General features: G+C 41.1%; 5 protein-coding genes across 5 annotated transcripts; all 5 read right to left on the bottom strand.

Annotated features, from left to right (window-relative positions):
- Positions 1-312: 312 nt before the first annotated feature.
- chchd1 (coiled-coil-helix-coiled-coil-helix domain containing 1) lies at positions 313-4,625 on the bottom strand. Its single transcript, XM_061087062.1, has 3 exons — positions 4,299-4,625; positions 2,784-2,902; positions 313-1,801 (listed from the first exon to the last, which is right to left on the bottom strand). Exons 1-3 carry the CDS (start codon positions 4,435-4,437, stop codon positions 1,691-1,693), a joined length of 369 nt encoding a protein of 122 aa, XP_060943045.1. The 5' UTR covers positions 4,438-4,625; the 3' UTR covers positions 313-1,690.
- Positions 4,626-14,253: 9,628 nt separating this feature from the next.
- Positions 14,254-22,800, bottom strand: cdk1 (cyclin dependent kinase 1). The gene is made up of 8 exons (XM_061087268.1): positions 22,738-22,800; positions 22,186-22,228; positions 21,851-22,007; positions 19,926-20,049; positions 18,780-18,950; positions 16,415-16,578; positions 15,660-15,801; positions 14,254-14,653 (listed from the first exon to the last, which is right to left on the bottom strand). Exons 2-8 carry the CDS (start codon positions 22,220-22,222, stop codon positions 14,537-14,539), a joined length of 912 nt encoding a protein of 303 aa, XP_060943251.1. The 5' UTR covers positions 22,223-22,228; positions 22,738-22,800; the 3' UTR covers positions 14,254-14,536.
- A 2,296-nt stretch (positions 22,801-25,096) lies between these two features.
- LOC133020669 (heterogeneous nuclear ribonucleoprotein L-like) lies at positions 25,097-71,734 on the bottom strand. The gene is made up of 14 exons (XM_061087321.1): positions 71,385-71,734; positions 64,314-64,432; positions 55,414-55,523; positions 54,855-54,982; positions 52,367-52,461; positions 52,183-52,279; positions 48,835-48,907; positions 37,949-38,020; positions 35,606-35,820; positions 33,297-33,418; positions 31,797-31,998; positions 29,671-29,728; positions 29,420-29,518; positions 25,097-27,635 (listed from the first exon to the last, which is right to left on the bottom strand). Exons 1-14 carry the CDS (start codon positions 71,589-71,591, stop codon positions 27,580-27,582), a joined length of 1,653 nt encoding a protein of 550 aa, XP_060943304.1. The 5' UTR covers positions 71,592-71,734; the 3' UTR covers positions 25,097-27,579.
- Positions 71,735-77,171: 5,437 nt separating this feature from the next.
- Positions 77,172-91,094, bottom strand: galm (galactose mutarotase). Its single transcript, XM_061087040.1, has 9 exons — positions 91,031-91,094; positions 89,799-89,992; positions 88,995-89,149; positions 86,414-86,527; positions 86,040-86,132; positions 85,213-85,294; positions 78,099-78,249; positions 77,808-77,982; positions 77,172-77,433 (listed from the first exon to the last, which is right to left on the bottom strand). The coding sequence occupies exons 2-9, from the start codon at positions 89,983-89,985 to the stop codon at positions 77,356-77,358; spliced, it is 1,035 nt and encodes a 344-aa protein (XP_060943023.1). The 5' UTR covers positions 89,986-89,992; positions 91,031-91,094; the 3' UTR covers positions 77,172-77,355.
- A 4,256-nt stretch (positions 91,095-95,350) lies between these two features.
- Positions 95,351-114,091, bottom strand: si:dkey-191g9.5 (rap1 GTPase-GDP dissociation stimulator 1). Its single transcript, XM_061087622.1, has 14 exons — positions 114,025-114,091; positions 111,260-111,364; positions 104,361-104,483; positions 103,667-103,792; positions 103,239-103,367; positions 102,608-102,733; positions 101,841-101,984; positions 101,443-101,574; positions 100,925-101,059; positions 99,271-99,396; positions 97,025-97,164; positions 96,759-96,885; positions 95,894-96,022; positions 95,351-95,619 (listed from the first exon to the last, which is right to left on the bottom strand). Exons 1-14 carry the CDS (start codon positions 114,035-114,037, stop codon positions 95,492-95,494), a joined length of 1,683 nt encoding a protein of 560 aa, XP_060943605.1. The 5' UTR covers positions 114,038-114,091; the 3' UTR covers positions 95,351-95,491.
- Between the last annotated feature and the right edge of the window lie 884 nt (positions 114,092-114,975).

Here is a 114,975-nt window from a genome sequence, read left to right as displayed (position 1 = left end):
AAGATTTTAAAAAAGTGGACCCAAACACACAGAAGACACGAAGAAATATTAAGACACCTTTTGGTGGCAAGAGCAGATGTCAGCGTCGATGTGCTGTAATCAAAAATTTCTGCAGTGAAATTAAACATTGAATACCATCTCTGTCTGATGCATTTGAATGCAACAAAGATGTCTGTGTTGTTGTGAACACATCTAAGCAGCAAATCTCTTCCAACATCTCTTGTTCATGTATGAAAGGCAAACTGGGAGAAAGTCCAGACCCAGTTCTGAAGATAATCCTCCAGAGTTTGTTTGAAAAAAAAATCGACACACTTTTTGGAGAATACTATATTTTGTCACATGCGTATGTTACCACACCACAGATTTAAAACTTAAGCTTGACATTAGTGAATAAAGATTATGGCCCTGGGAAACATGCAGAGCATAAAAGGCACATATTTATGGTTTGTTTAAAATCTACTAATCTACTCTATCTTCTGTACCAGAAAGTGCATCATCTACACCAGGGGTTCTCAAACTTTTGCAAGCTGGGCCCCCCCCAAAGCTGGTTAGGGATGGGCCCCCCCACCCTCAACTACACCACCATATAAAGATAGATAGATAAATAGATATAGCATAGTGTAATTTATAGGCCTGACATGTCAAGGTTAGGCTATTGTTAGGCCCAAACAGACAATTATTATTACTATTTTACTATTTATTATTAATGTTTTTATTATTATGATCAGTAGTAGTAGGTTATTAATATAAGCAGCTGTGACCCTGCATGCTTTCTTATAATAATAAACATTATTATCACCATCATTATCACCATCATTATATTATTATAATATAATTAATGATAATAATAAGTGTTATTATTGCTATCATTAGGATACTGTTATTATTATGGTCCTCTTGTGATCTTTAAAAACATTTTTGCAGGTCTGTTAATGTGAGACATGAGCCTGCTTTGCCTTGCAAAGGTCCTCAAATCTTGGGGCAATGTTTGACAAACATATCCTCAGGTCATCCTCGATCTGTGCGCGCTTGCGATATTTAGTTTTGAGCGCAGTCAGTCTTTAAAAGCCTTTTTTTTTTCTCTGTCTGTGAAATCGCGCCCCCACTGGAGAGTGTTCGCGCCCCCCACTTTGAGAACCAATGATCTTCAATAACCTTTGCTTACAGGTAACTGTCTGTGTAACACTGTCTGAGTGAGAGGCACATTTTAGGTCAGCATCTGTTTACCAGCAGTATCAGCTTCCACAAGAGCAAGGAGGCATTTAAGTGTTCAGTGATAAGTTCCCGGATAGGAGCCATGAAACTGAAGAAGAATAATTGCATCACATCCACTAATCACATCTCTGCACTGAATGAGATCGTTCAAAGTCAATTCAGGACACAAGAGAAAGTCACATTATATTTCAAGCCAGTGTGTTGTGAACACAAAAGCTTTACCAGAACACTGGTACATAATAATTGAGTTTAAAATAATCGAAAAATCGAATAACCTAAAAAGATTCACATGCTGAAAGAGAGGATCAGTGAGTTTGTGTTCTAACCAGCCTGGTCTGCTCCGTGCAATTCAATAGATGTTTATTAAACAATGACAACTCTGAACACTTTAAAACAGTGAAATCCAGTTTGAGAACTCAGTCCTGTGGGCTCCTGCATATCAAGTCAAAACAACAAATGCTTTGGAGCTGGCTTCCTAGCCCTCAGAACACAGGTTAGGATATCTCTTCAACAAGGTTGTGGCTAGTTTTGGATGCAGACGTCCTCCCTGTGTGCTGTTGAGGTCCGATTTATTCTTCGCAGCTGCCTGTGAATGACAAAAATGATTTATTACTGGAGCTTTTCAATGAGACACGTGTTTATTAAACCTCAGTCAGGGAGCTTTTGTACATTGTCATCTCAGAGTGTTGGAGTTCTTCACCCCTCAGAAACTATGTAAGATCAGGTCAGCAAACATGAATGATGATGTGCGAGGCAGAATATTTTGTCTAGCTTTTTCCCCATTGTTCAGCCCCTAATGATTTAGTGCCATAGAGCCAGGTTTCGGTGGCAACAATCAGTTATACCTGCAATTGGACCAAAAGAGAACATAACACATAACATAAGACAATCATGACAAAGATAAAATGGCTTTTAGCTATTACAGTAACCTGTGAATATAAAATACACAGCAGTGAAAACACTATCAGTCCTTTATATGGTAAATGGTTTCTATTTGTATTGCGCTTTTCTAGTCTTGATGACCACTAGAAGCGCACACACATTCACACAGAATATCTATGGGCAGCACAACTTTTTTTCAAATCAATTTCCCGATTATTTCAAACTAATACTTCAATTGCTATTAATGAACAATTATTATATTACCAAAATTAACTGATAGGAGCAAGATTAAGTTGGTGAGAGTTTATAAATGTTGGTTTCTATACATTTTCAGTTGATGGCCCATTGATGAGTCTGTACACATTAAGGAACTACAACAGATCTTCTGTCAGCTCTGCGCTGAGAGTTAATAACACTCAGAGTGGTTTTGCATTGTTCCAGTCTTTACTGTGTGTTCAAAATGTCATTTGAATCCTGCTGAGCTGAGCAGTCTGATGTGGTTACTCTACCAGCCATGTTCTTAAAATATTCAAGAACTGATGAGCTATAATTTTTTTTGAATTTGCATTATTTGCATGTGCCGTATTGTCAAATAAAGTGTAGTGATGCAAGTATAGATCCAGTAACCGAGTCATTTCCCTCTTCTCATTGGAAACAAAGGTAACTTTAGGGCCATGTGAACATACCTGAGCCTCCTTCACACAGGTATAGAATGTGTCGATCTCACTAGAGCACAGACCGTCCACAAAGTGGTTCAACTTCCAACAGGCCATCAGCACGGACATCTCCGTGATACAGGAGGCCTCTGTGGAGAGAACACTTCACACTTAATCCAACTTGATGTAGAACTGCCATGATTAGCAGGGTCTTAACAAGCTGTACAACAAATGGAGCGCCGCCTGTGAGCTAGTTCAGGCAGCCAACTCAAGCTGCGCTGCTCCAATCATGTGACATACATAATGTGACATACCTCACTCTCCACAATCATCTTTAATACACACCCTCCTTATTAGACGGTCTATTTAAGCAGAGAATTTCCCATCAGTCATTTTGCTCGCACTGCTGCTGCAGTATTGCTGCCAATTGCTTCAGCCCCTCCACCACCAGAGCATCAACCCGAAGGCTCCGACAAATATTTGCTCATCACTCCCATCATATCTATGTAATCATAAGGGGGGGGGGGGGTGATTTAGTCGGAGCCCAGACACCAAACACTAACATTTTATACTGTTGCAATAAAAGTTTGAGCGCAAGTACAACTCAGAGTTGTCCGACTGACCTATGACTTGTCGCTAATCACTCAGCTGTAGTTAACTAATAAAGAGACTCAACACTCTGTCACATGATGTTTAGTTTGTATGTAGTTTTCGACCTGCTGACATGAGCAGTTAGATTTAACACAAAAATTATCTTGGCCTTCACCTTACACTAACTTCAGCTTTGTCTGTGGGGTATAAATGGAAGGTGACTGGTGAACTGACTGTCTGAATCCATTGGTTCCATCATATACATTCTGTGGTTACAACCCACTGCTAAAAAATATTGTTATTGCAACACCTGAGGTGAAACAGATAAGAGTAAAACAAAGATATAAATTCCTCACATGAAGTTAGATCGATTATTTTTACTTATTGATATTCACACTGACAGTAAGCATACCACCCACTGAAAAAATTTCAGAGCAAACGTCTGTATTTTGGTTGTCAGTTGCCACCAGTTTGTTATTCAATCTGTCATTAATTAAAAGACCACATTTAAATGCATGATTATATACAAATAGTAATACTGCTGTGTAAGATCAAGTTCACCATTAAGGTTATATCTTAGGAATTGTGAGAAATGTGAACTCAACACCAAAACAGAGTTTCTTGGAACATCTACTCCCAACTGGCATGGAGAAGGGAAATCATCAGCATCCAGAAGAGAAACCTTAAAGCCATGTTTCTATTCACGTTGAATTAATAAGTGAAATAATAATACAAATTTATTAGGATGAAGAAGCAGAGCCATCCATGTAGGATACACTAAAGACTTTATTAAGAGGGCTTTTGGTGAAATGAGCAGTCACCGGTGTTGATGTTAAAACCGTACATCCACAAACATCCCTTTCACCAATAATAATCCCCAAAACACATACACCACGTCCTTGGATCAACTTTATCTGCTGCTGCTTTGTGTCTCTGAAGCCATTTGACTCTTACCTCCTTTCTGAAGTTTGCGGTTGGCTACAGCATCTCTCAGAGCCAACGTCCTGTTGGGTTTCAGCACCGGTTTCCCGTTTTGTCTGCTGAGCAGCCTGCTGACCTTCTCCTGGATCTTGATGCCTCCCTGCGCCGCCATGGTGTGTCCTGATGGCTGGTCCTCCCCACCTGGCCCTGAACGCAATGAACACTTGTCCTGCGTCTGCCTGAGGAGGAAGGAGGGAGAACAGGCTTCACTGTGGGCTGCGGTCCAAATATCTAAATTATCCTTTACGTCTCTCAGTCCTTCAGAGAGCTCATCTGAGGGACGCCATGCTCCACCGTAAAGCAGTGTCCACTGTCGTAAAACTGACGTGCAGACAGACGTTTTACCAACCGCTGCCGCGTTCAAGGGCGTTCGTAGTTCGCAGTACTGGTTAAACTACAAGCAGCTGATTCAGAGACCAGAGCAGACAGATGAGGGCAGGGCTGGACTGGGAGAACAAAACGGCCCGGGCATTTTTTGGCTCAGACCGGCCCATATAATTAGCCGAGCACATCTGCCATTAAATTGACGTAACTTATGTCTTCTAAATGTCTTAAAGTAGCTCATATTAAAAGTACGTAAGTATCAAAAGTATCTGGTGTTGAAATGTACTTAAGTATCAAAAGTACAAGAACTAAAATTAAAAATGCAAAGTGCTTTTTATAGTAGGTCTATACAGACACAAAACAACCCAAAATGTTTCTCCTCAAGATTTATCTCAACTGACTGAAAAATTACAACAACAATATGGATATAATGTATAATTTTACCAATTTTGAACCCTAGATGCTGAGGTTGAAATAGTAATGGACCAGTGCATCTGAACTTCTAATTAACTATAAACAAGTGCCTCTTGTGTCTGCCCAAGAACATTAATAAACCACAGTATAACCACTATACTATAGGCACACAAAATAAGACACTATCTCTTATCCTATTCTAGAGGAAGTAAAAGTCGTAACAAGATTTCTGAAGGTGAACCTGCGGAGCGCTGCACCCCCCTGTCTCTGTCTCAGCAGCAGCCCGTCCCGCGACTCCCCCGCCAATGCCATGAGGTCCCGCCCCACCCTGGTTTGTGATGTGATTGACAGCACTGTCGGGGCTCTCTGAGCCTGTCAGCCCATGATTGATTGACAATGACAAACAATAGACCAATAATATGTGTCGATGCTGGCAGCACACTGCCAGCCCTCTGTAGCCAATTGGCCGGCCCAATTGGAGGGAATTTAGAGAGGAAGAAGAGAAAAAAAACAACATAGCGGACCAGACCGGCCCACATTGGGTCAACGGTCCACCGGGATTATGCCCGGTATGCCAGATGGCCAGTCCACCCCTGGATGAGGGTGGTATCCGACTCACACCTTCCGTTTCGGCAGTGAAGGGGAAAAATTAAGGGAAACTTGCTGAGCGTCTGTTGAAGTTCAGAAGAGAATAAAATGTGATTTATAGCTGTAGTTTGAATATTGACTGCTGGGGGACCGAGACATGGTATGGGTCTGCCAGACCCATACCAGTTTTATTTGAATTTAACTCTAGGAAGTTAAATGACATCCATTCCTTAATGGCAGATAGGCAGTGGTGGCTCCTGCCACATTTCTCAGGGGGGGCTATTGTTACGATGATGGCTAAGGTTACCTGTTTAATGAGTAATTAACTCAAGTCAGCTAGACATTGCACTGCGTACATTTTGCATAAAATGTTTGTTTTTTTATCTGGTCACCTCACATAGCATTACCACCAGTAACCACAAAACAAGAATGATCCTGAGGCTACATACTGTACTGTAGTGGGCGGCTGTGGCTGAGGGGATAGAGCGGTCATCCTCCAACCAGATCCTCAGTATTCCCTATCTGCATGCCGAAGTGTCATTGGGCAAGATGCTGAACCCTGAATTGCCCCCCATAGAACAACAAAGTGTTGCTAATAGATGCACTGTATGAATGGTCGTGTGAATGGGTGAATGTAAAACTGTACTGTAAAGCGCTTTGAGTGGTCATCAAGACTAGAAAAGCGCTATATGAATACAAATCCATTTACCATTTACAGTCATTTTGTAGACAGGTCTTCATTAACATTTATTTGGTTCTAAAATGATTGAAAAATCCACTGTGGTCAACGGATAAAATGGCCAAAGTACCTTTGAATATGAAGAGATTCCTGTTTTGCTATTGATAAATAAGTGAGTCATCAGATACGATTTATTTAAGGTTCAGCAAATAAATAACATTTATTTTGTAGCTAGCTGTGTAATTAAACAAAGAAATGAATGTTGCCTTCGCCTTCTATTTCCTACAGCTAGCAGTGCAGATCACAGCAACATAAGACAAGGATTGTTCCTTAGGCTACATACTCTCAGTATGTGTGGACAATTACAAGTACTGTACTTGATCATTTCCATTTTATGCTACTTTATACTGCTACTGCAATAGATCTCAGAGGACATTTTTACTTTTTACTATTTTTACTTAATATGATAATTCACTTAAATTACTAGTTACTTTTCAGATACAGATTTTATAAAGAAACTGATGGGTTAAATTCAATGCATTGTTGTAAAATAAACTACTAACAGTATAGTGATGAGTGAGCTCCTCCACCATGACAAACTATAATTGTAAAAATGTTACTCACACATTAATGCAGCAGAATTATTAATCCAATAATATTATACCTAATCATATAAAACTCACAGGGAACATTTTTCTGCATTATGAGTAGTTTTGTTTTTAATATTTCTACCTTTGTGCATATTAATATAAAGCTTTGCTATGTTGTGCTTTGAAGACAAAAATGTCCATACAACTAATAGTACTTCTGTACTTTAACCTGAGTACACTTGTGTGTGCAGGTCCAGGACCTTTCCTTGTAACAGAGTATTTTATTTGTGGTAGTTTTACTTTTACTTAGGTAAATGAACAGAATACCTCTTCGATTTCTGGCCATTTATTGGTTCAGCCTCAAGACAACATTGGATGTAAAGACAAGTACTTAACAGAGCAGAATATCGAGCAGCGGAACTAGGGCTGACAATGAGGAATGAATAAAACTATTTACAATTCATCTATTGGAAAGATATGAGTGCAGTCATATCCCACACAATCACTGTCCTTATGCATCTTTGATGTCTTGGTTTTTTTCACCTTCTCTGAGTGACACCCTTAGTTGTCCACGCTGTGTCCATGCTGCATTGGGGTGAAATAGAATAGAGGGGTAGCAAACAAGGCATTAGCTAGTTTGCATCCTGTTAACCATGATTTCCGGTCATACCAGCTCCATGTATAATGTAAGATTTCCCTCCTTTTGCTTAGTTGACGTTTAAATTCGGCTTGTGTGGTCCTTATTCTTTGGTTGCCAATTTATCCTCATTGCTACGACGACTGAAAGGCAACTCGAGTTGCTCCCATGACTGTGACAGTGGCGTAATCATAGGTACGGCGTGATTGGACCACCGAGGTGCATGTGCAACAGTTTACGTATGATGAAATCACGTTAGTGAGAGCCCTCCAGGAAGTCATAGGGAATGCATTGCAGAGCCTGCAGTTGGAAAAAAAACTTTTACAATGAAAGTCTATGAGAGCGATGTGGGCGATTTTTCAACAATGTGGAAATCGCCCAATAGTGTATTAAACAGGGCTCGGCGCTGCAGCTGATTGGACGGTGATATTCAGAGATAGCAGGCAGGACAAACTGTCTTGATAATTGTTTAATTTATTACATTTAAAAAATAATGATTACGAGTAAAAGGATAATTAACAACATTTATCACTATCATCTTTTTTCCATTTTTTCTTTGGGAGGGCGGGACCCTATTGACCCCTATTGACCAGCTGCCCCTGCGGATAAGCTATCTGTTAGGACACTCACGCGGCTGACGTTATCTGGCTTTAGAGACAAGTGTCATCGGCATAGGAATGATATGCTATCCCATTAAAATGGCTGATGACGTTTCCTAATGGGAGCATGTAGAGCGGAAAATAGTAGGACCAAGAATGGAACCTTGTGGCACTCCCCACATCATTGGGGCCAAGGATGAGGTGGTTATCTCCAATGGATACTGAAATTTGGCTTTCTGAGGGATGTCTTGAACAAACTAAGGGCAGTGCCAGATATGCCGACGTGTTGCCTTAGTCTATTGATCAGAATGTTATGATCAATAGTGTCAAACGCGGCTCTGAGGTCAAGGAGCAGTAATATGGCACATCACCAGCATTGGCAGACATTAATAAATCATTAGTAATTTTAATGAGGGCGGTTTCCGTACTGTGGCGTTTGTGGAATCCTGACTGGAATTTGTCAAAAATTTAATTATTCTCACACACATCTAGCAGTTGGGTCAAAACCACATTTTCAAGAATTTTAATCCTATAATTTTGTGGGAGGGATTCATCAAGATTTTGGCTTATTCAATAAAGTTCTTAAAATAATCAGGGCCTTGGCCAGAAGAAAGGGAGCAATTCATAATTCTATGCTAGGGCCAGTAGTACTGATTACTTATTTTGTGAGTGATGTGGATAGGATGTCAGGAGGGCTTGATGACGAATGCATGTGCAACACAGTCTCGATGAAATCAGGATGAAAAATTTGCTGAAAATTGCTAAGTAGAATGGGACGGGCAGGATACTCTGCGATATTTCAGATGATAGTGGTTGCTGGTGCAATGTTGGTTCTAATGCCATGAATGTTAGTTTGGAGAAATAGTTAGCTCTTTCAATTTTACTTCTGTTATTAGAGGAAGTTAAGGGGTCTTTCATTTATAAGTAGTTGGACATGCAGTTTGGTCTTTTTCTTCTGAATATAAAGCAATCAAATAAAATGTGTATTTACAAAATAAATACAGTGTATTACAGTGTTAAATGTCCGTTTACTGTGTGTGTGTGTGTGTGTGTGTGTGTGTGTGTGTGTGCGCGTGTCCGTGTGTGTGTGTGTGTGTGTGTGTGTGTGTGTGTGCAGCTCACACCTGGTGATGTGCATCACCCTCCCTGGTCCATGCTTGTGCAGGTGTTGTGGCAGGTGGTGAGGCAGGAGGCTCCCCATGATGCCTGGGACTAAAGTGGCAACTATCCAGGAACCCCAGACCTCTTAGGGGCTCAACAGAACAATATTCATTGTATCAACTGTTTTTTGGTAATTTAATTAATTTCACATTTCTGGCCCTACAATAAATATGTATATGACCCAGTCTTAGAGATGCTATCTGCCTTGTCATATTTTGCCCAGGGGACTCCTAACGGGTTATTCTCGCCATGATCAATCAATGTACAGAATTTAACAGAATAAAAACTGCAATCCAAATTTAATAAAGGCCTTTAATGAGCATTCTTTTTTCTGGATTGGAGATTGCATCACAATTAAGAATAGCTGTTCAATTTGGCTTCAATTGGATAAAGCACTGATATGTCCCATTTTTTTTCGAATGTGCTGACGTAAACCTGTTGAGGAATTTTTTACCATCCTCATACATTACTGTATATGCCACTATATATAATGTATATAATGTATATTGTATACAGGAGAATAGTGCCTGTCTAAATTCCATGGATACTCCATTCTGCCTTTAAGCAGTACCAAAGAACAGTGTGATTTAGGAATGCATATTTTAGACTTAACTATTCAATTCGATATGAACACCTACATGTAACATAGAGAGTAGGGTTGCAAAGGGGTGGAAAGTTTCCGGTAAATTTCCGGAAATTTTCCGGAAACTTTCCATGGGAGGTTTAGCTCGGGAATTTTGGGAATTTTGAAAAAAAAAAAAATACGCAAATTAAACGCTGAGCAATAAAAACATCATTCAAAACACTATTTTAAAGATGTATGGAATGCAGCACACGCTGCATGTTGAGTTTCGACCCTCCACTGTGCATTCTTCCATCACATGCACAGATAACTCCCAGCATCCTTCACACTACAGCAGGGCTACTGAGGCCTGCTGTAGTGTGCAGGACTAGTCAGGTAAGTTTCAATGATATTACTGGGGAAAATATATTAGCATGCTGATTGAGGATTGTTCATCTGTTCATCTAGCCTATTTCCATACGTTTATCCATCAATTGTAAAATATGTTTACAGAAGATTCCAATTGTTTGGCCAACTATTTATATCTCTGGCATTGCATTAGCGTTTTTTTACAAACCTTTTTTTCATCTTATTCTACAGAACAATGCCACGTGCACTATCTCATGTGTGGAGACATTTCACCCCATCCAATGTAGAAGGAAAGGCTGTGTACATTTGCAAATACTGTGCAAAGACCTATGTGAAGAATGACACAACGATGCAGAAGCATATAGTCAAGTGCCCAAAGTTTCCTCAGGGCTCAAATCAGCCTATGACAAAACCAAATGTTTATATTTATGTCTGTATATGAAAAGGTAAATACAGTTAGTATAAATTACCCACAACATTTCCAGTTTATTCCCGTTTATTCCCGTTAATTCCCGTTTATTCCCGTTAATTCCCGTTAATTCCCGTATATTCCCGTTAATTCCCATGGAAAGTTTCCCACTTTGAATATTCCCGGAATTTTGCAACCCTAATAGAGAGTGACAGATATTCCAGCCATTCATGGATGTGCTGTTGGAATGCGTGATGGAAGTAGAGGGAGATATATGGGGATGCTGTGGGAGACATCTTCAGACTTGGAGGCGACAATTGCTCATGTTACTCTATTAGCGTTCTCCTTTCACCAGCCTCCAGGAAACTTCCATAACTTCCAAACTTCTTGTACATCACATTACTTTTTTAAAGCTTAACAGAGCTTTTGGCACTGCAACAGACATTCATCAGTTTGATACAATGCACACAGCTTAAAGAAAATGGATTATAATGCAGAAAACAAATATTATTGCAACACATTAATCAAAAAGAGGAAAGAAAGAAAGCCCTTAGAAGAGGTGTGATATATAATCTGCCAGATTTTCCTAAATGGCACAAAGGGCTCAATTTAAATGATGCCATATTTATTATACTCATACAGTTCAGAGTATATATTCATATATATATATAAATATAGACTATATTTGTGATAGTATCACTCCAGTTGTTGGACAGTGTTTGTGTGTCCTAACAGTGACATGGATACAAAAAGGTTGCATAGTTTCCTGTGGAAAATCTTCTCTGTACTGAGTTCTTCTGCCACTTGGCCTATGGCAACATGACATTTAAGGAGAATGCAGGGCAAGTCCTAACATCAGCCTGTCTGAGGGAATGTTCAGTGTTTATGCAGCATCAGCATGTATTAGTTAGTGAGATCACAGTCAACTTTATAACAGCCTTTCAGGGGAAATTACACAAACACAGCCTGACAGTGTGGTACTTACATACCAAAGTTATCTTTTTACCTGTTCATTGTAACATTGATTGGTAATAACTTAAATAGAAAAAAATATTAGTTTTTTTATTATTATTACAAAGTAGTTTGTTTTCTCAGATGGAAAGAGTTGTGTTCATTCCAGGAGATTCCAGAGGTTATCACTGGCAGGTTGCTGCCACTATTTTGTTCTGTCTCTGCACACTCTTCACCTAGACTAGAGGAAGTTTTCACAGCTGCCTCTGCCCTAAAAAAGGGGTTCATTGTGTGACTTTACAGTCACCAAAACTACAGGCTCACTTGTGATTGGTACAGTTTGTATTAGAATGGGAGGTAGAGCCTTCAGCTACCAGGCTCCTCTCCTAAGGAACCTGCTCCCCCTCTGGGTTTGGGAGGCAGACACCATCTCGACATTTAAGGTAAGACTTAAAACTTTCCTTTTTGGGCTGGATCAGGTGAGCCCTGAACCATCCCTTAGTTATGATGCTATAGGCCTAGACCGCTGACGTGCCTTCCTGGCGGAGCTGGAATACCTGTGCAACCTGATCGGGATGCAGATACCACCTCATGCTACCAGTGGACACTAAAGGCTCCTTTATGCTTCAGCGTTTTGACGGACACGGACAGATAGGACCGCCCTATCCACCGTGGAACGCCCTCTCCGAGCGCCTCGGAGAGCTTTTCGTGCACCTCTGATTTTTCTAACTGTCCGTGTTTATTTCGGAGAGCCCACGGACAGCCCTTGGCTGTGATTGGTTCCGCGAACGACAACATTTCCGTACGACGTAATTTCCGTATTTCACATTTCCGGACCTCAAACTTCCGTTTTTCTTCCGTATATCATAAGACGGCCAGGGTAAAATCCAAACACAACTACGATACGAATATGGATAGCAACATTGAAGAGCGTCTAGTGGAGGAGGTCCGGAGGCAAGCCGACAGAGGTTTTTTTGGAGTTGTCTAGATTTAGCTTCTCCATTGCACCTGTTGTCACTTTTATTTGCACCAAAGCAGGTGAAACCAATTCATTATGACTCGTTAGGTCGACTGCAGATGCCCTCTCCCACCTGGACCAGAGGGACAAATATGTGAGAATGCTGTTCATTGACTAAAGTTAAGCATTTAAAACCATCGTGCCCCTGAAGCTCGTCACCAAGCTCAGAGACCTTGAGTGTATCCTGAACTTCCTGACGGGCAGACCACAGACGGGGTGGATAGGCAGCACCACATCCTCCACCCTAGCTCTCAACACCAGCCCCCTAGAGCTGCATGCTCAGTCCTCTCCTGTGCTCCCTGTTCACGCATGACTGTGTGGCCACCCACAGCTCCAACACCATCGTTAAGTTTGCTGATGACACAACTGTCATCTCGTCGTCGCCCGATCACAGGTGACGACGAGAAGGCCTACAGAGAGGAGGTCAGAGCCCTGACATCTTGGAGCCAGGACAACAACCTCCTTCTCAACGTCAGCAGGAGCTGTAGGCAAGGAGCTGATCGTGGCCTACAGGAAGAGACTAGGAGTAGAACACGCCCCCTCTCCATCAACAGGACTACGGTGGAGCGAGTCAGCAGCTTCAGGTTCCTCGGGGCCACATCAGTGATGACCTGACCTGGACCCATCACACAGACTCCATCAGGAAGACGGCCAGACAGTGGCTCTTCTTCCTCTGTAGGCTGCGGAGGCTCCATATGGATGCCAGGATTCTCTGCAACTTCTACAGGTGCACCATAGAGAGCATCCTGACTGGCTGCATCACCGCCTGGTATGGCAGCTGCACTGCCCTGAACTGTAAGGCTTTACAGTGGGTGGTGAAGTTTGCCCAGCACATCACCAGGACGGCGCTACCACCCATAGAGGACATCTACACCCAGCGGTGTAGGAAGAAGAGCAACCGGATCATTAAAGACCCCTTTCACCCCAGCCATAAACATTTTTGCCTGCTGCCGTCTGGTCTACGGTACCGCTGCATCTGGGCCCGCACCAGCAGGCTCCTCCGATCTGCAATAACTCCACTAAACCAGCACTGTGGCATATTTGCACATAATTGCGCTATTGTTTTCTGCTTCAGGTGTATATATATATATATTTTTAGATTTATATAATTTCTGTTCTATTCAAAAAATATTATATTCTATTTGGTTGTAATACTTTGAGCATTTCTAGAAGAGAGCCTGTGACTCAAGCATTTCATTGCCAGCGACTGCTTAATGTTATTGTTGTGCATTTGATAAACTCTTGAATGGACAGATATCCCTGAAGTTTAAATGACTTGCTGTTATACTGTGACGATTAAGTGTTGCAGTAATAGCTCAACATGGAAAGTTATGACAGCCTACTAGCCTGATGTTGATAACTTTAAGACACCACCTTCGCCTGGAGATTTATTCAACTAATCAGCAAGTGTAGGTACCGGTCTACCAGTCGACCGAATAAAGTCACCCATGAAAAAAATTCCAGAGAGCTTTATCATGGAAAACAGAATAACCGGAGAGTAGGACGCATCATCAACTAGTAGAAAATGTTTACAAGAACACAAAAGACAGATTTATAAATATTGCTGTGGTTTTCTTTTACATATTTGGCAAATAAGAGATAAATGAGTGATTAACAGACACAGGACTAAAAATGGAAAAATTTATTTAGTTTTTTTTTTTTAAGCCTTTAAATTGTTAAACATTTCAGAAATAGATACATTTCAACTGTCATGCCCTTTTTTGGGGCAAATGTTATTCACCAATGTAACGTATTAAGTGTAAAGTAAGAGGAATCACAGAAAGTGCAGTTTAATTGAAAAGACATTGCTGGCGGACAAAACTTTACTAAAAAGGTCTACAACAATTTTCCACACAGAAGTATTTACAGAATGATAATTCACAATGAGTATGAATGTAGTTGTACGTGCTTCAGGCTTTGTTGATACTGGCAGCAGGCAGGGTGGATTTGTCCAAGTCATCAAAGTATGGGTGAGTCATTGCCTCCCGTGCTGAGATCCTCTGAGGAGGATTGTAGATCAACATTTTCTACACCAGAGAGAAAAACAAAAAGACGTTGAGGCTTTGTGTCCTTGGCAGGAAGGTAGATCTAACGCCTAGACAATTTGTCAGTTATGAAGCTATTTTGATTACTTGATCATCATTACTGGATTCTGTTGTTTTTCCAAATAAAAATGCTAAAACATGTTCCATTTCCAGCTTCTAAAGTGTGCAGATTTAATGTTTTTTTTAAATCATATGTCATTGTAAACCAAATATCTGAACATCTTAAACACAACCAAATATATTTTTCGATAGGTTATAGACTAAACAACTAAATGCTTAACTAAAATGCCATCAAATTCTTCTACAGCAGTAAAGATTTCCATACTCTGATGTTAGTGCCCTTCATCAATGGTTACATTATGCTGGTCACAGTCTCATTATTATTTGATTTTGCTGGCAGAGAATAATTCACTGATGGTCTATTTTACTAAGATGCTCTGAAAAATCCACAACTTCTATGGTAATTGCTCACACTCATCCATGACCTACTGAGCATTTTAATAAAGGCTCAACAAAGATATTTATTTGTTAATTTTGTATTCTAAAAACATTATTCTCAATCAGAGGAGGAAACAATACATAAAAGTGGAATGCCCCTGAATATGAAGTATTACATAGTCAGATGTGACTAACCAGCAATTAGTCATGACCAATTAACAACTTCAGTAGGTAGCTGTCATTTAGAAGAAAATATTTGAAAGTCATGATTGTAAAAATATAGCAGGTATACCACTCATGTTACTAAACGTTGATACTGGGATCATTTGTTTTTTCTTCAAAAATACTGCTGTACTCTGACTTTCATTTGACTGTCTGGTTTAGAGAGAAGAAACCTTTGAGGAGTAGTGTAAACCTAACATGGTAAGAATACAAACAGCATAATTTTATGCAATGTTTGTCATTTACAAATGGTGTTCCACATACCATCACCAGAGGCCTGGAATTCAACACATATATATCTTCAATTTAGTTCAGCTGCAGTTCTTACCGCCAGAAGTTCAAGACCATTCTTATCCAGAGTTTTCACCATCGATGAGAGGTTACCAGGCTTCCATTTAGGGAAGGTGTTTTTGTAGTCTGGTAGGCTCTCTACATCTGGCCACACATCATTGTTTGGGGTCCCCAGAGTCCTGCACAGAACAATCAAAAGTATTGGATGAGGGCCAAGCAGTAAAAGACAAATACAGGGCGTTTCCACTAGAAGAACCTCAGGGCTTGAATCTACTGATTGCTGTTGCCTTCTGTACCAGATCTTTCTTAAAACAAAAATGAAGCCTACTAGGTGCCATCATTATTAATATATGGTTGATGTTGAGACATCTCTGGCAGTTTACTGAATAATGAAATAAAAGTTGTGTTGTTGCCTCCCCTGTACAAAAAGTGTGTAAATCACTACCATAGTTTTTAAATCCATAATGGGATTAATTTGCTTAATCTACACAATTCTTTCGATACACTTGCAAGAATGTAAAGAAAAAGACTTCATTGGTTCCCATAGTTCTGGGAATTATTCATATAAAAAAGAGATTTTTTTTCCCCCAGTTTGAAGTGTTTGTTAACATTGTAAATTTAAAGCTGGTTTGTCTCTTGATCATGCATGTCATATTAATAATAGTGTTGTTTCAAATGCGTAACTACCAACTATTACTGCAGGAAGAGCATCGCTGCATGGAAAATAATGTGCAATTACATGTAATTTAATGTTAAACATACAATACATCAATTCAAGTGTAGCACATCTACCTGAAGATCCTGAAGAGCTGGTCTATTTCCGAGTCTCCGTGGAACAGAGGCTTCTTGGTGGCAAGTTCAGCAAAGATGGTTCCGGTGCTCCAAACATCAACAGGGGTTGAATAACGGGGTGAACCCAGGAGGACCTCGGGGGCCCGGTACCAAAGAGTTACAACCTAAGAACACACACAAGGGTCGCGTGCGTCAGTGGTGTCAACAGCGACCACAGAGAGGGCCAACATTTTAAACTGGGACTACGTCAAGGGCCAAACAGTGTCAACATTTATTAAATAGGATAGATAGGATATTGATAAAGTGCAAAAAGAAAACATATTTAGGTTGGCTACATTCTTCTTTTACGTCCATGTGCAAGATATTTGGCATTATACATGTTTGGGGTTAGGCTATGTGCTGTAGAAACCCTCAAAATGGAGTGAAGGTGTGCATCAGTGAAACAACTACTGTGTGGGTTTTAGTTCATCTTCATCACAGAGGTATGCATTTTTGTGACAGTTTACACTTACAATGAACTAGTTCATGTGCTCCATTTTTAGTCGGATGATTTAGATGAACTAAATTATGATCATGTGTTTAGTTTTAAATCGAAAGCTGTCAGTTCACATATGTGAAACCTTGCAGTATAAGCGAAGTAAACCTTCGGCTTCATATTTGCTGTCTCTTCGCTCATTTTATCACAGAGTCCTGACTGTGAGCATCACTTCTCATGTTGAACTGAGCACAAAATGTTGCCGGGTCATTTTTTCATGATGTTTAAGTGCAGCCTCATAAACTCTGGAGCAAAGCAAACAAACACTAAATTACTTTATGTTCTGATCAGTTCCTAATAACCTGTGATGAGTGTTTATTAGCTCAAGTGAGAGCAGAGGACACAGAAACTCCAGCACTGTACAAACTAGTGTTGTCACGATACCAAAATTATGACTTCGATACTATACCTGCCAAAATATCACGATACTCGATACTTTCGATACGATACCACCAATACGATACAATACCACAAATACGGTACGATACCACAAATACGGTACGATACTGGTATATTTATTTATCATAGTAATAAATAAAACATCTGTTCCCTTTTTTACCAGCTTGTTCCTGCCCAGCTTTTTGAACACTTAACAAATGGTATTCATATTAGTATTAGCCTACAGAAAGATATGAATGAAAACTACATGGTGACATCATAGCATTGATTATACACGGCGATGCAGGCCTATTGTCCGTATCTGACTATATGACCACATAGTTATTTCCACAAGAGTTACATAATTTTACAGATGTGTGTTTGAGGTGAAAAAAAAGTAAAAACATGCCACCTGAGCGAGTGAGTGGGGGCGGGGCTCCGGGGCCTGTGTGTGCGCGCTGTCTTGGCGTGGGACAGCGCGCGCGCGCGCACAAACACACACCTGTTTTTTTCATGCTGGTCTGACACGATGCTGATTTGACAAATGAACGTGACGTTCCCGTTCAACATATGAACACTGCACAGGGAGGGGCCGAGGAGCCGCGGGATGAGACCCCCCCCCCCCCCCGGAGAAACAACGACTTGTTTTACTGCGCCGCCGTGAAAGAGATGCGGACGTTACAGTCCCGCGTCACATCCCCCCCTCTCCCGGTGGCGCGCTCCACCTGTATGTCTCCGCCCAGCCGCGCCACAGTTTGAGAGAGAATCACTTCCAACAAGCCGAGGACGGTCTGCTCGGCCATGTCTCCCTGAGATCACTCGCTGTGAGTGAGGACTGCCTGTTGCATTTGTGGACAGGGAGCGGAGCAGAGAGTGCGCTCTCTTTGCCTGCTATTTTAATAAAGTACCGGTACTAAAAATATATGCTAAACCGTATCGTTTTTAACGTAAGGGTACCGCGGTACCTTTCTAGTACCGGTACACCGTGCAACACTAGTACAAACCAACTGCAGCTTCTGCTATGATCACTGAGCAGCTTTGACCAGTTTTCACTGTTCTTCTACAAAGTCACTGACCGGCTGCTTCACGTGAACGAGCTCTGGTCTCACTGCGTGGGTCTCTCCGAGTGAGTGAGTGAGTGGGAAGCGGGCCTGTGTGAGCTGTCTGGGAGCGCACACACGTGCACGCACCTGGTATTTCACATGATGGCCTTATACGATGATTTAACCCCCCCCCCCCCCCGTGAACATCACTCAAGTTCACTTTGATCATATGAAAACTGATTCGTTCAGTTCATCGTTTAAGATACAGGCCATTTAAGATAGACATACTTTACCACGGCCCGTGGGCCGCACTTTAACAGGTCTGCTTTAGAACTCTATGTTGCTGCTCTACACCTCTAACTGCCATTATCATGTAGTTTTACACTAGTGTGTGTAAAGGGATTCTCACCTCATGGGTGTAGACCCTGACAGGAACACCAAAGGCACGAGCAAGGCCAAAGTCCGCCAGTTTGATAACCCCCTTGTTGTCGATCAGTAGGTTTTGGGGTTTCAAGTCCCGGTGAAGGACTCGATGACAGTGACAGAAATAAATTCCCTCCAAGATCTGGTACAGGTAGCTCTAAAAGGAGATGGGTGGTGGGAGAAGGAGCATGAATATGCAGCACGATACAGAAAATCTACTATACAATAAAATTATATTTGAACTCAATTTATCCAATTGTTTCAGTTCTACTTAAAATTATGTTGAGATGTTATTTATGAAAATCAGTGTCAGTCCAAACTAACACAATTAGGCAACTTCTAGCTTTTTGTATCACGTCAAATTATTTAGCCAATTACTTCCATTCTCAAATCTGTTCAGCTGCACCATCTGGTCCATCCACTGTGATCTAGATGTACTTCTGTCAAATAAACTGAATGCAACACTCCCCCACCCTAAAAAGCGTGTCTTCTGGTAAGACAACATCTCTGATTACTGATTTCCCCATACTCCACATACCATCTAATGCGTGGAAAAGGGAATTACAAGTGTACACATAATATGCAAGAACAGCTCCAAGACTCAGGAACCTATCAACACAAACAGCAGGGGTGCATATCATGTCACCAATCTGCGCTTTTGATAAACTGCATATTAAAGTGGGGTTTTAGTATGGTGATCTCAAGTATAATTAGATGTCTCTATTAAAACAAAGCTCACGGTAAACAAGCAATTGCCTACATTGGTATTTACTCAATGTGATATTACTACAGGTTTTAATCACATTAACATTATGCCCTGCCAAAATGTAATCATCACAATCAAGCATAAATGAGTTACTAGCGCTTTTTGACATTTAGAGAATTTTTATGACCAACTTGTTACCATTTCAGTTAACTTATTGTATTAACTTGTATTTGTATTGTTTGAACGATAACATTACTGTAAGACAAGTATTAAAACGATCAGCTTGACCCAACCACAAAGTTGAACTGAGGGAATGTAATTTTCTATGCTGCAATAATTAATGTGTCATTCTACTCTTGTACAAACAGTTCATGTGAAAACCCCTCACATGAACAGCAGATTATTCAAACCCTAGGACATGATCACCTTGACCAGCATAGGGTCCATGTACTGGCCGGAGGGTATTGAATCCAGGTACTTCTTCAGGTCCATGGACAGGAACTCAAAGATGAGATAGAGACGAGACTCCTGCATCAGGACATCTAGGAGTCTGGGAAATAAACAACATTGGCTTAGTTCATAGTATATTGTTAATATAAGTGTTCACTTAGCCAAGGAAAATCCGGAGATATCACATTGACATAAGTATTCAGAGACTTTAAGTTTAACTCAGGTCTGCCATTCCTTTTTTTGGGGATGTTTTTACACCTTGGTTGGAGTCCACTTGTGACAAATTCAGTTGATTTGAAATGATTTGAAAAGACACACACCACCTTAGGTGGCTGCAAAATGCCACTGAACTGAAGGTAGGTATAAATAAAATCCCATATCCTGATATGAGTAACTTTATACACATAATTGCACACATAAATTAAGTGCCAAATGGTGTGTATGTACGTCACAAGAAACAAATCACGCCTTGAACAAATTTGTGGCCACACGTCTAATGCTTCTGACATTAGATCAATTTGGTCAAACAGGAAGGCCTGAAATATCTTGCTGCAGTATGTTTTGTGGGAAAAGTGAGATGGGTCAAGTGATAATTCCACAAAAACACAGTTTTGGAAGGAAGGTAGAGGTTGCCTGGAATTTCACAAAATAAACTAGAACAAGACATGAGCATACGCTTGACCTTTGTTTAATTTAAGAAGCAATTGCACGCGTCACTCTTGGACAGAAAACTAGACAAAGTCACATGATCTGTATAAACTTAAACTGAAATTTCTGTTACTGAGTAATTGGTTTAGCTACCCGGACCAGTCAACAGTACCACCACCATAATGTGTGAAGATCAGCCGAATGTGATGAACTTTAGTTACACCACTAAATTGTTGAAGCATTTTAGTATCGCAGAAGACTTTACTTAAGTTACAGAAATGAACATGACTATGGCCCATGAGCTTGAACAGGGGAACATGGACAAGCAGCAAGTCCTGAAGACTATCTGCCTCACAAGGTTCAAGAAGCTGCCATTTCTTAGTGTAGCGGATCAAACCAAGGAGGTTATGTTTTCGTCTCCATCTGTTTATTTATTAACAGGATAACACACAAAACAAACTCAACCAATTTCCACAAAATGTGGTGTGGTTAACCCCTCCTTTGGCAGGGTCAAAAAAAAAAAATGTATATAGATATACATCACACACTCATGTTTAGGGACACTGATATACAGTGGGTGTCATTTGGTGTTAACCCAAATAAAATCTAAATCTAGTTTCTTATAGTGCTTAGGGCCTCTATCCACTCTGCCATTACATGTTCTTTCCCTGTCTGTTTTTTTTTTGCACAATGTATTTTTTGTATGGTATGTTTATATATGTTTTTGCAATAAATTAAGTCAGAAATAAAATACATCCTTAAAAACTGTTCTTTTACTCTGCAATTAAGTGTTTCTACAGATTTCCTGCTGGTTGCAAGTTATGTGTCATGGCCATGTGTAAATAAATTAGTGCCAGAGGGAGATCAAATACATCATATCCTCATTGGAGAGAAATAAACAGAGCTGACAACGATCTAAATTCCACAGAATGAAAACATGACACATCACACTTGTCAGTGAAACCTTTAGCAAATTAGGGCAAAGTAGACTGAAGCGGTCTTGATAGCAACTGTCGTGCTCCCACAATGTTTTAGGGTCTGCCCCTGTCCCCAACCTTGTTTTATGTCAAAGATAAAAGGATGTTCTGTGATCTCAGGACTACTGTCCTTGTGGGGTCTGTCAGACTGGGATGTTATGCAGCATTTCTTTACAACAGATATCCATTTCAGAAGATGGAAAATATTATTTGACTTTTAAATTCCCTTTAACCTGCTAGACTTTGCACAGCCTTTACTCTTCAAAGAGAGCATACCGTACAACGTTGGGATGCTTGAGCTCTTGAAGCAGAGAGACCTCTCTGACAGCAGTGCTGGGAACCCCCTCCTCCTCACTCTCCAAACGGATCTTCTTCATGGCCACAACCTGCCCTGTAGCCTTGTGCCGGCCCTTATACACAACCCCATAGGTACCTGCAAGAACAAAATGTAATTCGGATCACTTAAATTACATTTAGTCAGGACATTGGTAATTAAAGGATGATGAAATCAATTAGCCAATGTAAGTGTTCTTCCATAATGCCAAGTTTAGCAACAAAACATGTGTAGCACTTTGAATAAGAGTTGAAGACATGGAAACATTTAGACCAACCTTCTCCAATTTTCTCTATTTTTAGGTAGTCTTCCATTACTGCCTAAAAGAAAGAAAAAAAACATGTCAAATTTCGGCAACCATTACTTTCCTTAGTGGCTTCGACTTTCATTACATAGTCAGATTATTACTGTGACATATCAGCTGGTGAACATCTGTCTTCAGTGTAAATGTGGCCTAACAAGTAACAAGACGGCGAGGGAGTACGTTAGTAGAATACACAATCAACAGCCTGAATTAGTCACATCGTGTGGTTAATTCACACCATAGGCTCATTCAGAGACGATACGTGATTCAAATTTAAGCACATTTAACAATCCTCTATACTTGATGTAAATTGGCTGCCGTTAACGTCTATCGTTTACTTCCTGCTAAGCGAGGAAGAGAAGGTCACCAACGTTAGCTTAGCTAATACTACGTCGCTGAACTGGATTTTCTCGCCGCAGCTGATCCACTTTATCCAGATTATATCTCTCCACGTCTTCAACTACCATCATAGATCGTGCTGCTCTTGTCTTGACGTGGTTGCGGGAGAATAAAAATGGTTCTTACCTGAATGTGCCTGGCTCGACAGTTGCCACGGTGTGTAATGTAAAACGACTGCCGCTGAAATGTTCAAACACAGTCTTTTGAATTGGCCGCAGTCTTGCAGTGTTTCAAAACTGGCCAATGAGGTCGGGCGGTACATTTGAAAAGCACCAATCGGGGGAGGGGACGCTGTCATGTGAACTGAGCGGGAGAGAACGCGCCGACGTACGTGGTAAATAATTGCCCCGAATCTCGTCTTCCAGGCAGGAAACATTTACTGTACGCACATTATTATGTCGGTAAGACTTTAACTGTAGAACTAATGAATGGTATGTCATCCATGGTATGGATGTTGTTTTTGACTTAAATTATTTTTCAGAATATAGGATCCACAGTCACAGTGAGGGGTCGTGATATGTTTTTGTCATAATGATAGTAGTTTTGTCTGGTGTAGTTGCTCAGACTGATCTTGCACAGTCCTGTTAAGAGTATAGTAAAAAAAATACATCGAAGGTGAGGGAACATCCTGATGTGGGAATATGCCTCTGGACCTAGATAGCTCATCATCATTGTGGAATAAATGATTTCCAGTGTTTAGTCTGTAGTTCAAAAATCCTCAAAATTCTAACAGTGCACATAACCCACTAGTGAGCATTTAGTGTCCACACAGAGGTCTGTCAAGGCTGATGATCATTTGAGAGTTTACACCGATTGTACTGACTCAAAGAGTCCACCAGATAAAGCTGTTTAACATGGGGAGATTTGATCAAAGTTAAGAATCCTGAGTTGCTCAAATGCTACAACTACTCATCTGCAGACCTGAGAGGAATTTAAGATACTTAAGACCCTTAATTTTAGTCATGAATGAATACAATAAGCAATTGTCTGTCTTTTGAAACTTTTTTGCATGCATAACAAGATAGGTTATGATGGAGGCTGTGACAAGAGAGACCTTCAGGTTTCGAAGCTGGTGGAGGAAAAAATGATTCTGTGTCGACCTCTTAAATTCTATCTATGTGAAACTTTGTTTCTGTGGACTTCCTTTCTCCAGCACCTCATCATAACTTTAGAGGACGCAGAGATTCAACTTTCCCCAATACCAAAATTGACTCCCCAGGTAGTTGTCCTTTTTTTGTCATCTGTATCAAAGAATTTGCATCAGAGAGCTCTAACACAGTCAGTTTATTATATATTAGCCAGTGTCTATGCGTAATTTCAAATATGTCTCTGATTTGTTTATTATCTTTTCATTATCATAAGTATAATTAATATAATTTGAAGCAATACTAGTCGCGATATGAATAATTATTGTCCCTGACATTAAATTGGCTACTTCTCTTATTTTAACAAAGTAAAAGGGACCATATACAAAAATCAGCAAAGAGTTTAGAAAGAAAAAGTTATAGGTCTTCCAGACTTTTATCTCTTTAAGACATACCTGAGGTTTACCAAGATTCATCTGGCTTCATAGATAACTAAGGTTAGTGTGTCATCTTTGTAACAATAGAAATATATGTGGTTGCTTTCTGATAATATTTATTAAAAGAAGCATATATAAAGTGAACGGTATTGGCCCCAGTAATCTCCGGGAACTTCATGAATTACTTTTGTGAGCATGGAAAAGTCATCGTTAACATAAACACATTATCTGATAAGTGAGACATAAACCAATCTAATGCTGTTTTGCTAGTGCTGGGTTGTCTACTTGTTGGGTCTCTGCAACAGAATGTCATGACCTATGGTGTCAAACGCAGCACTAAGATTCAGTCATTGGTAACGTTTAACAGAGATGTTACCCTAAATTCTGACTGAAAGACTTCAAACAAACATTCCTGCGCAAAAAGTCACATAATTGGTTAGCAAATGTTTTTTTCAAGGATTTAGGGGAAAAAAATGGGAGGTTTGATGTGAGTATATAAGTTGAATAATTTTTTGTTGTGTTATGGGTGAACATTGTCATTCTTTTATCTGTACTTTGCTGCAAATCAAATTTGCCTCAGCGGGACAATAAAGTGCATGCCGAACTGAACTGAAGCATCACTTATGACATGAGACATTTTCTACTGTTGACAAGTTTTTTTTTAAATGAACAAGAACATCCTTTTATGTGAATACAGCATGAATTGAAGTCACATGGAAAAAATCAGATTTGAACTGTGATCTCGCGCCATAGACTTGGATTTATTCACTTTATACATGTAAGTTACAACAACATTCTTTAATGAATTTTTCTACATGTTTTGTCTTTGATTACACAAAATTGACAACATTAAACCTTTATAGCCTAAAATAATTAGATGGCCCATTCATCTAACTACCTTAAAGGCTTAAAAACGAATAAATAAATAAAACCTCATTAGAAATACAATGAGATTCAATGGATTTAAGACAAACAGAAGATATATAAAGTTTTTTTGTCCATTAAATGAAACCGTTGCACAACATCTAAAGGGGCATTTATTTAAGAGCAGACTTAGTGGTATTCATCATTCATGTCAAAACTTTTAACACATAAGAATAGGAGCATACTTTCATGAAATAAAAGAAAGGCTTGGTGCAGTGAAATCTGCAAGTCGAAGAGTTACTGGGTGAAACAATATGCTTTTTGTACTCAACTTCACCAAATAGCTGGTCTCATAGAAGCTAAGTGTGTCCATCCAATCCAAGCACCATCCAAAAAATCACTCAGGACATGGACAGGGAAAATGGGTGTGTGGGCACAGACAGGTTAACAGGTCCTCAATCGTCCGAAAGCCGCTTTGCATCATTTTGTATCATTTAACTGACCTCTACAAATCACAACAAATCACAACAAGTCAGTTCATATAGATGCTCTTAACCAGGGACCATCAGACCTTTCAGGTCCTTGGGCCCAGTCTGTATCCATATGCTGATCTTGGATTGCCCATTTACTCACACATTTCATTCAAAGTAAAAAAAATGCTGGTTGATATGATAGAGCAAATTTCTTTTTAATATTGTAGAATTTATATTATTATAAGTTTGGATGTAAGTTTGGCCTCCTTATTCTACCTTGACAGACCGGCCAACACTGCATTTCTCGATATTTTCAGGTGAATTTACATTTATTATCTTATTATTCAAACCTGACTTTTGTTTAGTGGTGCCATACCCTCAAAGATGGTACTTGCTGGGTAAGTCGATTATGTCCCATTGGTTTATACTGAATTACTTGTCAGTCCCTGTTTGCTGTTTCAAGGGGAAATGCACTACAATAAGGAAGGAAGCTCTCTTGGAGCCAGACCTGGGAGTAGAGCTCGCCAGCGAGCATCTAGAGTCTGGGCACAGCCCCCAAAAAATAGATAAACAATAACATTCTACAAGCAATTCAGAGATGACATTTAAACTAACCTGCAACTGTGTGATTAAACCTAGGCAGGCACAAGCATTACATGCATACTTCACACAGATTCATAATTTTGATTAGCTCCATCTTCTTGTTGTATTAACTGCGTCTTGACATCATTCCCTTCCTTTGCTGTCAATAAAATATAGTGCCTCTGCTGTTAAAGAAGAAAGCTGTATTTCCTTACACATAATTAGAAAGACTGAACTATTCTTACAGCCTCCCCAGAAATGGTGCTAAAAATAGGATTTGTCATGGCAGTGCGACCGGAGTAAATATGATAAGTATTAGATTCCAAATTGTTCATCCCTTTGGAAACATGATACTAATGTATCATCTGGTATCCTAAATGAATGTTAATATTTTGGGCTGAGGATGACGACACTTATGTAAAAAATAAGGGATTGTCCAAAATGCAAAGAGGTCAATGTCTGAGCAGACCATTTTTTCTTTATTTCAGTGCAACTCACAGGTGACCCAGCATTAACAGCACTGCAGGTCCTGATTGTTGTTATGCTGGACAGGACTTCAATAATTATGCAGGTCATTTACATTTCTGAAGTTAGAAGCCTTTGCTGAATCTGATGTGCCATGTTTGTATGAACAAATGCAAGAGAAATTTAAGATAAGAATATGAAAATGTTCTTGCATGAGGCAAAATGGGCTCAGAGGTTTGTGATGGCTCAGAGGTTTGTGATGGAGCAAATCATGTGGAAAACATTGATATTCATGTGAAATTGAATGCCTTTAGTTTCCCAAATACCTTGTCACACACCATACTGCTGACTGACCTTACGCTGGTGGTATGGGAAAAGTCAGTTAAGAGGGTCACTTCCTCTGAGGACCACAAACAGCTACAGCAAACTCAACAACTGGCCAGATATCTAACTCTAAAGTGACTGAACTAAACAGTGAAGTGACATCTAATAAACCTTATATGAGAACTTGTGTTAAAATGATATTCATATTCACTACATATACTCAATGGCAATTCAAGGAAACACACTGTTTTTATCGTTTTTAAAGATTAAAATATGATTTGAGTCACTATCTGCCATGAGCACAGGTTATGATTTTAGATCCTTATGTGTGACTAACAATGTACAGTAGATTCCTTAGAGTCACCCTCTGTTTGTCTAAGTCCACACTTCAAGACACTTTTTACCATGCAGTGAAGACTTAAGGGACTAACATATGAGCAGTGTCCTCCAGATGTCCCACGTGACAATATGAAGACATTATTATGCATCGCTAGTCTGTCAGCTTGAGAGTTATGGCTGGATGGTGGGATGATACATTAAGTGATGTTCCATTTAGAGATGGTGAGAGTCTTCACTTCATCATCTTGGTCTCTATCTCTCTCCCCATTATCTTCTTTCGTGAATATTATCACTCATTATCTCTCATCCTCTCTTCTATGTGTCTGTCCCATGGTCCTTTCCTCAGGTCAGAGGTCAGACATCAACTCTCAGCATACTCTTCTTGTGCTCTGCACCTCTTTATAGATGTGACGAGGTGGAGAAACACAGTTTCAGGGTGTATGGGTTGGACCCATCTGAAACCACACACACAAACATACGGATAAAGATTTTGCGATAACCCATACCTGCATGCTGGACAACATTCAAGAAAAGTGGATCTTAATACCAGGTCTGAACAGGGTATTTTAGTCTAGCAACAGTCCACGAGTTTCACAGATTAAACTGATCAGATTTGATATGTGACATTTTGCCTTTACAATTACTGTAGACATATTATTAAAACAAACAGAGCGTTTGCTCAAGGAGGCTGCCAAGTCAAACTCAGCCACAACCCAGTGCATTAGCTGACAGCAGCAGACCTCTATGCCAGCCCACATCAGCCGATAGCTCAGCTGATCCCCTTTTAGGCATTACAATTCCAAAGCTTTAGCTTCCTATTACCACTGCAAGCCAAATCAAATGGTTTTAAATGGTTTGTATTTATATAGCACTTTTCTAGTCTTGATGACCAATCAAAGCGCTTTACAGTTTACCATTAACACATTCCCACCCACATTTATACAGTGCATCTATTAGCAGCATCTTGCCCAAGGACATTTCGGCATGCAGATGGGGAAGACTGGGATCGAATCATCGAACCGCCGACCTTTTGGTTTGAGGATGACCGCTCTACCCCTCAAACACAGCCGCCCACCTCACAACCCTACTCTACAACATTACCTCCTTTTCATACTGAATCTGAGCTCATCAGTGTCATGTGTTGTCATTGATGCCTGCTCTGTTCAGTTCCAGGGTCTTTTAGCTGCTACTCTCCCTGCCTCCCTTTCCAAGTCTCATGGAAGAGTAGCATTTTCCCCTTGTGCATGTGGAAGGGCCCAAGAGCAGACTAACTAATTAAATAATTGCAATTATTGAAATTGCATTAATTGTGATGAAAGAGGTCCTGACTGAAATAAGATATACAACATGGCCGCCAAGGACAAAAACAGGTAGCAACCAACTCCAAGAGTCCATCACAAAATTAACTGATATTTTACACTGGTTAGCTAAGTGTAGAGCCCATATATGTTTAATTGTTTTGCACAGAGTTTTCCATACAGTGATATATGTGTGGCCGCAACAATATCAACAACAACTATTTCATATTTTTATTTTCTATATTTAAAATATTCAAATTGTTCAATCTTGCTTCATTCTGGATTTTGTGAAGTTGTGCGCATCGCAATGAAATTAAATGAAACCATCAGTGAGGGGTTTTTGTTTCACTGAATCCCCCCTCCACTATGAGCACACCCTCAGATTTTCAGACAGAGCTCTGTTGGTTGTTCCTGAATCCTATATCAGGACTAAGGGTGATGAACTTTTGATGTCAGGGCCCCTCAGCTCCGGAACTCCCTGCTCGAAGATCTGAGGTGTGGAGAATCTGTGACATCTTTAAAATCACTTTTCAAAACACATCTTTTTTACAAAAGCCTTTAATTCCTTTTAGTGTATTGTTGCAAGCATCTCTTAGTAGCTTTTTATTTTCTAGCATTTGTCTTCCTTGTTCTTTTATCGCTTTTTATTCTATTCTATGTTCCCTTTGTATTTCAATAGTTAGTTTATTGAGTTAAATCGTTTTTATCCTGTTTTAAACTTGTACATTACTTTGTAACTTGTTTTTTTTTTTTATCATTACTATGCAATTGAGCGGGATATGTAACATTTTGTCCCAAAGTACTTGTTTAATATATATATATATATATTATTATTATTGAATTATAAGTTTATAATTACTTTACAGTGAAGAGATTTTACTTCCAGAATTTGACAAAATTGACATTTATTATACAAGTGCTACTAGGGTAGATATTCTTACTGGGTATCCTGATCTGGTAATGGTTGAGAACAGTAAGAACCTCCACAGCATCTGTCTTATTTTCAAATTCCAACAAGCCGGAGATGGTCTTGGAGGAGGCTAAAAGAAAGATACAGAATGTGAGTTAAAAAAAAAAGTATCCAGCAGTTCACATTGAGAAGTAACAGAATAATATTTCACATGTTGACTACAAAAGGACAACATATACTTCATAAACTTGAACAAAAAAGTCACATTAAAGTTTTACTCACGTTTGGCATCAAACATCTTGAATTTGACAAAGACAGGCACATCATGCTCCGTACACAGCTGCCAAAAAACACACAACAGCTAATGTGTCAAAAGCTGGTGTGAAATTATAATCACCAATAAGTGTGATATGGGGAATCACTCATGACTGTTGCAAAAATACAAAACGGGTCTAAAAGATGCATATGCCCCTTTCCACATAAAATTTGTGATCTATAAAAAATAATTTGATGGGAGAATGTGCACATCTGTGCGCAAACTCATGTGTATGAACATTTTGAGGAGTGGAAATTGGCGACACGGGCGTGAGGTGGTGGTTTGCAGATGGATTTGTCATGAACTCTGTCACAAAATAAACCAGCAGTGTTATTTGTGCTTTCATAAGCACCTTCAATTGTTAAAGATATAAGTAAGCTTAAAGCAAATAACACTCAGTTACCATAAAATAGCATTATTGAGTTGCAGAACTATTAATAGTGTAAATAGAATGAATGATTCATGGTTTTTAATAATATCTTCCTGTGCATGTATCACAAACTACAACTTAGATTTTAGGTGTAAAATTGCTGCAGTGAACATGTTTGTGCTGTCAAATTTGTATTTCCAAATTATGGCCGAGGGTAAAGGTTAGGATACCACCGATGGCTGATATAAATTTTGCAAAGTGTCAAGTTATCAATACTGCTGTGAGGATTCTGTTTAGGTGTTGTGGTTGTTGTTGTTGTCTCTCATCCTCCCCTTCTCGTTTCTCCCTGTGCAGGCTGTGTGTGATGCGGGGGCGTGGCTGGTTCCTGGCCGTAGTGGACGAGGCACACCTGTTCCCAATTCACATCATCATCCCCTCCATAAAAGCTTGGTCTGCTCGCCACGACAGCGCCAGATTATTCCGTCTAGTCCGGTAGATCTTGCGCGCAGTTATTCTCGACCCTCGTGTCTATTCGTATTGCTACTAACTCTTGTGTTTCATTTCATCTACCCAGAACCTCCGTGTGCCTTACTTCTCATCCTCATCTCATCCTGGATCTCCAAGCCAACCAGCACCCTGCCGCCCCAGCCTGCATCTGCTTCTCCTACCAATAAACTCTGTTCCTTCACTCTACAACTACTCGTCCGTGTCTGCTTTGGGGTCCAAACATTATCACAACCTTAACAACTGCAGTGAAACTCATGCACAACACAGTGTATGATGGATGCACTGGCACTGATTGAGGTTTATGTGATTGGAAGGATTAGAAAGGAATGAGTGTTGAGTGACAACAAAGATTTTTTGGTCTTTAATGATGATCAGATTTCCTAGAGGTCTTGGATCCATGTGTTTGATATTTTTAAAACTATATAATGATTACCTTCCCATTTTGGGAATAATATAATTAAGTTAAATTCTATAGGTTGGGGATAACACAGCCATCGGTTTAATAATGTCTGCAGTGTTGGACACACATTATTACTTGGTGTATTTTCTTGTATTTGTGATACCACTGCCTATGGCCATTGAACTATATGTCTTAGATCACCTTACAAGCACCTCAATTTCAGTGACCAAAATGTTGTGCCTCTTCTCACTTGTTGCCACGATTCACCATAAAAAACATTGATCAAGAGGGTTATTCAACATGAGGTGCTTTGCATTGACCCTTTACTGTTGCATGTGGGTGTATAGAGGGCAGGATAGGAAGCTGATCCACATACGCACATTTCCAGGTCGACTGTGATTTATAAATGAGGCCCCTGTTCTCAATCTGTCAACAGCAAGCAGTTAAATTGAAAGAAATGTACACACTGCTCCTCCCTGCATCAATATCATTCTGACATCAGTTCCCCTTTCTTTGGTTTGTGTGATAATATGTGTTGCATATATGTTTACATACTTGCTATTTATATAGGATTGTTCAATATTTGTTGTTCACATAATATCACAAACATCATGGACCAACCTTGGATTGGCAAATAAATCTACAACAAATTTCTAATGTGCAATGGACATTGTTAAGTCTACAACTTCAGCTAAATCTGATCACTAGCGTCAAAGAGACAGAGGGACAGGGACAGGCTTCTTGGAGAGGAGTACTTAAAGGGTATTTTCAACAATTTAATAACACAGGACATTTATCAGATAGAAGAACCTTACCCTCAGTAAATGGTCCTGTGATATGCATGGAGGCACATTGTAATAGTGCAGCACAGCAGATGGAGGTTGGATGATGTTTTTAGATGCCTGTCCAGCGCTGCTGAAGCGATTGTTCCTGGTCATGGCAAAGTCCTTATAGCTGCTGCTGCCATCCTCTAACTCAAAGACCTGACTGGGGATCACTGCATGCTGTTTAGACACACTGCACACAACATCAGATTTGTTTGTAACCTACAGTGTATCAATGCATGTTGTATCTGCTATGAATGTATGAGCAAAAATATTGTTGACATATCAAAATCATGTCAACATGACAACTGATTGACCTACAGTTATCCACAGAAGAGTTGGCTGTTACGGCACATCTATGATCCCTAAGATCTTATTTTTTATTTTTTAGCACCGAATGCCCTTCAGCTATATGTTTGGGCATCTTCAAACAGGACAAAACTGATGGAAACATTTTCCTGTTTGGGCATTGGTCAAGATGTGGACCCTGAGCATTGCTTTCTGTCTATATTGTTCAGGTACAGTCAAACATTTTTGGAGCCAGGGCTGTGTCTACTATCAAGGTGTATGTGGCTGTCATCTCAGGTAAACATTTTATGGTCGACAGTCAGACTGTGGGTTTTTATCCTTTGGTGAGCCATTTTCTTAAGGGGGTTTTCCAGTTGCAGCCCCCACCTTCGCCTTGTCCATTGTTGGAACTTGTGGGCCGGGTGTTAACATTGGGCCAAACCCCATCATTCTTCCAAGGAGGCTTTCAGTTTTTCATATAATCAGCCTTAAACAGATTGGTTATTTTAACCTCTGGCTGGGATGGATAACCAGACTGATGATGATAAAATAATGATGATAATCTTGTTTAGGCCAGACTGCTTTGTCCCGTTAGGGCTCTGTGACAGTACATATATCTGTCAGCTGGCCAGACAGATGCTCCATTTCTGTACTATGGTAGGCAAAGTAAGGGATATGCCTTCTCGGAACAGAGGCTCTCAAACTGGGTTGTCTCTTAAATCTTTGTTGGTATGGGTCATCCAGAAATTACCTACCATGAGAGTTACGGATGTAACTAAGATTCTATAAATTCTGGAATCTTGTCAAGAAAATTCTGTAAGAGACAATTACTGCTTGACCGATTCCTTTTATCAGGTTGGTTGCTTCACCCAGGTAGCACGTGAATTTGATGGTATCATATCTTAACCTAATGCGCATGCGCTAAATGGTATCCAGGTATTGCCTACCATCTCTGGTGATCATTCCTAAAATCGTACTTAATGTACTCTTACATCTGTCTTTCGTTTCTGTGAGCTGGCCTTTTTAGTAACCCCACTACTTTTAATACTTTAAGAAAGGTGACAGCTTTTAAATCTTTAATTTAGCAATATTACATTTGACTAACGTTTGCATGTAGAGATTTTATAACAGCAGCACACCCTGTTAAAGATATGAGTAAAATAATATATATTATGTACGTGTATGTATTGATGTACTTCTCACCAGACGTTGAGTCTCTTGCCAAACACCTTGATACTGTTGAGGTGTGTGATGGCTCTGTCAACTGCATACTCATCTCCCATCTCAACCAATGCTGTACCAGGAACACTCTTCATAAACTTCACCTGCATTTACATATATGCACACACACACACATAGTTAACAGCTGTCAAAAGGATATAAATTTGCATGTTTTTGCAAGTCTGTCTCTAAACAATAGACATATGAAAACAGTAACAGGTATGTGGTATGTGCTTACATTCCAAAGCAATTCCAAAGTTTTTACCTCTGCCAAGGAGGCTATGTTTTTCCATTTGTTTCTTGGTTAATTGGTTTGGTTGTATGCAAGATTACTTAAAAAACAAATGAATGGATTTCTAAAAAATTTGGTAAGAGGTACAGGACATGATCCAAGAAAACTCATTCAATTTAGTTGTGGATCTGGATTGGATTTGGGTTTCAATTTTCCATTGATTTGTCAAAGAATAATTCATGGGGACTGATATTTGTGAGTGTGTGAATTTGGTGCAGATCCAAATAAAATTCAGATCTAGTGAATCTAAATGTAATTTCATAAGGGCACTGGTGGGCCGTGGCATAGGGCTGCACTCTACTGCGTGCCATTCCATTTTAAATTAGTTTTCACTGCTGAAATGAGGAGATTATTTGCACATTAAACGTAACTGTACAGAAGAGCTGTATTAAGGTTGTTTAAGTAAACCCAGTGGTGTGCCATGAGGGCAAGCAGGTCAAGCTGTACTTGACCTGTTAAATCTAAAAATAGACATTAAACAAGAAAAAATTTCTTTGCTTACATCTGATCCCATCTCAGCACTGTCTCTTAAAGGATCTGATGTTGCTTTCTTACATTAATTTAGAATGTATGCCCACTTGCGGTGGCAGCAGAATATAATGTCAGGAAGTTAGTGTGTATAACCATGACAACAGGTGTCACATTTCGCTTGGCTCCTTAAATTTTGTTTATGTAATGTTTTATTATTCATTACGTGTTTTCCTGTTTAATTTTGGTAACTTGTGTCTTGTCTCTCATTTCAGATCCCATGTCCTATCAAGTTTCCCTCGTGTGTGATCACCTGCCAGCTCTAATGTGTTTCGCTTGAATGTCCCCCGTGTGCAATTCCCTGCCCTTGTGGGGATTTAGTTTATATGCTTCCCTCAGTTGTTGCTAGAAAGTTGTACCCTCTTGTGTCTTCCAGCTATTTTTCCTTGTGTTCGTGTAGTGCACCTGTCTTTTTATTACCTGTTTAGCGATAGTTTTACCTCTTGGATACCTTCGCCTGTGTTTGGACTTGTGTTGGACTCATGTAAAGGCCTTGTTATTCGAATAAGGAACTTTGCCTATCGAACTTTCTTCGTCTGAGTTTGTCATTCAGTCCTGTTTTGTTAAGTAAGCTTTAACATCTGGATGTGTAATTTGCTCATTTACACACACCACTGACATCTTTGAACCCACAGGATGAAAAGACTAATTTTGCACCACCATCACACATGGGTCTGCATCACTTCTGTGAGATGCCACCGTCAGTAACATTGCACTCAGATGCACTGGGCCATACACGACTCGTGTTGGCAGATACAGGTGTTTCGTGGAAGGCAGCTGAATTGACATTAGCTACACACCAGCACGTTCACTCCGCTCTGCTTCAGCGAAACGACTCGTTGCTCCTTCACTGCGAGCTAAACACTCATCAAAATCACGACTGTTTGCTGTCCTAGCTCCTAAATGGTGGAATGAGCTCCCACTCGACATCCGGACATCTGAAAGTTTACACATCTTTCGCCGAAAACTAAAAACACACCTCTTCCGACTGTACCTTGAATAAAAAAAAAAAAAAAAAAAAAAACACTAACCACTTTTCAAACTAACACTTTGGTAGCACTAAAATGGCACTTACTTATAGCACTTTGTAGTTTTGCTTTATTTCGAAGAAATTTTACTGTCTTGATTCTTGTTGTTCTTGGTTTGTACCCTCAGGGTTGAATGCACTTATTGTAAGTCGCTTTGGATAAAAGCGTCAGCTAAATGAAATGTAATGTAATGTAATGAGAGTAAATAATATATACTGCATAGGTGTATTCAAGAAAATATATCAATAATGTCTTCATAAAATAAAAATAATATATAGATAAGATTACAAACTGATAAACTAAAATAAAAGAACAAAATTAAGGTGCATTGCCTGTAGCTCTATGCTAGTGTGATACCACATTTACAACATTTTGTTTGTTTCTATAAAAGACATGAAGCAGGAAAATTCTAATATCAACTTAAATGATATATAAATAAATACCTTCTCAATGTTGCCATAAAGGCAGAAGAGGTTGAAGATGCGGGTGCAGTTCATTTTGGATGGATGGAGGCCGCTCACCATGGCAACAGAGCTAGGGGCGTGGCCAGAGTATGAGGAGGATGACTGGGGCACAGGGTAGGACACCATGTCTGGAACATCCACTGTGAGCTTATACCTGCTGTTACCAGGCAGAGGTAGCAGGGGGCAGGGTGGACCTAAGGAGGCAGAGAAAGTATGATTCTCAGCACTGTTCAATAAAGTTTAGTAAGAGTAAAAGTTAAGTACTGACAACAAGGGCCTTTACCGTGCAGCAAGCTCAACATAACATGGCTATTTTTCCGTAATCTGGCTTGATTTTACCTAATGTTCAGGTTAACGATCACCCAACGCTGGTTATCAACTTGTTAAGTCAACCCAGGATTTCCTAATCTAGGTATGAGCGTGTGCACATAAAAGGTATGGGGTTTATGGCATATCTTGAATCACCAACATGGACAAGTTTGACTGACAGCAGAGCTGCATATTTTACAAATGAGGAACAAAGGGTTGTATAGTAAAACTACACATCCAGGCTAAAAAAACACAATTACAACTGCTAAATGGAGGAAGGACAGCTGGTAAAAAATCTCTGATTATGTGAATTTGTAAGTTACAAATCCCCTGACATTTGGGAAAAAATATATTACGTGACCACGACATAATAACGAAAATAAATAACTCTGGGGCACAAGATATGAATCTGCTCTTTACCAACAAGACTTGTGGAACTGAACTGAAGTAGACTCTTAGATAAGCGATGAAACATTTCACTGAATCACGTGGTGAAGCCTCTATAATGGGCTTCAGTTTGACACGTGCTGTCTGCATTGACTCTGAGGACAAACTGGAAACGTTGGCAATTACTAGCCAATCTACCGATATGGAGCTATTTTCATGCGGCATGTGACTGCACATTGTAATCTTGGTGACACGACGCGCCCATGGCTCTGGAAACAAGGAGAGATTAAGGTGTACTGGGTGTGTTGGCAGTGGAGATTGACTTAAACAACCAGACATTGTTGTATACTTCCATTATCCTTCAATTTAAGGAGAGTGCAAAAACAGTGTAGTGTCATTTTGGTGAGGGCTGACTTTGCGAGTCTCAGAGAGAGAGACCTACTTAAAGGGAAGGAGAAGTATTAAACTATGTCCTGTTATCCTGATGATAACACACCCAGTACATCAACATAAGTAACTACCACAAGCAAAGGAACATAGGCTATGCAGACTCTATGTTATGATTGGCTCCAGCAGTTGACAATGGGGATGTATATCTTTTATAAAAATACTCATCTTAGTAGGCAAAAGGGTTTCTCTGAAGACCCATGTCCTCCTTAGAGACCCTCCAACAATCTGCACACAAGCTCAACAGGATCCTTTTTTTTTCACCACAGGATCCTCTAAGAATGGTGATGTCATGTTTCAAAGGAATTGATTGGTCAGGGAGCAGTACTTTTAATATTGCTTGATCTATTATCTGCAACTTAACCTGCTCCGTTGTTTGCTCCAGCTGTTTAGTAAAGGTGTGTTTCACCTTTGTGGTATGGACATCATACATAAAGTAGTTGCACTGTGTGACAGTCACTGCGGTTACATGTGTCCGATTTAAACCCGATTTCTGGCGTTGTCCGGTTTCAATCGAAGATCCATGTCATGTAACTCCACAAATCTAGATTTCTTGTGTCCGACTGAAGTCGGATAACCACCCCCAGATAAGTAGATCGGATTTGGCTGTATATCGGACAACGCGCGCATGTAACTCTGGAAGCTAGACAACAACTGGAGTTGACGTCTTTGCGCATGCTTGAGATCCTGCCCCCCCCCCCTCCCTCCCTCCCTGGCCGTGACCCGGAAGTCGACAGTTAGATAAAATGTTGCTGCCCGGTGCCGGCCAGCCGGCACAAACAAACAAACCATTCTAATCAAATGCGCCGTTCGCATTCGCAGTACTCCTAGAGTAAACATGCACAACATCATGTAGAGGGACGTAGCTTCACCTTGCTCTCCGTTCGTCATCTTTCTCGCATGCTGAGTTAAAGGCTGTTGTTGTTAGTGGTGACGAGGTCAAGCGGAAATGGTCGATCACCACTAGCTGTAATGAAAACAGCGCCACCTATCGTAGCGGGGTATGAAATGCTTTCGGACAAGAGTCGGATTTCTCAGTGCCATGTACCCCCCATGGATAGAGAAACCGGGCTTCAGCCGAAATCGGGTTTATGCCATCATGTAAACGTAGTGAATGTTGAGTCAGTTATACCACTTTAATTCCAAGTTTGTGTGTGTGTGCAAGTGTCTTAGTCTTACCATAGCCATTCTCACTGTAGGACGATGGGTGTTCTCCTAAAATTGCCTGCCTCTGTCTGCCCTTTCCACGCTCTGAAACAACACACACATAGACACACATACACCCACACGCACACACACACATGCACGCACGCACACACACACAAAATCACAGATTTTTTAATTACAAAGAAGGAACTGTTTGAAGCGCTGTCCCATATGAACGGTGGGAAAGCATGAGGTCCGTCTGGACTACCCATTGACATCTACAATCGTTTAAGGAGATGCCTTTGCCACCGCTCTTTGATATGTAAGTTGAATCAATTGAAGCCGAACATTTACCACCCTTCCTATCCAATGCCTTAATAACACTGATCTTAAAGCCAGATAACCCCCCCATAAAATGTGGGCACTATCGTCCTATTTCACTAATAAACTCAGATGCTAAGATTATAGCAAAGGTGTTTGCGAGAAGTCTTGAAAACCATCTTCCATCTCTGATCGCCTCTGACCAAAATGGTTTCATAAAGGGTCGTCAAGGTTTTCATAATATTCAAAGACTACTAAATATTATAGATGTGAGGAAGGAAAGCCCAGACACAGCAAGAGTCTCCCTGGACGCCGAAAAAGCGTTTGACAGTGTGGAACACAGTTATCTTTTTGAAGTGCTCCAGAGGTTTGGGTTTGGTGAATACATCTGTAAGTGCGTGAAAATGTTATATCACTCCCCTAGCGCATCAGTCATGACAAACTTTGTAACCTCCCAACCCTTCAAACTCCAACGAGGGACCAGACAGGGGTGCCCCCTTTCGCCCCTTCTGTTTGCATTATCAATCGAGCCACTTGCAATGGCAATTAGACAAAACAGCAGTATAACAGTTATCAGAATAGGGAATGTGGAGAATAAAATAGGACTATTCGCAGACGACATAGTTTTATTCCCGACTCAGCTAAAGAGCTCTATTCCAAATCTCCTTAGATTAATAAATACTTTTGGATCAAATATTATAACTAATATTCTGACGTCTGCATCTCTTTAACGGCGGAGCAGTAAGCAAATCGCTCTTTCGCCGTAGCCAGGGGTCTGCAGCCCGCGGCTCTGCAGCCCCTCCACAGTGGATCCCTGTGCAGTGTTGTGCCTGTCGCGCATATTTTTCGCGAACAGTGAACTTTACGATCAGTTTTCATATGTTGAATGTGCACGATAGGGAACGTCATCCACTCTATGCAGCATCTACCACTTGCCTTGCCTTTCGTTACTTTACACCCCTGACGCACACATACACAATGAAAGATACAGAGCGTTCCTTAATAACATACTTTTTAATCTTTGGGTTTTGGGGAAAGGAGCAAGTCTTATCAAGTCAAAAGGCTCAAGTCCAAGTGAAGTCACGAGTCATTGATGTCCAAGTCCAAGTCGAGTCGGCGGTTCAATCCCCAGTCTGAACCATCTGCATGCCGAAGTGTCCTTGGGCAAGATGCTGAACCCTGAATGGCCCCCCATAGAATAACAAAGTGCTGCGAATAGATGCACTGTATGAATGTGTGTGTGAATGGGTGAATGTGAAACTGTACTGTAAAGCGCTTTGAGTGGTCATCATCAGACTAGAAAAGCGCTATATAAATACAACTCCATTTACCATTTACTTGCTTGGTGCGCAGACATAGGGGAGGAGATAACAGGGTCTGAATGGCAAAATATTTGTACCCAATCACAAACACAAACATCTAATTCAGTTTCAGACTGTTACCGTGTAAATGGTCCATGACGCTGTATATCACCCCAGAGCTGTTGAATCATTTCGATGATAATATTCCAGATGTATGTATTAAATGTGAAACACATTAGGGGACGCTTTTCCACTGTTTATGGTCCTGTTCAAAAGTACAAGAGTTTTGGAGTGAGGTTGTTGAGAGAGTGCAAGAATGTGCGTTTTGTGACTCATACCAAAGGACATTAATCTCTGCAGAGCTAACAGAAAGATGGTTACCCTATGCCTACTACAAGCCAGACGAACTATTGCAAAATGTTGGAAATCTATACAGAGGCCGACCACCAAAGGCTGGCTACAGGACATTGTACAAGTTATAGCCATGGAAAAAATAACATATTCACTAAAAGGAAAATATGAACAGTTTGAAGAGATATGGACTTCCTTCTTGGACTTTGTAAAGGGCCCTATATTTCTAAGGGCTCTAAAGTGAACATATAGTCATTACCCCTGTACAACCACTGGGCAACCCACTGTCTAAATACCCCTTGCCAATGTACCAATGAGCGTGCCAAGTGGACTGATCTGCAACTACAACCAGCCTACCGGTTGGCTAGTCACAAGCCAGCTTCAGCTACCACAGGACCAATTACTGTCCAGTGAGCTTCCACTGTAGGTAGCAGTACATCCAGAGCCTTCAGGCCTGTTTGCACACTTGCCATCAGCAGGGATGGGCACTATTTATGATACATGGATTTGAAATATGTATTTGAAATACAAAATAGTATTTTGTAATTTGTATTTGATAGGTTTGATGAAAATTGATTCATATTTTGCATCAAAATACTATAATGTTTTGTATTTTTGTAGTTCAAAAATACTGTAAAATTCTTTCTGCAAAACGTCTACGTGATGACGTGTGCAGCCTCTGATTAGTGTCTACTCAGTTATTTGCCCAGGCTTGTTGACGTCATAACATTGAGGGTCAGAAAATTGATGATCGAGCACGAAGCGAGGCCCAAAGAAGAAGAATCACAATATTAGAACTTTGTTTCCAGCTTTCCATAAATTTTTAGCATTAGCTGCTACAATTCTTTTGAGTTTCTGTTATGTTTTGGTGTTTGTTTAAGTATCCTAGGCAAATCAAATTTACGAACTGTTCGAGCTAACTTATTAACCTCAGTTACATTGACAGCCCTCACAATATGATACTTTTGGCCTATGTTAAGTTTACTTTGGTTGTGCACGGGAAAAAATATGAATTGTTTCAGAGTTGTATAAAATCACTTCATAATGTCACAAGATAATTTACCTTGCAAACGTGTTTTGTGCCTTATTGTCAGTAACAACATTGTACTGCAATGCCATTAAACAAGAGGTTGTTATCTCATCCTGGAAATTGTTGTAGCTCACAACCTCTCTAAGTCTGTTGAGTGGTTGCATCATTGGACAGCCATAAATCTGACATGCAGCAGAGTCAGTGATCTGCTGATGGGATTGATCAAATAGGCTGAAATATACACTGCTCAAAAAATTAAGGGAACACTTAATTGACCTCCCGCAGGCTGCTTGTGTGCATTGGCGGTGGACTAGTGGCAGAAACTTGGACTATGGGCAGAAAAGGTCTCTGGTTTGTCCCTGGTTCGACTCCACGGAGAAACAACAAAAAGACGAACCTGGATTGATCTGTCCAAAAATTCTCCCTACCCTGTCTAGTGCCCCTGAACAAGGCACCTTACTCCCCCAACATCTGCTCCCCGGGCGCCGTACATGGCTGTCCACTGCTCTGTGTGTCCTGCACCAGATAGGTTAAAAGCAGAGGTTAAATTTCCCTCCTTGCATGAGTGTGCTTGTGCATGTCTGTGCATGTGTTTGGGACAAATAAATGTATCTTAATCTTAATCTTTCTGACCAAGCTGTCAGAAACACCCTCCATGAGGGTGGCATGAGGCCCCAACATCCTCTAGTCAAGTGGGACCTGTGCCCACAACGCAGCACCGTGCAGCTCGATTGACATTCGCAAGAGGACCATAATTAGCAGGTCCACGACTGGTAGCCAGCTCTGTACACTGATGAGAGCAGGCTCAAACTCAGCACATGTGACAGGCATGAAAGAGTCTGGAGTCGCTGTGGTGAACTTTATTCTGCCTGTAACATCCTCCAGCATGACTGGTTTGATGGTCCGGGGGTAGTGATGGTCTGCATGAGGTTTGATTTTCCCTTATGTTTTTGAGCGGTCGATATATATATACATATGCAATGTGATTCAGGCTCCCTTGGAAAAGTGTTTTTTTGTATTTTTAAAATACACGAATACTGTAAGGGTTACAGTTTATTTTGATAAACTAAAGGCCAATTTATGCTTCTACGTCTTTTCTATTACGGACAATAAGACCGCCCTATCCGTCGTGGAACGCGCCTCGGAGAGCTTTTCGTACACCTCTGATTTTTCTAACTGTCCCTGTTTATGTCGGAGAGCCCACGGACAGACCTTGGCTGTGATTGTTCCGCGAACAACATCATTTCCCTACGACGTCATTTCCGGACCTTAAACTTCCTGCTTGACAATAAACCCAAACACAACTACGATTCTACGATAAATGTGACGTGTGTGTTAAGCCAGCGGAGTTGTCCGGCTGACGGTGGCTCGTTAGAGCACTGACGGCATGTGTGCACGGTCACATACGGTTATAACGAGCTTTCAAAACGGCGCTAGCGGGCTAGGCTAGCGGGCTAGCCACCATGCTAACTGCTATGGTAACAGAGCAAAAACCCGCCGTCACGACTTTAATTCCACTTCTATCATGACACTGTTTCTATAATACCGCCAGGTTAGAAGCAAACACTGGATAGTAGTAGTTAGTGTCGGGAGTCCCTGCTGACTGTGTGTGGAAGCTAGCTGGGAGGGGAGCTAGCTTCAAGCTACACGGAGCTTCAAGCTGTGGAATCAGCAACACAGTTCGGAAACAAGACCGGGGAACCGCTGCGCTAAGAAACGATAACATCAGCATTTTGACCCGCTGGGTGTCACTTTATTTAGTTCTGTTAGTTGCCATGGTTCAGTGTGTGGGAGGCAAGCTAACAGAGGTAAACAGACATACGTGGACTTCTTCTTCCCAAATGGGGTAGGCTTCTCTGAGCTCGTCTTCCGTTGCGCCACCTATGGGTTTGGCGGTGAATTTTTTTCGACGTACAGTGATCGGACAAGTAAAAATCGAAAAGACTCTTTGCCCCACGTGGAGCCCTCTCCGAGAAACGGATACGTAGAAGCATACTGGAGCCTTTAAGGATAAAGGTATTTGATATGTTATTTTAAATTATTTGGTTTTATCTTTCCCCATCCCTGGCCATCAGGCTGAAAATCTGACAGACCCTTAGGAGGTATTTTTCAGAAGAATTTTCTCCCCAAGAGAAAACTAGAACATCATCGCTTTTGTTGCCACTAGGAGGCTCAGCTGACACACCCAGTTGCCAGTCCTTAAGACACCCAGGTGCCCATCCAGCACAAATCAAAAGCCAATCCACACCTCAGTTACAGGGTCCCAGCTATGACCACATACCTCAACCTCAGAATGCAAAGCTACTCAGCACAATAAAGCCTGAGCTGATCCTCATTTCCAGTCAGCAGTAGATAATTTCTGTTCCTTGTTTCCAGTCAGCTGCCTGGCTGACATTGGTTCCTCATTTGAGTTTGGATGACTCCTGTTTTTTATACATTTGTCAATGTAGTACAGCCAAAGCCTGGTCCTGATCCTTTATCGGAAGTCCAGCTGACACCTGTGGCTGTTCTGCAGTCCTGTCAACATCTGCTCCAAATCCCAAGGTGGTGGCTGCCAGCTCAATTCTATGGTCTGGCCAGAACCAGCAGTTTGATAACAGTTCCTGGTTCCTAGTCACCCATTACCATCCTACTTGCCCTCCAGCAGGTAACCACTGCAAACATCTAACCTGCAATTTAACAGTCTGAATGTACTGCTAGCCAATATGTCAGACATTTACAGCTTTTCCTGTTGAATATTTATGTCGGGGTGACACACAAGCAGTATGAAGGCATGTTATGTTTTTTTCTGTTGTTTTATTACGTCTGAAGTGTATGTCTCCATTGACTTTAAATTGGATTGGATTCAGCTGCAACAAAGTTTGCCCCTGAGACTCCACAGGTGTTTTGTGGAATCAAACACTTCACCAATCCCCTCCATCGGCATAGTGGTGAGTAGATGATCAGTGCATTTTCATTTTTCAGTGAACTATCCCTTTAAGTTGTAAAACATATCAGTATATCATTTGTTGGAAAGCCAAGAGGATAAAGCCACAGAACATATTTCTTGAAGTTGAATCTTAAAGGGAAACTGATGTTGTAGCATAATGTGGAGAGTAAGCTGTTGGTTATTAGCTTGAAACAAGACAACAATTTTCCAGTGACTCGTCACTTTATCGATAGATGAAAAAGGTAGTCTAAACATCCTTCTCCCTAGCCCCAAACTCCAGCTCCTTCAGGGATACTAAGACAATTCCTGGCTAAATGGTAAATTGACTGCATTCATAGTGCTTTTTCTAGTCTTAACAACCATCCAAAGCTCTTTACACTGTCTTACCAAAGGTACTTTGACTGGAGGAGCCAAGAATTGAACCACTGACTTTGAAACAAACCTGAGTCACAGCCTCCTCCAATAGAATAATCCCTATGGTTATTCTGGATGAGTCCTGGTGCCCTGGTTGGACATAAAAACATGGAAAACCTTAAGAGAAGGCCTCTAAATTGGATTCCCAAACCACTTGAAATAAGTCTAATGCATGTGTCTGAGCTCCTCACCCTGTCTTTAATAGAGAAACCAGCCCCACCACAAATGAAACAAATTTCCTGTGCTTGCTTCCACAATGTTAAATAGTAATGGTCTGTATTTATATAGCACTTTCTGGTCTTGCTGACCACTCAAATCACGTTACAGTACAGTTTGCCATTCACCCATTCACACAAACATCCATACAGTGCATCTATGGGAAGCTCTTTTTTTTCTATGAGGGGCAATTCAGGGCTCAGCATCTTGCCCAAGGTCACTTCGGCATGCAAATTGGGAAGACTGGGATCAAACTGTCGACCTTCTGGTTAGAGGACGACCGCTGTTCCCCTAATCCACAGCCTCCCGTGAAAACAATGGCATTCGCTGGTCACTACCTAAAGCCCACAATCAAAAGTAAAGGGTAGAATGTAAATCAAGTGGTCAAAATACAGATTTGTCTTCAGATGAAATCGCTCTTCTGTTGCGACAACCATATCACGTTTGTTGACACTCTGTTACTCAGCAACTGAGATCCTCTCTAGTCATACAAAGTATCACCAACATCGAAGTCTTAGAAGTCGTGGCATTTCCCACTTGCCAGCAAGCCGCCCCAGTATGAGATGATAAAGTCAGAAGAATCACATAATCTGGAAAAAAATGATGCATTTCAAAAGCCATCATGGACATTCAACAGCGCCTGCTGCATCTCAGGAGTCGAATTGAACATGAAACAGTCTTGGTAGAATCCTGTGGGCACTGCAAATATTTCTCAAGTAATATCTGCTTGAATGCATTAACCCTCATCCATTTGAAACATTATCCAAGTTTGAGGGACTAAGAATGGCTGTGAAGAATGATGCTGTATGAATGGTCTGAAAGATTTTCATTATCTAAACAATTATCTGTATTGTCTGTGGTTTATTGGGGTCTTTTTGTTATGCAGTTTTAAGACATTCTTTTGAATATTTTAACAACAATTGACATTGTTAGTTTTAGTATCTCACATTAGTGTTAACTCAAGAAAAAGATGGGACTTTTATATAATTTGTCATTTCGGTCGCAGTGCTGCAAACTGTCATTCAAAGATTAGAAGACAGAAGGCACAAGCTTGTTCTCCAGGAGGGTGTGGTAAGAAAGTCTGATACAAGGGCACCTGCTTTATCAACAAACACTCCTCAGTCCTACAAATCATTTCAAACCACATTGAAAGTATGTTAATTTCCTGTTAAAGTTAATTCCTTTCTATAAACCACACGTGTGGACAATGCTTCTACACAGAACTAAAATTTCACGTTTTATCATTGTGATGAAGGTGGGCAAATAAGAAATAAACAGCTTTAAGGTAGTTTTATTCAGAGGGAGGCAGTTATAATGATACAGAGGTCACTTAAACAAAGATATGAAAGAGACAGTACCTGTGAGGCATCAAGCTTCCCCTTTTTTCTCCCACAGCACGAAAGAACATCAACCTGCATTACATTATTATCATAATGATACAAATATTACCATCATCACTGTGTTTGTCAAACACACGTTGTCTCATCCACAAAACAGTGAATGCATTAGATACAGAAGTATATACTCAAACTATATATTACATTGGAGGCCCATTGAAATGACACTGACTCTTTTCTCTGATAATCTGCTTAGTCACAGATGCCACTGAGCTCAGCTACTGATTGTATCAGCCACCAAGACACGATTCTTTATGTAATGTGGCTATTTGATCTTTACACTAAAGAAAATGTCCAAATCACATGCCCTTTATTAAGGTTGATTAATATTAATAGGCAACATTAGTATTTGTGTGGCATGTTCAGTCTCTTATTAACAGCAAGTAGTTTCATTTACGACACAAGTATTGTCATATTTGCAATATTTGTAATTAGATGTCTGTGTTATAGATTACTGCTGTGCATTGTTTGATTTTTAAACTCAGAGTTTGTTGATTCTATGGTTCTCATTCATGCTTCATTACCCCTACTTGCAACAGATAATTGTTTTCACCCATGTCTGGGTGTGTGTGCATATGCATGTGTGGGCACAACAACTTGCATGGAAAGATTTTCACCTTAGTTTGTGTGAATATTACTTGGGACAGGAGATGATTAACTTTATGAGCCTACTGGCAGGGGTGTGGGGAACGACAGCACTACAGTAGAGACTTGTATGCTTGTTGTGTGAATGCACACATTATTACCTTGCACTTGTATTGCACTTTTACAATACTGTCAAACTACTTGTAGCCTGAAGGAGAGGTAGCAGTGGGTGACTGAGGTTTGATGTACTCACTTCACAACCTGTTTTTTTACTAAAACTTGTAGTTTTCAGAACCAGCCCATACAGACTTAGGTGGCATCACTTGAAGACATGTAGCAGACTTCAGACTTATCAAACACAGCTCCCTTTACAGAGATGTAAGGCTTTACTCTACTGTTTTCACATATACAGGAGCACTTCCCAACACTTGGAAACATGCTTGTTGGAAACCCGGTAGAGTCCCTTCTTAAAAGCCTATAAAGGTTGATCCTGGTGTTGTGGTGATTTGTCCCAGTCTATGTCCTTGCAATGAGCCCCCATTCAAAACAACATTGTATTATTGATTTATTTAGTGAATATTTCATAAATAACAGTTTTGGGCCAATCCTCAATGACACTTAGGGAATGGTAATCTCACTTTGTGAATTGAATTAATTAAGAATAAACAGACCCCAACATTAATCTCAGCACAAAAATACCATTTTGGATAGTTCCCTGTACACAGAGCCATGTATAGATAACATAGAACGTCACTACTGAAATTAAAGTCCAGTTGTCTGGCCTTGTTTTTGATGAAGTCACTGATTCAATCTTTTCTATTCACAATCTACTAATCAACATTCTCAGGACTGGTTTATAAAAGCCACACACATGCACACCTCAAAATATACAGGGAATGCAAACAGGGGATTCAGATCAGTGGGCTTCAAGATAAACCATATTTCCACCATATTGCAGTATTTACATAGGGTATAAAGAAAGACATTGTCATTTCATTTATCAGTAACATACATTAAATTAAAGCAAATTAGTCTGTTTAGCAAATTTTTGTCAAAAATCAATCCATTCTCATTCAAACACTCACATACAATCACACTATTCTATACATTTATTCAGTCTATATACATTATTGTTTATATTATTGTTTTCAGCAGTACTATACAAAAGAAGATCTTTAACGATCTGCTAACCGATATCTTAAAGAATCATTTTAATATTTTAAATTTTGGTGTCTTTCTAATATATGTGGCTGTTGTGGCTCCATGGGTCATGTCATTCTAAGACCGAAAGTCTGACTAGAGTTGGAAAGGCCATTAAGCTTTCTTAGAGGGATTTATATCCAGGTCATCTTGGAGACTTTTTTCTCACCTCCCTAAAAACGACTAAAGAAAAGACTGAGGCTGCCTGGACAAATACTCAGCTCACCTAGAGAGAAGCAATTGGACCACATAAATTCCTAATTGGGGAGTTATCATCAGAATCAGGTTTTATTGGCCAAGTAAGTTCACACAAACAAGGAATTTGACATGGTGAAGTGGCTCTCAGTATCATATGTGAGGTCCATCTTCATTAATGTATGGAAGACCGCCATCAAAGAACCATTGAGAGTAAAATCTAGAATCTAGAGGCCTTGAAGGGTTTATCACAATGTGTGAACCAAACATCAGGTCATGCAAGACTACTTCTTCAGCCAGGGGAGGATTTTAAAAACAGGGTGGAATAGAAAGATAGAAGGAAGTTATACTGGAGTCCTGCATACAGAGGTGGGACTGATGTCTCCTGGGCATGTTGAAGCAGCAGCTGCATGGTGGTCAGCAGGATTGAAATCCATCTCTTTTTCTCCCTCCCTCTCTCTTTTTGCTTGGTTGCAGAGGGTGAAGATGAAAGAAAGATGCTGTGCATGGTCAGCCTGACGTCCATCCCTCTTTCTCTTTTTTTCTCTCTCCCTCAATGATTCTCTCTCTTTCCCCCATGGTAAGCGCAGATGCAGGCTTGTGAGAGGCCGGTATGAGAGTGTGAAGATTGGAGATGAACAGACAGTAGGCAGACGAGTCTTGGTGTGATGGAAGTCTAGGGTCCAGTCTGTTTATGACTACTCTTAATCCGCAGTAAAATACCGACCCGTAATGACTGAAGATCTGGACACAGTTTCCCTAATGTCTATTGAAAATAAGATCATTTTACTGGTGTAATATGAATCAAGAAAGGCTACAGGGCAGGGTAATGTGCTACCAGTGAGTCCTACCTTCAACATTATAGGATGATTTGTATTGTAAAAAAGTTGGATTACCCTGAACAATCCAGTGTAGTCTGATTTAAGTGGACAAATGAGAGAGATAAAAAGAGAGCAACAGGGTGACAGCACGTATCTTACCTCGTCTGACCAAATACGGTTTAGTGTAGTCCCAGCTCTCATTGTCGTTCTTAATCACATTCAGACGTGTTGGCTGTTGACACAAAGATTAAACAATTGTTCAGGATCCAGTTCAATGTATCAGATATACACGAGCTGCTCCACTTGTATCCACTGCACACAGAAGTTATATCATCTCTGCCACACTATATTGCTAAGTACTTTTTTATGTAGATATACTCAAATCAAATCCTCCAGCATCATCCCAATCCCAAAAAATCCAGGACCACAGGACTTAATGACTACAGACCTACGCAGTGACTTCTGGGAGAATGAAGTCTTTTGAACGCCTTGTTCTGTCCCACCTCAAGGACGTCACCAACCCCCTCCTAGACTCTCTACAGTTCACATACAGAGCCAACATATCTGTAGATGATGCGATAACATGGCTCTCCACTTCATCCTCTACCACCTGGACTCCCCAGGAACTTAGGCTAGGATCCTGTTTGTGCTCTTCAGCTCTGCATTCAACAATATTATATCTGCTCTGCTTTAAGATATGCTCTAACAGCTTAGCATGCCTGACTGTATCTGCAGGTGGATCAGACTTCCTGATGTGGATGAGAAGGCAGCATGTAAAGCTGAAGAAACATCTGATCTCTCACACCCCCGGACCATTAGCACTGGATACGCCCAGGTAAAGTGAGGACAGGTCAGCAGGATAGTTGAGGGATCACACCCAGACAGACTCTGACACGTCACTGTACAAACTTTTGTCGCCAATGTTTGACATATCCCGCCTCATTTATAGCCCCTCCTCTGTCATCACTGCTTCACTGTCTGTTTTTCCCAGAGTAAGTGAGTGGGGGCGGGGCCTTTGTGTGTGAGTGTAAACTCTGCCGAGGAGAGATGACAGAGGTGAAAAGCCTTGTTGAAATATATGTAGACACACCAACTAAATTTTAGGCGCACCGGTTAAACAAAGGAAAAATTTTAGTCGCACTCCACAGATTTGGAAAATTGTCTCAGTCTGGACCATATAGATAAAATATCTCTGCCAAAAGGATCTCTCACTTTCTTGGATAAAAAGCAATGGTTTGGTGAGACAAGCCAGGGTTTAGACTATATGTCCAGCTAGCTCTTGCTCGTAGCTCCGCAGACTAATGGTATGTGGCGAGTGTGACTTGGTGAGATAATAATAATGCAAGTACAGCTCAGAATTCTTGATGGCAATGAAAATGTTCAACTTTTTGTACAACTCATCAGTGTGTTCTCCCTCAAGCATCTGGTATTGAGAATTATACTGCTTAAAACATCATCGGTCTTCAGAAAAAAATGCACTAATTCACCCGGTAAAGTATATTGAGCAGCATATATTAAACAAGCCCGGGTTTACTAAAAATATCTTCTAACTATTTTTACCCTGCATGCCTGCATAGGGAGGGTATTGTTGTCACTCTTGTTACAGCCGTGGTCCGAATTCTCTCTCCCTCATGTAATTAGCCTTTGTTGTTTGCTCTAAATGATGCTGAGCAGGGTGAGGGGACCTTGTGTGTGTCATTGTCTGTTCCCTGGCTGCTCCTCCCTCCTCTGTTAAGAGAGTGTGTGAATTCATGTTCTGATTGGTCTTGGGCATGATTTCTACTCTGCAGGTTCCTTGCGTACCTGCAGCTGAGTCTCATTAATCACTTGAAGCAGTCCAAGAAAATGGCCCAAACAAAATAAGTAACGCCGGGTTTACACCGGACGCTGAAGCGACGCGTAAGCGCTAATCCCTAGCGCGCCGGCGCTTGGCTGGTCACACCGGACACCCTTAACTCCGCGGCGGTCATCCTGCGATTCCTCTCCGTGATCACACATACAGCTGATATTTGTCATTAACTGCATCGGCGTCCCAGCATTTGTCCTTTTTAATGTTGTCTTTATACAACATGTGCCGAGGATCATACAGCTCACTGTACTTTTCCACTTCAATTATTAATGTAATGTCATCCATCTTCAAGAACTTCTCTGCTGTTTGCTCCGTTCAATGTCGGGTGTCGAGGGTAAATTACGTATTCTCCACTCAAGCTTATGGGGAGAGTACGTAGACAACAGAAGGGGAATACAAACTATGGGATGCATATTTGATCAATTACATCATAAAATATGTCATCAATATCGTTTAAAATCATTTTTCACTGTGTTTCCCGGAGCGATATGCTTGCGTCAAGGCAGCCTTAACGCAGCGCGAGGCTTCAGCCTCTGGTGGGACCGGCACAAAGGATTAGCATGGGAGTGGATGGGAGTCAGCTGTTATTTAAGGCATGGCGCGTCGCATGGCGCGCCCGGGGTAAACCCGGCATAAGTAGCGTTAATTAATACACAAAGCTACGTAGAAAGATTTGACCAATTTAAGAAAAAAATGTCAGTCATTTTGTGGTGGTTCAAATCAACATTATGTATTGTTCATGGCACTGAATCCTCTTTCACACTCGGCTGTTGGGTGTACAGACAGCTCTCTGAACAAATTCTCTCTTTCGACCCAATTTCTGATTTGTATGTTGTTTCTCTCATGTTGCAGCGATTTACTCAGATTTGTATTATGTATTGTATATGAGACAAACCCCCCCAGTCACTCCGGAAAATCACATCTTGTCTATTAGCATTGTATACCCAGTGGTGGAAAGTAACGAAGTAGAAATACTTTGTTACTGTACTTAAGTAGATTTTTCACATATCTGTACATTACTTGAATATTTATTTTCCTGACGACTTTTTACTTTTACTCGTTACATTTGAGCACAAATAGCTGTACTTTCTACTTCTTACATTCTCCAAACTGTCTCGTTACTTGAGCAGCGGAGGTAGGCGCCGCACGCCTCTACGCACGGCGCACCTCTCTCTCTCTCTCTCTCTCTCTCTCTCTCTCTCTCTCTCTCATTCTTCTCTGTACTAGTCCTGTGCAGGCTGTTAACAAAAGAGAAACTATTTTATTTTGTGTGCCTTGTTTCCCTTTGCTGAGTTATCATAAGGGTCATTGTGTATCACTCGTGTTACTGATGAGAGGTCCATGTTAAGTGATATTTACAGAATGTTTTAGTGGTTATACTGTGCTTTATTAATGTTCTTGGGCAGACACAAGAGGCACTTGTTTATAATTGATTCTTTGTTATCTCTGGAAGTTCAGATGCACTGGTCCATTACTATTTGAACCTCAGCATCTAGGGTTCAAAATTTGTAAAATTATACATTATATACATTATATGCATATTGTTGTTATAATTTTTCAGTCAATTGAGATAAATCTTGATGAGAAACATTATTGTCAATATCAACATCAGAGAATACATCAGTTTTATGACTATTCATTTGTTTTGCATTTCTTACCCTTGCATATTCAATCTTGAGTGTACAGCAACCAGCGTAGATGTCAGCTCCATTCAGTGCAGCTTTGGCCTTCTGAGCACACTGAACTGACTCAAACCTGGCAGAGTAGCATTAAGGAGAGGAAACGACACATTCCAACACACAAATCTACACAGAATGTAAAGACACGCATTTGCAATTTCACAAAGGATATTCCACCATGGCCTGGATTCCGTTCCGTTTAAAGATAACGATCCTAAGCACACTGCCAATAGGATTACACACAGTGTACAGAACATCCTGGACCAAAATGGAAAAAAAGAACAAAATTCAATATTCTCCACAATCTGAAAGTGTCCAAAGCTGCACTGCGTCTTCTTAACATGTATGACGGAAAGGTAGCATCCGCCAAGGCTATCTACTTATTTCGCCATGTTAAGAAAGTGAAAAAAAAAATTTCTTTTCATCCAGTTCCACATTCAGTGGGCTTTTCCTTGGGTCATGCCTCACCCCTCCACAAAATTTTAATGAAATCGATTCAGCATTTTTGCATAATCCTGCAAACAGAAAACACTGAGGAAAACATAACCTCGTAACAAGCCCCTTAATGTAAGTCAATTGGGATATTTCACACGCTGCAGCATGACACTTATGTTGAAAGGGTGGGTAATGAAGTTCAGGGTTAAACAAGTACTTATGTTTATTTATATGTTGATAAATTACTTGTCAACGAATGTATTAATGTTCGTTTATTGACCAAATTGCTATATTTAATGAGCTTTTTGTCTTATTTTACTGGGTCAAGGCCAAAACTTTTCATGGAAAAAGCCTAAGGGAGAGGCCAATAGGAGAAGAAAATAGTTAAGGAAATTCTATGAGGACCATCATCCTTAACCCCCGAACCCCGACATTGAACGAGTTCAATACAACAACAACAGGAGAATCGCGGGCTGACCGGCGCGGGTCCTGTGTGAACAGCCAGGCGGCTGCGTGCTTAAGACTGGACGCTACGCCGCGCAGCCGCTACATTGTGTGGTGCTGCTGCTCGTCAGATTCTTCGAATCCGAAGTGCTCCCATACAAGATAACTTTTTCTCCCCTTTTTGTTGATCAAACGGGGACTGCCCTCCCTCTGCCATTTTCCACTTGCGCCGTTTTTTAAACATCGCCGGTCCCGACACACACAACTCGCCTCCTTCCCTTCACAGCTGCTTGAGAGTGAGTGCCAGTCATGCTTTGGGGGAAGGACTGAATGCGCATGCACGTCTCTTTCGAAAAAAATGCCAAATAATCGTTTCAACTCGATTATAGTAGTTTGGAGAAATTTAATCGAAATCACGATTAAATTTCGATTAATTGAGCAGCCCTACTGATAGGTCTCCCCTCTCTCCACACACACACACAGAAGTACTACTCACCCACCACCCTCCCCCCTCAACACTAGCAGTGGGATTTGCTGCTGGTGATCATGAGGTTAAACTTAAGAAGGCCTCAATTGTTTGTGTGATATTGTATGATTATCATTTGTGACATATTCTGCATTACTTTGTCTTCTTCCCTCTTCAGTTGTAGCCCCAGTTTATGTTGATTGTTATTGATCACCGTTATTTTAATGTTCTCTCAACATGTCAGCTACATGTCTGTACATTTAAGTGATGAATGTTATATATTGATGTTCATATGGTTCTGAGATGTAGTACAACTACAAACTGCATTTTAATTTGGTTTTCAATTCATAAACACTGAAAATCAACCGTTTTTGTTGTTTTTTACACAGGAATTTCTTGATTTGTTTGAGGTTTTTAAGTAGATATATCTAAATTTGTTTGAGGTTTTTAAATAAAACCAACATGGAAAACCAAATGTTAAGACTTCCTTCTATTCACATGCACGCACGCACACACACACGTAGGCACGCGCGTGCATAGGCACATCAGTGGGCCGCGGATTACTTTCTAGTCAGAATGGTGGTCCCTGGGACAAAACCAGTTGAAAACCCCTGTACTAGATGATGCCTAATATTTCATTGGTATTTCTTTTTATAATTCCACTTTATATTTACCATTAAAATATCAAATGATACGGTCTAGTCTATCTGTATAAAATAAATTCGAAGCAATTAATACATTTTGTATTGTACAATTGATTTCTATTTATGTGTACCCTTGTGGTTAATATACAATAATACATACTTTGGATGCTGTGGTTGCATTATTAATGATGTATCCTGGGGTCCTTGAGTGTTTCCGGTTTTCTCAAACATCATACATCCTTTCGCAGGCAACCCAGCAATGGGTGATCAGACCCGAGCTCGCATCCCAGCAGCAGTTGACCCCAGGGCCTCCCTCTTTAGTCAGAGCTACAAGGTGGCTCTTTCTGCAGGATCCATAATTGATCTGTTGGTTGTTCTCTTCGCCAACACCACAATCCTGAGACTAGGCATGACTTTACAGAGACTGGCTTGAAAACCCCCGCCATCCCACAGCAGGATTACCAGCCTCCTGAATTACACAGGGGACTTGAGAATGTCCCTTTTCCTTTGATATTTATTGTAAAAGTTACATTATCATTGTTATGATGCAGTGTATCCTCAATTGTTATTGTAGGGGTTAAGATTGTAAAACCGCTATCACCACAAATGTCTAAATATCTAATAATGACATGAGAGAAAAAAGTCCACAAGTGTGTGTTTACCGTGGTTATGGGGTAGAGGGGATTCTGTATGGACAACAGGAGGACCTTGTTGCCACTGTTGGGGTTGTCAGCATTGGTCGGCCTGGTGATTCTCTTGGATGTGGAGTAATTAAAGTATGCTTGTTGGCCTGATGAACATATGAACATAAACAGGAAGCTACATATTAGCACATGTACAGTAAGTAATCAGTCTTGTCAGCAAGTTTGAACAATGAAAGCCTGTGGGCTCTCCTTGAAATAGAGGATTGTGTCCACATGAACTTTTGCAATTTCAACAGTGAACCAGGATTACCACACTACGGTTGAATGCCTCCACCAAACAGAGCAGTTTATTTTTTTAATAGAAAGGTCACTGTTACCTTAACCATTGACAACTTAAGCACAGTATCATGATGTCATTGTGACATTGACCTTTTGACCTGTGACTTCCAGGCACCAAAATCGAATCAGATCATCTTTGAGTTCAAGTGAAAGTTTGAACTCAAAGATTTGCAAATGTGAGTGAATTCTCTGAAGTCGTTTCAAAGATATTGCATTCACAAATGAATGAGAATCAAACCTGCGATGTATACAGGCTCCTTGGCTCCACACGACACACAGCGATCAGCACTCTCCACTGCAGAGAACTCCACCAGGGCCTGACGCTTGAACGGCATCATCATCACATAACTGAGAACACACACAAACATGGATAACAGGATATACACATATTGTTCATTCAAATCTTTTCCACCTAATGGAATTTCACTAAACTCCACCTCTGCAAGACATACTGCAATCTAGCCGATACCGATACTTGCTTATTTTGTTTTTGTTGTTATTCATTCACCCTTTTGTGCCAGGAAAATAATTAAATCATTATTTAAAAAGCACTATTTTAAATTATTTCAGCCCTTTATCACTCTTATATTTTAATGAGCACAAATTCAATCAGATTTATGAAACAATCTTTAGTTTAGCTAAACTTTATTTAAAGGAGACATATAATGGCCATTTTACCACAAGTTGATATGGTTCCTTGGGGTCTTAATGAAATGTCTTTAACATATTTGGCTCAAAATACCACAAGGATCATTTAAAACAGCATCCTTTTTACCCTGTCTAAAACAGCCCTCCTCAGATTGACCTGTTTTGAGGACTTGGTTTATGCTTATGTTTTGTTATGACTAATGTTCAGTTAAGACACCGTGTTAAAGGAGTATTGAGATGCCCTGAGGGTCAGTGAACAGGTCGGGGTGGGGCATGTGACAGTTCTAGACCATTGGGGTGGGGTTGTGTGGGATGACAGGTTCTCATTGGCTGGTTTGTTGGGGGTCAGGGGTGAATGAGGAAGGAAGTGTCGAAGACGGTTGTTGATGTGAGGAGTGTCGGAGAAGGAACAAGGAGTGTGACATGTTCGTGTTGACAAATAAAGTTACAAATAAGAGAAGAAGTTCCCTGTTGTCTGTGAGGTGGGGACGTTACAATACCAATGAACATCGGCCAATGCCATCGGCGAAAGTCAAGTTTATTACCGGTGCATCACTACTTAGTTCTCAATTCTTCTCAGATCTCGATAGCTATTATTCGTTTTTATGCTGCTCTAAACATTGAACAAAGGGAATTAGCCTCACCTACCACAGTAAGGTAATAAAAGAGAATAATGAAAGATGAAATAATGTGAGTGAACAGGCCTTTAAAGAACCTCTGTGTGTATGCATGTATGTGTTTGTATGTGTGTCTTTCCCTGTATGCTTTTCTCTGAAGCTCCCTTCAGGAGAGTGAGAGGTTAATGAATACTGCAGGGAGTGTTAATAATGGCGAAGGAGTCATTTCGAGTTAAAACTGCAGTATCACTGTGTTTCTCTTTTTTTTACTTGGTGCGTCTTCTATATACATTTGCACCTGTTCATAAATTTCTCTTAAAAAAGTTTAAATATTTCAGCATTCTTTATGTAAGAATATTGGAAAAAAAGCTAAACCAACAGATTTTAGCTGATGACTAACTCAGCTGTAACCCAGGTTAGGGCTGTACAATATCTCATATCCCAAATATAAATAATTTCATATCCAGACTAGGGCTACGTTGTAGCACTTGCGGGCCCGAGCACCTGCACGTTGAAGCCTGTTGCGGTCGGGGGAGAGAGCGGTCGATGACCAAGCGCACGTCTCCGCGTTGGATGCGTTTTCCTCTCTGTGGCAAGGATAAAAGCTTCACTTCCTGTAGCCACCAGGGGGCGCTGTGATTTAAAGTCATGATTTCTGTGTAGATGTCATCAGGCTGGGACACTAGTCTTACATGTCTAGTTTGGACTCAATTGGACAATAAACGCTTCACTTCCTGTAGCCACCAGGGGGCGCTGTGATTTAAAGTCATGATTTCTGTGTAGATGTCATCAGGCTGGGACTCTAGTCTTACATGTCTAGTTTGGACTCAATTGGACAATAAACGCTTCACTTCCTGTAGCCACCAGGGGGCGCTGTGATTTAAAGTAATGATTTCTGTGTAGCTGTCATCAGGCCGGGACTCTAGTCTTACATGTCTAGTTTGGACTTAATTGGACAATATATGTCCGAGCTACAGAACAACGTGTTTTGATGGCGTGTAATCAAACTTCGACGCCACGGTCACACGGCCTTGAAACCATATGAAGATCTTCAGGGGGGGGGGGGGGGGGGCTGTTGATACACACATGTAGTTTGAGTGAGATAGAACTATGAACACTGAAGTAACAGCATTTCGTGTTTCACGGCGAGTTGATGAACTTTGACGCAACGCCACGGTCACACGGTGTGACGAAATATCAATCCCTAAATCATTTTTTATCTCCATCTTGTTGTGATGACAGTCATCTGAATTTAAAGTTGAACTGATGAAAGCCCTGGGACAAGTACATCAAAGTAAAAATGGTGAATATGGTCAAAATGGCCACTAAATTCAAAATGGCTGACTTCCTGTTTGATCTAACACATTGATCCAAGAGACTTTTTTGTTTGTAATGAAAAGACACATGCCCTAATCATTTTTTGTACATGACGGCCAATCGAAGTGTCGGGGCTGCCCTTTAGGGGGCGCTAGTCAGTTTTTTTGCCACGCCCATTTCTTAAAACCATATGAATATCTTCAGGGGGGGGATGTTAACACACACATGTAGTTTGAGTGAGATGGAACCATGAACACTGAAGTTACAGCAATTTCGTGTTTCGCGGCGAGTTGATGAACTTTGACGCCACGCCACGGTTACACGGTGTGACGAAGGACAAATCCCTAAATCCTTTTTTATCTCCATCTTGTTGTGATGACACTCATCTGAATTTGAAGTTGATCCGATGAAAGCCCTGGGACAAGTATGTCAAAGTAAAAATGGTGAATATGGTCAAAATGGCCACTAAATAGAAAATGGCGGGCTTCCTGTTGCGTTTTTCATAATGCTCTAAGAGGCTTTTTTTCATCATTAGTCACGATACACCTCTCGCCCGATTTTGGTGAAAACCGGTTATGTGGAAACCTAGCGGCTGGGTTCCAGGGGGCGCTGTTGAGCCATTTTGCCACGCCCATTTCCAAATACTCCAGAATACTGTTATTTTCACCACGTTCTAATAAACTGCAAAGTTTAGCAACTTTTTGAGCATTGGAAAGCCCTCAAAAAGCAAATTTAGGATAGTGACAATAATAATAATTGTCACAGTTCCTCTGTGCCTCCAGTGCCCCTCCCCTTCTTGTTTCCCTTTTCCCGCAGGTGCAGCACATCTCGGTGATGACCCGGCTCTCCAGGCGCACCTGCACTGATCATCTCCGGGCTTTATCTGCCCTGGCTGTGCTGCGAGTCATCGCCAGTTCGTCCCCGTTGCTACAGTGGTAGATACTCGTTCTCGGCTCCGTAACCTGTCTCTGGATGAGACCCCTTGTGCTAACTCCCGTGTCTTCCCTCTGTTCACCAGGACTGAGACCATGGACCCTCGCGTCTACATCCACGCTGACGACCTCACGGAGATCTCAGCCGACCTGTCTACCTCCACGCTGAAGTCCTCACGGAGTTCTCAGCCGACCTGTCTACCTCCACGCTGAAGTCCTCACGGAGTTCTCAGCCGACCTGTCTACCCCCCCGCAGAAGACCTCCCGGAGAGTCCGCGGACCTGCCTATCTGTTCTCTCCTACATCAATAAACTTCCTTGAACGCACCACCCCCTCTGGCTCTGTTTTGACTCTGCTCTGGGGTCCCGCTCGAGACCTCAGTCGTCACAGAACGAACTGGCCAACAAACCATGGACCCCGCAGAGTCGAAGGAACTTCGCCACGCCATCACAATGCAAGGGAGCCTGCTCGGACAACACGACCAGACGCTCAACGGGCTGGTAGCCTCTGTGAACGCCGTTGGAGTCCTGCTGACGCAGCTTAACGAGCAGCTTAATCCCTCCTCCGGCCGTGTCTCGGGGGAACCATCAGCTCCGACGCATTCGGAACCTCCGGGGGTTTCCACCCGGGATCCTCACATCCCCACACCAGAACGTTACTCCGGTGAGTTGGGGTCTTGTCGGCGCTTTCTGCTCCAGTGCTCTCTTGTGTTTGATAATCAGCCCCGTATGTATAGTAATGACCATGTTAAGATAGCTTTTGTTGTGAGTCTCCTCTCGGGTCGGGCTGCGCAGTGGGCCACGGCGCTGTGGGATCGAGACTCACGATTCAATTTTTCATTTGATCAGCTTCAAGCAGAAATGAAAAAGGTTTTTGACCACCCAGTTCGGGGCAAGGAGGCAGCCAATCGCTTGCTTTCGCTCCGACAGGGGACACGCTCGGTGGCGGATTACGCTGTGGAGTTTCGCATTCTCGCTGCGGAGAGCGGTTGGGATTCGCTCGCGCTGCAGAGTATGTTTTCGCACGGTCTAGGGGATAACATTAAAGATGAGTTAGCAGCTAAAAATGACTCTGAATCCCTTGATGATTTAATTTCTCTAGCCATCAGACTAGATAACCGCCTTAGATAGAGAGAGCGAGAGCGAGCAGGGCGCCAGCAGACCCCGGCTTCACTACCCCGCACCTTATTCAGTTCACCTCCACCATATCCTGCTTCCAGCTCCTCCTCCAGGGAGGCCACGGAGGAGCCCATGCAGGTTGGGAGGGCCCGGCTCACGGCTATTGAGAGAGAGCGGCGTTTCCGGGAGCGGCTTTGCCTGTACTGTGGTCAGCCCGGCCACACTCTCTCCTCCTGCCGCCAACGGTCAAACGAGGGGGCTCACTAGGGGAGGGGGGAATCCTAGTGAGCCACACTCAGTCCTCCACGTCTCTAACTCCCTCCAGAACATTATTAGAGGCAAGACTATTGACTAATGAGTTGTCACTTCCCCTCAAGGCTCTTTTGGATTCCGGTTCGGATGAAAACTTCATTGACACGGACCTGGTCTCTCAGAGCAACATTCCTCTTACTCCCCTCCCTCAACCTAGAGAGGTGAGTGCCCTGGATGGTCGACACCTGGCCAGGATAACCCATCAAACTAAACCCCTCACCTTGGTGGCATCAGGTAATCACCGGGAGATCATCCAATTCCTGGTGATCTCCTCTCCTCATTCTCCCCTGGTTCTGGGTCAGCCCTGGTTACAGCTCCACAATCCCCACGTTGACTGGAGGAGAGGCGTGGTGATCGGATGGAGTACAAATTGCCACGCCAACTGCCTTCGTTCAGCCAGCCCGTCATCTACTCTTCCTCCGTCTCCTCCTCCTCCACCTCCAGACCTATCTCTGGTTCCCCCTGAGTACCACGACCTCCAGGAGGTGTTTAGTAAAGACAAGGCCCTTACTCTACCCCCTCACCGTCCTTATGATTGTGCCATTACTCTCGTTCCAGGATACACACTTCCCTCCAGCAGACTTTACAATATATCCAAGCCCGAGAGAGAGACGATGGAGAGATACATCCAGGACGCACTCGCAGGAGGACTCATCACACCCTCTTCATCCCCGGTGGGAGCAGGTTTCTTCTTCGTTAAAAAGAAAGATGGCTCCCTACGGCCTTGTATAGACTTCCGCGGGCTTAACAACATCACTGTTAGAAACAAGTATCCACTCCCCCTGATTGACGCTGCTTTCGGCCCATTACATGAGGCTGCTGTGTTCTCCAAACTGGATCTCCGCAACGCCTACCACCTGGTGCGGATCAAACAGGGAGATGAATGGAAAACTTCTTTCAACACCCCGCTAGGACACTTTGAGTATTGGGTGATGCCTTTCGGACTCACCAATGCCCCTGCAGTGTTCCAAAACCTGGTAAACGATGTTCTCCGTGATATGCTCAATCGCATTGTTTTCGTTTATTTAGACGACATTCTCATATTCTCACGGAACCTACAGGAGCACAGAGAACACGTCAGGTTGGTGCTGCAGAGACTTTTAGAGAATAAACTGTTTGTTAAGGCTGAGAAATGTATGTTCCATGCTGAATCTGTTCCTTTCCTGGGATATATCGTGGAGAAGGGTCAGCTTCGGACGGACCCGGCTAAAGTTCAGGCTGTGACCAAGTGGCCGACTCCCGAGACCAGAAAACAGCTGCAGTGCTTTCTGGGATTCTCGAATTTCTACCGTCGCTTCATACGGAACTACAGTAAGGTAGCCACACCACTCACCTCCTCTAAAGTCCCTTTTACCTGGTCCCCTAGTGCGGAGAGAGCGTTTGTGGAGCTCAAGACGCTGTTCTCCACCGCACCTGTACTGGTTTACCCGGATCCGTCCCTGCAGTTCGTGGTGGAGGTGGATGCTTCAGACTTTGGGGCCGGGGCTGTCCTCTCCCAACGTTCCCCAGGGGACGGTAAGTGGCACCCTTGTGCCTTCTACTCTCACCGTTTCTCTCCCGCCGAGCAGAATTATGATGTCGGTAACCGGGAGTTGCTGGCCGTCGTGTTGGCGCTGGGAGAGTGGCGCCACTGGCTGGAGGGAGTTGAGCACCCGTTCATCGTTTGGACAGATCACAAGAACCTGTCCTACCTCCAGTCAGCCAAAAGACTTAACCCACGACAGGCTAGGTGGGCTCTGTTCTTGGGACGTTTTGACTTTACATTAACTTTCAGACCTGGTTCCCGCAACATCAAGCCAGACGCCCTCTCCCGGCAGATGGCCCCCGTGACCCCCTGTCAGTCTCCTGAGACCATCCTTCCACCATCGTGCATCGTGGCAGCAGCCTTTTGGGAGGTGGAGTCCCGGGTCAAGGAGGCCCAGCTCTCGGATCCCGGCCCAGGTAACGGTCCTCCTAATCGCCTTTATGTCCCGGTCCCCCTCAGATCCCAAGTGCTGGTATGGGGACATGCATCCAAACTAGTCTGCCATCCTGGGAACCAGCGAACGCTGGAGTTCATCCGACGGCGCTTCTGGTGGACCAACATGGCTCAGGATGTCCAGGCTTTCGTCGCTGCCTGCTCTGTCTGCGCCCGTGGAAAGGCCTCTCATCAACCTTCCTCTGGACTCCTCAGACCACTCCCCATCCCCAGCCGTCCATGGTCCCACATCGCTGTGGATTTTGTCACAGGGCTCCCCCTGTCCGCAGGTAATACTACCATACTCACCATAGAGGATCGCTTCTCTAAGGGCGTACATTTTGTTCCTCTCCCCAAACTCCCTTCTGCCCTCGAGACAGCTGATCTCCTCACCCAGCATGTGTTCCGGTTGCACGGTCTGCCCCTGGACATTGTCTCCGACCGTGGACCCCAGTTTACCTCTCAGGTGTGGAAAGCATTCTGCCGGGCTTTGGGGGCATCGGTCAGCCTGTCCTCGGGTTATCACCCCCAGACTAACGGACAGACCGAGCGAGCGAACCAGGATTTGGAATCAGCCCTCCGCTGTGTTTCTGCACGTCATCCCTCATCCTGGAGTGCTCACCTGGCCTGGGTCGAGTACGCCCACAACTCCCTCACCAGTTCGGCCACAGGTATGACCCCATTCACGGTTATGTATGGTTTTCAACCCCCCCTGTTTCCCTCACAGGAGGAGGACGTGGCCGTCCCCTCCATTCAACTCCATCTACGCCGCTGCCGGAGAGTCTGGAGGGAGGCTCGTGCTGCATTGGTTCGCACATTAGCCAGGAATGAGAGGATTGCCAACCGCCGTCGTACTGCTGCCCCCACGTACACGCCTGGACAAAAGGTATGGCTGTCCTCTCGGGACCTTCCGCTCCAGGTGGAGTCAAAGAAATTGGCTCCCCGATACGTCGGCCCATACGAGGTGGTGAAGGTCATCAATCCGGTCACAGTACGTCTCAAGCTTCCCGCCTCTCTTAATGTTCATCCGACTTTTCACACCTCCCTCATCAAGCCTGTCTCCACCTGTCTGTTGAGCCCTCCGGCCGAGCCCCCGCCACCCACCCGGCTCATCGACAACCATCCAGCTTACACAGTCTCCAGCATCCTGGATGTCCGTAGACGGGGCAGGGGGTACCAGTATTTGGTTGACTGGGAGGGATACGGTCCGGAGGAGAGGTCCTGGGTCTCCCGTCAGCTCATCCTGGACGCGACCCTCCTTCGTGACTTCTATCGGGCCCATCCTGACCGTCCTGGTAGGACGCCCGGAGGCGTCCGTTGAGGGGGGGGTACTGTCACAGTTCCTCTGTGCCTCCAGTGCCCCTCCCCTTCTTGTTTCCCTTTTCCCGCAGGTGCAGCACATCTCGGTGATGACCCGGCTCTCCAGGCGCACCTGCACTGATCATCTCCGGGCTTTATCTGCCCTGGCTGTGCTGCGAATCATCGCCAGTTCGTCCCCGTTGCTACAGTGGTAGATACTCGTTCTCGGCTCCGTAACCTGTCTCTGGATGAGACCCCTTGTGCTAACTCCCGTGTCTTCCCTCTGTTCACCAGGACTGAGACCTTGGACCCTCGCGTCTACATCCACGCTGACGACCTCACGGAGATCTCAGCCGACCTGTCTACCTCCACGCTGAAGTCCTCACGGAGTTCTCAGCCGACCTGTCTACCTCCACACTGAAGTCCTCACGGAGTTCTCAGCCGACCTGTCTACCCCCCCGCAGCAGACCTCCCGGAGAGTCCGCGGACCTGCCTATCTGTTCTCTCCTACATCAATAAACTTCCTTGAACGCACCACCCCCTCTGGCTCTGTTTTGACTCTGCTCTGGGGTCCCGCTCGAGACCTCAGTCGTCACAAATAATAATCCTTACAGTTTCAATAGGGCCTCTCACCATTCGGTGCTCGGGCCCTAATAACAATGTTTATCATTAGTCCTCACTCAGAATTTTTGTCGACGGCATCATGTTGAAAAATATTCCAGTGAAGTGTTATCAGTGTCACAGTGAAATTAGCAATACAAAATAACAACAACAGATATTTTTACCACAGGGGTCCTCATCAAATCTACGGTAGGGATCATGTACCGTAGGTTCCAGACACCCACAATTAAAAGACAGGATACATTGTTTGAGATGGGATGAACATAAACAACTTTCTCTCTTGCTCACTCAGACACAAATGCTGGTTGTTGTCTCACCATATGGCTCCAAACTTCTCAAGGGCATCTATCAGATCTGCTTCCACAACAGCCTCGCAGAGACCTCTGACATGGACCACAGGACTGGGAGATATACGATGTGAGTCCTCGCTATTATTCTGCAACACACAGTTAACTAAAGTTACACACATTACACATCAGGCTGATCTGCAGCTTGCAGTGTCTACACAGAGGTCTCTGGCATAGAGTGCCTGGAACAGTGGTACAGTCCTAGTTAGGTATGTCATGATATTGAATTTAGGGGTCACGATTATTGTCAGAGGAAATATCACGGTTTCACGGTTTTCACAATTATCGATACAATAGCAGGAAAAAGGTTACAGGTTATAGGTATTGGTTACCTATGCTAGATGAGTTTCAGCTTCAACTTGTTTTTCAGGTGAGTTCATGCTTTGAGTGTGCTCTTCCCTGGGCCTTTCACAAACATTTCTGGAATGGGTAGACTGTGTTATACAGTATCGTTTTCTTCCTTATCTCCATGTTTAAAGCCAGCAGTGTAGTCTGAAAATATCATCTCTTCCTCTGTGCTGCAGCTTACAGAACACCCACATCCGCCATCTTCTCACTTCACTAAGTCTAAAATGCTGCTTCAGGATCAGGGCAGAAGCAGCGGTTGGTTTGTACCTTGCTCAAATTTCCTGTGTCTTCCCTCCACATTCCAGCTGAACTGCACTCACTTACACCAACACCAACAATCATCACAAGTTATTAGGACCTGATCACTACATGAAGTTAACTTGTCCAGTAATTCAAAAAAAGAGTTTGTTTGATTTACTGGAGAGTATTTTGGGCTGCATTTAACATATGAGTGGTCAACATTTTGTGCGCGCTCAGTACAACACAAGATGTGGCGCACACAGAAGACTCAAATTTTAAAGTGACCGCAGGATCCAGAAACATATTCCAACACCATCAATTAAAATACATGATTTTAAGTTTGTCATCTAAGTCATAACCACTCTATCCTGTTAAGTGAGCTGGTTACATATAGCCTGTGCAAAATTATTCAAGAGTTCATTATATTTATTTATTTAAATTTGCATAATGAATGCTTCAAAGAATAAAGAACCTTTTACCAGCATCAGTAAGTAGAGTGGTGTTAATGCTGTGTAAGCCGTGGGTTGCACTGTCACTATAAAAAACAGATCTTGCCACATTGAGGCAATCAATGACTGAAAAAGGATGAGGTAAATGGAAAGTGTACGTCACTGATATGGATGACAACATAGGTGCAATAATAGGTGATATTACACTTGCATGTTTTCTGCTGGTGCTAGATCAAGCAATGGGTTACCTATGTTAATTGTAACTTCTTTTGCATTGTAGAACACACCAATTGTGCACTTATGGCATGAGTGAAAATGACGCTCATTGTATGGACATTCCTGTCTTATAGGTAGGTTGAGTAGAGATGCTGTGTAGAAGCAAAATTATCATTGTAACTGACCACTAACTTTGAAGTTTATGCATTTTGGTTACGTGATGCTCTATTATTTGTGTTGGGTTTATTTTGTTATAGACATTCTCCTAAGTATGTATTTTGTTATTTCAATTTGTAATTTGTTGTCCTTCAATTTGGTGACTCGCCCCTCATAATTGTTTGTAGCTTTTGCGGATGGGGCAGATGTCATTGAATGAGAAATCACTCATTCCAGGTAAATTTAAGACTTTAGCCTTATCCCATTTCACCCCTTCTCCCTACTCCTAACCTTGGTTTCCGAGGGTTATCTTTCCACTTGAAATGGAGCTATAAGGGTTGTATAAGGTAGTGGTTGAAATCTTCCCCTTCATATTGGGACAGCACTTCAAGAAGCTGTGACATCATCAGTAGTCGTGGCAAAAACCTGACACGTCATCAGTAGTCGTTGATGTAAACAGACAAGACAAAAAGTGTTTTCACTGTAATAACATTGTTGAGATCTTAAATAAACCAATGGTATTGCTTGCTGTTACTAGTAACAAAACGATAATAATCTAATCACATCTATGCAAAGGATGTTAAAATGTGAGGGATGCGACTTGAAATTATGTGAAAATGAGGAATCATGCAATGCACCTGTTGCGAAAAAAATGCCCTTATACATTTAAATTATATTAAAGTAAGATATTACATTATTATGGTAAGTTTCAAATCCTTATTAATGGAGAAAATACTATAATTGTTGGTCTCTCTTCAAGCATGCCGGGGATTCTCGTAGCCCTTGGTTTTACGTGAGTATGATAAATCTCAGTTTAGAGGGCTGTACAGCCCTAACCCTTGGCCCTACACCTCCGTCCCAACAAGAATTGGGACAGACTATGGCAACACAACGAAGGGGAAGGGCTAAAGGCCGGCGCATGCTTCTGCGTCGTCAGGGGCCCGCAGCTGTAAAGCAGGACTCGTTGTCATTCATGGTTCTCCAACCGCTGCGCGTGTTGCCATGCAATTCCCCGCCAGAACACTAGGCGCAGTAATGTTTTTTGTCGAAGTCGGCTCTTCTTCGTGTGTTGCACGAAGAAGAGCGATTTATTTACATCGCCACGCCGGCTCCGCAGAGCCTTTTTCTGGGGGAAAAATCCGCCGGTTAGTGACGGGTTATACTAGTGGACATAGTGTCGGATCTCTTCTGCCAAGTTCTCTTCTATCTGGTCCATATTCGTTCTTCTTACTCTTCCGTGGTTTCCGGGCATGAACCGGAAATGCGACTCCGGAAATGATGTAGTCAGCAGACCAATCACAGCCCTCGCGGCCGGGTGACGCTTGCGGGGCTTTGCCGTCTAGTTAGAAAAATTGGCCGACGCACGTAAGGACGTAGGAAGGGCCGTGAGGGGCCCGGAAGGGCTCTTGCGTCTCCGTTCCCGTGAAAACGCAGAAGCATGCGCCGGCCTTAAGGGGTAAGGAGTAGGTGTGAAATAGGATCGGGCCTTACTGTTTGAGTTTGATACATATAACACACAACACCTGCTGCACATCGGCGTCTTGAGGATTGCAGCAGTGGAAACAGTAGGACAGCAGCTGTACGGCGATTCCCGAAACAAAGAGACGAATTTGAGAAGAAGACTGCATGAATCCTTGTTTTAACACCCATTGGTGAGTGGAATGAGGTACGAAGCGGTTTAATTCCCTTTGCTACAGGTAGTGTGGGGTGGGAGTCGCTTATTCACAGTGGTCGACTGCTCTGTGTTTACATTGATGGCGCACAGCATGTGAATCATGTTCACTTGAATGAGCGTACGCATGATTACTGTTGATTAACTGTCAAGCTTCTCCATGTTGTAATTTTTTTGTTTAATGTGTATTCATGTATTTAATATATATGCTATAGAGACTGGGGCTATTTGCCTTATTTGCTCCAGCCCCAGCACCATCGATCGGTCCATAGCACTCAAGGTGCAGGAGAAATATTGTTTTTGTGGAGATTACTTTGCTGTGGAAAAGCTTTTTTGAGGATCTTAGGATGCTTAAAAAACGTAAACTTTAATTTATAAAGAGTCAACTTGTTTCCCCTAGGATCTACGTATCTAGCAGTGTGGGCAGTTGGGGTGGGAATTGGCAAAAATGTGACGATTCAATAGTATTGCGATATTTGGGCCACGATTCAATAGTATTGCGATTCTGCGATATATTGCGATACTGCAAGTATTGCGATTCGATTCTGCGATATATTGCGATTCATGTCCCCCATGTTATTCAAAGGCATTACAAAAAATGAGGAAAATAAGACTGCTCAACTCACTTCAAATGTCACATTTAATTCTGTGAACAGCATTGTCTTCTACACATTAACTGAAGTGCAAAAACTAAGAAAGGGTAGTGCAAAAACTTTGTCCTTGAACATTCAGGACACAGGACCTTTGTAATTATTTTCTGAATAGGAGACCTCTCACATGAACGCTGAGCTCCCAGCACATAACTTACAATTATTTAAATACAATACAGTAACATAAAGCAGACATAATAGAGTAACATATACCTGAGAATAATCATATAAATAAGAGTAACCTAGAGCTTCAATCAAATTGAGAAAAATAAAAAAATGTTTACTGCTAGAGTCCAGTCCAGTTGGTTGCATGGTTACCCAGAATGTTAAATTCATTTGGGAATATTATATTTTTGTTCAGAAAAAGTTGGTCAACCTGCTCATATGTTAAAGTGCTCCGCTGGGCCGTTACTATATCTCTTGCAGTGGAGAACATCCTTTCCGCATACACACTAGGTATCTTTTAAACTCTGAAACTCTCCTCGTCATGCTTTGCCAGCCAGGGGCTGTTACATATATAATTGTAAATAAAGTATTAAAAAATATATCGCGATACTGAACAGAATCGATTTTTTCCCCCACTACTAGTGGGCAGGCCGACAAGCTTAAACTTTGTTTTCAACAACTCAGTCTCATTTTCAGACAATGCAGTTTGTAAGACTTTTTCAGTTGTATTTTACCTGATCCAGTGAATGCATGAACCAATTCTCTCCTGGAGAGCAAGTCATCACTGTGAAGATGGATGGATCTTAAAAATGAAACTCAATTGCTTTTTCAATTTAATTTGTTCAAATAATTTATAATATTTTCTTTTCATCACTGATGTGCTGTTGTATTTCTGAAAACATGAAGGGTTTGGAGGAACAAGAATTCGGTTTATGGTTGGTAAATGGTTTTGTATTTATATAGCGTTTCTAGTCTTGATGACCACTCAAAGCACTTTACAGTACAGTTTTACATTCACCCATTCACACACACATTCATCAGTGCAATTCCCAACCTTACGGACCTATTGATCATAGTTTAACACCCCTCGACGAGCGGAACGAGGTAAGAAAGCTGGTTTGATTAACTTTGCTACAGGTAGCGCGGTATGTAAGTCGCTGTATGTCACATTAACTCGTCAAACTTGTCTCACGTGGTTATTTGTTTGTTTATGTATTTTAACGGTTGTATTTGGCTTTTATTGAATAATTATGTTGTACCTACTGTCGTTCTAGTTTTACGGTGTTTTTACGGCACCACGAAGTGCTGATTGAATAAAGAGCTGTGACATCAGTACAGAACTTTCTGTGTCATGCTTGGATAAGCCAGGGGCTGTTACAGTATGTATGTATGTATGTATGTATGTATGTATGTATGTATGTATGTATGTATGTATGTATGTATGTATGTATGTATGTATGTATGTATGTATGTATGTATGTATGTATGTATGTATGTATGTATGTATGTATGTATGTATGGATGAATGTATGGATAGATGGATAGATAGATAGATAGAAGGGGTGTAACGGTACATGTATCCGAACCGAAAATTTCCGGTACGGGCCTTTTCAGGTTCGGTACGCACATGTACCGAACGGATACAGTGAGTACACGTGCAGTACTTATTTGTGTGTGCCTCAAATTCTGAGGGATAACTTTAGCGAAGGACCGGATGTGTTGTAGCTCGCGGTTATAGTGACAATAGACAAACAAGAGTGTGAAGACCATCCTTCATCATTTAAGTCTCTGTAATGACGACGGACATAGACAAGTGGATCGTACAGAAGCCGACGTAACATCACCAGAGTGATATCCCACTAATATTGGGAATAACACTAACATTAGTGGGACAAGGAATAAACGAGTTCCGTGCAAACCCAGCTCTCTGGGGCATTAAAGCTGCCGCCTGAAAATAATTCAGACAGTGTCAAAGCAACAACGAGCGACACAGGTGTTTTTATAGCAGCCGACATGCGATAGTTCTCTGTTGCTGAGAATTCAGGGTTCAAACCATAGACATAGTACATACAGCTTCAAACACACACTGAAAGTAATCGAGCGCTGTAACAAAGTTCTCTCGTCCGCATTTCAGCTAGCGAGTCACACCAGCCCTTTATAAGCCTCTGTTCCTAGAGGGAGTCTTCTCCACAGCGGAGACATTGTTATTGCCAGCAGAGCATCAAAACCTCTCTGCAAACTGAGTGGTGGTAAAAATGAAAATACATATATTTAATAATGATAATCATACAATACAATAACAGTACTGTTTACATGCTGCACCTGAATGGTGCATTATTTTTTTAAACAATTTTTATGTATTTATTTATAAGAGTGTTTATTTTGTTATTTTACTTTTGTTATTTTAAAAATTACTTACCCAGGGTTAACCAGGGTTGAATTAAAAGAAATAAAAGATAAGTCTAAACCGAGGTAAGTACCGAACCCTGATTTTTGTGTACCTTTACACCCCTAATAGACACACAGACAGATAGAAAGATAGATAATTTATTGAACCCTGAGGGAATTTTAGTTTAAGATCCTCTTTTGGTTTTGTAAAGCACCCAATTTAACTTTTTCTTCAGGGAACTCATAAAGAAATAATTATTTGTGCAACCTGAAATTGTTGTTGCTTTAACTCATTGAATAATTTTTGGTTCTCAATTTAACCTTTTTTAAAGGTGTATTTCCAAGATTACTGAATACGATGAAACAGATTTCCATTAGATCTTGTGGAGGGGTGAGGCATGGCCCAACAAATAAACAATTTTAATAACATGAAGTGATAAAGTGTGTGTGTGATTGTTTATTACTCATGGTATGGACAGGAAGGGGACATGTCTGCCATGGGGACAAAATTCAAGTTACCTTGAAGTGAAGACATGCTTTAAGGTTAGGTTTATGGTAAATGGTAAATTATCCTTTTTTATGTAAAGTTGTCCTAGTTTTGTTGACCACGCAAAGCGCTTTACGTATTGCCATTCACCTGTCCACACACACATTCAGTATTTATGTGCAGCACTTAACCATATACAACACAAATACACTGTCGGCACAGCCATCAGGGGGGAATTTGGGGGTCAATATCTTACGTGAGGACAATATGGCACGCGCAGTGGGGGAGAACGACCACCCCCATCTTAAGGATAAGGGCAGGCAAAAAGTAGTCATGGTTATGGTTACAGTATGGTTATTATTACGCGTGTGCAACTCGTGACAGGGAGGAGGTTGCTTGCTCAGCCCTTTAATGCCAGTAGCAGTAAACAGCAGCGTCCGAGATGCTGTGCGTCAGGGTATCACCAGATTCTATTGTTGCACTCCTTACCCTCCGTCCTGCTCCGTATTCGATGCAGCTCCACCGGGCCCGGGTTTCCACCACGGAATCTGCGTTACCAGGCAGCGAACCGGAGTCCGAATCCTCCCCCTCCTCCAGCTCATCTTCCCCTTCCTCCCTCTCCTCCGTTTTCAGCCGCTTTGCCGCCCTTCCATACTCTCCTTCGTCATCCTGGCCGGTTCCTTCTACCGTCGACATGTTGGCGGGTGCGGTGGACCTGTTGGAAAACGGGACTGGAGCTGGTCAGGCTGATGCGTCCATGTCAAATGCAGTGTCTTCGTGTCTGTTTGATTGCACCTGTCCCCGTCCTTGCTGTCGTTCTCCCACACCACAGATTTACTGTGCAGAGGTGTGAGTGGATTAATCCCACCCCGTGCTGTTCTCTTATTGGTCAGTGTGGTCCTTTACCTTGGAAGTATGGCATGCGATTGGCCGGGGTGGATGTGCGCTCTGCAGAGGAGTGCGCAGAGAGGGGACGCAGATAAAGGAATGGAGGGCTAGATAAAATTGGAGGAGACACTTAAAATGTTGGGCATGGGAAAAAAACAAGACAATAACCGTTAATTATCAGTTATATTATCAGATAATTGACCTTGTTATCACATCAGAATATTGTTAGGCCTTATTACAGACGCCCACCCTACTGAAAGATCACTGAACAGAGTTCTAATTTAAAGTTCACGATGGTTACTGCAATAGGCGAAGGTATGGAAGCCCATTTCCGCCACTGTGATGAAGAAAATACAAATCCTGTATCTCATAACTATGACTTAATATCTCATTATTATGAGATAGTATCTCCTTATTATGACTTACTATCTCATTATTATGACTTGGTATCTCATTATTATGAGATAGTATCAGCATAGGTGTCCAATATAAGAACATAATGCAGAAAAGAGGCTGAGGTCTCATTTTGACATTGTGAAATTCATAAATAGATCAATCTTAACAATTGAGAAAATGATCTCAACCAACTTTGACTCCATTTGTATTCCCCTGGCCAGAGAAATTTGAACAGGGCCATTAAAACACAGCGAATATACAATCTCCACTACAAATACACACAATATCAATATCAGTAAACAATTGCACAATGACGTTTGTAAACAAGTCAGATAATAAACTTAACTAAGTTGACATCTATTGCACTTCTGTCCGTCCTGGGAGAGGGATCCCTCACATGTGGCTCTCTCTGAGGTTTCTACGTATTTTTAGCCTGTTAAAAGGGTTTTTAGTAGTTTTTCTTTACTCTTGTTGAGGGTTAAGGGCAGAGGATGTCACACCATGTTAAAGGCCTATGAGACAAATTCTGATTTGTGAAAAATTGGATTGATTGAATTTGATAGAGTAAAAGAAGAACAATATAAAGCTGGAGAAAATACATTGCTATAAATGTGCAAAATCCATTTAAAATGCTAATTGGATACAGTTTTTTTTGCTGAGCTTCTCTGCATCACCCGCATGGTACAAGTAACAAGCAAAGAAATGTAGAGTGATGCATACAGTCTGTGCTACTGGTACTGTAAGCATTTGCTCCTACGTGTCAGGTTGGCTATAATACAGAGCTTTATCATTCCCTCTGATGAGAATCTATATATTTCATTAGCAGGTTAGCTCTGGAGAAGCTTTGGGCCTAAAAACTATATATATATATATATATAAATATCCACAATCCTGCTTTGTCGTACAGGCCCCTGGCCTGATGAATGACAGAAAATAAGGGGTATATACTGTACATACACACAGGCTAGCCTACATAAACACTAAGGTGAAGGGAAGCTAACTAAATACAATTCACAAACTCAAAAATAAACCTAACCAGGAATAATGCCAAAACACAAATTAACAAACACTATTTATAATTACTATCAACCCCCAAACCCAAATAAATGTCCACATGCTTCCATCTTGATATGTCTTTGAGTTATGAGTTCCCCTTCCAGCACTGGTAGTTGGTTACTTCCGCTTCCTGCTTCTCAGCATAAAAAGCTTCCACAAAGGAAAACATGTGATATGCGATAACTTTGTTTAATATTGCGATGACGATATGACTTGCAATAAATAAACACAAACAGTCCCTTGCTACGGACCCAGAGACCACGGACAGCTCCACAGCCGGGAGAAGGCGCACAGCCAGGTCACAGCCCAACTATGTCCGGGGCAGAAACCAGAGAGCCATGCGCATCTCCACTAATCTCACTAACAGTGTTAATTTGGGTCTTTTCATCAATTTTGTGATGTGAAAATATATTTATTTTTACAGTTTTTACATCCTTTCTTGTGTCTCTGTCATTCGTGCTGAGCCAACTGCATCAAACCAATTGGATCGCGCCGCCATCTTCTCCTCTTTTTGCCACAGCTTTCAGTATCAAGACTTGTAGGACAGGACTTCAGGTACTATACCCTCTGAAGCCATGCATTTTTCACTCATGCAAATATTTCACAATAAAAACCTTAAAAAAACAACAAATTAATGGATGTAAATTAAACATGACGTTTAAGTTTTTGCAAATTATAGCGTCTAGAGAATTTGGTTTGTTGTCTTTTATTTTGCAGTAAACATTTCTCAATGTATGTGTTAGAAAACTAAGATGGTATTCTAAAGTTTGTTTTATACTTTATGAAATACCTGAATAAATGTTAAATAATGTTCCTTTGTTACTCTGTTAGCATTTGTATATTGTTTCACCTTCTGGTCTCCTTGATGCATCAAGTCTGCATTAAAATCATCTGCATAAGACATCAGCATGCCGCCTGAGTTCTTCTTTCACCACCTACTTTGAATATGCTGAGTTTGACGCATTCTCCAATGTTTAATCCCATTCTTTAATAATAAGGCTTATTACAGACCTTCAAATATGTCAATCAATCAATCAAATTGTATTTGTTTAGCCCATATTCACAAATCACAATTAGTCTCATAGGGCTTTAACAAGGTGTGACATTCTCTGCCCTTAAACCTCAACTAGAGTAAGGACAAACTACTAAAAAACCTTTTAACAGGTGGCAGTTGAGATACCCGACCCGAAGCCTGACACTGATGGGACGTTTCATAGGTAAAGGTAAATTAAATGAATCATTCTGAGAAGACAATGGAGATAGCAGGACTTCACACCTGTGGGTGGGGCCATTCATGTTTGTTTCAACCTGTAGACAAATCCCTAATGTGTGATTTCTAATAATTAGACAGTCCATTTTTAGGCTAATAAATGTGCCTCTGTTGCTTTAATTCCCAGACAACCAAGACATTCCAAATAATTTACAGGACTGTTAGTAGTATTAAGCCAATAGAGGGTGACTACCGCATGGTAGACCTTATAATTGAGGTTTTAGCCAACTATAGACCGATATCCAACCTCCTCTTCCAGTCTAAAATCCTTGAAAAAGTTGTGCTGTGTCAGCTGTGTGAGTTTCTCCAGGAAAGTAATGTATATTAAGACTTTCAGTCCGGGTTTAGAACCAATCACAGAACGGAGACAGCCGTAGCAAAAGTCACTAATGACCTTCTTATAGCGTCAGATCAGGGATTTGTATCTGTCCTCCTCCTGTTAGATCTCAGAGCAGCATTCGACACAATTGACCATCAGATTTTATTACAGAGACTAGAACAGTCAATTAGTATTAAAGGAAGCGCCCTAAACTGGTTTATATCTTATTTTTCTGCTTTTTTCATTTTGTGCAAATTAATGATGAGTCATCTGTGCACACCAAAGTTAACCACATTGTTCCACAGGGCTCTGTGTTGGCCCAATTGTATTCTCATTATATATGCTTTCATTAAGAAACGTTATCTTGACACACTCTGTAAATTTCTGCTGATATGCGGATGACATCCAGTTATACTTGTCAATAAAACCTGAACAATGTAATCAGTGGCGTTTCTACATATGGGGCGGATGGGGCACTGCCCCACCTGATGGCGTTGTTGTGCAGAAAGCTAAATACATCTGTACTTTGTGGCAAAATATATTTTATTTTATATGCAAAGTAGCGTGAATGTGTGTGTGAATAAACTTGACTCACAAGCACTATAGTCTTGTTTTGGAGTAATTTGATTCGTGTGTGTTTCTGTCTGTGTGCTTACTCTGTGGAATGCTGCTCTCTTGCCGTCCGTCTCTGGACGGCGCAAGCTTAAGACTTGTTGCCATCGAAACACCAATGAGCGAGAACCTCACAGGCCAAAGTTAACATTGTGAGATTGGGCACTTTCAGATGTGCCCTGCAAAATCTGCGTAGCAACTCGCCTTGAATAATGTGAAACGCGACTCCAGCGCCTTAGCCTGTTGCCTGCTCGGCTTCACCTGACCTAACAGGCTAGCAGGCTATCCCCCGTCATTGAACACGACCCGAGTCTGTGAAGAGGTTTCACTCACATATCGGATGAATAATTCCTGAACACCTTAGAGATACATTATCTAATGATATATCTGCACTCGACGACATTGCCCTTGCTTCCAATGAAACAGTGAGGAACTTGGGAGTGATCTTCGATCCTGATTTATCCTTTAATTCTCAATTAAAACAAATTTCTAGGACCGCCTTCTTCCACTAACGTAACATCTCAAAAAGATGCAGAAATGAGTCCTAGCCTTTGTTACATCCAGACTTCATTATTGTAATCCCTTATCAGGCTGCAGCAGTAAGTCGATAAAGAATCTGCAGCTTTTTCAAAATGCCACAGCATGTGTCCTGACAAGAACCAGGAAAAGAGACCAGATTTCTCCTGTAGTAGCTTCAAAACACTGGCTTCCGGTTTAATCTGGAACAGAATTTAAAATTCTCCTCCTCACTGTCAAGGCCCTTAATAACATGGCCCCATTATAACTTAAAGAGCCCTGCTTGGGCAGACACCCTCTCTACGTTTAAGAATAGGCTCTTAGTTATGCTGCTCTAGGTCTAATATGTCGGTGGACACATGACACACAGGGCTTTTCTTCCCAGCTTCTCCTCCCTCTTCTCCCTCCTTATCACATCAAATAAATTAATATCTCATCAAATTGAGTGACATGTATTGATGACATCAATACATGTCACTGACTTGACTTCTTCCCCGGAGTCCCTTTGCCTTATCGTATGCAGATCCAGGGCCGCAGCTGCAGCCACATCATGGATTATGATGGTGGGTCACAAATCAGAGGTCGTGATAGTAATGGCAGATCCTGTATCATGCTGGCAGATTGTGATAATAATGGCGGATCCTCGTGGTGGACCAAGATCGAGGTGGAAGCTGATGGTGGTGGTTGCTGACCATGGACTATGATTACAACATAACTGCTTGATATATAATATTTCTACTCAGATACTGTTACTGCCAATAATCCAATTCCTTGACCTTCCATTATGCTACAAAGTGTTTATTCTAATCAACGCTGTAAAAAAATCTTTCTGATGTTCTCCATTACACGTGGCAACTATTGCAAATCTGTCTGTCCTGGGAGAGGGATCCCGTTTTATGATTTTGATCTCTCTTATATGGCTCTGGGGCTGTGAGTCTGACAACTTCAATCACACTTTATAAAATCCAAGCCGTTAAAAGCCTCCTTGAGTGATGGCTGATGGGTTACCATAGCAACACACACAGCATCTCGCTGTAAGGATGTTGAATACACATAGGTTAAGACCCAGAGAGCTATATTACAACATTAATAATGTGTAAAGCCTCAGTCTGACTGTTCTCTAGTTTTTACTACTGTACAATTAGTACAGATGGACTAAAATAATTAAATAAACAGGGACAAATATGACACATAATAACAAACAACAACGACTCGCATGAGTGAGTTAGCTCTTTTTTACTTTTTTAGAGTAATGAAAGGATGTAATGTATCATCACATCTTCAGGTTGGTCAAGTTGTACTATGAGCATCTTATACAGTATATACAGGATTAATTCATGTTTTTCCTGTAAAGACCAATGGAGCATTGGCAGGCCTTTGCCCATAGAGGTCTGAGGGTCAGATCAGGCAGTGGTGAAGGTGAAGTGAGTGACATGTCGGTACTCCTCACCAGGATTCAGGAGACAATCAGGAAATGAAGCCTGAAAGAAAGAAAGAAAGAAAGAAAGAAAGAAAGAAAGAAAGAAAGAAAGAAAGAAAGAAAGAAAGAAAGAAAGAAAGAAAGAAAGAAAGAAAGAAAGAAAGAAAGACACACACTCTCACACACACATAAATTATGTACAATTAATTAATGGATTTCACATAGCTAACATGCCTCAAATGGCTTTACAATCTGTACAACATATAGCAGCCTTTATCCTTGAACCCTTCAATCTCCAAATAGCATCATATGTTACAAACACATAAAACATTTTAGAAAAACATACACCATAAAATACATAAATACATTAAATATGAATATATATAAGCTTTATTTACTTCCATGCTCATTGTAGAGCTTTCACAATCGTCATACCTGGTTGACAGAATCAGGCCAATTCTGTGTCTCCAGACAGAAGGAGCTGTGCTTCCCATATCTAGCCCCACCCTTTCCTGTCATAGAGCCATCCAAGAAGTTGGCAGTGTAGAATTGGACACCAGGCTGGCTAGTAGATACCTCCAGGACACGCCCGCTGGCCGGGTGATGCACTCTGCAGTGAAGAAAAAAGTTTTCCTACCAGACTTTACGAAAGACATGGGCATGTGTGTTAATGTGTGTGACTGTGTGTAGTGTGTAAGTTTGTGTGTGTGAGAAAAGGTAGGGAACCTGGCAGCATATCTCTCAGCATAGGTGTCTCCAGGAAATGAAAGACAGAAGTTGTGGTCGAAACCTGAACCTGGTACTTCCTTCAGCCGAGGTCCAATCAGAACAGGCTCTATGAGGTCAAAGGGCGTGCCCGCCACTGCTCTGATCTCTCCTGTGGATACATTAGGTTATAGATTGGTAATGTGGGTCATATCGTACAAAATGTGAACATAGTACCTAACAGAGCTAACGGTTAAGGGGAAATGTTCTGGAGGACACATCTGGCATTCGTAATTCACTTGCAGAATTCAAATTCTTTAAAAAATTCAGGCTTGAAAAAATGTGATGCAGCATGCTATTTTCTCAACAAGTAAATAAAAGCACAAACTGGTAAATGAAGTCGGAAAAGTAGTGAAAACTATCCTCTCTATCCTATCCTTTCCTCTGAAATGAAGGAATTCACAGCACTAAGACGGTATTTAAGAAGTGATCTGATTTTGTGCATATCATTGGTCTTTGTTTTTATTCAGCGGCTATAAATATCAAATGCCATAAACTGAACATGACATGAACTCTATCGTCAACTTAACTGAGGGTTCGTTTATTCTGAGGGTCAGAGATCCATATCAGATATCAGATGTTACAGATGCAGTTTAAATCTTAACATAGACTGGAAAAATGTAGGTGGGGAAGTGAATGAACAACACTACTGCACGGCTGTAGCATAGAGCAAGACAATCTAAAACAGAAGTGCCATAGAAGGCACTTTAGTTCTTTGTAAAGTGCCCTTTAGCATAGGAATTAGGTTTGGGTTATGGTAAGGGTTAGGTATTTATTTGTGATCGTAAGGTTAAGGCAGGGGTCTGCAACCCCCGGCTCTTGAGCCACATGCAGCTCTTCAGCCCCTCTGCAGTGGCTCCCTGTACAGTGTTGTGCATGAACAATTATATTTTTCATGAACGATGAACTGAACGAATCAGTTTTCATATGATGAAGGTGAACGTAAGTGACGTTCACTCCAGAGAAAGTGAACGTCACTCATGTACATTTTCGAAATTATCATCGTATCAGGCCATCATGTGAAATACCAGGAGTGATAGAAAATGTGTGTGTGTGTTTGCTCCCAGACATCGCGCGCACACACACAGGCCCCAGGTCTAGGCCCCCACTCACTCGCTCAGAGCGAAACATACAGTGAGATCAGAGCTGGTTCACGTGAAGCAGCCGGTCAGTGGCTTTGTAGAAGAACAGTGGAAACAGTGAAAACACAGAGTTTCTGTGGTCACAGCTGCTCAATGATCAGAGCAGAAGCTGCAGTTGATTTGTACCGAGCTGGAGTGTTTTGTCCTCCTCCACTCTGCTCTCACTTGAACTAATAAACACTAATCACTAGTTATTAGGACCTGATCAGTACATGAAGTAATTAAGTGTTTGTTTGATTCGCTCCAGACTTTATGAGGCTGCATTTAAAGATCAAGAAAATGACTCGTCAACATGTTGTGCTCAGTACAACAAGAGACGTGACGCTCAGTCAGGACTCAGTGATAAAATGGGCGGAGCGACACACAGACATGATCCGACACCATTGATTCATAACCAAACACATGACCGTACTGTAAGTCCCAATAAAAAATAGAACAAATTTACTAAAATATTTCAATTTTTAAAATTCAAAAAATTGAACTATGAACGAGTTAATTTTAGTGTGAACTGGCACAACTCTGAGTATAACTATATAAACAGATTTTAAACATGTGTCATCAGATATGTTTTGCAGCTCCAGGTGAATTTTATTTGGTGGAAGAGGGGGCGAAATGACCCTTTTAATAGTAAAGGTTGCAGACCCCTGGGTTAGGGTAAGGGAATGCTTACCTGCCCTCACTAACATAGAAGTACAACAATGTGTGTGTGTGCGTAGTATTCATGGATGGTTTAAATGTGGAGGTAACAATGATTGTGTTATTATTACATAGCTTTAAAGCTTATTTGAACATAAGCCTTCTAATTAATATTGTGACACTTACATTTCTCTGGCTTCTGACGTAACTGGGGTGTAACTGATATGGCTGGGGACCACCACAATAATGCATATTTCTGTTGTGGAAAATTATTTCATTTTAAAAGAGCTCCATAGGAGCTTTACTCTCAATTTTGTATGTCCTAAAGACTTTACTGACAGTTTGTTGGTTAGTATGTATTTATATACTGCTTTTCTAGTCCTGACTACCACTGAAAGGACTTGGCATTGTGACAGTTATGTTCTAAATCACAGCTTGAGGTAGATTTTCATTGGAACATGGATTCTGTGACATAAATAAGCAGTCATTAGTTCTTCTGTCTCCAGGGGGAAACCAAAGAAAATTGCAGAGTAATAACAATGTTGTTAATAACAGAGCAGGAGGAAACACACCCCTAGCCAAAAGTACAAGTGCTTTTGCTTCCACACTTCTTTTTACAGTGGTATGATAGCAAATTAATAGTTAATAGACAAATGAATGAAGAGCCAATACAAATAAATGAAATGGTAAAAGTAGTCATATAAACTCTAGTTTTGTATTTGTTGATTCACAACATCAAGTCATGAACTGAGAAACACAGAGGAAAAAGTTGCCAATAGCAACCATATCCTTACACCAACACAGTGATGAAAATCTGAGCATTTATAAGCTAAGATGAAAATCATTATCTGTGATGCATTTACGAAAAAACAATACAATGCCAACCCGTGTGAAATATAATAAATATTATAAAATATATATATATATATAATAAATACACAGTGGCAATCGGGGGCTGTACTCCTTTCTAATCACTCACACAGCTGATCTTTATAATAACCTGCTGAATTCATATGTTCATGGATAAACAGAGCATCGCTTCTTCTGCAACAATGAAGTAAAAACAACTGGTTGTATCATAATCTGCAGAGATAACTTTTCTCCTGTCTGCGGAAAAAAACAATACAGACATGTTTGATAACCTGGCTTGACGACCTTTACATTCAACATAACCATATCACCTCCTACTGGCAACAGGATGTGACATTGAATATGCACTGTGCAAATGCATAATGCAATACCAACCTCTAGCAACCACACTGCAGCTGGAGCACACCCCAACAGACCCGGACTGCGAGGGCCTGACCATCGGAGCTTTAATTTAAGCTCATAGGCTTAAAAACTAATAATGTTGAACTGTCCAATAACTTTGGGTCTGGAATGAAGAATGGACGTGGTTGAGCTCTGCACCACCAATGTAAGAAACTAAGTCACACTAATTAAATGATTCCAATATAATTATACTGGTAGACCACTAGTACAATAACCTTTTTCATTGTGAGAACAAAAGTGGTCATATGAAATTATTGATTATACTATAATTTCACATTATGACATTTTTTGAGAAAATGTTAAATGTTAAATGTATCTTATTTCGGTAGCCAAATTGAGTTGCTCTAATCATGTGACAAGCCTCAATTTTAACAATCCTCTATCATAGACACCCTCCCAATTTGTCGGTCTATTTAAGCTGCATATATTTCCCATATACCCCTTGCTTTTCAATGTCAGTATCCCTGCCTGCTGCGCAACGGGACTGTTCCATAGGCTCAGTCAAGGAAGCAGAAATGATTCGTTCACTTCCCTACTGGGTCTTCGGGTACGAGTCTTTGGATCATTTATCACGTGACCTGCATTGGCTCAGTAGAGGAGAGCTGGAGATGCGAGGGACGTTCACTGTCTTCCGGAGAAATGAACACTCTGTGTTTTTAGTATAGAAAAACGTGAATTATATTCGTTCACAAGTCATAATGACTGGTTTTGTTATTTACACTTACAGTTTACTGCAGATCATATTTTTTAAAGTAAACCTATTAAATACAGTACAACATTACAGTTTGTATGGTTTGAAATTGTCATTTATTATCATACTGGCATTTAATTATCACGGCAAACAATTACACTGCACTAAACTGTAAGTGTTAATGTAAAGTGAAAATAACAAAACCAGTCTGCTTCCTTGACTGAGCCTATGGAACAGTCCGGATGCGCGGCCACAAGAAAATGAACGAATCTCTCATTGAGAGGACTCGTTACTCCCGAGTCCTTGTAAGGATTCGTTCATAGTGAACGAATCGTTCACGACCGACACATCACTACAAGTCAATTGAGTCCAAGGCTGCAGGGGTAAAATAATGCAAAGAGAAGATTTCTGTTTTGGAAACCCAGGTATCAACTCTACAGAAAAAAGCAGATAAGTTTACAGAGCGGTCAAGAGAGAAGAACTGCTACAAATGACAGTAGAATTTGAGGATTAAAGGATTGATTGTAAAGGTGGAGGAAAACAGGCAGGATGTGATATGGCTTTTCTAGAAATTTCCCTAGAATGGACCCTATAAATGGATGAATATGTGGACACTGTGCACCGCATTTGGAGAGGTCAGGAGAATAAGATGGTTGTACAGGTCACCAAACATCAACACAGGGACGCCATATGGAAAGGGACCAAGAACATGCAGGCGTACATAGGGCGGCTGTGGCTGAGGGATAGAGCGGTCGTCCTCCAACCTGAAGGTCGGTAGTTCGATCCCCAGTCTTACCCATCTGCATGCCGAATTGTCCTTGGGCAAGATGCTGAACCCTGAATTGCCCCCCATAGAATAACAAAAGTGCTGCTAATAGATGCACTGTATGTGTGTGTTAATGTAAACTTTGTAAGCTTTGAGTGGTCATCAAGACTAGAAAAGCGCTATATAAATACAAAACCATTTACCATTTTACATGTCTGCAGGTGACTGATTCAACGAGGACTTGACCAAAGAAGATAAACTGGTTGACCACTGAACTTTAGGCAAGAGAAAAAGCAATGAGCTTCTTTACAAATAAAAATGAATTCACCACCTCCTCTCCATGAATAGATACACTCTTCTAGTACAGTAGCATTAGAACCAACTGTAGCACCAGACTTAGACAACTATTTTTCCATATCTCTTTCTGAGCTGACTTCACAAGTCTTCGTCTTTATAGTCATTTTAATCAAATGTCTATTAGACCCACCACAAGTAGTCTTTTTAAGGTCAAAAGGGTTTTCCTCTAATCAACAGTTCTATATTAAATCAGATTCATATTTCTCCATGAAGTACTGCAGGCTTTTAAGATAGCAGTGTTTAAACCTCTGCTTAAAAAGCCCACTCTTGATCCAGGTGTTTTAGCTAATTATAGACCCATATCAAACCTTCCATTCGTTTCCAAAATCTTGGAAAAAGTTGTTGCTAACAAGTTGTGTGAATATTTGCACAACAATGGTCAGTTTGAAGACCTTCAATCAGGATTTAGAATCCATCACAGCACATACAAAGCCCTTCATAATAATGCCCTGTCATAAATTAAAGAGCTCAAAGCCCTGTTTTGGCTTCAAAAATACAGGCTCTCTTGGGGTTCCTAGAGTCTGTAAGGGTAGAATGGGAGGTAGAACCTTCATCTACCAGGCTCCTTTCCTGTGGAACCAGCTCCCACTCTGGGTTGTTGTTTCTTAAACAGCAGTCTCTTTTTGATGTTGGATTTAGGATTATTATATTCTGAAATGGTAAAATATGTTTCAAATGTGTTGATTGCTAGTGCTCCACTAACATTTCACTCTGTAATATACCTTATTCTGAATCCAGAGAGCAGAACTAGGTTTTAAAAAGATTGTTCGAAATTTAATGGAGACCTTTTAAGTGACGAGGTGATGATAGGAACACAAGTAGTTGTAATATATGGGACTACAGTGGAAACCGGCTATAGTGATCATGGATATAGTGATCAACCGTTTACATGGATCAAAAAGCATGGGACAGAATCGTTCCTATACAAATGCTGTTAAGATAATCCGGTTACAGTGATCGAGTAGTCCGCTTACAGCGTTCATTTTGGGTCTTTTCATATATGTTTGGACCGTAAAAGTTTTTAAATTTAAAACTTTATAAGAAATGGTGAAAGTTTGTTTTTAACGCAAGATCTTCAGGAACTTTGATGGTATAGAATTCCTATGAAGATGTAATTTTGATACTTCTAAACTCCCTGTCAGGTTATCTGATTTTCATCAGCTAGTTCTCCATTACTGGAACTCCTACAACTTTACACCTCACCATAGTTAACTAAGAAAAAAATCTTCTTCAACGGAGAATGTATGAAGTTGGCTTATTTGACATTTGTTAATTTCTCAGCTCATGATGTTTCCATAAAAAAATACAACCCTTACAAGCAATACAACACGATAATAAGGGATATAAGGATTCTTAAAATCGAGGGTATTTTAACTTATTCTGTGGTTACCCCACAAGAGCCAAGTATTAATGGTCATAGATTTTCATATAAAAGAAATGCAACAACTAACTAGAAATATCATCACATCATTTTCTACCCTTCACCCTTGAAAAGGAAACATATTTTTCGAGAATAAGCCAGCAGTTTTATATTTAAGATGAGAACCTTTCCTTTGCAATATCACCTGAGGTGAAGGAAGTTCGTTTTGAAATAATGAAAGAAATTTCCCAATATTGCTTTAGTGTAACTCTTACTTTTTTGGAATGCTCTCCAGTACTAGTTAACTTGTATTGATTAAAATTATCCAGGTCTAACATATGAAAACATAACATTTGACATTCTAATAGAGGACAAATCAGCAGTTTTGGAAACATAATTTAATTATTTTAGCAAGTATTTCTTACATGAAGCACAATCTCTCACAGTATCTGTGCAGTATCTATGCACCTTAATTCCCGATTGACCACTTTTGTGTTAATTTTTATCCTTTCTCATGTGTCTTTTGTGTTATATATTCTATTCTTTCCTGTTGTTGCCAATTGCTATTTATTGTGTTAATTTCATAATATTTATGATGTACCTTATTGTTTGTAATATGTTTGAATTAAAAAAAATAGGTGCGCACGAGTTGGACTTTATATGACTGCGGCAGACTTGATCCGCTAGCAGATGGAGGGGTGGAGTAAAAAAAGGTGGCCAATAAGTCAATGCAGAGCAATTCAAATATTATTTTACCATTCTGTATGGGTAACTGGTAAATCATTGGTGGATCATTGCTGTGATCCGTCTCTGCTTGTTAAAAGAGAGAATGTATGATGTTAATGTTATACCTGTAGGAATTGATGTGTCATCCACTGGCAGGTAGGACTGAGCACTGATCAACACTTGGTGGTCGTAGATATCTGCTGCACCCTGCCCACAAACACGTATAAGCACGTTCACATGCATGCACACAGACGCAAACACGTGAAATGCTGCATCCTTCTGTTGCCTGGTTTTGTACATCTGGGTCAATGAGCCTGTAAGCACCTAAACTGTGTCTACATTTGGGTCCTCCATCCTGTGTTCACTTCTCCAACCTATGACATCTTTGGCACTTTTAATTACAGTGAAACAGAGACGTGCATCACCCAGAGAGGATGACTTTCAGTTTTGATGACCTCCAAAACACTAACGCAATTAAAGACCAAGTCTTTGACTAATACACAAAAAAGTATCAAGGTTGAAGGTAAAGATGAAGGTTAATCAGATGAATGCCCTGGGACGAGGTCGTCAAAGTATGAGTTGTGTAAATGGCAATTAAATGCAGCTAATTTGACAATTAGCTAAATAAAATGGCAGATTTGTGTGGATTTAGGGTATGACTCCAGAAAGCATTTTAAAAGTCACAGGCAACTAGACGTCCCAGCAAATTTGCATACATCTAAAGTAAAGTTAAAGCATGGGTGGTGCTCAGGCCCATATAAAGGTTCTGAATTGTCCATCTGTGGTAATGGTAGGGCAACTACACCTCCCCCTCCCACCAACATGCACAAAGGTGCAAAGGCCCTTCAGTAGCATCTTCAATTCAATTTCCTACTATAGGTCTTCCACCTTCCCTACAACAAATACAGTGATGACATTTATGATAATTGTACAGCTGATCATATGCCCTTACCTGTCCAGCAAGGTTGAAGTAGGAGTGGTTGGTGAGGTTGATGGGGGTGGTTTTAGTTGATCTAGCTTGGTAGTCAGCAGTTAGTGTTTCCCCCTGCATGAACAACCTAGATCTTACTAACTCACATCTGCAAGCCATTCATTTATATGAAAAAATTATAAAATGTATGTGAGAATGATTGTTGTGACAACCCTCTTCATAAATTAAATTATGCCTATTAATTATTTGTTCAAATTGGGTGAAGTATAACAAGATGTCCTTGAGTGATGCACCTTGTTTTTTTGATAGGATCACATTTGCACTATTGTCACAAAAAGTACTGCAACAAAAGTGATCTGCCACAAGGTTGAACAGTTATGACAAGGTGTGTTTACCTGTAGTGTGTAGGTGACAGAAACCTGTACCTCACCAGGATAACCCTGGTCACCATCTGGACTGGTAAGACTCAGCTGTACCCCACCTTCCACTGCTGTAGCAAGCCAGATTGCCTAACAAACACATACAAATCTGGTTTTCAATTAGCATTTTTCCATACTCACACTTCCAACACAGGCATGGAGTTAAAGTACCCAGAAGGTGCACTTAAAATGGGGAAAAGTTGAGTATAAAACAACACTTCTTATGCTCATTAATCTGGAACACAGAAGAAAGTAAAACATTGAGCTAGAAAGAAATATGGTCATGGCTATATGGTCCCTGAGAAATGTATGTAAAATATGGGTGAAGTGTAAAGCTGCAGCAGGTCGGAGGAAATCAGCTGGTCTTTGCTTTGGCAGAGCACACATTTCCTTACACCCCACAAATAATTTAGCCACGTGTGTCCCAGACCACCTGTGAATGTGGTCTGAGTGATCTGACGACAAGACACATAGAGGATGCATTTGGGTGCCTTGACTTCAGCATGGATTTACATGCCAGGTCTGAAGAGGATCTTTGGCTTGACAGAAACTCAGATAGTTAGAAACAATGGGCCTCATTCAGCAACCGTTCTTGAGAAAAATTTCTTTTTTTTATGTAATAACATAATCTATGCTCATGAAGAGCACTCTTAAGCACTTACTGACACAATTGAGCAAAAATAATCAGTTATTGAGTTTTTTTATATTCTACAGTTGTATTATATAGTAGCATTAAAATAACTATAATTTTTTTTTAAATATGACTAAAGAATCCGCAAATTATAAACAATATTAAATTTATTATTGCTGGCATGTGGTTCTAAAGAAAGAAACACATCACTTAAACCACTGATGCCCATGGTCTGTGTCCTAGAAGCCTGAGCTGCATTTTACTATCCACAGAAGTCCAGATGGTTAGCTGAGGGTAGACCAACTGCGCTGTGTTTCCAATGATCCGCTGATCCAGCTCAGATATCTGCCAGCCGGTCCCTTTCCCATTCCTTCCCTCTTCCATGTTTGACAATATTTCTTTAGATTTTTTACCTCATCACCTGTGTGATTTTCTCCTGTATTGTTTCTTATCATTTATTAACCACTGCTGACACTACGAAATATAGTACAGCTTTCTTTGTGATTTGATTCAAGAGGACCACCATCTTTAAACTTCCCTTTGGGCATTCTTTGCTCCTTATATTTTCTTAATAGTTTCTGTGATTTCTGTGTGTGCAATCTCATGCCCTTTTATGGACATTGCCGGGGCAAATTTAGATTTTTCATTAGAAAAACCCATAAGATGATACTGGCGAATGAGGATCACTGTCGATACCATTTACACCTTGTCACCAGTCCAAGAAATGACATCCCTTGTCTTTTCAGCACTGCTGTTCCTCATTGGAAGTATTCTGCAACCAAGCAATTAATTACAGACAGTATGCTTCCTTTAAAAGCAGCAATATATGTGAATGGTCATGTGATATCCGTTTCAGGCGTGTTAGTAGACACTGAAATCTTTTCTGACACAGGGCCTAAGCACTCATCTCGACTGAAGTCGTTTAAATTTAAAAGTAGCATTTTAAGGGTAGTAAAAAGTGGATTGCCAGGATTGCCATGACATCTGATAATAATGATCATGTCCCTCTAAGGAGAGAACATTTTGGATTCAGCAGCCCCCCAGAGGTGATAGCATACTGACAAAAAAAAAGTAATAAAAGACTAAATGAGGCTATTTCTTTAAAAATTAAGTTGGGAGGATCACATTTTCTAAATGAATTTGAACATTTATCCTCAAAGAAGATCCTCAAAGATGAGAGCAATCTCTATTATGTCTATGTACTGTAGTTTAGCAAAGTAAGAAAGGCTACGCCTTAGCATAAGGTATTCCGTGCTTATTTACAACAAGCAGTGTTTGCTATTGGGCAGGTGTCAATGTCGTTTTAACACTAGACACAGCCAGTTGTAGCACAGTGAGCACAAGAACAGCACAGAAAACAACCCAGCAATGCAAAGGATTTTAGGCATTAAGGATATGATGATGTCTGGCCATTCATCAGACTCACTAATCCTAGAATAAAAAAATGACCTGTATGGTCGGATGCTTATTTCATTAACTCAATTCCTTTATGTGTTCATACTGGTATGAACATTAACAAGGGAAAATTTAAGGCACAAGCATGTTCATCATTTAGAACAGAATGCCTTATCTCAGCTGTTATAACACACTACATTAACGCTGCCTGCAATAATTGTTGGCAACTTCCTCATGGCAACTTCCTTGCTGAACTGCAACACAGGCAGTGAAGCCACTCTAACCTGTTTACCTGGTTGCTGAAATGAAAACAGGATGTTACACATATATAACTCCCTCAGTGTCCCTGGCCTATAATACTTTAGTTCTGTAGCAAGCCATATTATCACTTAATATAGACATCCTCTATTACCCACAATTCTTAAATGAAACCTGTGTGAGACAAATAAGGAGAACACAAATTTTCATTCATCAATTGGTATAAATTGTTAAAAGCAGTTCACAACTCAAAAAACACACATTAATACAAACCTTATTGAAACCCTGCAGCCCTCCATGCAGTGCATTAGGCCCATTGTTGATATCGAGTTGGTACTCTTTTCTGTCCACTACAAAGCATCCCCCTGCGATCCTGTTGGCCACACGTCCTACTACAGCTCCCAGGTATCGCTTATCTGACACATAACCTGGCAACACAACACAACACAGTTTACCCTGTTTCATTCAACCCTAAACCTACAAATCTTCCCTCAGCTCTGGCTGTATTTCTCAATGTTGTTCTTTCAAATACAACTTCATGAAAGGAATCAGAATTTATGCAGTGTACAATGTTTGTTCAGGTACTGCCTAAAATATTGAAGAAAAAACAAAGCAAAACAAGCAAACAATGTTTTTCTGGCATAAGCAGTTTAAACTGAAGTGTAAATGCTGTAAATACACACTGATGTGCTGAGTTGTAAGGGTACTGTTTTAGAGGTATTGTGTAGTGTAAACGTAAATGTTTAGGATTTGATAGTTTAATATTTTATATCTATTTAAATAAAAAATACAAATTTTAATTTAGCTCTAACTGGAGACCACACCAGCTGCAATGCCTAGCAACATGTTGAAAAAGTCATTACTACATTATTACATGAGTACTCTGTAGTACTTATTACATTATAATGAAGTACTCAGCACTCATGGGTTGGACCACAACCATCTTTGAGCTCCTTAAATTGGTCTCAGTAACACACATCTTATCTAGTTGTGGTGCTCTCTCCTGGGGATTAATTTTGAATAATGTTTTTGAAAGTTTCCTACTATATGAATCTAGTTGTACCCCCCCCCCCCTACCTTCCAGGTCATCATAGCCCAAGACTATGTCCTTCATCTGACCATCCTCCCCTCTGCTGCAAACAGACCTAATGATTGCACCCAGGGTGAGGACCTCCACGCGCAACAGGTTAGATTTGAGGACCCACAGGTCCACACTGCCCAGGCTGGACACCTCTCCCCACTGCTGATGGCTCACTTCAGTCATCTTGGACCTTCCAAAAAATAGCGCATCACCTTACCATCACAATTAAAAGATTTAAACTGTCAGAAAGTATTCAGGCATTCAAAAGTTTGCATACTAATTGTTATGCCTTTAATTTAATATAATTGCATATTTATCAAAAATGTTAAGCTGAAATCTATCATGTCACAACTATTCACTTATTCAGTACTTTGTAGATGCTCCTTTGACTTACCCAATGCTTCTTAGGTAAGGGGTTTATTGGTGGTGTTTGGCTAGGCCACTCAAGGAAAGTCAGACATCTGTCATGAAGACACTACGATGCTGTACCAGCTAACGGATTTGGGTCCCTGTTGTGTGTAGTTTGCATGAGCTCTAGAGGAGGTTCCTAGTCTCAATAATTTCTCTCCTCTCGGTTGAGACAGATGCCTGTCTCACCTCACTCCAAGTCTGGTTTGCTCATCGTGGGAAATGATTATCCTTCTAGCAGGTTATCAAACTTTGCAATTTGGATTCTTAGTCTTGCCCAGTTACCTGATTGGGCTTGATAGCCAACTGTAAGAAGAGTCCCAGTGGTTCCAAGCTTCTTTTATTTCATAATTTTGAGGCCACCATGCTACTGGGCTTTATGCTTGAATTTAGTGGCTTATTTTTTAGTCCTAACATGCAGTGGGGAAGCTTAACGATAGGTGTGAGTCTTTCTAAACTATGTCCATCAAATCCTTAACCCATCTAAACCATGAAAGTAAACACAAAATAACATAATTTAGACCAAAGGTTGTTGAAGCAAAATTCAGTTTTTGACAAAAAAATGTACGTGCACATTTCTAAAACAGGTTTATACTTAGTTATGATGGTTTATTGAGTGTAGATTGCTATGTAAATCCTACATTTAAACCTACAACACAACAATATGCGAAGCCACTGTATTTTGAAATATTGATCATGCATGAAATAATAACATCCATCAAAGGACAGTTCAGTGGCAGTTCTGAGCCACAAACTAACGCCTACACAATCAGTTGCATCGATATCTGCAGCTGCTGTGTGTGTCAGAGGAATCACTCACCTCCAAACTCAAAAAGTTAGAAGACGAACGTTGACGTGTTTACATCCTACTTCCTGTAACGATGACGCGTAGACAAAAGGATCGCGCGTATTCCCTGAGTACAGACTGACAGGCAGCACCAGCACAACTTGGTTAACCAGAGTGCTTCACAAAGTATAAGGTACAACAAGAAGACCGCAACAGCCAATACATCAGAATACCAGCGGTTAAAATAATAAAAGATAGAAGAAAGAAGAAGAATTTAAATATAATAAAATATACAATAAAATATAATCTGCTGGGATAAACATGTTCTTAGCTCTAGACCAAGGCCAAAGAGAAGAGATGTGTTTTTAACAATGATTTAAAGTGTTCTAGATCTAATATGGAGTGGTAAGCTGTTCCACAAGTTTAGTGCGGCTACTGCAAAGGCTCGATCACCTCGTTTTAGGTAAGTCCAGGAGCAGCCGAGTGGCTGACCTCAGCTCCTTTAAGCTTACAGTGTATTTGAATATCATCCACAAAGCAGTGGAAAAAGACATAATATATTTTTTTTAAATTGATGCTAGTGGCAACAAATAAAGGGAGAATAGGATAGGGCCTAGAACGGATCCTCAAGAGACATCATATGAAAGTGGGGCCGTCCCGGAGGAGTTATCACCCAGGTGGACAGAGGAACTCCTCGACTGATACCACTTGAGTGCACCACCTTTAATCCCTACAGAGGTTTTAAACGTGACAACAGGATTGCGTGATCGACGGTGTCGTAAGCAGCCGTTAGGTTTAAGAGCACCAGGGCGGCAGAGTCTCCTGAATCACCGGTTAAAATCAGATTGTTAAAAACTCTTAAAAGAGCTGTTTCAGTGCTCTTGACTAGGTTTAAACCCAGACTGGAACTTTGCATACACATTATTGTTAACTATAAATGTTTGAAAACGGGTGAGAACTACCTTCTCTAGGACTTTGGACAACAAAGGCAGTTTAGAAATGGGCCTGAAGTTAGAAAGATAAGACGGCTCGAGATTTTCTTTCTTTAACAAGGACTGTCAAACAGCATGTTTAAAGGCAGCTGGGACACAACCAGAGAAGAGACAGGTATTTATCAATGACAGAATACATTGTCCAGCCGTGTCAAGGACTTCCTTAAGAAGATGAGCGATTTGTGAGAGTATTACAAATATTTAAAAGAACCATTAATAAAGTCTCTTTTTTTCTAATTATTTTAATTCTTATATTTCTAATCTAATCTTAACCGTTCAGTTGTATGTTTTATACATTTTATTGCCACACATGAAGAAACTTTCAACTAACTTTACCCACAATTGCTGGAATAAAATTAGGTTGTGAAAATTATTCTGGTTATTGTCTTATTGAGAAAACAAAGTAGGCCTATATGAATCATGATCAGTTGGTATAATATGCTGCACAGTACACTTGTCTGTTTTACTTGTGAGTCGCAAGTACGCGAGGGGCGTGTTGCGTCGCTCGCGTGCGTGCGTCCGTCCGTAAAAAGCCGAGTATAAATCGGCCTTTACGCGATGCTTCAGCGCCCGGTGTAAAGCCGGCGTAACACTGTTTGGTTGTATCCGGTATCTCTGTGTTCAGCTTCTCAATTATTGCATCTGTGGCATGTCTTTTCCCCTGTTGACTGTTCAGCTGACACTTCATACTTGTTGATTTTTCGGCTACTACCTGTTTGGAGAATGAAGATATAAGTTAAATAAAAGATTCAGACCAAATCAAACAGAAAAGCAGTGTTTGGTTGTCCTTTTTGTGCTCTGTTGCATCTGTAACCAGGACCAAACATATATCATAATTTTGGCTCCTTTTCATCATTCAGCTTCAAAAAAATTTAAACACCACAGCTACACCTTATTATTACTGATTTAAAAACAGACCTGTCCTGGATGAGACATGACAGGTCCATTTACCTGTCTGCACAGCAGCTAGCTATATTCTTTTGTTGGATCTCTTGTACATAGAGTAACTTTATTCAGTGTGTAAGTCTAGTTATGGTAAATTTTGAGGGAGGACGCATTTTCTTTGGACTGAGATGGTGGTTCTACTGTGACATGTACCAGTGAATATTATATAGCCTCTAACCTGATTAAAGAAACGTACAAATCAAAATGAAACCCATGGATATATATACCAATTTTAGTGTATCCATTCATTGCAAAGTATTCAAACATAATATATATTACTACATTCTGGTGTGTTAAAACCTTTAATTGGTATTCTTGTCATTGCACAAATACTTCATGTAGATATTATTCACATAATCAACATAATTACATCCAGCATACTGGATTTTCCTATCTGACTTCTCACTTAATTAGGGCAGATAACTTGTGACTTTTCATGTCGTGTTTACAGTAACATGATTCAAGCATTCATATAGACATCCTCAACCTATGTACAGTACAAGTTGTAGTGGATGAGCTCAGGACCCTTTGAGATAGAAAACATATATTTAAATTTACATATTTGACTGACGCTTTTATCTAAAGAGAATTAAAACTTGGAGGCAACACTATAGCTTCACTATAGAAGAAGAGCTTGAATTAAGTAATAAATCTGTTCAATAAGACAAAGTGTTGGATATCCAATTTACCAAAAAGGTTCAAGGACTACAGTAGAACATACCAGGTAGATTTATTGCGTGTTATTAATGAGTTTTGTTTGACCCTACTCCTCCGGATGTCAGAAGTGATTTACCTTCTGGACCATGTCTTTTAAAGTGCGTTGATGAAAGTCGGTAAGTTGGTAATGTCTATATTAGATTCTGGTATTGCAAGTCTTTGGTAATCTTGATCAGCCTGGCCTGTCAAAATTGCCTCTTGTTAAAGCAAGCCCACGGCACTCTACGAGCACTTTTATACAAACAAGTTTATCCAGTGATATTATTGGTAACTAGAGTCAATGAAATAAAAATTACAAAGTCTAAATATGTAAGTCTAAATAATATGTAAGTCTATGTAAGTCTAAATAAGTCAAACAATATTGTAGGACTTGTTCAACAGTATTACAACTTTAAAGTTCCTTATGTGATGAAAAACCAAAGACCCGCCATCACAATATTTCAACTCCATCCACTGCAATAGGCCATGAGATGTAGATGAAAGCATTGAATGAACGTATAAATGCAGAAAAAAAAGAGCTTTCTGTTTCTTTTTTCATATTTTCAACATTTTTAGTGAGTAATTTACTGAATCTTGTAAGAGATATTTTTTGTGATATACTTCAGCAAAGTGGCAACCCAACGTGGCGCAGCCATTGGTTTGTGAACTACTGTTTTGAAGCCTTGAGTTTGGCATTTTCCCCAGCAAATCTTTGTTTATTGAAACTATATGTAACCATATTTAAAGGAACAGGGGGTGGAGCTTGATTGAGAGCTGAAGACACTGCACGTCAATCTACAACCTGCACCCATTGGACTGCACTTGCTGTCTGACCTTGTACTTGCTGTATACACGCTTTATCATCTATTTCATTCTAAAAAGAACCAGTTTAAAAAATGAATATCATGTTGTATTGGAGAGGACTTGAAACAAGAAATTAAGATCGTAAACCTCTTAGGTTTACTGATGTTAAATATCAAGTGAGAAGTGACTTATTTTAGCAACCAGTAGAGTCGCCCTCTGCTGGCAATGCAAGAGCATACACATTTCAGGTACTTCCCCATTGCGATCACTCTGCAGACCCTGAGTCTTCATCCACGACATAGTCTATGGGCTAAACCTTTACTATACCACAATTCAAAATTTGATAAATGCTTGGACGTTTTAAACCATTGCAAACTTCTATATATGCCATAGTTATTATTAAATTATTATTATAAGTATTATTGACCTATACCAGCAAAGCCCAAGCAGGTGATGTCAGTCCATCCAGTCCCATCCCTCCACCACATTGTTTCAAACCAAGGTATCATGACAACTGCAGGCCAAATTACTAAAATGATTTTGTTAGTTTTTTGACCTCCCTGCTGAGAACCATAATATTTTTCCATTTATCATCATCTTTTAGTCATATGACAAGAAAAACTTTCTACTAAAAGCCTGCAAAATGTGAATCTCTGTAGATTGCATGACCTTTTATCTGCTGCCACCACCAATGCAATATGTACTGTACATTTGTATACAGGAAATGGTAATGATGAGGAACAGGTTACTGTGAAATTCACAGAGTACATTTATGCTCCTGATTGAATTAACAACTTTGGTATTAATAACCTCATTGAGCCTGCGTTCGTTTAGAGTTTAAGAACTGGAAATGTATCTGTATGTTGTGAACGCTGTGAACAGGGCAGCCTCAGAGGGCTACTAGTGAGGACACGTGATTACCAGAAAGCCAAAGCCATAGCCAAATTAATAGTTAGCAAAACTTCTGCAAAAAGCTCAGTTGAATTACAGTATGTCATTGAATAACAGGATAACTCCATACAGCAGATGAGATCCTTTGAGTCTTTAATGTGCTGGTTTAGCTGGTGTCACTGAGAATGGCCACTAGGGAACTGGCTTGTGAGGCAAGTTTACTGCTGCTATGATTTGTCAGTTTAGTTAGGCTTTCCTTCATATTCACAGACTTCAACTCCTCCTTCATCGCACCTAGAGCAGACAAAGATAGAAAGAAGAAGAAAGTCAAGCGTGTGATGGGTCGAACAGAGGAAAAATATGCAGTTAAGCTATGTTTACGCCCATAGTACTATCTAAACCATTGTGTTAGCATTAATCTAAGTGTTGAGAACATTTTCAAATGTCCCAGTTGTTTTAGGCTGTGATTTTATTACAGTGGCTTTCTCATTTTCAGTTTTTCTAAAACATCTTGACAGTTGCAGTGCAAAAGGATTTATGTGAATGTGTTATAAAATCAAACACATACTGGAGTTAGCCAGGCTGCAGATGAGACCTAAAGCACTGAACTTGACTTCGACCGCCCCTTCAGGATCCTCCAACATCTTCTTAAGCAGGGGCAACAGCTCTGCCTCCCATAATGGATCCTTCATAGACTCTGCAGTAATCAAACAAACCCATACACAAACACACACAACTGAGTTATTATAACCTCCACCAGGGTGTTTTCAACCCTTTTGTTGGTTGGTTGCTTTGATTTTCAGCAGGATACATAAAAATTACTGAAGCCAAAAAATGGAAGAAGGGGACATGGGCCAAGACAAAATCTATACAATTTTGGCCCAGATCTAAACAAAGAGGTGGATCCAGGCATTTTTCTTTACTTTCTTTGACAAAGTCTTAGCATCTTTTTTTTTGTTGACATTTTCAGAGATTTCCCAGGATATAATGCATGGGTATTGATGAAAAATCAGACATGTTTAGGGGACCAATATCTTTGAATGTTTGCAATTTGGTGTGGCTTGATTGGATGTAAGGGGACTGTTGGGCTTTAGGGGAGATATGAACTCTACTGAGTGCCATTCCAGTTATTAAAATAATTAAATGCCTTATGTCTTTATGGTGCTTTGCCTTTCATATAAATACAGGGACATTGCAGCCATGTGTTATAAAACAATACACACAGTGTAAGCACTGAGCCATAATGTAGGTTTTAACCAGCCATTGAGAACCAGAACTGAAAACAGTACAGAACAGGCGCAGTTCAACACAACATGTGGGAAGTTAGTTTGTGCTGGTGTATCAGTTACAAAAAGTGCTGTCCAGATGCTCTATATGAATGTGTGTGATTGGGTGAATTGCTATTGATTGCATAGTTACTTAAACTGCTTTACCAAGGTCAATGGCAGATGCTATTGCCAGGGCAACCAGGGCCTCATTCTGCATGATGACGTGCTCACTCGTTGCCATGGACGTAAGGTGCCGAACCCCATCTGCTTTGGCTACAGCATGAACAACTTCCTGTCAGAGAGAGGAAATCAGTCAATTACAGAAAGTGAGTGTCTGTTGGGTTTGTGCAAATACATATTCTGCCATCACATTTTTAAATCGTGTTTTAATGTGTACAACATTGTGCTATCTTTCCGATTGCACGACTCACAGGACTGCGGCTGTGTCTGATGAGGGCAGCCAACAGGCGGCTGGCTTCTCCTCGGACTCCTGCATGATCTTTGGCTTCACACCATTCCATGACCCGAGCCAGCAGTACAGCATCTCTCCCCAGCACCAAAGCTGCCTCATCTGACACATGCAGCACAGCAGAGTAATGGAAAATACTTTTCAGAGAACCACAACAAAATAAGGAAATATCACCAAGATGCCTCTGAGTTGTTCAAGGCAAAAAGTCAAACAAACAGCCCCCTGATGTTCCAATGCACATTACACTGAGAATATGAGAAAGGTACATGAAGTTCACTTTATCCTTAATAGAACCAGTTTATTGATGAGGATGGTGCTCGAGAAGATGATAATAAATCAAGTTGTTCTTCCTAGGAACTTGGACACGTTCAACAAAAAAAAACAAGACATTTGAAAACGTCAAAAACGACTTTATTTCATAGTTTATCAAACAATGCACACCTGTTTGTCATGGATGCATAGGTTAAGAAGAGACAACCAAAAAAGGGGAGACACCCTCAACTTGATTCATAATTAATACATCATTTGGTTCACATTCTAATCAAAATTACATAAAATATACTGTATGTCTTTGATGGCAACTCTGATTGCATCAAATGATGTGTTTTCTAGATTGGGGATGGACATTCCTGGCCTGGCTTCAGGGTTCACTGAGCCAAGATGTGGAAAGCCAGCCTATGACCTGCAGGTCGACCTCCATCTTATCTCTTTACCATAAAACCTCCATTTCAGAAAGGAAACCAAGAGTAAGGGTTACTTTTATTCAAAGTAACTGCTTTTAATTTGAAAAAACAACCACTGGCAGTCTGTATTGTTCAGATAGAAATGGCCTAAGGGGGTCAGCAGGTCATTAACTTTAGTTCCTCTGCCTCCCGCTTCTCAGAGAGAGAGAGAGGTGCCTCCCTTTCTGAAGATATCAAAGATAAAGACCATGAAACCAACATTTCACTCTAAACTGAATACAAGCTCACTTAATTAAATGTCAGAAGCAATTTGAGAATAATATTCAAACATCATGTTATTTGTTTAATATTGTTTTCTAATTGATTTCAGGATATTTGATAAGCTTCCTGTAGAATTGAAACACTTGATGAATGAAAGCTTGATTGAGAATTTAAAGAGTTTAGATATTCATCCCACATGCAACTATACATTTACCATATAAATACACTACAGCTATGTTATTATATTTCATTTATCATATGGCTGCATGAATTTATTAATGATGGTTAGTAATGTTTGTCTATGTTATCATAGTTTATAACACTGAGGTGGAATTCAATTTGAACCAAATTCACAATCTGCCTTATGCTTTATGTTGATTGGTCAAGTTGGAGATAGAATATGCAACCTTTGCCTTTAAACATTAGTTACACAATCAAACAATACCAAATCATTACTTCATTACTATCTCACTTTCACTTAACTTTAACCTATATTAAATAGAATGTATTTTCTTCAAAGTGTATCCTCTGTCAAGTTTTTGGGTTGAATTAATTTCTTTTATGTGCGTTTAAGTTACTTCCTTGAGCTATGTTACATTTTCTTTAAGCCAAATCAATAGGCAGCTGACGACAGAATACTGCAGTAATTGCTCTTTTTGTGTATCTTTTTAAATTACATCATTACCACTGTTTAAATATGCCTGCAGAAGAGGCCTCACAGCGGAAACAACTGACAGAACTCCCTGCTGAACAAATGATATCATCTGTTGGTAAACAATCTGTTCCCAACATGATGTTCGCAGCCACGGTCTGAGTTCCAAATAAGAAGGTCCACAGCATTGCCGCACTTTATAAAATATGTTCCCGTTATAACATATTGTCTTCCACCATCACCCAAATTACAACCTTTCAATTCCATTGATCCAGATGGTTAATTTATACCATTTGCATATTCTCTGAATTAACATCCCTTCCTCTAAGACATTAGTCAATAAGTCTCATATTTATATATTTTTTGCTGCATTGTGTGTTCTTTAGGAGTAGAGAAATGAGATAGATTGAATTGAGAATTAATGACTTAATGATTTCAGACTGATTATTAATGAAATTCCATAGATTTGTTGGTGCCCTTTTCCATAATGAGTGCAAACGGTAAACAGCAATGTGCCATCTCATGACACTTTCAGACGGTGCTCAAGTTGACATTTTGGTCAAAGTATTAAAACTAAGGGGGGCAGAGTCAAGGTCAAACAGGTTAACTCACCTTGACCATCCACCATCATGCGTAGTGTACCCAGCAGTTTGAACTGAACAGGCGGCATGTCTGAGCGTAGCAGGGTCTTTATCCTCTCAGTCACCCCATCCTCAAGCATCCGCACTTTGTTAGTGGCTGAAAGACACAGATGATATAGTGACGCACTTTTTTCCAGTGTTGAGTGTGTTTGCATGTATGGCTTGTATTGTTTATAAGGCCAAAACACAATTAGGTAATTTTAAATATAATTTCACTTTGAGAATTAATTAACACTATTTTAACCCTAGTGTATACGTTTAAACCACAATTGTCTCTTGTTAAACTCAGATAAAGCAGAGGTTGTCGGGGTACGCAAAGTGGTTCAGGGGGTACGCAGTGGTATGCACGGAGCCCCGGGGGGCTGGAATCCCACCTCAGCAGGCACACGCCGTTTCACTTTCAATGCGTGCGTCAGACTCCTAAAAGGCCTGGCGCATGCTTCAAGTCCGTGACGGGTCGGACCATAGGGTCGGACCTCCGTTATGTTGGTTTCATGTTGGTATCCGCCGCCGCCACGCCCCCCCACCCTGAGCGACGCGACGTCGTCCAAGGCGGAGGGGCCTGACGGCGCCGGTGAAAAAAACGGGGGGGTTCGAAGGTATTATGCTATGATTTTACTGGTCTGGCCCACTTGAGATCAAAGTGAGCAGTATGTGGCCCCCATAACTAAAATGAGTTTGACACCCCTGCTCTAAAAGTAGAGTATGGAGCCAGAGCTTTCAGCTATCAAGCTCCTCTCCTGTGGAATCATCTCCCACTTTCAGTTTAAGAGGCAGACACCCTCTATACTTTTAAGAGTGGGCTTAAGATCTACCTTTTTGATAATGCTTATAGGGTTAGGGGTTAGGTGTTAGGTTTAGACTATGATTACAAGTCTTCTCGATATACAATATGCCTACTTACAGAGCCGTTCACAGACATGTTGGGGGCAGAGCCTCAAGTGAGAAAAAGGGCACATCTCATAATTGTTTCTAAAGAAAATGCGTTAATAATATTACCTTTAATACCCTCACACTCACACAATTGTGAAATACTCAAGAGTAGTACAATGAATAGTGTCATGGAAAATTATACCATTATACCACACTAAATATGATCTCTGCTTATGCATATAATTTCTGCTTGTGAAACTGTTAAAATGACATTGGAGCCACCAATCTGACTAGGTTTGTCTCCCACCACCACGAGCCCCCCCCCGCACACACAAACACAATTCTTCACAAACACACATCTCTTTATTGCATCTGCATAAAAAGCATACGCCTACACCGGTTTCTTTGTCATTCCCTCTGCAGAATACTCATCGCACACTGTATGATTGTCTGACCTTCCTTGCAAGGAATAAAGTATACAGTATAAGACAATGATGCTTTCCCTTAACGCGCCCTTAAATTATAAGTAGGTAAGAAGATACTGTGCTTCACCTAGTACCAGGGGGACTCAGGTGTAGCCTCAAGCTAGTTTAAGTGGTTTTGAAGATGACAGCATATGTGTCTCATATTGACTTTGTCCTTTAAAAGATAGGTCACAGTGTTTAAGTAAGTACGTTAGTAGTAGTAGTAGTAGTAGATAGTAAAATGTAGTTCCTGGAACCATATCTCTACTGTTTTTCTTTAATCCGTACCAGGAATAGCCAGGTTCCTGAGCGCACTCAGTCCAGCATGCTGAACAGACACATCTCCCTCGTCAACATGTTGCTCCAACAAGGTCAGGATGTGAGGAACAACCCCAAGGTCCAGCATCTTCACACAGTTACTGTCTGACAGAAACACAACAGGCAAAAAGACAATCAGTTCTTTGCTTTAGTTATCAGTCCAAGGCATGTGTGTTCATGTTAAACAGAAAAAATTCTCAGAGCAATTCTTGGAGGGGACACCAAAGGGGACCATCAGCATCAACTTTGACACAATCCAGTAACCCCCTCTACTGTCTCCCCCAGCCCTCTACTGCTCCTGCTCTCACCCCCCGCCCTCCCTCACATCCATCCATCTAACCCTACCCCCTCCTCTCAGTTTCCCTCCCTCCCATCCCCTCCTCAACCTTTATACAGTTTTGCTTCTGACTTTATTTAGGGGCCATTTTTACTGAGTCCCGCCACACACATAGACTGTAGAGACGACACCTTGCTGAGAAATATCTTACCGTTCCTGGCAAAGTTGGCGATGGCCAAGGCCCCAGACAGCTGCAGCTGAGTGTTGGAGCTCTGGAGCCAGGACAGAACATCCTGATATACCAGACCTGATCCCTCACCAAAGCACTTCTGCATAGACTCATCTAATCCACACACACACAGAAGACAAAAAGAATAAGACTGTAGTCTTAGTATAAATCTAAATTGAATGTGAATTCAGACAGATCATATAGATGCAGTTATAAAGGATAAGACAGGGTAGCCAGTGTTACAGTAAATTACATTTGCAGAATTTTTAGATTCCCTATATCACACTTGCAATAGCTCATTCTGCAGATCTAGTGTCGGGTGCAGGAACATTTCTTTGGCTGTCTTTTTCATTCTTTCTTCTGCTGTGCACATCACTCACCTCCTAAAAGCAGAGACACTATGAGGTTGGAGGCGATCTTGATGCTGCAGAGGTCATGGGGGTCAGAACCTCCTTGCAGGCACTGAATCATCTCTGATAGAGCCTCTGGTACTCCTGACTCTGCAAACTGCAGCTTAAGTGTATCTGTGGGTATATTACAACCAAGTACGTTTTACTCCTGTCAGTAAATGTTGTCTTCAAATAAATATACGACAAAATGAAAAAAAGAAAAACAAGAAAATCAGAAAACAAATGTTTTTACTTTTCTCAGACTGTATGTAGAACATGATGGTACGTTATTATAAAATTCTCCCAATTAAGGCAGCACATTTGTGCCCAGGCTAGCACCTGGTTAGCAAATCCAGGCTCAGTCAGGTGCATTTCTGTCTGGAATTCCCATGTGCTCCCTGTGTCTGCGTGGGTTTTCTCTGAATACTCTCGCTTCCTCTGACAGTCCAAAGACTTGCAGAATGGGATGAGGTTGATTGGAGACTCTATACTGATCATAGGAATGACAGCGAATTATTGTTTTTTTATTATGTTGGCCCAGCAATACACTGGTGACCAGTCCTGGGTGTGCCTCTTGCTCAATGTGAGCTGGGGTTGGCTCCCACAACCTCCACCGCAACCCTTGCAGGATAAGTATATATAATGGATAGATGGGCTCCCAAATTGATCCGTCATGAAATATCAAGTCATGCTTGATGAAACTAGATTTTCATCAGTAAGTCCCCCTTTTCCTTGCCTCCTCCCTCAAACACTCTTACCACTCTCGCCCAGTGCACCCAGTATTTCCAGGATGACATGTCGGCGTTCGGCATCAGGTGCCCGTTTCAACTGAAATGTTAGTACATCTGCCACGTCCAGCTCTGACAGGGCATCCCTCGCAGAGTCTGCAACACAAGGGTCTGTAACTATAGACAATATTGAGGGTAACTAATGGTCCTGACTACCATCTGACATCTACTGTTAGTTTAACACATAACATTATTTTGACACTTTAAAAAAAAACAATAAAACATTGTTACAGTGTATGCTGTACCTTGAGCTCATAGACATTTTCTATTATCAATTGAGTTTGGGAAGTATTGAAGAATGAATTTGTCCATTTGTCTCCCCACTGATTTATCTTGGTACAAAGACAGGCATGGTGGGGCTGCTACAATAGTGAGTGATAGACAGTATGTGCCAGTACTTACTGTATCTTTGTACGTGTGAGCAATTTAGAGTCTGTGCTTAATGAGCCATGAAGGAAACTTGTGAGAGCAAATGTAGAACACTTAAACATAGGACAGATGACCAAGATTTTCAAGGGCATTGCGGTAGCTGTGAATGTGGCTCAAATTAGATTTAATTAATAATCAATAACTATAATAAATACAAATTTCAAATATTCACCCATGTCAGCCAGGTTGCAAAGGGCCAGCAGGCAAACGTTAACCAGTGGGTCGTTGTCTGAATAATCCTTCATTATGGACACCAGTCTGGGTATTACGCCACTCTGGACTAACAAGTCCTGTTGGTATGCTGGTTGGGAGTAGGGAGGGACAATGGAAGTGATCAAAGTGAGAGAAAAATCAGCTTTAAATTATTGTTCATGCTTTTGTTTCATTGCTTAGCTTGTTTACAATAATCATCATCAATGGTAATTGATTACAAATTAACACATTTAATTGAGTTGTAATAAAAATTATTTTGTATTTGAAAAATATAAACCATTTACAATTCACCTAGTGACACCTGAAGACTGACTTCTCTATTTGCATCAATGGAACAGACTCTGCCTCATCAGCACACTTCTCATCATCAGCAATTTGCCAACTCACAGTTGTCAAAGCAGATGCGTCCAATGGCTCTTCCAGTGTTCAGCAGCATCTCCTGGTTGTTGCTGTTCAGATGAGGAAGCAGTACCTTCACCAGGCCTGCCTCAATGCACGACTCCCTGACTGCAGCTACAACACCCAAAGGAGAAGATTTTACCTCTTCAATTTCCTCTTCTATTTCTTTGATAGTAAAAAAAAAAAAAAAAAAATCTTGGTAACTTCGTATTGGTAAAGACAAAGTGATTCTGTGAATGTACAGATCAGCACCGGCAACAACTGTGAATGTCACAAATCATTTAGCTATCAAAATGATCTGGCAGGACAGATATTAAAGCTGAAGAGGCAGTTTTGGCCCTCAGGCTGCAAGTTGGAGATTGTCCAATGTTCAATTGGTCCACAGACTTCTTGTTAAGATAGGATGCCCCGCCCATGACTGCATGGTATAGTTTGCCTGGATTTTCTAAGTTTATTGATATTGAAATTATTTGCAAGTCCAAATCGCACCAAAATAGACACTGCACCAAGTTAATACACACGACAAGTGTGACACCGCTCAGATGAACAGTTCTCAAGAGATTCATTCCACATACAGACAGACAGAGGTAAGAGGTTTCTGGAATTAGAAGATACATTTATGAATAACATGATCTGTGAATAAAATATTACAACTGATAAGTGTAGCAGTATCCTACTGTACCTTCACGGGCCATCTCTGCCACCACCAGAGCCACCTGGCAGCACAGGCTGCTTTTACTTTGTAAAGCCTGAGCCAGTGTGGGTAGAATCCCACTATTCACGATCGCAGCAGCAGCATCTTTTTCTGTGGACACACAAAACAATTTTTTAAGAAAAAAACTGTTTCAGGATATTCATCATCATATAATAGACTACTGCCACCATGGTTAGGCATGTTTGGTATGTGTGGGTGTGTATGGCAGGTTTAGCATGAGCTTGGTTTCCCTCTGCAGGTTCCTGGCACGCCTGCAGCTGATTTCGACTAATCACCTGATGCAGTATAAGATACCTGGTCTTTTTTCCACTCGACGCTAGATTATATAGTTGGACTACGCCTTAGTATTGAACAAGTATTGGCTCTGATGAACTCTCTCTCAGCACTTTGCCACCTTGCTTACACTTTTGCCTGCCTCAGGTTACTACCTGTCTGCCAGTTAGTTTTCCCTCCTGTCTGCCCTGCCTGAAATACAGATATGAGACTGCATAAGCAGGCAATACTGTCTCCAGAAGTAGAAAATACATTTGATTGTGTAGGAACTAGCAGACCCATAGATTAAATGATCTGTAGGGGGTTTAAAGTGTGACTGCAGGAAAGCAGAATTCAGAATATGAGGACACTAGCACAGTTGTTGTATTGATGGATTCAGATTTTCTCCTTGCCAAGCTTTAATAAATATTTCAGCATAAGACATCAAAGGCTCCTGAAAAACTTTGTCACTGATGAGTTGACCATTTACCAGCAGATTTTCATGTGTTTAAATTGTTGTCTTACTAACTAGCTCCCACTCAAGGTTCGGGAGGCAGACACCAGCTCTACATTTAAGGTTAGACTTACAACATTCCTTTTTGATAAAGCCTATAGATAGGGCTGGATCAGGTAGGTCCTGAACCATCCCTTATTAATGCTGATATAGGTCTAGATTACTGGGGGAATTCCCATCATGCACAGCACTTCTCCCCTTGAACGGTTAATCCAGAGCGAAGCATTTTAACACTTTTTGTCATGGTTTTTTGTGGTCTTGTTTTCTGTCAGTGTGTTATAACTTTGAATTGTGGTTGAATGGATGCCTCCTTTTTTGGGGCTGCAAAACAATCTACCCATGGGTACAAGTCAGAGCTGAAACCTGACGCTATTCCTGATCTCTCTCTCTTTTCTCTCACCCTATCCTCCTCCACCCATCTATCTCTCTCCTCTTTTCCCCATTTTTCCCTACTCACCCCAACCGGTCAAGGCCGATGGCTGCCCGCATTGAAACTGGTTTTGCTTGAGGTTTCTTCCAGTCAATGAGTGAGTTTTTTATCTCCACATTCGGCAAAATGCTTGCTCATTGTTGGAACTGTTTGGTTTCTCAATCATTTCTTAGGTCTATGTAAAGTGCCATGAGATAATGCCAATTATGATTTGGCGCTGTACCAATAAAACATTTCATTTAATAAAGTTCATTTCCCTATCAGAGGGTTTGTATGAAGCTCTGGTTAGACCTCAATGTGCCCATAGCCCTAAATACATAATTGCCTCATTGGCGAATTTGGTACATTGCTATGATACGTCAATTGAACTAGGCAAGACTAACCTAAACAGTGGAGCTTTGTTTTTTCTGGAGCAAAAGCACTTTATTGTTGCGAGATGTTTTTTTCAGGGTTTATGATCTACATGAGTGCAAAAAAGTTTTGCAGCGATTAATTTATACAGTATAACATACAAGGGATATTTTCAATCTTGTCCTATGTTCTAAAACGAGACAGGGTTTAGATTAAAAGGCATAGAGGCAATGATGTCTGATCTACTGAGCGGGCCAACTGGCATTCATAGTATTGCCTTACAAGCCAGTAGCTAGTCAGATTTACCTTGAGCCTATTTTTGTTGTGGCAACAGAGAAGGAGATTCGCATAAAGGCTCCAGTATGCTACTCGGAATCCGTTACGGACAGACGGACGGACCGATCGCACGGACACTTTTTCATTTATAGTTCTCCTGTGCTGAAAACAATTCACCGCCACAATAGTAGGTGGTGCAACGGAAGACGAGCTTAGAGAAGCCTACCTCATCAGAGTTCTCAGAAGAAGTCCACGCTGTTTATTTACTTTTTATAACTCCCGGCTTTCCTCACACACAGTGAACGATCGCAACTAAATAAAATAAAGATGGTCTTGGAATTAAAGTTTTTGCGCTGTTACCACCGCATTTAGCATGAAAGTTTGTTATAACCGTATGTGACCGTACACCAGTGTTAATTTTGGCAGCTATTTTTAATTTAGTCTTAGTCTTTTGACGAAAATGCATATTAGTTTTAGTCTAGTTTTAGTCATTTTTATCCTTCTTAGTTTTAGTCTAGTTTTAGTCGACGAAAACAAATTACATTTTAGTCTAGTTTTAGTCGACGAAAACAAATTACATTTTAGTCTAGTTTTAGTCACATTTAATAGCCACATTAAACTCCTTATCTTCCCTTCTCAGGTCCAGGGACCCCCTGTGTTGTGTCTACAACTGCGTACTAGTCTAGCTTGCAGTACTTAGGTTGTCCATTAGATGTCCCTCCTATAGGTCTATAGCAGGGGTCGGCAACCTTTACTATCAAAAGAGCCATTTTGCCCCCTCTTCCCCCAAATAAAATTTGTCTGGAGCCGCAAAACATATTTGATAACAAAGCTGATAAAATGTTATATAAAGTTATACTATACTAATCTGTAGATTATTGCATTTATGAAATTATAGAACAACAATAAATAAAACTGTTGACATTTTATTTATTTTTACCTGTTACAACAAAGGGAAACACCAAATGCTTATGCAGAGGAGAAGAAAATACACAGGCAAGTGTAGGCCTATTTTGAAATAAATTAAACGCAGAACTATGTAGGGTTATTTGAGTCATCCCCATATTTGTGGGACATGTATGAAATAAGAAGTACCCTATTTTGAAATAAATAAAAACATATAGCTGCAGCCTATATATCTTAGTTGGCGTTGGCGAAATGTGAAAACAAAAATTGAAAGCAGATCAGACTGGAGGCGGACACAGAAGCTGGAGCTCGGTAGAAACCAACTGCAGCCTCTGCTCTGATCCAGAAGCTGCGGCGCTGATCTCAGAGCAGCTGAGACCAGAGAAACTCTGTGTTTTCACTGTTTCCATAGTTAAGAAGCAGCAGGCGAGTCAGTGACCGGCCTGCCTCACATGAACGAGCTCTGATCTCACTGTCCCTCTGAGCGAGTGCGCGGGGGCGGAGCCTCGGGACCGGAGCGCTGTCTGGCAGCACACACACACACACACGCACACACACACAGACACACACACTCGCCGCTCCGGGTACTTCATGACGGCCTGATATGATTATGTTTTTAAAAATTGTTGTGACTTAGTCAACCGCCAACATTTTCGTTTCGTCTCGTCTCGTTAACGAAAATTAAAATAGATTTCGTCATAGTTTTTATTTTCAAAGATCCATTTCGTTACGTCTTCGTCTCGTCTTAGTCATGGGAAAAGGGGCGTTAACGAATATTTATCGTTATCGTTATCGTCAACGAAATTAACACTGCCGTACACACATGCCGTTAGTGCTCTAACCAGCCACCGTCAGCCGGACAACTCCGCTGGCTTAACACACTTGTCACATTAATCGAAGAATCGTAGTTGTGTTTGGGTTTATTGTGATACAGGGAAGGTAACAGGAAGTTTGAGGTCCGGAAATGATGTCGTTACAAAAATGATGTCGTTAGCAGACCAATCACAGCCAAGGGCTGCCCCGAGGCTCTCCGCCATGCCGATGTGTAGTTAGAAAAATCAGAGGTGCACGAAAAGCTCTCCGAGCCACTCGGAGAGGGCGTTCCACGGCGGAGAGGGTGGTCCTATCTGTCCGTGTCTGTAAAAACAGAGTAGCATATATCGGCCTTAAGACTTGACAAAGACGACTTCACTGAAAAGATGTCAGAGGGCAGGAAGCTACTGCGCCGCCTACTTGTTTACTAGTCTGGTAATCGTTACATTAACAAATAGGGTTAGCCTACAAAATAAGAGTTCTGGTGCTTTGCGTGAAATTTGGCCTGGAGAGGAGTCAAATGGCGGCATGAATTATTGTCCCAGTCCAACGCTGGGCGTAAGTATGTGTGAAATGCCACTAAATGCATTATTATGCAATGGTTTTGCTAACAATGGCTGGCTGGCTAACATAAATACTGTTCCTGTGCAACTGGAATGCTATCAACTCGGATTACTCAGGTGTGATGTCATTCCGACTGCCGAACTCCGAGATGTAATGGAATGGAGCATAAGATCCTGTGAAACTTCAAGTTACAGACTGACGACTGCTGGCTAACTATCCAGATATAGTTGTAACTGAAGGAGCAGAAGAGGGCAGTAGTGATGGATGTGGCAATCCCAGTTGACAGTAACATCAGGTAGAAGGACCTCAAGAAGATTGACAACCACCGAGGGCTGAAAGAGCAACTGGAACAGATATGGAGGGTGAAGTTCAAATCCTATGGTACCAGGAAGGTTAGGGGCTGTGACCCCTGAAATGGAAGCCTGGCTCCAGCAGACCATGAAGGTTTCCTGACCCATGATGATGGCTGACTAATCGGCTGATTTAGATTACCTAGAGCAGTTCTCTTGGATGTATATGCCAAACTGTGTTAAGTAGAATTAGAGAGGCTGAACCTAGAGAGCCGCACCATCCCAGTAAATATCCCAGTAAATACACAGGTACTCTGCCTCAAGCATCTTTTGGGAATCATATTTCAAAGACTTTTATAATTCTGTCAAACACTGTATGCCGTAAATATTGCAATGCTTGCCATTTTGGATGAGATCAGGAAATAATTAAATTGTGCCCTGACTGCACGTACTGCAGCAGCAGCACAAAACCACTGAAAATGTTCTTTAATTACTGATACCACTGCTGTGGTCACCAAACAATATTTCTTTCTTTACCTCTACCTCAATCTAAACCAGCTTGATTTTGGTGACAAAAGAGTTGGTCTGCTCGCTTGATCTGATGATTCACCAAAGAAACCCATTCGTCATGCTGTGGCTGAGGGGTAGAGTGGTCGTCCTCCAACCTGAAGGTCGGCAGTTCAATCCCCAGTCTGACCCATCTGCATGCCAAAGTGTCCTTGGGAAGATGCTGAGCCCTGAATGGCCCCCCATAGAATAACTAAGTGCTGCGAATAGATGCATGTAGAACTGTACTGTAAAGCGCTTTGAGTGGTCATCAAGACTAGAAAAGCGCTGTATAAATACAAATCCATTTACTATTTACCATCAGCAGGGTCTTTCCACATTTGTGAGATTCTTTGTATTGACCAACTATGGTTAAATGTGGGTGTGTAGGTGTGGGATTTGAGGTAGATCCACGTTTGCACATACCAGTTGTACTGTGATGTATAAAGGGAACATTGCATGTTTTTATAAATCTGTTTATTTTCTGGACATGCCATTTTCTGCTTTTGTGGGCATGTACACTTTTAGTATGTATCCTAGGCACTGTTTTATACATAGGGTCCCAGGGCTGTCAAATTTTAGGTGAGAATGACTCACCATGTATCCAGCTAAAACCCTACTATATGTGTTTATCAAACTGTTTGTTGGAACATCACCAGCTCAGCAGCACCACCGGCGCCTGTGGGCAATGGAAAACAAAATGATCAGCAACCTTCTGGTGGAGGTACCGCTGGTCTCTCTTTATCACCGCAGCCAGCTCCACACCCATTATCTTATTTTACTGCTACCGCAAACGATAATGAGAATGTCCTGACAGTTCATCCCTCAAGGCCTGGTAGAAGTAGTGATGTAAAGTGCACCATAGCTAAACTATTGGTCGCTGTTATCTGGGACGAAGTTGGAGCCACAAAAACTTAAGTTCTCTCCTCCCAGGGTCAAATAAAGCTAGCAAATACATTGATTAAAACAAAATCCCGTTCAAGAAAAAAAGCTAACATGTGAATAAATGTGACGCAATATCACAAAATCTAGACATCTCGATGAGTGGAAAAAATTAACTTGTCTTTTTTTGGTGGAAGAGATGCCTCTGACCAATATTGAGCAGCAGGCGCAGTTCACTCTCTGTGGCACGAGTGCTCCGGTGCGACACTCAGGCCACTGTAGCGCACACGCAGCGCACACCAGGCAGCTGGTCAGCGCTGTATCTGGTCTGACAATGGCCATCAGTGCCCTGGCAAGAGAGGGATTGAAGATGGGGTACAGGCAGTGGTGAGGTCTCCACTGCAAGTGGTCCCACAATGCAGCAGCCAGGGAATCGAGAGGGAAGAGAGCGCACCGGAGGTGATGAACGCCCTAGAGACAGGCACCGCAATTATATTCAGGCTTTGTAAATCAAAATACGTTTGCTAAATTAAAGTAGTTACATCTACTCCTCCCAATATTTGAAGCAAAGCCCTGACATTCATATTCGACTCGAAAACAAGGTCATTTACACAGTTGCTTTAAGCCTAAATGTCTCTGATATCTTCTGACAAGGTCCATCCATGGACTGTCGTGTAAACATTGAAATTACCTTGCTTAGAGTAGAATATGAATGTCGGAGCTTGCGGACACTTGGTTTACACCAAACGAGTAGTATGGAGGCATGTTGTGATTTTTCTTTTTGTTTTATTACATCTGAAGCTTTGGTCACCAGTTACTTGTATTGGATTCTGTTCTAACACTGTTTAAACCTGGGACTCCTAAAGTGTTTTGTGGACTCAAACACTTTACCCAACCCTCCATTGGCATAGTGGTGAGTAGATAATGAGGGAATTTTCATTTCTGGGTGAAGTGGTGAACTATCCCTTTAAGTCTATGTAATATCCCTAAAAGTGACCTATGACAACCTAAGTGTGTGCTGTGTGCGTGTGACATGACTTACTCTTTTCCAGCAAAGAAGATAGTACTGTGTCCAAATGAGGCTTGAGCTCCTCTTCAATTAGCTCTGTACTCACACTGATAGCCTTTAGTGCTTCACTTAGAGAATCTGAAACAAACACAAACATACAACACCACAAAATATTGACAGTAAAGGTTAGCAACATGTCAGCTTCAAAGGACTTCCTTATCCCCTCCAATACATACATATAAACGTTTTATCTTGGAACCATTTAAAAATACCAAGAAATAAACAATACACAGACTCATTCAACCCCGCTGCTCTAAGGAACGATACAGGAAATCGTTCCTCCCAACTGCAATAAGACTGTACAACTCATCTACCTCTGTCAGAGCCACCATCACAGAACTGCACTAAACCTGTCTCCTGCACTGTGTACCCTGTACAACACTCCGCTCCATATACACTTACTTCACATCATATGTGATATGTGTTCATATAAACCATATTGATATTACATATCATTTTATACAATAATATTGTCTTTTACAAACTCTGTCTACATATTCTTACACTGATGGTATATTATATTACCTATTGTATAGTCAAATACTTATATTCATACCTCTACTATATATCATATATTATATCATACTCTCTGTATATTCTTTGTAAACATAAGTCTATATACACATATTTATACATGTGTACATGTTATAATTACTATTATTATATATACTGTTGCTGCCATTATTACTATATACTGCTTTTATATTGGTATAATTACTATCATATATAAATGTATATTATGTTATATTATATACTATATATACTGTACTATTCTTATATACTGTCTAACAATAACATTACCATCATATCATCAGTACTATTAACATCATCTTGCCACTGCACTTTATCTGCCTATTTTATTTTATTTTATCTTGTGCTTCTGTTTTTTATTCTTTCTACCTCAATATTTTTTATTTTATTGTATTGTATTGTATTTTATTGTATTCAAATATACCGGCTGCTATGACAACTTAATTTCTCTTCGGGGATGAATAAAGTAATCTATCTATAATAAATGTATGTACACTAGGTAGAGTAAATAGCCAGAGTTTCTGCAAAGTAATACCTAAAAGTATAAGGTTGTAATTGGCCATGAAACACATCTTTATATGATGGGGCATGGCTAGTCACACACAGAGATGTGAATCAGCCAGTGAATGTGATAGAAGAATCAAACAGGTGATTCAGCAACTGCACCTTATGCTCTGCATAAACTAATGTTCAGTTTTTCAAACTGACTGCTGAGTCGGTTCCCGATACTGGCAGTATTTATTGCCAGTTCATCTTCAGACCCTGTTTTCACTCTGACTTGTCTATCACTACACTCGGTCACATTGTCCAATAATTTTACTCACACGATCAAAATGCTTAATGTCCTCTTTTTGGAGTAGTCCCTTTGCTATCGCTCCCAGACAAAATGGTTGGAGCCCTCAGATGTAACCATAAGTTATATAGTCGTTGATTTTCCAAGCTACCAAAGACAACTGAGACTCACATTCCCAGTGGCAATAAGCCTCTTTTCCACTTCTAGCCTGAACAAAATTACCAGGTTCCCAGCAGTTAGCTAGAAGGCAGCCCAAGCCTCAGCTACCAATCTATCCGAACTACTGTTGCCAAGCTATCCACAGCTCATGCTTCACACGCATTCCACAGCAATGCCATTGATGTCCATCGTCTCTTGAATCCTATTGTCTTTCCAAGTTAACATTTTTGTTAGTTTCTTCAGCGTGTGTGGTTCCTCTTTTTCATCCTTAAATACTGTATTTGTATTCTTTTTGTGTTTTTCAGTTTTGCATTTATCATGTATTAGTGGGAAAAACCTGGGGAATATCGAGAGCAACCAAGCCTGGTTGCTCGTGCATATTTTACATAATATGCACGTAGAGTTGTTCAGGGTTAACATTCTGGTTTCCTGGTAAGGTTAAATCCCAGTATCATCAATTTCAGTAACTTTAGCCTGATTAGGGTAATTTAACCAAATACATATTGAACCTTTTTCCAATACTAGCAAAGAATAAAACTCAGGACCAAGCTAAAAACAATAAAAACAATGCATACATACAAACAAAGGCACAGTGAGGTGAGACCTGCAGGTTGTAATCACCCCAGCTAATCCCCCGTAAGTCGAATGAAAATAGCCTGAGTGGAAAGGGCTATCGGGCTAATACACAGCCTGTGAGGTCAGGATCTAACAACCATGTCCTGTGTGTATGTGTGTGTGTGTGTGTGTGTGTGTCTGCTTGTCTTTCTACGGTTTTGAGGGTCAAATTGTGTGTGTGTGTGTGTGTGTGTGTGTGTGTGTGTGTGTGCGTGCGTGCGTCTGTGTCTATGTAAAATGTATGATGCTTCAAGCAAGATGCATTCCTCACATCAGCAGTTACTCAGCATCAGCAGTGGCTTCTGATGAGGCTGGGTGTGTCTTCAGCGTGTAATGCATGACGACCACTGGCTACTGAGTTTCTATCCCTCCAATCTCATGCTTACTGGCCACGGAGACACACAGCTTGGTGTCGCTGGGTTTGTCTGGACAGAGCATGACACTTAAGCCAATCTCTTTCTGTCTGTTTGTCTATCTATCTTTCTCATACACACATTGAAACATCCAATGTGTGTATGAGAAATATAGATTAGAGTGTGATGCCTGTTATTACACAACCACAGCTCGTATTGTATAGCATCATGCAAAAATAAAACACACATAAAAAGATTAGAAGGATGTTAAATATGAAGCTACTCACCGGTGTCTGTCATGGCTGCTGGTCGACAGTCTCTCTGTCAGCTGGCTCACTGCCTGCTGGCACTGCTTCTCTCTGTGTGTGTGTGTGTGTGTGTGTGTGTGTACAGACGAGCTACCCTTCCTTCTTAAGGTCAGGTGTACCCCAACTATGTCTCTCCGTCTCTCTTCTCCTCACTCGTTCCCTCAATCCCATTATCCAGCCTCTCTCTCTCTCTCTCTCTCTCTCTCAGGAAACTGCGAGGAGAGAAAACACCTGCACGTGCACAAAGCAGCCTTTGGAGGGCGCGCTTGCACACCCTATGTATTATGGTATAACCCAGATACCCAGCTAATTCGATGTTTGGATGTATTTTCTGTGCAGTGCAGAAAGGTTTTGAGAAGACACTTCATTAGTGCAATCAGGCTGAGCCACAGGATGGCCTTCCATTGAGAGGAGGAAATTTAACTTCTTGAAGCCAATTCAGGTACTCTGAAAGTAAGGTCAGATACCAGGGCACCTCATGGTGCATTCTTGCGGGTGAGGCTCGAGGGATAGAGCGGGTTGTCTACTAACCATGCAGCACATAGATACATGTAACACTTTGAGCAATATTTATTTAAAAAACGCCCAAACTGCAATCATAGTCTATGGTCAGCAGCCAGTAAGATCATGATCCACCATCAAGATCGGATGCCGAAGGATCATGCAACCAATATGCACACAACCAAAAATTGCCGATGTTCCGCTCTCACTTCAGGTCCTCTTTGATGAAAGTGCCCAAGAAGCGGAGTGACTCCACGGTGTCCACTTGAGAGTAACACAGGGTGGTGGGGCAGGCAGGACTTTGCTCTTCCTGAAGTCCTCAGTCATCTCCAATGTTTTGAGAGCGTTGAGCTCCAAGTTGTTGTCACTGCACCAGGTCACCAGGTGGTCAATCTCCCACCTGGAAGCAGACTCGTGCCTGCCAGAGAT

Source organism: Limanda limanda, chromosome 15, assembly GCF_963576545.1.
Source record: "Limanda limanda chromosome 15, fLimLim1.1, whole genome shotgun sequence".
NCBI classification, from domain to species: domain Eukaryota; kingdom Metazoa; phylum Chordata; class Actinopteri; order Pleuronectiformes; family Pleuronectidae; genus Limanda; species Limanda limanda.
Note: the sequence above shows the minus strand (reverse complement) of the source record. Positions and strands in the feature narration are given on the sequence as shown.

Excerpts from the sequence above, each read along its gene's own strand:
- chchd1 (XM_061087062.1), bottom strand. The coding sequence starts at position 4,437 with ATGGCGGCGCAGGGAGGCATCAAGATCCAGGAGAAGGTCAGCAGGCTG. Across the intron at positions 2,903-4,298 it reads CCGCAAACTTCAGAAAGGAG|AGGCCTCCTGTATCACGGAG; the intron begins GTAAGAGTCAAA and ends TTCTCTCCACAG. Across the intron at positions 1,802-2,783 it reads CCTGTGTGAAGGAGGCTCAG|GCAGCTGCGAAGAATAAATC; the intron begins GTATGTTCACAT and ends TGTCATTCACAG.
- cdk1 (XM_061087268.1), bottom strand. The coding sequence starts at position 22,222 with ATGGAAGACTACCTAAAAATAGAGAAAATTGGAGAAG. Across the intron at positions 18,951-19,925 it reads TGGACCCTATGCTGGTCAAG|AGCTACCTGTACCAGATCTT; the intron begins GTGATCATGTCC and ends ATCTCCTTTTAG. Across the intron at positions 14,654-15,659 it reads ATGGTCTTGAACTTCTGGCG|AAAATGTTGATCTACAATCC; the intron begins GTAAGAACTGCA and ends TCTCTGGTGTAG.
- LOC133020669 (XM_061087321.1), bottom strand. The coding sequence starts at position 71,591 with ATGTCGACGGTAGAAGGAACCGGCCAGGATGACGAAGGAGAGTATGGA. Across the intron at positions 54,983-55,413 it reads GGAGCCTGTATACATCGCAG|GCCAACAAGCATACTTTAAT; the intron begins GTTTGATTCTCA and ends TATGTTCATCAG. Across the intron at positions 38,021-48,834 it reads ACCGTATTTGGTCAGACGAG|AGCGTGGAAAGGGCAGACAG; the intron begins GTAAGATACGTG and ends GTGTTGTTTCAG.
- galm (XM_061087040.1), bottom strand. The coding sequence starts at position 89,985 with ATGACTGAAGTGAGCCATCAGCAGTGGGGAGAGGTGTCCAGCCTGGGC. Across the intron at positions 86,133-86,413 it reads CTGTCACCTACACACTACAG|GGGGAAACACTAACTGCTGA; the intron begins GTAAACACACCT and ends TTGTTCATGCAG. Across the intron at positions 77,434-77,807 it reads GGCCTGATTCTGTCAACCAG|GCTTCATTTCCTGATTGTCT; the intron begins GTATGACGATTG and ends TCTTTCTTTCAG.
- si:dkey-191g9.5 (XM_061087622.1), bottom strand. Across the intron at positions 103,793-104,360 it reads GGCAGAGATGGCCCGTGAAG|CTGCAGTCAGGGAGTCGTGC; the intron begins GTACAGTAGGAT and ends TGGGTGTTGTAG. Across the intron at positions 101,060-101,442 it reads CGCCAACTTTGCCAGGAACG|ACAGTAACTGTGTGAAGATG; the intron begins GTAAGATATTTC and ends TGTTTCTGTCAG.